The sequence below is a fragment of the Microplitis mediator genome, chromosome 9 (assembly GCF_029852145.1).
Source record: "Microplitis mediator isolate UGA2020A chromosome 9, iyMicMedi2.1, whole genome shotgun sequence".
Classification (NCBI taxonomy): Eukaryota; Metazoa; Arthropoda; class Insecta; order Hymenoptera; family Braconidae; genus Microplitis; species Microplitis mediator.
The window spans coordinates 20661730-20780800 of NC_079977.1; the positions used below are offsets into that span (position 1 = coordinate 20661730).

At 29.5% G+C, this 119071-nt stretch overlaps 6 protein-coding genes across 6 annotated transcripts; 5 read left to right on the forward strand and 1 right to left on the reverse strand.

The window, feature by feature from the left end:
• The first annotated feature begins 33543 nt into the window (after positions 1-33543).
• Positions 33544-37201, forward strand: LOC130674571 (uncharacterized). Its single transcript, XM_057479931.1, has 3 exons — positions 33544-33780; positions 34627-35152; positions 35566-37201. The coding sequence occupies exons 1-3, from the start codon at positions 33661-33663 to the stop codon at positions 36798-36800; spliced, it is 1881 nt and encodes a 626-aa protein (XP_057335914.1). The 5' UTR covers positions 33544-33660; the 3' UTR covers positions 36801-37201.
• Positions 37202-39896: 2695 nt separating this feature from the next.
• On the forward strand, positions 39897-44993 carry LOC130674572 (uncharacterized). Its single transcript, XM_057479932.1, has 3 exons — positions 39897-40135; positions 40211-40736; positions 43265-44993. The coding sequence occupies exons 1-3, from the start codon at positions 40016-40018 to the stop codon at positions 44497-44499; spliced, it is 1881 nt and encodes a 626-aa protein (XP_057335915.1). The 5' UTR covers positions 39897-40015; the 3' UTR covers positions 44500-44993.
• A 2214-nt stretch (positions 44994-47207) lies between these two features.
• LOC130674250 (uncharacterized) lies at positions 47208-51687 on the forward strand. The gene is made up of 2 exons (XM_057479519.1): positions 47208-47642; positions 50456-51687. The coding sequence occupies exons 1-2, from the start codon at positions 47465-47467 to the stop codon at positions 51685-51687; spliced, it is 1410 nt and encodes a 469-aa protein (XP_057335502.1). The 5' UTR covers positions 47208-47464.
• A 4343-nt stretch (positions 51688-56030) lies between these two features.
• LOC130674514 (uncharacterized) lies at positions 56031-60813 on the forward strand. Its single transcript, XM_057479862.1, has 3 exons — positions 56031-56270; positions 56344-56854; positions 59344-60813. Exons 1-3 carry the CDS (start codon positions 56151-56153, stop codon positions 60576-60578), a joined length of 1866 nt encoding a protein of 621 aa, XP_057335845.1. The 5' UTR covers positions 56031-56150; the 3' UTR covers positions 60579-60813.
• Positions 60814-62584: 1771 nt separating this feature from the next.
• Positions 62585-63246, forward strand: LOC130675053 (uncharacterized). Its single transcript, XM_057480510.1, has 2 exons — positions 62585-62750; positions 62824-63246. Exons 1-2 carry the CDS (start codon positions 62631-62633, stop codon positions 63196-63198), a joined length of 495 nt encoding a protein of 164 aa, XP_057336493.1. The 5' UTR covers positions 62585-62630; the 3' UTR covers positions 63199-63246.
• An 11946-nt stretch (positions 63247-75192) lies between these two features.
• On the reverse strand, positions 75193-111955 carry LOC130674923 (trace amine-associated receptor 9). Its single transcript, XM_057480378.1, has 9 exons — positions 111533-111955; positions 95862-96328; positions 92342-92467; positions 88842-88958; positions 85642-85796; positions 84661-84808; positions 79274-79528; positions 77479-77578; positions 75193-77412 (listed from the first exon to the last, which is right to left on the reverse strand). The coding sequence occupies exons 2-9, from the start codon at positions 96087-96089 to the stop codon at positions 77282-77284; spliced, it is 1260 nt and encodes a 419-aa protein (XP_057336361.1). The 5' UTR covers positions 96090-96328; positions 111533-111955; the 3' UTR covers positions 75193-77281.
• Positions 111956-119071: the final 7116 nt, after the last annotated feature.

Here is a 119071-nt window from a genome sequence, read left to right on the forward strand (position 1 = left end):
TGGCTTTGAAATGATTTTACGGGAAAAGTATGGGAAATTTTGGAAAAGTTGTAAGGGACTTTTTTGTAGAGAATTAAATTTCCCATGAAAAGTTTCGAAAACTTTTTTTGATAAAATTGATAGCTGGAGATTTATAAGCTGTGGAAGTTTGAAAGAAAATTTGGAAATTGGAATTTGGGGTAAATTTTGAGTAATTGGCTTTGAAATGATTTTACGGGCAAAGTATGGGAAATTTTGGAAAAGTTGTGAAGAACTTTTTTGTAGAGAATTAAATTTCCTATAAAAAGTGTGGAAAACTTTTTTTGATGAAATTGATAGCTAGAGATTTATGAGCTGTGGAAGTTTGAAAGAAAATTTGGAAATTGGAATTTGGGGGAAATTTTGAGTAATTGGCTTTGAAATGATTTTACGGGAAAAGTATGGGAAATTTTGGAAAAGTTGTAAGGGACTTTTTTGTAGAGAATTAAATTTCCCATGAAAAGTGTGGAAAACTTTTTTTGATGAAATTGATAGCTAGAGATTTATGAGCTGTGGAAGTTTGAAAGAAAATTTGGAAATTGGAATTTGGGGTAAATTTAGAGTAATTGGCTTTGAAATGATTTTACGAGGAAATTATGAAAAATTTTGGAAAAGTTGTCAGAAACTTTTTTGTAGAAAATTAAATTTCCTAAAAAAAATGTGTCATTAATTTTTTCATAAAAATCAATATTTAACCTTGGAAAGACCGATAAACATTTTTAATGAATAAGTGTCCATTTTAGGCCATGTCCGAAATAAATACGGAAAATTTTTCTAGCCAGAATAAAATAAAAATAAAAAAGAATACTCGTGTTACCAAAAGATGAATAAAGACGAAAACGTACCCTGAGATCTTGGAATTGAATAATAATAAAAAAGGGCATAAATCCAAAAAATCTAAGCAGAAATAAAAGAAGAAAAAGAAAAAGAAGATGTACATGATGAAGAAAAGCCTTCTCGTCTTACTTTTAAAATCACCAGAAGGATTTGCAGAAATCCAAAACCAGTGACGTAACAATGCCACCGCAACCTTTGGAACTCCTTCCGCCCACAATTCGTCATCTTTATCTGGACATTTCATCTCTAAATACATTTTCACCCACGTTACTTTTTTTATATCCCTCAGTGCGTATATTCATATATTATATACATAAATATATGTGGATTTTCATGTGTGTGCTTACGTAAAAAGGTAAATGGACGGTCCAGTCATCTGTCAATAGAAAATCGTTGAAATTTTTTTTTAAGGATCGAATTTTACATCCTCTACATTTATATAAATATATATATATATATATATATGTTGAAAAAAATGTGAGGTAAAATAAATAAAACAAAAATTTTCGAAAATCCTTAAAAATTTTTAACCGGACAAAATTTGAAACTAAAAAAAAACCAACTGTGAAATTTTTTCAAAAATTAAAAACGAAGTTGCAAATTTGAAAAAAAATTTCGCGATCGACAGTATTTCCAAAATTTTATTTTTCATAAATTTTGAATTATTACGGGCTGACTATTGTAGAAAAATTTTTTTTCATATCGATATGACCAGTGTCGATATTACGCAACCAACCCGTATGCAAAAACAATATATGGTTAAAATATATAAAATCATATATGTTTGCAACAAAAAAATATATGATATATTATAAAAAATCATATAGAGATTTTCGCCGATTTAATATAAAATAATATACAGTAGTAAATATCGGTATTCCATATATGTAACTTATATGTTTTTTATATTAAGCTATATATACATTGACATTTACCTTATAATATATTGTATTGATATATTTCCTTTTATATTCAAAAAATATAAAATTTTTATATGAAATGAAATATATGGTAGCAAATAATTTATATTATATATGGCGCCATATATTTTCTTTGTTATATTTAAGCATATATTTTATTCGGTGTATGTATATGTATATGAGTATATATATTCGCATCAAATTAACTAATTTTGAAAATTTTAACTGCAATTTAAAGAGTATATTAAAATTTATATCTAATTTAATTGGAGTTGGTCATACGAATAAGAAACTTTTTTTTTCCATACACAATATAAATATATGTTTTTATATATGATCAGAATATATTTTTCGTATCTGATAGAAATATATATTTTTATATATGATAAAAGTATAGTTTTCGTATATGACAAGAATATATATTTTCATATATGATAAAAATATATTTTTTGTATATGATTGACATATATATTTTATATATGCTAAACATATATGGACTCGTATATGATGAATATTATATTTTTTAATTTAAAAAAAAATATATCAGAAAATATAGTTAAATTCGTCACATTTATTTTTTGATATTTATCATATATTTATACATATATTTTGACCATATATGTTATTTTCATACGGGTTTATATATGATCAGAATATATTTTTCGTATATGATAGAAATATATATTTTTAAGTATGATAAAAATATAGTTTTCGTATATGACAAGAATATATATTTTCGTATATGATAAAAATATATTTTTTGTATATGATTGACATATATATTTTATATATGCTAAATATATGTGGACTCGTATATGATGAATATTATATTTTTTAATATAAAAAAAAATTTATCAGAAAATATAGTTAAATTTGCCACATATATTTTCTGATATTTATCATATATTTTGACCATATATGTTATTTCCATACGGGAAATTATTGGTGACAAAATAAAAAAAAACTGATAGATTGATAACAATAACGTGTTAAAGATGTAAGAGGTCAAGAGTTGACCATCTGGCAAAGCTGGACATTTTAAAAAGACGGTTTTTGTATTATTCTTTATTTCGAAACATATATATATATATATATATATTGAAAAGAAGGTTGTGGACAAGAAATGAGTAACCCTAGTAGTGAACCTCACAACGCACTACTGGACGCATCAGTTACAGTCTTATATATATATATATATATATATATATATGTGAGTATAGACGATGGTACTTGTGATAGTATCGGTCGTTAAATCCACTCATATATATATATATGTATATATATAAATGGAGGGTGTGGTAAAGAACGGCTGGACTTTAACACGTGGGGTGATGTTACAAGGGGTGGACTGTCCACATTTATGTTTATATGCTGCAATGGCCGATGACGCCATTGTGTTACTTTTATATTTATTGCACAGACAAAGTTTAAGATAAGCTGAGAAAGTTTTAAATGTCTTTTTTTTTTAATATAATTAATTAATTAAGGCTGGGCGATAATAAATGACTGGGAAATTTACATTTCGTTTTGTTCCGGCGCCTTAATTCTAAAAAGTCAAGTTTTGGAATGTTTCTTTTGATTATAAGGAAATTGAGGGGTTTATTTAGTAGTTATATAATTTATGATTAATTTCAAGTGAGTTTTGCGACTGATTGAAAATATGGAGAAAATTTTTATTTATTTCTTAAGAATATTCCTATAGATATTTTTATAATTAAAATATCTAGCTAAATATCAAAAATATCGCAGAAAGTAATCAGACCTTTTTTGTAGCTCTGCAAATTCCCTATAAAAAAGTTTTCATAGTTTTTTTTGTCAGATGAATATTTAAGGCTCTAGAAGCTTATATAGATTCATAATGATCAAATAATTGCTAATGAGTATTTCCAAAAATATTGAATCTCCAAAACTATAATAACTTATCATATATTAAATATATCGAAAAAATGATCCAAATCTTTTTTGTAGCCCTTGAAATTCTCTACAAAAAAGCACATGATACATTTTGTCGCCAGATCAATATTTAAGTGTCCAGAAGCTTATATAGATTCATAATGATCAAAAAATTGCAAATGAGTTTTTCCAAAAATATTGAATCTCTAAAACTATAATAACTTATCATATATTAAATATATCGAAAAAATAATTCAAATCTTTATTGTAGCCCTTGAAATTCTCTACAAAAAAGTATCTCATAAATTTTGTCGCCAGATCAATATTCAAGTGTCCAGAAGCTTATATAGATTCATAATGATCAAAAAATTTTCATAATTATTCCATTTCTAAAATTTTCCTACCCCAAGTGCATTAATCTCTTCCCTCTACACTACAATCAATCAACTTATTTCCATAAAATCTCCATATTAAAAATCAAAAAAATTCATATTAAATCCAAAAACTACTGAAATCCTTTCAAAATTTTTTCCATTTCCAATTAAACAAAATCCAAATATATCCCACCCTTTCCAGTAACTTTCCATTAATTTTAAAAGACACTTAAAATAAAAATCATTACCCCCCCCCCCCTAGGCAAACTTCATTCCCTTCCAATTAAACACTTCCTTTTTCCAAATCTCCACCTAAAAATACCATTAACACAAAAAACAAATTCCCTTTAAAAAAAAAACGAAACCTTCCGTCAATTTAAAATCCCTCTAGATTAATGATAAAAAACCGGTGGCACGAGTCAGTAATATTTTAAACCGACTAAAAATAAAATCATGCCAACTTACCCCCCATAAAAAAAAATATTACGTAATAGATAAATACGTAAGAGCGATTTCCCATCGTAAGAATGTGAAAAAAGACATAAAAGATACTGTAGGGTAGTTTTTATATATATAAATATATAAATTTATATAGGACCAGTTGCACAATCGGTCGGTCCATAGTAAAATCCGTCGTCCAGTTGTATCTATACCCGTTTCCCGGAACCACTGGGTTTCTTTTTGTGCAGAATAAAGGCTCTGGGCTCCTACTACCACCAGCATAAACATCAGGATCAGGTAAAAGTGAAGGCAAAGGTAAAGGTAAAGGTAAAGCCACTTTGAATACGCATAACGATCGTTCATTGTCGTTCCGAGTGAGCACGACACGGCCGAAACTCTCAATACTCAATGGGGTTTCTTATATTCATGCTGTACACCCGACCTTTTTTTTACTTATGTTATATAAAATCTATAAAAAAAATCGCGGCAATAGGAATTGTGATGCAATCAGTGGAAAGGAAGGAAAAATATCCGACCGAAAATGAGGATAAAAAAATAAAATATCGGGAATGGAAAGAGGAAAATGTTTGATGTTTAGAATTTTTTTTGTGAAGCCATTGGATGCGCGGTGTTTAGGTTTCTTTGATTGACAGAAGAGGATTATAATTAATTTGTAAGGATTCGGGAGGATGTTGGATGTCGGAGGTAATTTGGATTACTTGTGAGTTGATTACTAATCGCGATTTGAATATTTCGGTAGCGGGGCTGGGGAATGGGTGACGGTTTTTTGGATGGAAGCCTTGAGTGGAGCCGAAATATTTTGATAGAGGATTCAACATGGGATGGAAATGATGATTTTTAGATGAATTGCTGTTTATACTTCCGGTTGGAGTTTTATTTGGAAACGGAAAATAATTGATCGTAAATGATTTTTATAACTCAAATTTGTGAATCACAATTTGATTAATTTTAATAGAAATATTCATTCAATTTTTTTAACACCAGACCATTTAGTGCAAGAAAAAAAATAACTTCTTTTGCAGCAATTAAAAATTTATGTCATTTTCTTTCAAAGCGACTTTGGCACTTCAAGAAAAAAAATTGGGAATCAATAAATTTTTTACGAATTGTAAATAATTATCAAAATTTTTGATCATTATGAATCTATATCAGCTTCTAGAGGCTGGAATATTCATCTGACGATAAAAGTTACAAGTCATTTTTGTAGAGAATTCAAAGGGCTTGAAAAAAGGTCGAATTCATGTTTTCGATGTTTTTGAATTTTGTTAAGTTATTCTAATTTTAGAGATTAAACAGTTTTGGAAATACTCATTAGCAATTTTTTGATCATTATGAATCTAAATAAGCTTCTAGAGCCTTAAATACTCATCTGACGATAAAAGTTACAGACGTCTTTTTTGTAGAGTATTCAAAGGGCTTGAAAAAAGGTTTGATTGATGTTTTTGATATTTTTGAATTTTATTAAATTATTTTAATTTTAGAGATTAAAAATTTTTGGAAATACTCATTAGCAATTTTTTGATCATTATGAATCCATATAAGCTTCTAGAGCCTTATATACTCATCTGACGATAAAAGTAATATAAATCTTTTTTATAGAGAATTTGAAGAGCTTGAAAAAAGGTCTGATTGATGTTTTTGATATTTTTGAATTTTATTAAGTTATGTTAATTTTAGAGATTAGAAATTTTTGGAAATACTAATTAGCAATTTTTTGATCATTATGAATCTAAATAAGCTTCTAGAGCCTTAAATACTCATCTGACGATAAAAGTTACTGAAGTCTTTTTTGTAGAGAATTTAAAGAGCTTGAAAAAAGGTCTGATTGATGTTTTTTGATATTTTTGAATTTTATTAAGTTATGTTAATTTTAGAGATTAGAAATTTTTGGAAATACTCATTAGCAATTTTTTGATCATTATGAATCTATATAAGCTTCTAGAGCCTTAAATACTCATCTGACGATAAAAGTTACAGAAGTCTTTTTTGTAGAGAATTTGAAGAGCTTGAAAAAAGGTCTGATTGATATTTTTGATATTTTTGAATTTTATTAAGTTATTCTAATTTTACAGATTAAAAATTTTTGGAAATACTAATTAGCAATTTTTTGATCATTATGAATCTATATAAGCTTCTAGAGCCTTAAATATTCATCTGACAAAAAAAAACCGCTGTGACTTTTTTGTAGCAAATTGGCAGGGCTACAAAAAAGATCAAATTACTTTTTCTGATAATTTCGATATTTAACTAGTTACATAAGCCATTAAAATGACATATAGTCTAGTAATTTTTAATCAAAATAAATAACTGCATATCGCTTGATTTTCTTCAAAATTCCCTCCCAAATTATCAAAATTCCGTTTCCAAAATTACTGCACTTAATAAAAACCTAAAAATACAAATTTTCAAGTCCAAGACCAATTTTCCCTTTCCCAACCCCAACGGCTTTCCATTAAAAGTTTTTTCTCAATTCCCTAATTTTTTCCGTAACTCATCTGACCCATTGTTCCCAAAAAAAAATAATAAATTTCCATCTTTGGATGAAAAAAAAAAAATTGTGGGTGATATAGTCCATGCTTAAATATTAAACGAAAATAAAATAATGATCGGTAGAGCCCTTAAAACTTTTAATGGGTTGAAAAGTTTTTTTTCTTTTTATCATATCCCTCGTGTAAAAAAAAAAGTTTATTCACATTTTCCTCTGTTTCTACGTAGTTTGATAAAGAGTAAGTTATACTTGTAAATGTATACATATATATATATATGTCTATATATAGCATTGGTCGTTATTCACAGTAAAAGAAGGGTGTTGTTCAAGAACAAGTTTGAGGGGTTGTTGTTTGATCCCACAGTGGTTGCAAGAAACGATTTATTGATCACGGTCTCATGTGTGCATGTGTGTGTGCGATGTAGTTTAACCAAAACGTTGATCGCGAGTCGACTGTCCAATGGCAACCGGTCAGTTCATTCCCTCTCTGCTGTAGGGTAAGTGGTGTGATGGACAGAGGAAGAGAATACGGGAATAGGGAAAGAGAATGAGAGTAAAAAAAAACTAGTATAGTAAAAGTTACCCCTTGCGGGATTGTGTGGCCATAACCAACCCCTGGCTATAGCACGTGAGCGTACAACCCCCTTGCGTACTGAGAGGGTTACAACCCCTCGGTTATATTTCCAGCTTATCTCATTTCACTGAAATTATTGCTATAAGATGGAAGTTTACTCGGCTGTGGGCAAAATGGGACGGACAATTTGCGAAAAAATAATTAAGGATTTGGAATTATTTTAATTGGGAATTTTTTAATTATTGACTTTTGTAAATTTTTGTGACATTGAGACGGAAATTATTGAAGAAATTAGAGAACTTTTTTAATTTTTGGGAGCGTCTGGAAAAATTTTTAGAGCTTCTGGACGAGACAGTCTGGAAGCTATAATAAATCGATGACACATTATTTTTATAATTAGTACAACTGGCTAAATATTGAAAATATCAGAAATAGTAATCAGACCTTTCTTGAAGCCCTTTAAATTTCCTACAAAAAAGACTTCTGTAACTTTTATCGTCAGATGAGTATTTAAGGCTCTAGAAGCTTATTTAGATTCATAATGATCAAAAAATTGCTAATGAGTATTTCCAAAAATTTCTCATCGCTAAAAGCAAAATAACTTAATAAAATTCAAAAATATCGGATACATCAATCAGACCTTTTTTCAAGCTCTTCATATTCTCTACAAAAAAGAATTCTGTAACTTTTATCGTCAGATGAGTATTTAAGGCTCTAGAAGCTTATTTAGATTCATAATGATCAAAAAATTGCTAATTAGTAATTCCAAAAATTTTTCATCTCTAAAATTAGAATAACTTAATCAAATTCAAATATCTCGAAAACATGAATCAGACCTTTTTTCAAGCTCTTCAAATTCTCTACAAAAAAGACTCTTGTAACTTTTATCGTCAGATGAGTATTTAAGGCTCTAGAAGCTTATTTAGATTCATAATGATCAAAAAATTACTAATGAGTATTTCCAAAAATTTCTCATCGCTAAAATCAAAATAACTTAATAAAATTAAAAAATATCAAAAACATGAATCAGACCTTTCTTCAAGCCTTTCAAATTCTCTACAAAAAATATTCTCGTAACTTTTATCGTCAGATGAATATTCCAGCCTCTAGAAGCTGATATAAATTAATAATGATCAAAAATTTTGATAACTATTTACAATTCGTAAAAAATTTATTGATTCCCAATTTTTTTTCTTGAAGTGCCAAAGTCGCTTTGAAAGAAAATGACACAAATTTTTAATTGCTGCAAAAAAAGTTATTTTTTTTCTTGCACTAAATGGTCTGGTGTTAAAAAAATTGAATAAATATTTCTAATAAAATTAATCAACTTGTGATTCACAAATTTGAGTTATAAAAATGAATTACGATCAATTATTTTCCGTTTCCAAATAAAACACCAACCGGAAGTATAAACAGCAATTCGTCTAAAAATCGTCATCCTTATCGCAGGTTGAATCCTCTCTCAAAATCGCTTCGTTTCACCTCAAGCCTTTAATCCAAAAAACCGTCAGCCATTTTCCAGGCCTGCTACCAAAATATTCAAATCGCGATTAGTAATCAACTCAGCTCAGCTCTCAATCACTAAATTGGTTACCTCATTCCATTTGAATCCTCACAGAATGCTCCTCGATTCAATAGCCCGTTAAATTAATACAATCACTCATTGTTAATAAAAAAAAAAAAAAAAAAATACCCAACCATTACACAAAAGATAAATGAGAAGAAAAAGCTGAGGCGAGAAAAAGTAAAAAAAGTAGCACTTACTACTTTTAAAGTCTCTCAGTACTTTCAAGTTTAAAAACCGTCGTTACACCCCCGCAATTAATTATTCACCAAAAGCTTTTTAGCGAGTGAACCTGCACACTTGTGCCATTTCCTCTAAATTTATTTTTTTAAAAACTTTTAGCTCACGAATTTTATTCCATAAATTTTTTATCACACGATTTTTTTTTTCTACGGAATTAATTTTATCCAATGAGAGACGAGTATCAGAGGAGGGCTCAACCCTTTTAATAAAAGGGTTGCGCTTAGAATACTGAGGATTCAAATATATGAGCCAATAAAAAAAAGTTACACGTGTGCGGCGCCAAGAATAGAAGGGTTTAATTCTCACACGTGATTGGACGGAATAAAAGGGGTTAAGTAATGGATTCTTAGCTTTGTACACCGGTCTATACACTTACAAAATGGTGGCGATCATTCATTATTATTATTTTTCATATTTTTTTTGGACTAATTTCGATCCAATTTTTTGACCTGATAATTAATTTACAACAACTTGGTAATTAGATGAGGTAATTAGACGTCATAGGAGGTCACTGGAACGGAAATTTTATGCCCTACAATTTTATCTCAGACAAATATTTCGGAAAAATTGATATTTTATGAGAAATACTTATTTTAGAGTCAGTGCTCAGAAAATTCTGATGAAAAATTTCTAAATTCGTTTCTAAGAGGCATAACTTCGAAATTATTGGTATTAGAGAAATTTTTATGAGGACCAAAGTTGTAGGAAATCGAATTTCCTTTCCAGAAATGACCCTAAACGTCCAATTATCTGGAAAATAACTTGGGAAAATTGACTTGTTGATTTTAATTGTTTTTAAAAATTTCAATTAATTGTTTAAATAATATTTTATGATAATTACATATAAATGTATCAAGTTGGTAGTCACTGGAAAGGAAATTTAATTTCCTACAATTTTGGTCCTCATGAGCATCATCCTAGGATCGATAGTTTCAAAGATATCGCAATCGAAAGCAGGAAAAATTTTCGTGGAATCAGAGGTGACGTTTTTTGGTCATAACTTTTAAACTAAAGGCCCTACGATATTTTTTCTAGAATCCGAAATTGTAGGAAATTAAATTTCCGTTCTAACGACCTCCTCAAACGTCCAATTACTTTAAGTGATTACCGAAAAATCAGTACATTCATTTAATTTTTTTATCAGATTTGTTCTTATATTTTTATATGTAGGTATATATGTATATTTATACATAGATTTTTTTAGTTTCATATATTATACACTATCCAGATAAATATAACCGTTTTCTTAATTTTTTTTATATTCTTTGTTACTTGTCACGAGATCCCTACATTATTTTTTTTTTGCATCTCCTTTGTATATTCTTTTATTCACGGCCATATGTGTGTATAATATATACATGTATTTATAACCGTTGCTGGTCAGTCATCAGTAAATACATCAGACATTCACCTATTCAACTTTTTTTTTTTAATTTCATTTTTCTGAAAGTTTTTTTCCTAAAATACTAAAATTTTACGTTAGCAAAAATAAAATTGACGTTCAAAAGTTAATTTTGACAGCTAGTAGATGTCAAAAAAAAAATAAATAGATGTTTATATTCTCTGGAAAGGAAATTTGATTTCCTGCAATTTTTGTCTCTTTATAAAATTTTGTTAAATCAATGGTTTGAAAGTTACAGGTAATTTACGTTTTTTCGATTTTTTTCGATCTTTTCCTACTTTTTTTTTACACTTCTAAGAGTCATATCTTCTAAACTGTGAAATTTAACTAAAATTTTGTTGTAACTAAATTCATAGAACAGTAAATTTCCTATCCAACGACCATATTAGACGTCTAATTATCTCTAATCATTACCGAAATATTATAAATTAAAAAAAAATATATTTTGCTAAGCATGAAAATTCGTAGCTAAATAAAATAATCAAATAGAAAAATGTATGACTACATAAATATATCATGACGTAAAAAAAATTACAAAAACAAAAAATTAGAGTGATTTTAAATTTAATCAACGGATAATTATAATTACAATTAACATAATTACCTAGTTAACAATCATACTAATCTTATATATTACAATTAAAAATAATTAATCAAAATTGACGACTTTATTTTTTTCGTTTTATCAATGACATTATTAAGAATAAAAACATTTAATTAATCAATTAGATGATTAATTAATATATTTTTTAATTAAAAAATAAAAATTCTTTTGTTAGTTTACGACATTTATTTTTGAGTTCATTGACTTTATAAACTGACCGCTTAATTTTTTAGAGTAGTCGACAAAAAAATTTTTTCTCGACACCTGGACAATATGACCCTAGAAGTCTATAAAAAAAATATATACATATATACATATACCTCAGTCAAGTATAAAACTAACGATTTTCATTTTTTATTTCCTCTTTAAATTTAAATATCACTTTTTAAATTCAATACTTCCTATATAGTATATATATTTATTTTTATGTATATATATATATATACATATGAAGATATATATATGAACGTGATCCTTCTGAGAGGATTTCGGGGAAATATTGACGGCCTGTTGCTTTAAAAAAAAAATATGAATAAAAAAAAAAAATTGCAATTTTTCAAAAAAATAAAAAAAAAATTATTTAATAATCGATCTTACAACCGGAAACAGTAAACAATTGCTTACAATTTAAATATAAAATATATAGATATATTTCAGAATTTTGACAAAAAAAAATCTCCGCCTTAATTTTTTTTAGGGCGAACCCTTTTTGTATAAAATGCAAACCCGAGTTGACGCCTACCAATTTCAAAAATATATTTTATAAATAGACCGGAAACGGTCAGTGATCTAAAGGGAATTAAATGGTTTTTTAAAATTCATACGTTTGAATTTATATGGACAAATTTAAAAAAATTCTCAAACATCAACAATTGACTAAGTATTGAATTTATTCTACGGTAAGAAAAAAAATAATCAAAATCATGGATCAAAATTTTTAGATAATTTTTCGAAGTCTTAAAATTTATTTTTTTTTTGTTTTTCAACAGAACAGTAATTTGTCGAAAATAAATTGAGGTTTTAAAATAACTAATTATTATCACTACAAAAACTTGACAAAATCAATGCCGAACTATAATTTGAGGATTCTTGCGTTTGCTTCCAAGATAAAATATGTATACATATGATATTTAATTTGAATTATAAAACTGTGTTGCGTTTTTTTTTTACTCCCGTATATGTATTATTAGTATACACAATTTTTTTTTAAAGACCCGGTTCCTTTCTTGTTTTCTAATAAACGTCGCTTCAGTTTAGCTGTGAACACTCAGAATGCCCGAAGATTTCAAAATGACTGAAAAAATAATTATTTCGCAAAGAATTAATTTCAAAAAAAAAAAACAGAAATGAAACTCCCAACGAAATAAATCATTTTTGGCTGGTAACATCATTCAAATATCAAAAACATCACCGGCAAATTTCGGACTTACAGCAAAGATTTTTGGACTTATAGAAATTATATAAGAAACTGGGACAATAAAAGTTTCATTGTTGAAATAATTTACATTAAAACTTTTTCTTGCAAGAATTCAAATATTGACTTTAAAAATTCTTAAGTTTTCATTTATTTGCAACAAATTTTAAAAACAATTTTTTCAAAGGCTTGGAAGTTAATATCGTTAATTTTATAAACTTTATGAAAGTTCTTTGAAAACTATTCCTTATTAATTTCATATTGTATTATTGGGTATCAATTTACTTTTATAAACTCCTCAGATGGCTGCGCGAGCGAGAATAATCAAGAGTCCTAAGCCACCTAGCGGATGATCTGTGAACTAAATATTAAAGATTGAACTCTGTATGTTTTTACTGGTAAATATTTTATTGTTGTTGATATTTACTAAATATGTAAGTTTCTAATATCAATATTAAATTTTTCTAGACTGCAATTTCTCATTTTCTATTGAAATATCACAGGAAAAAAAATTTTAAATTTTGTAATTTTTTAACTCTTTACTAAATTTCATATTTTTTTTTTCAATTGTCAAATATATATGGGGCATTCCACGCAAAATCGACTACTTTTGAACCCGACCCCTTTAGATTTGACTGAAAATTTTTTCTCTTTTTCTACCTCATCAAAAACGTTTCTCATAATTTTTTCAAATTATTTCACCCAACCAAAAAAAAAGTTATAAATTTTTGACAAAAATGGCTTTTTTTATTTTAAATATCTATAACTTTTTCAAAATTCGACTGATTGGGACGTTTTTTTTTTCAAAATTTTTGTTTTTAAATATACTTTTTGAAAAAAAATACAATAAAATTATTGCAACCTATCTTTATTGTTTTTTTTGTAGATTTTTGAAAAAAATAAAAAATTTTTCGATGTTTACCATTTTTTATTTTTGATTTTTTTTTTTTTTTATGTAAAACTTTGACATTTTCTACAAATCCTCAAATTTTTTCAGAGTGATGTTTTTTCGATTTAGATTTTTTTTTTCAATTGAAAAAAAAATTTTTTTTTAACTAGCCTTATTTCTTATAACATCATGCTTAAAATTTTTGAGAGTGCTCAGAGAACATTAAATTTGGAAAAAAAAATTAAGAACAATAAATTTAAATGGTAATCATCGATAAAATTTGAATTTTGTTCGAAAAGTCAAGTAAGAAAATAGAAAGACTTTTTGAATAATTTTTTCGTATTTTTTTTTTGAAAACTACATTCGAAAACGAAAAAAATCAAAAAAGAAGTTTCGTTTGGTTCATTTTTCGACAAATGCTGGAAATTCAAAAAAAAATTCTTCTACACTCGTTGCTTTATGGTCAACAGAATTTTTTTCTGAATTCCCAGCGTGGGGTGGTTGGTCCCAGGTTGGATGAAAAAATTTGAAAAAATTATCAGAAACGTTTTTGGTGAGGTAGAAACAGAGAAAAAATTTTCAGCTAAATCTAAAGGGGTCGGGTTCAAAAGTGGTCGATTTGGCGGGGAAATTCCAATTCCACGGTGGAATGCCCCATATATAAGTATAAATTTCACTTGTTACGGAAAAGTTTAGAAATTATTTTACTCGATAGTGATTTAATTCAACAAAAATGGTGTTCTATAAAAAAGTATTGTAGAACAACAAGCAAAGAATGATAATTACCAAAATATTCATATCTGCTGCTGATTATTTTAGTCGAATGGGTACGAATGGCGAGTTTGAGACCACATTTGAAGTAGCGCGATTTGGTTTAATTTATCACCTTAATTTTGTCGTGGACCAATGAGCAGTCGTAGACGAGCTCTCATGAGTATCTCGAACTCGATCATGTTCTACGGAGTAGAAATCTGGAGAGAAGCACTCAAAGTAGAGATATATCGGAAGCGGCTTACGTCGATACAACGGAAGGGTGCGCTAAGGAAAAAAATTTTTGTGATCGATTAAAATACGTTTCTTTCGATAAGATAGATGATCTTTCAGCGAATATTCAGAATCTGTCAGCGCTTAATAACGTAAAATCTATAAGGGAACCGAGAGCGTCGAATGCAATAAAGACGATCAGATGAAAGCCAATGCAAAAAATTGAGAATACAGTAATGTATAAGTAGAATAATTAACACATTAAATCAATTTGCTAACGAATATGATCCTATAATTTGACGATTTTTTATCACAAATTCTTGTTAAATTAAATATTTGATGGGAATTTGAACCTCTGACAATAAACAATTTTTCAAATTATTATTTTTGAATGGAAAAAAAAACCCTTTATGTTAAACTTCACTTCGGTTTAGCTGTAAACAGTAGAAATGTCCTGAGAATTCGAATTATCTCTAGTGATTAATTAGTTCCAGCTAATTTCAACTTTTGACACCATTACGGGCAAATTTCGTACTTAGAGAAAAGATTTTCGGGCTTACAGAAATAACTTAAATATAATTAATTCATGAAGTTTTTATTTGATGCGAAAATTTGTGAAAAAATAATTTTTTTCAAAGGCTTGTTAATTGATATTATTAATTTTATTAAAATTCTTTGAAAAATATTCCTTATTAATTTCATATTTTATTATTGGGTATAAATTTACTTTTATAAACTCCTCAGATGGTTGCGCGAGCGAGAATAATCAAGAGTCCTGGGCCACCTAGCGGATGATCTGTGAACTAAATATTAAAAATTGACTTCTGTATGTTTTTTACTGTTAAATATTTGATTATTGTTGATATTTACTAAATATGTAATTTTTTAATATCAATATTAAGTTTTTTCCGACTGCATTTTTTCATTTTCTATTGAAATATTACAAGAAAAAACATTTTTGAATATTGTAAGTTAATAATTCATTATTGAATTTCATGTTTTTTTTCCATTTGTCAAATATATAAGTATAAATTTGGATTATTTACGAAATTACCAAAAGATAAGGCAAATATCGAAAAGATTTTTAAATTAGAGAACAACACTAGAATTCTATTTGAATAGCTTGTGCCAAAACTGATCAACTCAAATATGTTTCTTTTGACAAGATAGACGAACTTTTGGCAAATATTCATAATCTATCATCACCTTATAACGTAAAGTCTACCAAGAAACACTATTTTATCATTTGTCGAGTGAAAAACTCACACATAATTATACATATTCACAGTTCATTATACATGATCAGCCAACGAGAGCCAACGCACCAAAAATGAAGAAAGAACATATTAGACTTATTAAATAAATCAAATTAAATCAATTTGTTGATGAACCTAACGATCCTATAATTTGACGATTTTTTATTGTAAATCCATGGTATTATAGATATTTGATATCTACAAATCTAAACTTGAAAAAAAACAACCAATTTCCAAATTATTGTTTTCGAATATTTCAATAGACCACAATAAACTTCACTTCAGTTTAGATTTAAACAGTAGAAATATCCTGAGACTCTGAAATTATTTTGAAACCAAAACAATTCTTCAATGTGCGAAAAATCGAAAAGTAAATGATGTTACTGTGATAAATAAACGCCAGCTTATTTTACTATCGAAAACCATCACGGACAAATTTCGTACTTACAGCAAAGACTTTCGGACTTGAAGAAATAAATTCTATAAAATTTATTTATACAGTCTTCGTTTGTCTCCGAATCATAATTTTTCCAAAGTCTTGTTAATTAATATCGTTAATTTTATAAATCTTATAAAAATTCATTGATAACTATTCCTTGTAATTTCATATTTTATTCTATGATATAAATTTAGATTTATCAACTCCTCAGATGGTTGTGCGAACGAGAATAATCGAACGCTCTGAGCCACCTAGCGGATGATCTGGGAACTAAATACGAAAAATTCAGCTCTTTATACTTTTACTGTTAAATATATGATAATAGTTGATATTTACTCAATATATATGTTGCTAGTATCAATATTAAGTGTTTTCGGGCAGCAATATTTCATTTTCCATTAAAATATCACAGGAAAAAAATTATTTTAATTTTGTAATTTCGTAACTCATTAATCAGTATACTAGAAAGACCATAACATAATTTTGTAGGGAATCGGATGCTATACAAAAAAGTTTCTTGTCATTTTTTGATAAATTCAATATATAAAAAGTTCTTCGGTCTAAGTTGAATTTATAGAACTTTTACTATTTTTCGATTTTTCTGGCAAAACTATCAGACTTACAGCAAAATGTCATAGAACATTTTTTGTACAACGTTTCATTTCCGACAATTTGTTTATTACAAACTTTTCAAAATTCTCGAATGCTCTTTAGTTATTCGCATAGGAATTCAAAATCTTTCAGCTTCAAAATTCGTATTGTCACTGATAGCAACATAAACGCGCATAATTAAAGAGCATTCAGGAATTTTGAAAAGTTTGTCGGGGATAATTTGTTGGAAATAAACCGCTCTACAAAAAAGGTCATAAGACATTTTGTCATAAGTCTGCTAATTTCACTAGAAAACTCGAAAAATTGTAAAAATTCGATAAACTCATCTTAGATCTCATATAATTTTTGGAATATTGAATTTATCGAAAAATCGTATATAAGAGATAATTCTGCACTACTTGGTACTGGAAAAAAACGTGCATCGGCCTTATCGACATTCGTATCCGTAAATGCGGAATAAAATTCTAAAATCATGAGGTGTTTCCGTTATTCAAATGAGAAATTTCTCTTTTAACAAGAATCGAAATTAAACATTTTTTTCTATCTGTTGTCGTATATGTTTTAGTATCAATTTACTTTATCCGAAATATGATTCTTTTTTTAAAAATTGACTTGAAAGGAAACAGAATAAGTGATACATAGAAAACATAAGTGCTGAAAATCATTAATTCGTTTACGAAATGGGAAATAGATTAAAATATATTCCAGGTTCAATAGCTATCCAAGACCACTAAACTCCTCTGGATACAGAAAAGTTTAAAAATTATTTCACTCCATAGTGACCTAATTCAATACAACTGGTATTCTACATCAAAATATCGTGAGAATTGATTTTTATTCGGTCACTTGCGATGATCAAGTGATAATTTTATTTTAGAGACTGATAATTTCTCTCTGTCAATTCATAGTTGGAAAAATTAATTTTTTTCATTTTCAAATAATTTCTAAGTTTCAATCTCCGTATAGAAATATTTTTACTCTAAAAGAAATTTATAAGAAAAAGTTCAATAGAATTCAATCAAATTTTCTGATAAATTTTACGTACTTATTTGCTCATGGTACCGCTCTGCCCGCGAGAAAGTATTGAAATTTCGCCACCTAGCGGCGACTTTGGAACTAAAATTTTAAATCTTCCCATAATGTTTCAAAAAAATTCTTTATATATATTTTCATATCTATGCTCTTTTTCGAACACAAAAAAATTTGAATTTTCTGATTCATTAATGAATTGTAAAATAATTAAAAATTAAATGTTTTGAATATTAAGATAATTTTTTTTACGAGTAAAACGAGATTTTAAAGATGTAAAAACATAGTGCGCATCTTTAACATAAAGAAAAGATTTTTTTATGCAAGGGATGAAGGACAGGATTCAAAGTTTAACTGTTGAAGTGAAGGTACACGTATTATATGTAGATAGGAAAAGAAGGTATACTATATATGAGGTAGAAAGAATGAAATAAAGTGAGTTTGAGAAAGATAAAATAGAGTAAAGAAATAGAATGAGGGAGGTAAGGGTGAAAAATGTGGATAAATTGAGGGACAAGATCTTCGTAACCCTCGTCCTTCAAAGGTCGGCTGGAAATCGTATGGCTTTGTATGGAAATAAGAATATCCCTATAGGTTTCTGATATATATGTATACATATATATGTGATAGTGGTAGTGGACCCGACGTAAATAAATTTGAAACGCGAACTTCAAAAGACTTGAGTTAAAAGTAAAAAGAGGAAATGGTGAGTGAAGGTGACGCGTGGATACATATAAATATATATATGAATGTATATACCTGTATATATTAAATGAAATAAAATTTTTTAAATCCACTGTGAAAATATTTTTTCAACCGGAATAAAAGGTATTTTATTGATTTTTTTTTCCAACATATTTTTCTCGATTTTTTTTATTATCGATTCTACTAATGCTTATTTTTTGTATATATAATTTATTTTCATAGCTATAGAGTTTCCGAAGAAAATTGTAAAGAAGGATTAACGATCGATGGATCGATGTAAAAAATTAAATACACAATTTATAGTAATTTTTAAATGTAATTAGGGCGTGAGTGGGGTCAATGTGTGAACTTTAGTCTTACAAGTTCTTACAAGATACGGGAAAAATCCTGTAGGATACTGACAGGAATCGCATGAAAGTCTTACAGGACTCCTACAAGATTTTGGAATTTTATAATAGTCTTCCAGAAATTGTATTTTAAGATTTTGACAGGTTTCTTGTAAGATTCCTACAAGAGTTTTGTAAGATTTTGACAGGATCTTATAGAATTCTTACAAGATCTTATTAAAGTCTTGCAGTGCTCTGATAAGATTCTTACAAGAGTCTTATAAGATTTTTACAGAAATCTCGTAAGATTCTTACAAGAATTTTGTAAGGTTTCTACAAGAATCGTAAGATTCTTACAGGAGTCTTGCAAGATTCTTACAGAATCTTATAAAAGTCTTACAGAAATCCTATAAAATGTTTAAACGAGACTTGTAAGATTTTTACTGGAGTTTTGTAAGATTTTGACAAGATCTTATAAAAGTCTTACAGTACTCTGATATGACTCTTACAGGAGTCATAAGATTTTTACAGAAATCTCGTAAGACTCTTACAGGAATTTTGTAAGATTTTTACAAGAATCTTGTAAGATTCTTACAGGAGTCTTGCAAGGTTTTTACAGAATCTTATAAAAGTCTTTCAGAAATCTTATAAAATGTATAAACGAGTCTTGTAAGATTTTTACTGGAGTTTTGTAAGATTTTGACAAGATCTTATAAAAGACTCACAGTGCTCTGATAATATTCTTACAGAAGTCTTATAAGATTTTTACAGAAATCTCGTAAGACTCTTACAGGAATTTTGTAAGAATTTTACAAGAATCTTGTAAGATTCTTACAGGAGTCTTGCAAGATTTTTACAGAATCTTACAGAAGTCTTACAGAAATCCTATCAATTTAATCCGAGAAATTTATTTTTTTTTTGTTAACTCAACAGATATTCTTTGATCCAAAGAATTTTCGATAAAGTAAATGATTCAGTTGAGTTGACAAATAATTTCCACAGTAAGCACAGCTAAAGAAAAATCGTTAGCTTTTTGTTAAATTTGATTGAACAAGTTACCAACAAGTATTCATTGTTGATTTAAATTTAATATGAAGCTAACCTGTATGAAAATAATATATATCGTCAAAATATATGTAAAAATATCAGAAAATATATGTGGCCAATTTAACTATATTTTCTGATATATATTTTTTTATATTAAAAAATATAATACTCATCATATACGAGTCCATATATGTTTAGCATATATAAAATATATATGTCAATCATATACAAAAAATATATTTTTATCATATATGAAAATATATATTCTTGTCATATACGAAAACTATATTTTTATCATACATAAAAATATATATTTCTATCATATACGAAAAATATATTCTGATCATATATAAAAACATATATTTATATTGTGTATGGAAAAAAAAAGTTTCTTATTCGTGTGACCAACTCCAATTAAATTAGATATAAATTTTAATATACTCTTTAAATTGCAGTTAAAATTTTCAAAATTAGTTAATTTGATGCGAATATATATACCCATATCCATATACATACACCGAATAAAATATATGCTTAAATATAACAAAGAAAATATATGGCGCCATATATAATATAAATTATATGCTACCATATATTTCATTTCATATAAAAATTTTATATTTTTTGAATATAAAAGGAAATATATCAATACAATATATTATAAGGTAAATGTAAATGTATATATAGCTTAATATAAAAAACATATAAGTTACATATATGGAATACCGATATTTACTACTGTATATAATTTTATATTAAATCGGCCAAAATCTCTATATGATTTTTTATAATATATCATATATTTTTTTATTGCAAACATATATAATTTTATATATTTTAACCATATATTGTTATTTCATACGGAGAGATGGCTTACAAAAATTAGCAGGCGGGTTACGTTGCTTAGATTCTGGATAAGTATTTATCTGTTCTACAGTACACAGGTCCCAAAAGTGTCCCACTAGGATCTAAATACCTAAGATGGATCGTAAGTTACTGAACTTTCTTCGTAATCTGTCAATGAGTTATAACTGTAGGAATTTAAATCTTAACGAAAAACAGTAAATAAATAACAAGAAATTTGTTGCGTCGAAATATTTCAACAATTGCACTATTATGCAACACATAGTCCTTGAATTTAGAGACTATACAATTAGATTCGTCCTTTCTACTCACCCCCAACTCGACTAAATTTCTAGCATGTCCAGTTTTGTACCTTTCCGGTTATTGTTAACCAGACAATTGCCAAAACCGAAACTGGAGCAGAAAACCCATGATTTAGTGGACAAATTTTGCTCGGGGCCAAACACTTACCAGGTATAAAATATTTAAATTCTTTTCTTTACGTTTGCGTTCAAAGAAATGAAAATTATTTAAATTTTTTAACGATTAATTTTTATTTATTTATTTTTTTTTTTTTATAATTTACTAGATAGCGAATTTGTTAAAATTTAAATGTTAATTAATGTAATTATTAATATTTTTTTTTTAAATAAAAAAAATAGTAAAAGAGCAGATGTTTAGAAAATTTATGCGGTGCAATAAATCTTGTTTTTATAGTTACATAAAGAGAAATAATTTAACTAGAGCAAATTTAAATGACTTTAGTGATGTTTTGTACTGAAGGTGTTTACATGGGTGCAATTAACATCAAGTATCTCTTCTATCCTTTTTCCATGTGCTAAGAATAGAGTAACGGTGTATTTTGTGGGGGTAAATATGAAAAGAGAAAGTAGAAAATTTTAAAAAAAATTGCGGCGATAAATTTCTTATCCGAAAAATCGTTGTAATTTTTCAATTTTCAAAATTAATTTTAAAATTTTTGAATAAAAAATTAATGATTTTTACTAGTCTGTAGACATATGTAGAAGAATATACATTTGCATTTGAATTTATTTAAAAAAAGGCGGGAACTTATTTTTGGATTTCATTAATGTTTAAACAGCTGATTAACTTTAAATTTGGATTTTAGAAAAAAAAGTTTGGGGAATTTTTTTTAGGAAATTTAATTCTCTACAAAAAAGCTCTCATACATTTTTTTCATATTTTTATAATTTAATGAGATAATTGCAGTTTAAAATTATTAATAAATTAATTTCGTTAAAAATTTCATTTTTGAAATTTCTAAGGTTTGAAAATCATTAAATTTTGATTTTAGAACAAAAGTGTCGGGAACTTTTGTGTAGAGAATTTAATTTTCTACAAAAAAGTTTTCATACATTTTTTTCATATTTTTATAATTTAATGAGATAATTGCATTTTAAATTACCAATAAATTAATTTCGGTCAAAATTTCATTTTTAAAATTTCTAAGGTTTGAAAATCTTTAAATTTTGATTTAAAAAAAAAAGTGTCGATAACTTTTGCTTAGAGAATTTAATTTTCTACCAAAAAGTTCTCATACATTTTTTTCATATTTTTATAATTTAATAAGATAATTGCAGTTTAAAATTATTAATAAATTAATTTCGGTAAAAATTTAATTTTTGAAATTTCTAAGGTTTGAAAATCATTAAATTTTGATTTTAGAAAAAAAATGTCGAGAACTTTTGTGTAGAGAATTTAATTTTCTACAAAAAAGTTTTCATACATTTTTTTCATATTTTTATAATTTAATGAGATAATTGCAGTTTAAAATTATTAATAAATTAATTTCGGTAAAAATTTCATTTTTGAAATTTCTAAGGTTTGAAAATCATTAAATTTTGATTTTAGAAAAAAAGTGTCGGGAACTTTTGTGTAGAGAATTTAATTTTCTACAAAAAAGTTTTCATACATTTTTTTCATATTTTTATAATTTGATGAGATAATTGCAGTTTAAAATTATTAATAAATTAATTTCGATTAAAATTTCATTTCTAAATTTCTAAAGATTGTAAATTTTGAAATTTTCATTTTAGGAAAAAAAGTGTAGGAAACTTTTTATAGGAAATTTTCCGCTCTATAAAAAAGTATCAGACTATTTTTCAGTTGTCTGTTATATTAAATGAGTAATGATAAGTTTAAAAAAAAATTTCCCTAGAAATCGAAAATTCATTAGTTTTTCACTGCAAGAAATCAATAAGTATTTGAAAGTAACTATAAACGCGGACCATCTTGCCCGGGATCCCTAATTCCTTCTTTTACGACGAGCTGATGAATAAAAAGGCAAAGCAGTTAGATGGGGGTGGATTTCAACCCTCTCTTCATCTTCTTCCATCTAAGAACCCGTTTTCAGATCAATACTTTTTTATGCGAGAAAACTGTTTCGGTAAGAGAAGGGTACGGGGTAGGGGGTTAGGGTTGAGATAGAGAGAACCAAGATAGGGTAGAAGGTACCGTACACTAAGGTACAGTACTTTTTTTTAAATATTTTTTTTCTCATTCTCAACCACCCCAGGATCCCAACCCCTTTTAAACTCATCCTTATTTTTTTTATACCCTTATAAAGCTCACCCCACGTGCCGTCGTAATCACGAATATCATTAAACTCTCGGCTTCTTCGCTTGGACTCGGCTTTGAATTTTTTTTTTTATTTCTTTTTCTTCTGATGCTTTTCTTATCCCCCTTCCACGCCCCTTAAGTATCTGAGGGTAAGTTTTAGCATTCAAAGAATAAGTAGAAATTGAATGGAAAACTAATTACAGAGCTGTTGATTGATTGCTAATTATAAATTAAATCGAAAAATCAATTCTTTAAAAAATCCATCTGGAAACGGAATACGATTTTTTAAACTATGGATTTAAGGAACTATTAATTGATGTTTTTCCAAGGGGTTACGACTATAAGTGAGATATTTAATGCAATTTCATTGGAGTTACTTCGATTAATCGATATGGTGATGATTTCAATTATGGGGTTTTTTACAATTTGAAAATGGTCAATTTTCAAAGTACTGTAACTTCGGTTCTAAATGTCGTATGAGAATGAAAAAAAATGCATTTTGCACCTTGAAGCCTCTACTTTAACGTGGTTAAGGTCGATAATGAAAAAAAAATTGCCTCGTGAAGCTGCAGGTCAAAATATGCATGAGAGTAAAAATCACAGAATCGGGAGCTTTGGATTTTGGTCTATAACTTTCAGGGAAACAATAGCAGCTTATATTCTATAGATACATTTGAAAGCTTGTAGTTTGAGCTTTAAAATGAGCTGTGGGTGAGCTCAAACCGATCATTTGAACGGAAGTTATGATCATTTATCAAAGACGCCGTCATATTCGGCCGGCCGTATTTTCAAAACGGAAGGGGTCAGCGCATAGAAATTTCGAATATTTTAAATAAAATAATGGACATTATGCCTTCTAGTAGCCTTCCAAACAATTTCAGTACAAAAAAAGTGTTAAAAAAAATCGACAATAGCAATGAGGAATTTTTTTTAATTTTCAAGATTTTCAGTGAAGAATTCATGGAAAATTTTTCAACTGAAATAAAAAAAAATTCTAGTTATGTAGTTTAAAACCTGTTTAATGTTTTAGATTTGAATCTAGATTAAATATATTACCTGTTTCTAAGAAAAACTAAAATAAAAATAAAAGGAAGAGTCTAAAAAAGGTGAAAAAGGGTTCCTCGTTAATCTACATCTTAACAAAAGGACAAAAAAGGGTCTGACATATTTCCAAAGTTTTTCTACTTAACAATAAAACCCTTCTACAGGTTGGGATAAAATCGAGAGAAAAAACTTAGTCTTTGTTACTTTTTGACAATCGATTACAGATAATTATTAAGTGTCCATTTATTATTATCTGATTGAAAAAAAAAAATTTCTATACATACTAAATCGAAACAAACTACTAGTACTAGTAAGACAACACTAGAATTTTAAAATAGTAATTAATATTTCTAGTTAAATTAACTCATTAAATATTCATTTTACGAAAAAATACAATGAGTCCTTTTTTGTAGATCTTTAAATTTTCTACCGATAATGCCCTTACAAGATTTCATTTATATGTGAACCTTGACCTTTAATTTGGAGTTTAAAATTTTTTATAATAATATTATTTTAATTAATCACTCTATTAATTTTAAACTCAAATTAACTCACAAAATCTTAATTTTACGAAAAAATTTAAGGAATACTTTTTTGTAGCTCTTTAAATTTTCTACCGATAATGTCCTTACAGGATTTCTCTTATATGTGAATCTTGACCTTTAATTTGGAGTTTAAAAATTTTTTATAATAATATATTTTAATTAATCACTCTATTAATTTTAAACTCAAATTAACTCACAAAATCTTCTTTTTACGAAAAAATTTAAGGGATACTTTTTTGTAGCTCTTTAAATTTTCTACCGATAATGTCCTTACAAAATTTCATTTATATGTGAACCTTGTCCTTTAATTTGGAGTTTAAAAATTTTTTATAAAAATATATTCTTATTAATCACTTTATTAATTTTAAACTCAAATTAACTCACAAAATTTACATTTTACAAAAAAATTCAAAGAATACTTTTTTGTAGCTCTTTAAATTTCCTACAAAAAATGTCCTAGTCATTTTTTTTTATCTCCGTTATTTTGCCTTAATTTACAATTATTAGCAAAAGGTTAATAAATTTTCGAACAATATTTCAAATAATTACATAAAATGACTTTTTATATTTTAAATCCTCCTTAATCTTTTACCTGACGTGTAACTGCCACAGTCATCTCATGGGCGGTTTAAAAGGTTTAAAATTTTAATTTTGAATAATTATCCTGTCGGAAAATGGACTGAGGTTTTTTTTGTTAAAAGTCAAATAAATTAACCCCTTGCACCCTTCGAAAATTTGAATTTATAAAAAATTTAAAATATTTTCCGTAAAAAAAAAAAGAAATATTTAAAAAAAAAAATAACCTGGTACTTTTTAACGACAAAGGATTTTAAAAATGAATAGAAAGGGAGTCGAGAAGAATAAGAAGAAGATAAAAAAAAGTGCTTCGGACACGCGCTCTTCCATTTAACCGAATAATGTGTCACTTCGATCAGTTCGATACCTCGGGCTTTACTGAGGATTCTTAGTTCTCGATATATGTCATACATAAAACACCCACGGATTTATATAAATATAAAATAAATCTATACGTATTTTTATTATTTTTTTTTTACGTCCACGTGAATCTGGAGATTTTTCGAGTGCAGCTGCGCCAGAATCGGTATTGTTGAAATTTTTCACGCGTCACCTAAGGACCCACTTGAATAATCTAAATTTCCAATTGATCATTTTATCATTTCATTCATAAAAAATGACATACATAAAAAATATATAAGAATTTCTTACGATTTAAATTTATGTATTTTTATATAACTCTGGATTACTTTGATCTTTCCTGTATTTAAAAAATTCACTAAGAAATTTTCGGTGATCAGAATTTTTAATTGATTTTTTTATATATTTTTTATACATAATTTAAAAAAAGGCGGGAAAAAATTTTTGAATTTACGTATTTTTTAAACAGGCGATTGAGTCTTTAAATTTTCGTTTTGGAAAAAAAGTTGTGGGGACTTTTTTGTAGGAAATTTGACGCTTTACAAAAAAGGTCTCTTATAATTTTTCGATATTTTTGATATTTGAAGAGATAATTGCAATTTGAAATAAATAATTAACTAATTTTGATAAAAATTTGAATTTAGAAATTTCTGAAGCTTGTATAATTTTTAATTTTTATTTTAGAGAAAAAAGTGTGAAGAACTTTTTTTAGAAAATTTAACGCTCTACAAAAAAGTATTTAACCATTTTTGTCAAATCTGTAGAATTTAGTGAGCAATCATCAATTTTAAAAAATAATACTTGAAATTAAATATTAAAAATTGTCAATTTTTTGGTGGCCACTTTACTCCTTGTTGAAAAATAAATTTGTTTGCTTTCTAAATTTTCCGTTTTTCTGGGAATGTTTGAATCGACACGTGTGTTGAGCTCCAGAAACACGTAACTCTTGACTATGTAACCGGAAGTCATTGTAACCCTGGAAGACATATTATATGTATGGCATGTGGACTCGGGGTAAGGCCCAGAACTGGACACTTTTAACATCACGCAGAGTCAAACAAATGCCGGTTACGTTCTATTCCCAAAGGACGTGAATAATGTACTGAAAAATTAAAGATGAAAATACACACAACTGGTTTTGTTAAAATATTAACGGACACGAGTTTAAAATTAAGGATAAAAGTCAAATTTTTTTAAATGTCGTAACCACAGGGGTCTTGTCTACTGTCTAGACAATGCACTAACTCTTACACTATTACATAAAGTCTCAAAAAATTTTTTTTTCATAAATGGGCCTTAGAAATAAAATGGGCCCTATGGATAAAATGGGCCTTGGGGGTAAAATGTGTCTCATAGAATGTTTTAAATCGGAACTTGGAGTCAAACGGAACCAAAGGGTACAATCGGGCCCAAAGGTGAGTAGGACTTAGGGGTAGAATGGGTCTTACGGGTAAAATGGGACTCACAAACATTTTTTACAACGAAATTACTAGAGACAAAATTAATTGCAAGAGTAAAGTGGGCCTAAAGGGCATAATGAGAGAGTAGAGTGGGCCCTAGGGTAGAATGGGCCTTAGAGATAAAATGGGTCGCATAAAATTTCGTAAAAAGAAAATACCGGAGACAAAGTAAGCGTGAGTGTAGAATGGGCCCAATGTGTGAATTGGGCCCAGCGATAAAATGGGCCCTAGAAGTAAAATGGGACGTACGGGTAAAATGGGCCTAAAAGTAATTTTTATGAAGAAAATACTAGAATAATATCGGGTCGTAAGCGTAAATGAGGCCTGAAGGTAAAATGGGCCCTATGTGTAAAATGGGTCGTAAATTTTTTTATAGATAAAATAATTTGGTGCAAAATGAACACCGTGTTTCTTTGGGAACCAACAATATTTTACTACAGTAAAGACCTACTATTGAAATTATTTTCTGTAGGGCCCATTTTGCCTTCTCTGCTTACTAAAAAAAATCTTTTTTCAATTGAAAATGCTCATTATTACTTGCGGTAGTAGGAGTTAGTCTCAACGACTATAAAAGTCATTTTCTTTATGCTTTTTTTATTTATGTGTTTTTTTGTCTGAATTCCTTTTTTCTTGTTTTCTATTATTTTTTTTCCTTTTTTATGTTTTCTTACGTTAGGTAAGGGTTGTCCGGCAAACGACTATGAAACGAGAACAAAACCAACGTGTTAGACGATAAATCACGTGTGACACGATCGTTATGTTAAAAATTTTTTTTTTTTAAGTGAAATTTTTTTTTCTAATAATTTCTAAATAATCTAATTTTCATAGAATTTTGTAATTTACATCCAAAAATCGCAATCAAATTTAAAAATTTCTAATGGAAAAAATAAAATGTTTTTTCATAATTTTGGAAAATCTAAATATTTTGTTTTTCAAAAATTTTCCCTTTTAATTATTTATAAAAATATAAAAAAAAAATTTCGGAATTTTAAAAAATAGTTCCAAAAATTCCAAAAAATATTTTTAATTCAATCAAAAATTCTTTTTACTCTTTTCATCGAAAAACACATAAAATAAATATCTACTGACAAAGAATGAAAATAAATGAAAAATAACCGAAAAATCTAGTGACCCAAGTTCCCAAAGGTAACAATAAAACTAGAGCCACTTTTAACACTTCAAAGAAAAACTTAATCATAAAAAGATCTAAACAATTTGAAAATTTTTTTTTCCTTAAAAAATACAAAAAAATATTCAGAGCTAATGTTCTAAATTTAACGAAAAAAATTCTATTTGCGTCAAATTATTAACATTTAATTCAACTGGTCGTTGAAAATTTCTAAACAAAGAAAACAAAGTTTGTTCGATTAAAAACAATTTTTTTTTGCAAGCAGAATTTTTTTTTTTTTTTTATTGAAAAAAAAGTAAAGTTACAAGAACGCTCGGAAACAGTTCCATTGAGCAAATTTATAAAATAAAAAAAAAAAAAAAAAATTAACAGACTGTAATATTTCGGTCCATTAAAAAATAGATCGTCCACAAGCTCACCGTAGATACAGACCCTGCCATCTAGCTCTGCGCTACTAAACTAGATTTGCTATAATTCTAAGTCGTATAAAAATATCTACGTCACTTGAATGATGAAAACCTTCCGAAAAAGTTTGTCTTTCACATTTTTTCGGAAGCTATAAAAATTTCTGTAGTAACAATTGATTAATAAATTAAAAGAAAAATAAAATTCAACATTTCGTTTAGTACACTCGTTGTCATTAATGCCTGGTCCCCCAGGCTATAGAATCTTAGCCATGCAGGGGGCCAGGCATTAATGACAACGAGTGTACGGCCCGGCCTTAAGGGAAAGAGAAATTATTTCTGGGACAGGGAGCGACATCTAGAGAATTATTGATGAACTAAAAAAAGTTAGATGATAAATCAGAAGTTCTTCTTTACTGACGATTGACATTATAGGGGGCGCAGAAATAACTTGACTTCAACTTCTCTTGAAAAGATAGAAAATAACAAAAAAAAAAGGAGCTAATCAGTAAAATTATCACAATGTTGAAAAAAAATTGCAAATTTTTCAAAATATTTGTAAGATTCTAATATTTATTAAAAAATAATTTACAGAATTGAATTAAATAATAATAATAAACAAAATTATTAAATATTTATTTTTAACTTTAATGAAAATATTTTAAAGTATAATTAAAAAAAAATTTTGAAAATCCAAAAATACGCCGCTCAATTGATCATTCATTTGAAATTATTATTTATACTTTTTTTTATATTTTTGAAAATAATTAAAAGGGAAAATTTTTGAAAAACATCATTATTTTTATTTTAAAGTAATTAATTTATTTTTAACTTCCCGCGAAAAAAATTGAACATTTTTGAAAAAATTCTCAGCGATTGGTTTCGGTCCGATTTTTGAAAATTAAATTTTGAACAGATCTCGACGTTGTAAGGTCCTTGGAAGCTATTCTGACGATTTTCAAGAGGATGTCCAAGTACATGTGTATGTACGTTCAGTGAGCAAAAGTAGGGGAGGGGGGGGGGGTAAAGTGGGCCCCTTTCGGAAAATAATTATAATATCATTAATTTTTCTAACGCGTTTACTTCTTTTTAGACCCTTGATACGTAATTTCACTTCATTATGCTGAGTCTATTAAAATTTACAAATCGAAAATTAGGGCAAAGTGGGCCCTCCGAAAAATTCGGATTTGATATTACAACGAAGGAGAAGACAACAATCAAAGGAAAGGGAAAAGGAAAAAGCAAATCAAAACAATCGGTGAATGATACGGCTAGTATTTTTTGTGGCAAATTATACTCAGAATCTTTAGAGCCATGGATTCAATGTGGCCAATGTAAAAATTGGGTCCATGATTCATGTGCCGGTGTTCACAACAAAGTTGTGCGAAGCTACACGTGTAATATTTGCAAATAACTATGAAACAATTGTATTTTAATGATATAAAAAATCATTTTAATAGTCTGCTGCGATATAAATTTAAAACGTTATTTTATTACACTGAGAAAAAAATTTTCTCCTGACAACTAAATTTTAGTTATGACAAGAAAATGATTTGATTACCCATTGCCAATCATATATTTGGTTGTTTTAACAAAATATTTTATAATCCACCAACAAAACGAATGATTAGAAACTATGAAATATTTAGTGAAGATAATTACGCGTTTATTAGCAAGCATAAAATCAAATTGATTACCTGTAGTGTTTATAAAGTAGTCATAATGAAATGTATGAGTGATCATTATAGAAAATGAGTTATTGATAATAATTAAATATTATTTTGAAATGACAGAATATTTATTTAACAGTTCAATAAATGTATATTTAGAAAAATAATTTATTTCCTTCACAAGTACTTCTTTTCGTACTGACAAAAATTGTTGAGGAAAAATATTAATAATGAACAATAATGTCATAGTGTAATACAGTGTACCCACATATTACTGTCAAAAATTTCCAGCGGATATATCGTCTTGTAAATGCTTCAAGCTCGGAATATAAAAACTCCGAAATAAGTATCTTACCAGAGACACCACAAATGGTGGGCGCCATCTAGTGGCGAGCATCGAACTACTCTCACTGCTGCTGCCTAACACCATAACTTTTTAAATTAATAATCATTAGATTTAAATATTAATTATTAACCTCGAATAAATTTATAGGGGAGGGTGGGGCAGAGCGGCCCCCCTAAAATTTTGACCAAAAAAAAAATTTTTTTTTTTCGACTAATTACTATAAATCCGATATGTTTGCGCATTTTTACCCCTACGCATGACATTTGGGGCAAAATGGACAAGCCCAAAATTTTGAAAAAGTGATTTTTTCATATTTTTATCGTCAAATTAAAAAAAAATTATTATTATTCCACATTTCTAGCCCTACGCATAACACCTGGGGCAAAATGGACCAGCCGAAACTTCCGAAAAAATTATTTTTTCATATTTTTCGGCCGTTTCTTTATGTAAGAGGCAAATTTGGTAACTAAAAATTTATAAAAATTAAATTTTTTTTTTTAGTTGATAAATTTTTGAAATAAAGTAAAATTATAGAATTGATTTTTTTTTTTATTAAATAACAATTAGTAATTAAGGTAATCGAGAGTGAACGATTTTTTACGCTTTAAAAAATTTTTTTCGAGTAATATAAAACCAAAAATAGTTGTCAAGAGAAAGAAATACATTCTTAATGATGAAAACAATTTAAAAAAAAAAAAAACGAAAAAAAAAAATTTTTTTATCACTTTTTGAAGGGGGGCCGCTCTGCCCCACAAAAAAAAAAAAATTTTTTCAGAATTTTGGCAAAATGTCCATAAATTTGTTCGAAATAGGACAAAAGTAAAGTGATCTTATGGTTGAAAGCCACAAAAAATAATAATTGGCTTAGGGGGGCCGCTCTGCCCCACCCTCCCCTATATTTATTTTAAATGAATATATTTTTTTGTGTCTAATTAATATTTATTAGAGTTAATATAATAATATTTTGCTTGAATATCTGGATTTGTTGGCACTATAAAATAGTTTAGTTGTCCATTAAATAGATATTTTCTTAACTTGACTAAATGATTTTATTATCTTAGAGAGAGAAATATTAATGTCAACCAAATAAAGTTTATTAATTCATTCGTTAAGAATGACAAAATAGATTATATTGACGTAATAAAATTTAGTTGACCCAAATAAATTTTAGTTTAACAGAATTTAACAAAACCAATTTAATTGTCCGAAGAAATATTTTTTCTCAGTGTATCTTTCACTTTCTTAATAAATTATATTTAATGAACTGTTTTGGTGGTCTATTTTAGCCCTCATTACATAAAAAATTTCGATGAGCTTATTATACATCCGAATTTATTGACGTATAGAAAATTTTAAGGGGCCCACTTTACCCCCTCCACCCCTCCACCCTTACTAGACTGTGAGTTTTAGACTTAATTGTGTACCGCACTAATGATTCTCAATCTAAATCTCAACGTAATTTTTTTTTCAACGCAACAGATTAAATTCTATGACTCAGCCAATTTTTAAACCGATACGTTAATTTTTTAGATCCATTTAAATCACCAGACTGGTAACCCGTGTAAAAAAAATTCGTTCCAAAAAGATTCCAAAAAAGTTCCGCATGTGGAACTTCTAAACATGAGACAGATTATAACTTCGAATGGAACTTTTTTGGAATATTAGTAATTTTGATAGTTAAAAAAAAGTTTTTATGAGCAAATTTGGAGTCAAAAAAAGATGTTTTTGGAATTTTATATAGACTTTCCAAATAAGCTCCAGAATCATCACTTTTTACTTTTTTATGAACTAAAAAAGGCGTTCCAAAAACTTTCCAAAATCACTACTTTTGCATCTTTTGAAGACTAAAGTCATTCTAGAAACATGCCAAAATAATTCAAAAATCTACTTTTGAATTTTTTATAGAACAATAAAAAAGTCCATGATAACTTCCAAAAAAGTTCCAAGAACGTCCTTTTTTTACTCTAAATTTGCTCATAAAAACTTTTTTTTACTATCAAAATTACTAACGTTCCAAAAAAGTTTCATTCGAAGTTCTAATCTGTCTCACTTTTAGAAGTTCCACGTGCGGAACTTTTTTGGAATCTTTTTGGAACGAATTTTTTTTACACGGGTTACTTCATTCGGTTAATTTCATTCGATTTTTCGAGATTTGATGCCTTTAATGCGGATTCATGCATACTCTGAATCGTACTAAATTTCAATAAATAACTTATTATTGGCATTGGAAAAAAGTTATAATTTATTATTTTTACCATGTGTCAATAAAAATTTCATAAATTATGTAGGTCAGTAAATATTATTCTGCAAATCAATTTCATGCACAGCAACAATGTTTGGAAGGGGCAGTTGACAACAGGCGAAGAAATAGTGCATGTGCATTAAATTAGACGCTCACACATGCAACAATCGAATTGCGGATGGACACGTATCCTTTGCAACAACGCAAAAGGGATCATTACTCATTTACATATTTTACTGCGTCAGTTACAGGTAAAAAGTCGAAGAGCCCAGACGCTTATTTAACAGGCATCCATTTATTGATTTTACTCAGTAGTTTGATAAATAGAAAAATATGAGATGTTAATTTATTTGAAAATTCAAATGATCTAACGATATCACGATGAGGTGGAAAGCGAAGATAATTTTGTGTTTTTTATTCGTGAGTGCCACCGAAATCTATGACATCAAGATTCCGATTCCTTCTGCACAAGGAAGTCTTCCCATCACACACAACTACACGGTAAATGATATCAATTAGGGGAGGGTGGGGCAGAGCGGCCCCCCTAAGCCAATAATTATTTTTTGTGACTTTCAACCATAAGATCACTTTACTTTTGTCCTATTTCGAACAAATTTATGGACATTTTGCCAAAATTCTGAAAAATTTTTTTTTTTTTTTTGTGGGGCAGAGCGGCCCCCCTTCAAAAAGTGATAAAAAAATTTTTTTTTTCGTTTTTTTTTTTTTTTAAATTGTTTTCATCATTAAGAATGTATTTCTTTCTCTTGACAACTATTTTTGGTTTTATATTACTCGAAAAAAATTTTTTAAAGCGTAAAAAATCGTTTTCTCTCGATTATCTTAATTACTCATTGTTATTCAATAAAAAAAAAATCAATTCTATAATTTTACTTTATTTCAAAAATTTATCAACTAAAAAAAAAAATTTAATTTTTATAAATTTTTAGTGACCAAATTTGCCTCTAACATAGAGAAACGGCCGAAAAATATGAAAAAATAATTTTTTCGGAAGTTTCGGCTGGTCCATTTTGCCCCAGGTGTTATGCGTAGGGCTAGAAATGTGGAATTATACTAATTTTTTTTTAATTTGACGATAAAAATATGAAAAAATCACTTTTTCGAAATTTTGGGCTTGTCCACTTTGCCCCAAATGTCATGCGTAGGGGTAAAAATGCGCGAACATATAGGATTTATAGTAATTAGTCGAAAAAAAAAAAATTTTTTTTTTGGTCAAAATTTCAGGGGGGCCGCTCTGCCCAATGGGGGCCGCTCTGCCCCACCCTCCCCTATAAGTAACTTGGTAATATTTGAATAGTTTAATAATTCCGTACTTTTTTCTTGTAACAGCTACAATTACTAGAGTTGTGTTTTTCTGATCGACTCAATCCTGTGGTGATCGATTCAAATTTTATTGATATCGTGCATGGAATTACAAGTAATAACGAACAAAATGTCTCTGTTATCCTAATAGATCAAAATTATTCAGATATCACGGATGAAGATCAAAAAATTGAATTCGTTGTATATCCATGTTATCCGACGTTTATTTTCTCAGCTGAAACGGTCTCTAGAGAAACAAGTTTTTTACTCAATTTACGAAGTCATTTAGAAAAGATAAATTATTGGAGTGCCGAGTCGTCTTTTTTTCTTATTATCGGAAACAAATGCGGAGATGCATTACAAAATCTGATGACTTTAATGGTTTATAAAGCTATCAAGACATACTATATATGCCTCAATGACATCGACAACAGTACGAGTATCTACACTCTGAATCCTTACGCTGACAGGGCACCGAAACCATGGCAGAAAGTTGAAGGACCAAAAGAACCGTATTCTGGATCAACGCTTTTTAACATGTCGTTCATTAACGGTAAGGACCCATTTGAAAATCTTATAGCAATCTTGCTCAAGCCACAATTCTAGTCCACTAGTTTCCCAAATGAAAACAATTTTTTTCTCTGAAAAACTTGCTGATTTTTGATTAACTTTTGATTGGGTTAATTTGGAACTTTCCATTTCAATCCTATTGAAACTAATTGAAGGTCAATCAAGAATTCGACAAAACTTCTTAGGCTTTCGTGTATTCCGTGTATCAAAATATTCAGCAATTTGAAATAATTTCATAAAATTATATAAAAAGATTTTTTCTCGAGCAGTATTTAATGAAAAAGTTTATGAACCCGATGTTCAACATTTGACAGCTTCTATTACGAGTATTCCATATATAAATTAACTTTTGAATGCAGTATAGAATAATCAACTATGATTTTTTTTGTTTTGCAGATACAAACATTTGTTCGAGTATAACTTTTGACAAAACCAAGTTTCTTGACGGTCACAAACTTTACGTAGAGGATGATTTAACCGGTCAAAAAAGTAATTTCCACCAAAAAAATTTAAATTTCTATGAGGATTTACTGTCGGAAATGAACGTCACACAAGTGAATTCTAGTTTTTTCCGAAAAAACGGTGACTCGATGTATATTTCGAACTCTTATGAACTAATCGACAACATGATGGAAGTTAGTAATATTCTTCCATATTTTGCTCAAGAAGGCTTCATTATAGTAACACAGAAACAAAGCTTCATACCCACCTTCGAACAAGTAATTGACAGTTTCTTTAGTCGGGATAGAATAGTAATGTCGTGCGTTATTTTGACATTTTTTTTTTTAATGATGCTTCTGAACCACAAATACGATTTTAATGCGGCAGTATTAGATCTTTTGTCATTTCTTCTCGACATGGGAATATCGACTCCAATGCTTACGGTGTCGATGCGCATAACGTTCATGACCGCAGCTTTATTCGCATTGATATTCAACCCGGTGTTCCAGGGACAACTCACTTCTTTTTTGTCTAGACCAGGACATGGAAATGTCGAGACGCTTCAAGACTTACGTGATAACAATTATCACGTTTATTTCACAAGTATGTCAGTCTCTGACGAATTGTATGATCGTAAAATATGGGATAAAAATTCTTATACAAAGTATTTGCATCGTTTGTTTTTCAACTCCCATAAAGTCTGTGTGGATAAAGTAAAGAAAAATTCTTCCATTGCATGTGTATTAGACGCTACGGAATTTGAACACGTTGATCCAAATACACACATTTCGAATATATTTTCTTATAAATACCGTGTGTTTGTGACTGAAAAAGGTCATCCACTAAATAGAAAAATAAATAAGATAGCGTTGAAGTTGTTTGAAACCGGTCATTTAAGTCATGCTGAGAGACGCGATCTTCATAGGATTTTGTTGGCACGTAAAAGAAAACTAGATAAAATCAAGGCATTACGAAAGTATAATCAATTGGAACTGGAAGACTTTAGATTAGCTTACATTGCGGTAGTACTTGCTTTCGCATGGGCAATCCTCGTTTTTGGTATTGAAGTAACGTTCAGAAAATTAGAAGCGCGTTTAGATAAACGGTCGAAAGAACGGGAGATGAGGAAATTAATAATTAGACGGCGAATCGTGTCTACTGCTAATAGAATTAATAATCTCACTCAATAATTGTAATCCTCGCTAAAATACCACGTGAGTAGTTTTGATACCGCCTATCCATTCACCGATTGACGTGCCGTGTTTCTAAAGTGAAGAGTGAATTCACTTAGTATATATATTTTTTTTCTAATTCAGGATTTCGTAATTCTATAAATATTGTAATCTTTTAAGTGATAGCTAATGAAATTTCATATTATTATTTATTCTTGACAATAAAAGTGATCAAATATCGTGAGCTCGCGATTTGATCATAACATATTTGTTTTAAATATTTCGTTTGGTAGATTTTCTCGTTTATGAGAAAAATCCAAAAGTCGTGAACAAAAATACTTATATTACTTGATGCACATTCATAATCAATGTGATTGCCTATACTTCTTAAATAGATTTGAAACTACCTTATAATTATATGTGTGCCATTAATTAATAACAATCACAAAATCGTAACTCTGTCAATGTATTACTAAATAAAACACTATTCAAATTATAGTTATTTCAAATTACTGCGTTTTTATGTTCATAAACTTTTAGTCCTTTATACCCCTTCGGAAAAAATCTAATGATCACTAATGAAAAATCATCAGTTTATGTAATAAATTTTGGTTATTGATCATAAGTACCGCGACTATGAATTTTGAAACGATTTTAAAAGTGATGTCTGCAAAAAAAGTTTATGCATAATTAGATGTACTCATATATAATTATATAAAACTCTTCATGATTTTATCTAATTTTTTTAAATTTTCATATTTAATTAGATATAAATATATATATATTAGACTGGGCCAAAAAAATCGACTATTTTTTTTTTAACGATACTGTGGAAGTATTATTTGGGATTACAAAAAAAAATTATTGTGAAAATTTGAGCCCTTAATTTTGATATTAAGAGGTGTATCATCGCAATTTTCGATTTTTTTTAAATGAGCGGGTGTTTGTCTCATAACTCTCAATCCATCGAGATAAACGAAATCGACGCAGATGTATTTTTTGAAGGAAATTTGATGCTCTACAAAAAAGGTCTGATTAAAATTTTTCGTCAGATGAACCGTTTCTTTATAATCATGCTTTGGACATTGGTATGATTTTTAAATTTGATTGTTCAACTTTGGAATTTTGTAATTCATGTAAAAATAAGTTTCTGGGAAAAAACAATGAATATTCTTGAAGCAAATTGAATGCTCTACAAAAAAAGTCTCTTAACAATTTTCGCTAAATTCACTCCTTCAAAAGTTATTCAAGGTTGAAGTTATGTAAAACGACTTCAATAATCTTGAATAACTTTTGAAGGAGTGAATTTAGCGAAAATGGTTAAGAGACTTTTTTTGTAGAGCATTCAATTTTCTTCAAGAATATTCATTGTCTTTTTCCGGAAACTTATTTTTACATGAATTACAAAATTCCAAAGTTGAACAATCAAATTTTAAAATCATACCAAAGTTCAAAGCATGATTATAAAGAAACGAATCGTCTGACGAAAAATTTTAATCAGACCTTTTTTATAGAGCATCAAATTTCCTTCAAAAAATGTATCTGCATCGATTTTGTTTATCTCGATGGATTGAGAGTTATGAGACAAACACCCGCTCATTTAAAAAAAATCGAAAATTGCGATGATACACCTCTTAATGTCAAAATTAAGGGCTCAAATTTTCACAATAATTTTTTTTTGTCATCCCAAATAATATTTACACAGTATCGTTAAAAAAAAAAATAGTCGATTTTTTTGGCCCAGTCTAATATATATATATATCAAAAAAAAAATTTAGAACACAAAAAACAAGTTTCAATTTTTTTTCTTTTCTACGATTTTTTTTGACATTTTTTGGAAATTTTTAATTTTTTTTGTCATTTCCTTGCATTTGCTGAGTTATCAACGCAAAAATTTGAGAAAAGTCGAAAAAAAAATTTTTTTCATTTTGATTATGATTACACAATTAAAGGAACAAAACTTGCTCCTTTAATTGTTTAGCTAAACTTTGATCGATGATTCCCAAAAAACGGTTCGATAGATCAATTTAAAAATTTACAGGGGTCTTGGAGGTACATTAAGCTAAAAAAGTCCCTGGCAACATTATTTTTTTTATCGATATTTGCAGAGTAGCGGTTGATTTACTAAAAAACCAAAAAAAGTCATTTTTTTGTACTTACTTCTAATGGATGTTAAAAATAAAAAAAAATTTTTTTTCAAAAAATGATGACAGGGTCTTGTAGGGAATTTATTAAAGTTTTTAACGCCGCCCTTCAACTTTCTGTGCGATCATTGGTACCTGAAATATCGATGATCAAAGACAAAAGGATCATTTTCTGTTTGAAGGCTGATATCTCTGCGACAAATCGTCCTACGAGGTTAAAAAAAAAAACAAATTGAAGCTGAATAAATTTGCTAAACGAACGATGCATTCGTTTAGTTGAAAGAATTTTTTCGCGGTCCGTGGGCTCTTCGAAAAAAAAAAAAATTTAGAAATTTTTTGTCTCGCGGCATTTCTTATGTTTGCGCAATAACCGGAGCTTTTAAAAAATTTTGAAAAAAATGCACCAAAACTAGAGTTTTCAAGCTGTGAAATGCTTCTTTTAAAATCTCGATACGATCATTTTTCACCAAGTTACAGCCTTCCAAAAATCACTAAAAAATTTATAAAATTTTTCTGCTCCTTTACTTTTTTGCATTAGTGTATTTGAAGGAATGGGATACCTTTTTTTTTTTAATAGGGATATCCTGATGAGGTTCTGATCAGGAACATTGCGTTTATTCGATTGTTCAGTTGCCCGGAAATATCAAAACTGCGATAAGCTCAAGAGTAAAAGATCGAGATCTTAAGTATTCGAATGCTTTTTTGACAGAACCTGTTCCCATTACTGATGATTCATTCGGTCTTCATTTTCCTGGCGAACGTACATTTTTCTGCGGATCGATTTTGCGTGAAGCGCCGATGTTCAGGAGTGGCGATTGATTGCTCAAGTATTATGAGTGTATGTGCATTAGATTGAATGGTAACACATATAATACTCGAGTGACAAGTGGACACGTATCCTTTGCAATCACCTAAGTGGTCATGTCATTTGTTTATTGGTACCGTTGCGTTAGTGACGAGTGTAAAGTCAGTGAGCATAGACGCGTATTTATGAAGCATCCGTCTATTGATTTCACTTGATAATCCAGCGAATATTTAAAACAGTGACATAATTATTTATTTAAAAATTTGAAGACCGTGATAATTACAATGAAGAGAATCAAAGAATTAATTTGGTATTTTTTACTTGTGAGTGCCATTGAATGCTACGAGATCAAGATTCCGGTTCTTCCAGCACCGGAAAGTTCTCCCGTCACACACAACCACACGGTAATTGAGTTGAAGTATAATTAACTTGGAAATATTTAAATAATTTAATAATTCTATATTTTTTTTTCTTCATAGCGGCAATTGCTGGAATTGTGTTTTTCTGATCAACTCAATCCTCTGGTGATCGATTTAAATTTGATTAATATCGTGCATGGAATTAGAAGCAATGACGATAGAATCATCTCTGTGATCCCAATAGATAAAAATTACCATGGTCCCGGAGATGGTGATGAAAAATCCGATTTCATAGTATATCCTTCTTATCCGACGTTTGTTTTCTCAGCTGAAACGGTCAATAGACGGTCAACATTCTTATTGAATTTACAAAGCAATTTAGTCAAGATAAATTATTGGAATCCCGAGTTGTCATTTTTCCTTGTGATCGGAAACAAATGCAGCGATGCACTACAAAAATTAACAGCTTTAATGGATTCCGACGCGTTAAAATCATACTACATATGTCCCAACGACTTTGACAACAGTACGAGTATCTACACTCTGAATCCTTACGCTGACAGGGCACCGAAACCATGGCAGAAAGTTGAAGGACCAAAAGAACCGTATTCTGGATCAACGCTTTTTAAGATGTCGATCATTAACGGTAAGAACCCATGTAAAAATCTTATAGCAATTTTGCCTGAATCTAGTCACAAGTACTTTAGTTGTCGACGTTTTTCTATAACTACGGCTCTTTTAGATTGAAAGCTTTGATAAAATCTGGTTGAAGGTCAATCGGATGTTTATCAGATTCAATCGGAAACAAACATTCGATCAGAATTACTCGAGTGCGTTCCAAAGTATCTTATTGAAATTTAACCGGACTTAATAAAAAAAATCTGTCTATCGGTTAACCCTGCGGGCCAGCCCTAAAACTTCCCGCTGTTTTCGAGCTCCTTGAGCTCGAAAATTTTGTCGTGAATGCATTATCGAGCTCTTCGAGCTCGAAAATACTTTTGTATGCCGTTCTTTTCGGAAAAAATAGTTTTTTACCATTTTATCTCCAACGATATCTCTCAAACGAATAGACCGATTGAGACGGTTGAGGTAGCAATCAACGCGTTATATTGAGTTCTAGAGCTGATAAAATTTTGAACTCGATCGTTTAACTCGTTACGGAGAAATCAATTAAAAACTAAAAAAAAAAAAATTTTAACTTCCCGCTAAGATAATTGTAAATTTTCAAAAATTCGGGAAGTTATTGTTTCCACCCCGATTTTCGAAAATCAAGTTTTCATCAGATGTCGACGTTTTGAGGTCCGAGGAAGCTATTCTGACGATTTCCAGAATGATGTCCCAGTGTATGTATGTGTGTGTGTGTGTGTGTGTGTGTGTGTGTGTGTGTGTGTGTGTGTGTGTGTGTGTGTGTGTGTGTGTGTGTGTGTGTGTGTAAATTCGTTATAACTATTTAACTAATGAACCGATTTAGATGGTTATGGTGGCAATCGAGAGAGCTTGTTGGCCGTCAACTTTCCTGAGAATTTCAGAACATTTGATCAAGTAGACTCGAAAATATTGGCGAATTACGAAAAAAAAAAAAGTTTTTTTTTTTAGATTCTTATTGACTTCTCAGAAACGAGTTCAACGATCAACTTCAAAATCTAGTCAGCTCTAGAACTTTATAAGCCGCGTCGGATGCCACCCCAACCATCTCAATCGGTTAATTTGTTCAAGAGATATCGTTGGAGAAAGAAATGGTGAAAAACGGGTTTTTCCAAATACCTTCAAAACGGCAGAACGGATTGATTTCAAAATTGTATCAGCTCTAGAATTCGAGCGAACGCGCCAATTGCCACCTCAAACGTCAAAATCTGTCGATTAGTTTCAAAGATATCGGCGCTGAAAAGTTAAAAAAATAACATTTTATGTTATTTTTTCCGGATAAATTAAAATGTAAAGTACTAAATGTGTATGAAATCATACCAACTCTTTCTCTTTATCGTCTCTGTCGATCGTCATATAGTGACATCTAACTTGTTCTGTAGTTTAAAACATATTATCAGCAAAAAATTGTGAAAACCCAGTTTTTGATATCTTTCTCTGACATTTCATATATTACTGCTCTGACCTAAGTCAAAACGCACTTAAATCTTGATTTTGATGACTGACATTGATTTCTGCCTCGATACGTTCATTTGATTGAACACAATTGAGAATACAAATTTTAAAGCCGCTTCTTCATTAATAATTTTCGATTCTTTAACTCGTCAAACTTTAGCAAAAAACGTAACTTGGTAGAGCTTGAAAAGCTCATAAAAAATAATCCCAAGTAATAGCATTTTCGAGCTCGAAAGTCAGGATAGCTTCCTAGGACCTCTAAACATCAAGATCTGATGGAAACTCGATTTTCGAAAATCGGAGTGAAACCAATAACTTCCCGAATTTTTCAAAAATCATCAATTTTCTTAGCGGGAAGTTGAAAAAATGCTTACTATATTCCGATTTAATACGATTAATATTTTTTAATTAGACCGAATCAGATTTTATCAGTAAATATTAATTTCAATCAGATTCAGTTGGATAACAATAATTTTTTTTTTGACGACTGGTCGACTTCCGATCAACTTTCAATCGGATTCATTCGGAATTTTCGGATTAAAACTGATCGGAAGATAATTAGAAATTTCCTGCGATTTAATATATTTCGAGTTTCAAAATATCTTGCAATTTCATAAAATGTTGTTATCCCATAGGTCTAGATTTGAATTCAGTAAATTTTACCCAATTTCATAAAATGTCTACGACTTTTGTAAACTAAAACAAATCATCATTTAATTTTATGGAATGAAATTTCATACATTTCTGCAAAATCTTACCTAATTATATCCACACTTTAAAACCAAGTATGCAGTCGAAGTTAACACACTTGCCAAATAAAATTAAAACGTGATAAGTGAACAATAGATATATAACACACCGTGAAATGTGTTTCAAGTGACTACAAAAAACTGTAGTTTTCCTTATGGCCTTAAACATAGAACACATTTTTCGCGGGCAGTCTTAAATAAAGGATTGTATAAAATCAATGTGTGGCATCTAACAGCATTCGTTATAAGCATTCAGTATATTAACTGACTATAAATGTTTATTGAATTTTCCAACTACATATTGCTTTTCTTTTTTGTTTTGCAGACACAAACAGCTGTTCAAGTATAATGTTTGACAAAACAAAATTTCTTGGTGGGCACAAACTTTGGGTACGCAACCTTTTAAACAAGCGAGAAGGTAATTTACGTCAAAAAATATTAACTTTCTACGAGAATTTATTCTCGGAGATGAACGTCACACTAGTTAATTCTAGACTTCACAGAAAGGTTGACTATCTGGCTATTGTGGACACTGTTGAACTTTTCTCAGACATGATGGAAGTTCATAACATTATTCCATATTTTACTCAAGAAGGCTTCATTATAGTAACACAAAAACAAAGTTACATACCCACCTTCGAACAACTTATTGACAGTTTCTTTACTCGGGAAAGAATAGCTATGTCGTCTGTTATTTTGACATTTTTTTTTCTAATGATGCTTCTTAACCACAAATACGATTTTAATGCGGCAGTGTTAGATCTTTTGTCATTTCTTCTCGACATGGGAATATCGACTCCAATGCTCAGGGTATCGATGCGCATAACGTTCATGACCGCATCTTTATTTGCATTGATGTTCAATCCGGTGTTCCAGGGACAACTCACTTCTTTCTTGTCTAGACCAGGACATGGAAATGTCGAGACGCTTCAAGACTTACGTGATAACAATTATCACGTTTATTACACAACTAAAGCAGTCGCCAACGAATTGTATGATAGTAACATATGGGATAAAAATTCTTCTGAAAAGTATTTGCATTATTCGAGGTTTTTAGACCGGAATATCTGCGCTGACAACGTGAATAGAAACTCTTCCATAGCATGTGTATTCGATGCTACGGACTTTGAACACATTGATCCAAATACACACATTTCTAAACCTTTTTCTTATCAATACCGTGTGATTGTGACTGATAAAGGTCATCCACTAAATAGAAAAATAAATAAGATAGCGTTGAAGTTGTTTGAAACCGGTCATTTAAGTCATGCTGAGAGACGCGATCTTCATAGGATTTTGTTGGCACGTAAAAGAAAACTAGATAAAATCAAGGCATTACGAAAGTATAATCAATTGGAACTGGAAGACTTCAAATTAGCTTACATTGCGGTAGCACTTGCTTTCTCATGGGCAATCCTCGTTTTTGGTATTGAAGTAACCTTCAGAAAATTAGAAGCGCGTTTAGATAAACGGTCGAAAGAACGGGAGTTAAGGAAATTAATAATTAGACGGCGAATCGTGTCTACTGCTCATAGAATTAACAATCTCACTCAAGAATAGTAATCCTCGATAAAATGCCACGTGACTCGTTTTCCCACCACTTATTCGTTCATCGATTGACGTGCCGTGTTTCGAAAGTGAAGAGTGAATACACTTAGTTAGTAAAATAACTAATTTTTTTTTTTTAAGTCAGAATTCCGAAACTCTGTAAATATTGTAATCTTTTAAGTGGTAGCTAATGAAATTTCATATTATTATTAATTTTTGACAATAAAAGTGATCAAATATCGTGAGGTTGTGATCTGATCATAAAATATTTGTTTTGAATATTTCATTAAGGAGATTTTCACGTTCATGAGAAAAATCCAAAAGTTGTGAACAAAAACACTTGTATTATTGAATGCTCATTCTGGCATTAATTTCTAAATCCGAATTTCATAATCATTACTTGAGCGTAATAATCAATGTGATTGTCTACACTTCTTAAATAGATTTGAAACTATCTTATAATTATATGTGTGACATTAATTAATAACAATCACAAAATCGTAACTCTGTCAATGTATTACTTAATAAAAAACTATTCAAATTATGATAATTGTGGTTTGCTGTGTTTTAATATTTATAAACTTTTCTAGTCCTTAGTACCTCTTCGGAAAAATACAATGATCACTATTGAAAAATCATCAGTTGTAATAAATTTTTATTATTAATCATTAGTACCGTGACTAGTCAATGTTGTAACTGTTTTAAAAGTGAATACTGCGAGAAAAGTTATGCGTAATTAGATGTTATCATATCACACTAAACGCACTAATGACAGTACAGTCGACTTTCTCTAAAGGTTCTCTGCCTAAAGGTTCCCGCTGTCTATAGGTTCCAGGATACATTGCTTAAAGGTTCCCGGATATTCCCCCACCCGCTTTCTCGAGTGACGAATCACAATTCAGTTTTCAAGCGCTAACTTTAAATACACGTTTTTTTGAGGTTATGTTTACTGCGCAATGTGTTCGTTTTAGCGTGCGCCTCGGCGCTCGAGGGGAATATATTGTAGGGGAAGTGCTGATGGTGGGGAGAGAACCTTTAGGCAATGGTTCTGTCCCGACGTGGAACCTTTAGACAGAGTCGACTGTAAAGTATCAGCGTGCGAAAATATTAGACCATTAGTGGTTTATTAGTACACGGTAAGAAATGCATGGTGTTCTACACCATGCTGGTATGGTTTTAAGACAGAAACTTAAATAGTTTGTGAAATATTCCAAGACAGTATTGTAACGAGACCCAGAAGTATGGCGTTATTCACTATAATGTATAGTACTGGAGCTATTGTATTGCTCGCACGTATGCATAGGAGGCACGGCGAAACACCATGGCCCTGAGAGCCATACTAATATGCCGTGTGCACAATGCTACTAGTTTTTCCCGCCATAATTTTTGGCGTGTTGATCAATGTATACTATCGTATTACCGCCAAAACTATATAGATGTCGTTAGACTAGGCTTATCGGCCAGAAGCAATCTGGATACGGTAATGCAGTGTGGGCCTGACGGCCATACTGACAATGCAGAGTTCGCCACAACTATCGCCAATGTTACTATTCTCGCAATGGTTGAATCATCCAGGCAATCAATTTTATAACCTATGAAAATATCCGATACCATACAGTTTGGCGTTCGAGCCCATGCTGGCATAGTGATATCCGCAAAATATTTCTTAACGTCTATTGTCCAATAGTGGTCATTAGTATTTTTCCGTGAGGGTAATGTGTCCATAAGAAATAATAGTATATTACATACCTAGGCCAGTAAAATAAGATAAGTGTCAGAGTACATGTAATTGTTGGCCGAGGCTAAGCCGAGGTTGACAAACATGTGGGCTGAAGCTTTCTTATTTACCGGCCAAGGTGCGTATACTATTCTTCCGCTCGACGAAGTCGGAAAGTTGCCACTTCGTTCAGGGCAGAAGCCCGAAAAGTGCCACTTTCCGATCGGAGGGCAGAAAAAATTATAAATTCATTGGAAAAAATCATTGTCCCGATGAATGATTATTTACATAATTTTAATCATTAATTAATGATAGGTGTTGAAAACAAATTAAAATTCATTATTTTTTCGATGTGCAAATAAAAATTTCATAAAATATGTAGGTCAGTGAATGTTATTCTGCAAATCAATTTCTCGCACAGCAACAATGTTTGGAAGGGGCAGTTGACAACAGGCGAAGAAATAGTGCATGTGCATTAAATTAGAAGCTCACACATGCAACAATCGAATTGCGGATGGACACGTATCCTTTGCAACAACGTAAAAGGGATCATTACTCATTTATTTATTTTACTGCGTCAGTTACAGGTAAAAAGTCAAAGAGACCAGACGCATATTTAACAGGCATCCATTTATTGATTTTACTCAGTAGTTTAATAAATAGTAAAATTTAAAATGTTAATTTATTTGAAAATTCAAATGATCTAACGATATCACAATGAGGTGGAAAGCGAAGATAATTTTGTGTTTTTTATTCGTGAGTGCCATCGAAAGCTATGACATCAAGATTCCGGTTCTTCCAGCACCGGAAAGTTCTCCCGTCACACACAACCACACGGTAATTGATTTGAATTATAATTAACCTGGAAATATTTAAATAATTTAATAATTCCATATTTATTTTTCTTTACAGCGGCAATTGCTGGAATTGTGTTTTTCTGATCAACTCAATCCTGTGGTGATCGATTCAAGTTTGATTAATATCGTGCATGGAATTACAAGCAATGAAGATAGAATTATCTCTGTTATCTCAATAGATAAAAATTACCATGGTCCCGGAGATGGTGATGAAAAATCCGATTTCATAGTATATCCTTCTTATCCGACGTTCGTTTTCTCAGCTGAGACGGTCTATAGACGGTCAGAATTTTTATTGAATTTACAAAGTAATTTAGTCAAGATAAATTATTGGAATCCCGAGTTGTCATCTTTTCTTGTGATCGGAAACAAGTGCAGCGATGCACTGCAAAAATTGACAACTATGTTGAAATGCGACGCGTTAAAATCATACTATATATGCCTCAATGACATCGACAACAGTACGAGTATCTACACTCTGAATCCTTACGCTGACCGGGCACCGAAACCATGGCAGAAAGTTGAAGGACCGAAAGAACCGTATTCTGGATCAACGCTTTTTAAGATGTCGATCATTAACGGTAAGAACCCATGTAGAAATCTTATAGCACTTTCGCCCGAATCTAGTCACAAGTACTTTAGTTGTCGACGTTTTTCTATAACTACGGCTCTTTTAGATTGAAAACTTTGATAAAATCTGGTTAAATGTCAATCGGATGTATATCAGATTCAATCGGAAACAAAAATTCGATCAGAATCACTCAAACGCGTTCCGAAGTATCTTATTGAAGTTCAACCGGTCTTAGTAAAAAAAAAATCTCTCTATCGATGACCCTGCGGGCAAGCCTTAAAACCTTCCGCTTTTTTCAAGCTCAAGGAGCTCAAAAAGATTGTTGTAAATAGATTTCCGAGCTCGAAAATACTTTTGTATGCCATTGTTTTCGAAAAAAACTGTTTTTTAGAATTTCTTTCTCCCACGATGTCTCACAAACAAATTGACCGATTTTGATGGTTGAGGCGGCAATCGACGCGTTTTATTAAGTTCTAGAGCTGATTAGATTTTGCAGTCGATCATTCGAGTTGATTCTAAGAAATCAATGAAAAACTAAAAAAAAAATTTTTTTTTTCGTAATTCGCCAATATTCTCGAGTCTACTTGATCAAATGATCTGAAATTTCCAGGAAAATTGATGACCAACAAGCTCTTTTGATTGTCGCCTTAACTATTTGAATCGGTTCATTATTTAAAAAACTACAAAGAGTTTACATACATACACACACACCTATACATAAAGACACTCGGACATCATTCTGAAAAAAGTCAGAATAATTTCCAAGGACCTCAAAACATCAAGATCCAATGAAAACTCGATTTTCGATAATCGGAGTGGAAACAATAACTTCCCGCCCGGGTCAAAAAATTAGATCTGTTTTAAAATAAATGATAAATTCAAATATTTTTTCTTTAATTCAGGTTTATAAATCGTATTTATTTTATATAAGAATTTAATCTGTTTCTGCCCGTACTATTCTTTATCTAGCCCACTATCAGACTTATTTTCGTATGATATTTAGTCTGTTTTAAATCGCGCTTAGACTAAAAACAGACTTTTTTATTATAATTATTGGTCTGTGTTCAATTGTTTTTAAGGACAAAAACAGACTTTATTTTCTATAATATTCAGTCTGTGTTCGATTGTTTTTAAGGACAAATACAGGACTTTTTATAAACATAAATAATAATAATCGAGATTTCTTAATTTATTTTAATTTTCTTGGTATTTAAAACATGCTAATGCGCTTCCATAATAAGATGTCACAGAGAGAAAATGTTGGCTCGAAACCTACCAATTTTTACAATGCTGTCGACTCAACTTGAAACAGGGAGTAAAGCATCCAAGAAATTATCGTGCTCTTACAAAAAATGATTATACTGTATCACATTACTTATTACGCGCGAGAAACTTATCGATGAGCTTCAATATCAATTACTTCCATACATTATAATAATTTTGATGCAGCATAATAATTTTTTATAAGGGCATAGTAATTTTTTGGATACTTTACTTTCTGTTTCAAGTTTGGTCGACAGCATAATAAAAATTGGTAGATTGCGAGCCAACATTTTTCTCCGTAGCACAAAAATTTTGATGTTTTCTTATGCCAAAATATTTTCAATTTTATCCAGTGAATAAAAGAAAATTCTTGACATTTCAAGAGTTGTTTTATCACTTTTATTCAATGATCTAAATATTCAATGAAGACAACTAAAAAATTAAGCTGTCAAATTTTCATTAACTGCCGACATTTTTAAACAAAAGATAGTAAATAAATAGTAAATAAAACAATCAATTCTGCAACTTAATATTTTTTCATAAATATTGCCCATAAATAAAAATTTTACAAGTCCATGATTTAATCTAGTTTTGTCCTAGTAAATTTTCAGAACTAAAATTTTTTAAAGTTCACGAATTAATCTAATTTAGTCTGCTCGTAATGCGTTTGTTTTTTAAAGTAGCAGGTCGAAAACAGCTTAAAATTTTCATAAAAGATCAAAATCAGATCAAATAGTCCAATCAGACTAAAATCAGGTCAAATTTTTCGACCCGGGCCAATTTTTTTCTAAATCATTAATTTTCTTAGTGAGAAGTCAAAAAAATGCTCACTATTTTCCGATTAAATCCGACGGAAATTCTTAAATCAGATCGAATCAGATTAAATTGGGAAACAATAAATTTAATCTGATCCAGTTCGACAACATGAATTTTCTTTTGAACGACTGGTCGATTTCCGCTCAACTGTCAATCGGATTCATTCGAAATTCTCGGATTAAAACTGATCGGAAGATAATGAGAAATTCGAAATAATTTCCTGGGATTTTATATATTCCGAGTTTCAAAATATCATGCAATTTTATAAAATTTCACAAAATTTTATACGCTTTTATTATTCCATGAGACTGGATTTGAATTCCATGAAATTTCACCTAATTTTATAAAATGTCAGCGAATTTTTGAAACTAAAACAAATTACCATTTAATTTTATGGAATGAAATTTCATACATTTCTGCAAAATATTACCTAATTATATCCACACTAAAACCAAGTATTCTGTCGAAGTTAACACACTTGCCAAATAAAATTAAAACGTGATAAGTGAACGATAGATATATAACACACCGTGAAATGTGTTTCAAGTCACTACAAAAAACTGTAGTTTTTCTGATGGCCTTAAACATAGAACACATTTTTCGCGGGCAGTCTTAAATAAAGAATTGTATAAAACCATTGTGTGGCATCTAACAGCATTTATTATAAGCACTCAGTATATTAACTGACTATTAATGTTTATTGAATTTTCTAACTACATATTGTTTTTCTTTTTTGTTTTGCAGACACAAACATTTGCTCAAGTATGACGTTTGACAAAACAAAATTTCTTGACGGGCACAAACTTTGGGTACGCAATTTTTTATACAAGCGAAAAGGTAATTTACTTAAAAAATCATTAACTTTTTACGAGAACTTATTCTCGGAGATGAACGTCACACTAGTTAATTCTACATTCCACAGAAACGTTGATCAAGTGGCTATTTTGAATGCTATAGAACTATTTTCAGACATGGTGGTAGATTATAACATTATTCCATATTTTGCTCAAGAAGGCTACATCATAATAACACAGAAACAAAGTTTCATACCCACCTTCGATCAGGTTATTGACAGTTTCTTTACTCGAGAAAGAATAGCTATGTCGTGCGTTATTTTGACATTTTTTTTTCTAATGATGCTTCTGAACCACAAATACGATTTTAATGCGGCAGTGTTAGATCTTTTGTCATTTCTTCTCGACATGGGAATATCGTCTCCAATGCTTAGAGTATCGATGCGCATAACGTTCATGACCGCATCTTTATTTGCATTGATGTTCAATCCGGTGTTCCAGGGACAACTCACTTCTTTCTTGTCTAGACCGGGACATGGAAATGTCGAGACGCTTCAAGACTTACGTGATAACAATTATCACGTTTATTTCACAACTAAAGCAGTCGACGACGAATTATATTATAGTAACATATGGGATAAAAATTCTTCTGAAAAGTATTTGCATTATTCGAGGTTTTTAGACCGGAATATCTGCGCTGACAACGTGAATAGAAACTCTTCCATAGCATGTGTATTCGATGCTACGGAATTTGAACACATTGATCCAAATACACACATTTCTAAACCTTTTTCTTATAAATACCGTGTGTCTGTGACTGAAAAAGGTCATCCACTAAATAGAAAAATAAATAAAATAGCGTTGAAGTTGTTTGAAACCGGTCATTTAAGTCATGGTGAGAGACGCGATCTTCACAGGATTTTGTTGGCACGTAAAAAGAAACTAAACAGAATCAATGCGTTACGAAAGTATAATCAATTGGATCTTGAAGACTTTAGATTAGCTTACATTGCGGTAGTACTTGCTTTCGCATGGGCAATCCTCGTTTTTGGTATCGAAGTAACGTTCAGAAAATTAGAAACGCGTTTAAATAGACGGTCAAAAGAACGGGAGTTGAGGAAATTAACGATTAGACGGCAAATCATGTCTACTGCTAATAGAATTAATAGTCTCATTCAATAATTTTAATCCTTGATGTAATATACAACGTGAGTCATTTTGCCACCAATTATTCATTTATCGATTGACGTGTGCCGTGTTTCTACGATGAGTTCGCTTTTTAGTGAAGCAATTAAATGTTTCAATAACTTAGGACTCCGAGATCGTATAAAAATTCTAATTTTATAAGTGATCGCTATGTAGGGAAATTTGGTGCATATTTCGTTTGAAAGATTATTACGTTGATAAAAGAAATCTTATATTTGTCAACAAAAACTCTGATATTACTTTATGTACATTTTGTCATGCATTTATTCATCTAAATTTCGCATTAATTACTCAAGCGTAATAATTAATGTAATCGCTTTTTGTACATGAATCGATTTGAAACTATCTTATAATTTTATTTGTGACAATAATTGATGCACTGAGAAAAAAGTTTTCTCATGACAACTAAATTTTAGTTATGACAAGAAAATAATTTGATTGCCCATTTCCAATCATATATTTGGTTGTTTTAAATAAATATTTTATAATCCACCAACAAAACGAATCATTAGAAACTATAAAATATTTAGTAAAGATTATTACGCGTTTAGTAGCAAGCATAAAATCAAATTGATTAGCTGTAGAATTTATAAAGTAGTCATAATGAAATATATGAGTGATCATTATAGAAAATGAGCTAGTATTAATAATTAAATATTATTTTAAAATGACAGAATATTTATTTCACACTATGACCAAAATTGTTCAGGAAAAACATTAATATTAAACATTAATCCTATAGTGTAATACAGATACAGGATACCCCTATATTACTATCAAAAATTTTCAGCGGGTAATCCGTCCCATAGATGCTTTAAGTTAGAAATATAATAACTCTGAAATAAGTTTCTTACCAGGAACACTACAAGTGGTGGGCGCGATCTAGTGGCGAGCAACGAACTACTCTCGCTGCTGCTGCCTAACACCATAACTTTTAAATCAATAATCATTAGGTTCAAATATATCGCGTGCTTAAAAATAAAAGGGCTTATAGCTAAGGGTTAATAGGGATTTGTGGTGAAAGGGCGTATAAAAAAAATTTTTTTTGCCATTCGGTTTGAAATTGTCTGAAACGTAAAAATTTGTGGAAAAAAAAAAATTGGTATCCTAAAGGTGAAAGGGCGTATCTCAAGACATACGCCCTTTCACCTTTAAGAAAAGTACTAGTTAAAGGTAAAAGGGCGCATAAAAAAAAATTGTATTTTTTATACCAAATGTTGAACAACGCGTTACTAGAATCAAAAGGGCGTATAAAAAAAATTTTTGTCGCTCCAATCAATGTAAAAATTTTGAAAACATTAAAATCTATGGAAAAAACAAAAAAAAAAAATTTTTTTTGTTATACGTTCTTTTGGGTTTAAGAAAAATTTTTTTTAAAGTCATAAGGGCGTATTCTGTTTTTTCGGTGGTTATCAATTATAGGTCAGAGTAAGAAAAACAATTGCAAGGGTAATAAAAATTATCACTCCATAACTTAATTTATCTGAACAAATATTTATTCAAGTAAAAAACCAAATTTCTTCATTTAATTTTGATCGAATCTTAAGTTTGTTATAATTTTTTTAATTCAACGATTGATGTAAAAAATATGTGCAATTCGAGAATGAAAAAAATGCATTTAAAAAATTCTAAATTCTATGAGTGCAGTGAAAATTGATTTAACCAAATTAATAAAATGTACTTTTAGATTTTTTAATTTTTCAAAGTTGCATTTTTTCATTTTTCAATCAAGGTTTCATTTTCTATTTTATGTTTTTTTTTTTTTTATTTCATCGGTACTATCAAAGTCCAGTTTTCAGCGATGATAAGAGTTTATAAATTTATTCATTATTATCAAGTTATGTTCTAAAAAAAATTAAAAAATCTTTTATTTTATAATCTTAGGTACAGATGATCCTGACGATGGCGATGACCATCTCTGGTCATATGATGGTCTATAACTGATACTAAATCGAAAAAACAGGATACGCCCTTATGACTTTGAAAAAATTTTTTCTTAAATTTTAATGTTTTCAACATTTTTACATTGATTGGAGCAAAAAATTTTTTTTATATGCTCTTTTTGTTCTGCAGAACTACGAATTTTTAAACTACGAATATGTTCTTTTGTGAGCTGGCCGAAAAAAAATGATACGCCCTTTTACCTTTAGATCACCAAAATTTCGAATTCTTAAAAGTAAAAGGGCGTATAATTAAAGACATACGCCCTTTTACCTTTCAATTTTTTTTTTTTCAATTTTGAGCGTAGAATGTGTCTACTACTCGATTGGCAATAAAAAAAAAAACTATGCGCCCTTTTACCTTTGCAAAGGTAAAGGGGCGCATAAATTGTTATAAGCCCTTTTACCTTTAAGCCCGCGATATATTTATTAACCTCGAACAAATATATATATTTATTCCAAATGAATGTATTTTTTTGTGTCTAAGTAATATTTATTAGAGTTAATATAATAATAATTTGCTTTAATATTTGGATTTGTTGGCACTATAAAATAGTGCACGAAATCGAAGCTCTGTCAATGTATTACTGAATAAAAAAAAAATTTTAATTTTAATAATTGTGAATTACTATGTTTTTATTTCCATATACTTATTTAGTCCTTTATATCCTTACAAAAAATCTAATGATCATCATTAAGAAATCATTAGCTCTAATAACTTCTTATTAGTAACCATTAGTACTTCGATTAGTGAATTTCGCACCTTTTTGGAAGTGCGTAGTGTTTAAATGTGTTTCATAAGTAATATCATTAATAGTCCGGTTGATGAATCAAAAGAACTCTTAAAAGAGATCAGTATTGATCAAGATGTCAATATTGTTGTTCAGTAGCCCGATTAGTGAGTCTACATCACTATTGAAAGTGGCTCCCCCTCATTTCATCTCAGTAATGATGTCTCAGACGAAAAAATCTCATAAAAAAATATCTCCGAACTAAAATATCTCAGTATAAATATATCTCATGCATTATCATCTTGGTACAAAAATTATTCAATTAGTTTAAATATTCAAAAATCACAATTTATTATATTTTGCGTAACAATAAATGAATTGTAGCAAATATAAAAATTATTTTTTTTCATTATTTATCATTATCACAAAATTTGAATATTATGTATTATTGATAATCTTAATCATAAACAAGAGCATATAGGTATATGTGATCATACAAATATAAATGTGGTGCGATCTGGGCATTGATAAATTTTTTATAAATTAATTTATCTTTGGCAAAATCATCAAAATTAATTTTGATTTGTAATTTTAACTTAAATTTCATAGTTTTACATTTGAAGCATTTAAAATTTTTTTTTTTTTAGGGGGGGGGGGCTCCACCAGGACTTCGCCCCTGGACCCCACTTAATTTCTACACACACACACACACACACACACACACACACACACACACACACACACACACACACACACACACACACACACACACACACACACACACATACATACATACGTACATACACACACGCACACACACATTCATACACACATACCTACATAAGAAATTTTTGATATCTCGAAAGCTAGGCTGGATATCAGGGTCAATCATGTTTCAAATAAAGAAAAATTCTAACTCTCAAAATTTTTGATTTTATATCTACATAGTATAAAAATTTGTAAATTGCTCAATCATCATGATTACTATCATTTGCATACAATATTATTGCGATGTCCATAATAAATATATAAACCTTCAATCACTCAATGACTCAAGTCCTTGATAATATATCGCGTGCGTTCTTTTCCTACGACATATTTATCGATTGATGTGCTGCATCGTTTTAGTTACTGACACATAAAAGAAATGCTAGCAGACTTAAAAAATCCCAAATATTTTAGCGTTGACAATAATTACAAAGGCAAGTCATGTCGTCAAGATTCAAGATTTTTCCCATAATTTCTTTTATTGGACACTTCTAAATTGGATTGCTCTAGCATATCGATTATTGCGTTCACCCAATTGTTCAGGCCCGGAAATATCAAAACTGCGATCAGCTCAAGAGTAAAAGATCGAGATCTTAAGTTTTCAAATGCTTTTTTGACAGAACCTGTTCCCATTACTGATGATTAATCCGGTCTTCGTTTTCCTGGTGAACGTATATTTTTCTGCCGATCGATTTTGCGTGAAGCGCTGATGTTCAGGAGTGGCGATTGATTGCTCAAGTATTATGAGTGTATGTGCATTAGATCGAATGGTAACACATATAATACTCGAATGACAAGTGGACACGTATCCTTTGCAATCACCTAAGTGGTCATGTCATTTGTTTATTGGTACCGTTGCGTTAGTGACGAGTGTGAAGTCAATGAGCATAGACGCGTATTTATCAAGCATCCGTCTATTGATTTCACTTGATAATCCAGCGAATATTTAAAACAGTGACATAATGATTCATTTCAAAATTTGAAGACAGTGATAATTACAATGAAGAGGATCAAAGAATTGATTTGGTATTTTTTATTTGTGAGTGCCATTGAATGCTACGAGATCAAGATTCCTGATCATTCAACACCAAAAAGTTCTCCCATCACACACATCCACACGGTAATTGTCTTTGGCTATAATAAAATTAACACTATTTCGACCAATAAATACTGATTTAATTTTTTTTGAACAGCGAAAGTTACTGGAGTTGTGTTTTTCTGATCAACTTAATCCTGTCGTGATCGAATCAAATTTGATTGATATCGTGAATGGAATGGAGAGCAATGAGGAAATAAACTTGTCTGTTATTCCAATCGATACACACTTTATAAATGTCGAGGGGCCAGGAAGCAAACTAGATTTTATCGTCCAGCCTTCGTATCCAACGTTCATTTTCGCCTCTGAAACGATCACTTATCTCTATTTGATCCAACGCCGTTTATCGTACTTCAATTATTGGAGTAACCAGTCACCGTTTTTTGTTATTGGAAACACATGCAGCGATGCATTGCAACAACTGAAGAATGTTGTGAGTTTCGGCGCTCATACGTCATACTATATATGTCCCAATAAATTTAACAACAGTACGAGTATCTACACCTTGAACCCTTACACCGACAGGGCACCGAAGCTTTGGAGGAAAGTTCAAAGACCAAAAGAACCTTATTCTGGATCGACACTCTACAAAATTTCATCCATTGACGGTAAGACAATTTACTTGCTTATCATTTAGACAAGTATGAACTTTGATTCATAGTTTAGATAAAGAATCGGACCAGAAAATTTCAAAACCCAATGAAATTATCAATGGGAATTTCCCATTAACTAGTAGAACAGGTGACTTGAATGAAACAAAGATTCGATTTCAAAATAAAAACAATTTTCATTTAAGTAAAATTTTATTTTGTCATGATGACCCAGAAAGTTTAACTTTTCTACTGAATACCGTAATTATTTTGCGATGGTCTTTAATGGCTAGTCTGTTCAAATGCGAAATAACCATCACAAATATTTCGGTCAGAGTCCGTCATTCAGGACCGTCAGAAAATATTTTGTCTTGGGTTTGGTCAGAATCTTCTAGCTACACGGAAAGAATATTATGGGAAGTTTTGCTATGCATTATGAAAATAGTTCCCATAATGATATGGGAATTGTACCCATACTACTATAGGGATGCTTCCCATATATTATAGGAGCTATCCCTATAATAGTATAAGTACAATTCCTATAACATTATGGGAACCATTCCCATGTCATTATAGGAACCATTCCTACAACGGTATGGGAGCTATTCCTATAATATTATAAGAATGGTTCCTATAATAGCATGGGAACTATTTCCATAATATTATGCGAATTATACCCAAAATTGTATAGGAACTATTCCATTACCATTATGGGTACCATTCCTATAATATTATGGGAATAGTTCTCATACTATTATAAGAACCATTCCTATAATGTAATGGGAACGGTTCCTATAATTTATGGGAATGGTTCCTATAATTTATGGGAATGGTTCCTATAATTTATAAGAATAGTTCCTATATCGCGTGCTTACAGGTAAAAGGGCTTATAGCTAAGGGTTAATAGGGATTTGTAGAGAAAGGGCGTATAAAAAAATTTTTTTCGCCATTCGGTTTGAAATTGTCTGAAACGTAAAAATCTGTGAAAAAAAAAAGTTGGAATCCTAATGTTAAAAGGGCGTATCTCAAGACATACGCCCTTTCACCTTTAAGAAAAGTACAACTTAAAGGTAAAAGGGCGCATAAAAAAAATTGTATTTTTTATACCAAATGTTAAATAACGCGTTACTAGAACCAAAAGGGCGTATAAACAAATTTTTTTGCTCCAATCAATGTAAAAATGTTGAAAACATTAAAATCTATAGAAAAAACATAAAAAAAAATTTTTTTTGTTATACGCCCTTTTGGTTTTAAGAAAAAATTTTTTTAAAGTCATAAGGGCGTATCCTGTTTTTTTCGGTTGTTATCAATTACAGGTCAGAGTAAGAAAAAAAATTGCAAGGGATATAAAAATTATCACTCCATAACTTAATTTATCTGAAGAAATATTTATTTAAGTAAAAAACCAAATTTTTTTATTTAATTTTGATCGAATCTTAAGTTTGTTATAATTTTTTTAACTCAACAATTGATGTAAAAAATATGTATAATTCGAGAATGAAAAAAATGCATTTAAAAAATTTTAAATTCTATGAGTGCAGTAAAAATTGATTTAACCAAATTAACAAAATATACTTTTAGATTTTGTAATTTTTCAAAGGTGCATTTTTTTATTTTTTATTCAAGGTTTCATTTTCTATTTTCTGTTTTTTTTTTTTTTTTTTTTCATAGGTATTATCAAAGTCCAATTTTCAGCGATGATAATAGTTTATAAATTTTTTTATTATTATCAAGTTATGTTCTAAAAAAAAAAATAAAAAATCTTTTCTTTTATAATCTTAGGTACAGATGATCCCGACGATGGCGATGGCATAGGACCAATACCTTGATGAATTTATTTTTTCTTCATTTTTCATTCGTTTTTTCACGAATAAATATTTGTTTTTATAAATTAAATTGTGGAGTGGTAATTTTGATTGGAGTGACATTTTTTTATCTTACTCTGACCTATAACTGATATTAAATCGAAAAAACAGGGTACGCTCTTTCACCTTTAAATCACCAAAATTTCGAATTCTTAAAAGTAAAAGGGCGTATAATTAAAGACATGCGCCCTTTTACCTTTCAATTTTTTTTTTTCAATTTTAAGCGTAGAATGTGTCTACTAATCGATTGGCAATAAAAAAAAAATATGCGCCCTTTTACCTTTGCAAATGTAAAAGGGCGCATACATTGTTATAAGCCCTTTTACCTTTAAGCACGCGATATTATAGGATTGATTTCCATAACATTATACAAAGTATTCCTATAAATTATAGGGACCATTCCTATAATTATAGGAACCATTCCGGTAATTATAGGAACTGCTCCCATAATTTATGGTCGTAATTCCTATGATGACATAGGGAGAAATTTCACAAAATTATGGGAACAATTTCCGTGATTTTCTTTCCGTGTAGATATAGCTAGTACAAATATTTATTTCTATTCATTGATGGTTGAAATTTTTTCTGTGCCCACTTATTGACTATACTGATAATTAAAATGTGTTCTTAACCTTTTCGCAGATGCTAAAATTTGTTCGAACATAACTTTCGACAAAACAAAGTTCTTGGATGGTCATAAAATTCAGACGAGCTACAACCTGTACCGCACAGATAGTCAATACCTAAGGAAAAACCTATTGTTCTATGAGAATCTCTTTTCCGGTATGAATTTGACTTATGTTAATGAGAGTTATCATCCAGAAAACGCTGAGATTCTATATACTCCAGACCCCGCAATCCTACGCTATATCTATTCTCAAGGTAGTAACATTGTTCCATACTTTGCGCAAGAAGGCTACATTATAATAACACAGAAACAAAGTTTCATACCCACCTTCGATCAGGTCATTGACAGTTTCTTTACTCGGGAAAGAATAGCTATGTCGTGCGTTATTTTGACATTTTTTTTTCTAATGATGCTTCTGAACCACAAATACGATTTTAATGCGGCAGTGTTAGATCTTTTGTCATTTCTTCTCGACATGGGAATATCGACTCCAATGCTTAGAGTATCGATGCGCATAACGTTCATGACCGCATCTTTATTTGCATTGATATTCAATCCGGTGTTCCAGGGACAACTCACTTCTTTCTTGTCTAGACCAGGACATGGAAATGTCGAGACGCTTCAAGACTTACGTGATAACAATTATCACGTTTATTTCTCAAATTTCGATATCGCTGAAGAAATATCCTATAGTGGACTATGGAATGAGGACTTTTCTAAAAAGTATTTGCATCAGTTAACTCCAGGATCTCGTAAATTCTGTTTGGAAAACGTTGGAAAAGATCCTTCTATAGCATGTGTAGTCGACGATAAAGAATTTAAAGACATTGATCCAAAGACGCATATTTCTAATCTCTTTTCTTATAATTACCGTGTATATGTGACTCCAAAAAATAATCTATTGAATAGGAAAATAAATAAGATAGCATTGAAGTTGTTTGAAACCGGTTATTTGAGTCACGCTGAGCGCGGGGATTTCCACAGAATTTTGTTGGCACGTAGAAAAAAACTAAACAGAATCAATGCGTTACGAAAGTATAATCAATTGGATCTTGAAGACTTTAGATTAGCTTACATTGCGGTAGTACTTGCTTTCGCATGGGCAATTCTCGTTTTCGGCATCGAAGTAACGTTCAGAAAATTAGAAGCGCGTTTGGATAAACGGTCAAAAGAACGGGAGTTGAGGAAATTAACGATTAGACGGCGAATCGTGTCTACTGCTAATAGAATTAATAATCTCACTCAATAATTGTAGTCCTCGATAAAATGCCACGTGAGTCGTTTTGCCACCACTTATTCGTTCATCGATTGACGTGTCGTGTTTTTACAGTGAGTCCACTTGTTAGTAGAATAATCATTTTCTTTTTAATTCAAGACCCCGAGATCATAAAAATATTTTAATCTTTTCAGTGATAGTTGGATAGTAAAATTTCGTATTATTGTCAATTTTTGATTAATACTCACGGAAAAAAATTAATCGTGAATGCAACATGATGCAGTCTTGGTAAATAAACATGATGAAATCATGTTGCATTCACATGATTTGTCATGTTTCGGTTACATGATAATCATGTTGCGGTAACATGAGAGAATCATGTTGCATTCACATGATTTGTCATGTTTCGGCTACATGACAATATGTGGCAGCAACATGATTATCATGTAACCGAAACATGACAAATCATGTGAATGCAACATGATTTTCTCATGTTACCGCAACATGATTATCATGTAACCGAAACATAACAAATCATGTGAATGCAACATGATTTCATCATGTTTATTTACCAAGACTGCATCATGTTGCATTCACGATTAATTTTTTTCCGTGCAGTGATCAGGTGCCATGTGCATGAGATTTGAGTCCTTCCGGAGCTGGATTTCGATAATTTACCCCGTTTCGCCGCAAATCGCGGAATTCCCATCGTAATGACCGTATGCTTTTTTGTCTTTACAGTGCAATATTAAACCTTGCAGTATGATATCGAAGGTTTACCATATTGAATTATTGTAGCGGGACCGAAATCCATCTCCGTTTGACGGGAGGGCGATTCCTCGTCTTTTTGAGCATACTCGCGCTGCGTAATACTATATCCTATAGATTCCTATAGATTCCTAAGGATTCCTAAAGTATTCTGCGTGAATTTTATTTGTAGGGTGATTTCTAATTAATTACTCGTGTATAATAATCAATGTAATTGCCTTAACTACAACAATTGATGTTAACCAATCTTATATTTTGATTTGTGGCACATAATTGATGACAATCACAAAATTGTAACTCTGTCACTGTATTACTGAATAAAAAAATATCTGAATTGTTAGTATTCTGAATTACTGTGTTTTATCTTCATAAAATTATTTAGACCCCAGGTCGGATAATTTGATCTGATTTTGATCTTTTATAAAAATTTTTAGCTGCTTTTGATCTGTTGTTTTAAAAATCAATTGCGTTACGGACAGACAAAACCAGACTAATTCTTGAACTTTAAAAAATTTAAGTTTTGAACATTTGCAAGGACTAAACTAGATTAAATCATGGACTTGTAATATTTTTGTTTATGGGCAAAATTTATGAAAAAAACATTAAGTTACAAAATCTATTATGTTTTGTTTACTGTTTATTTAGTGTCTTTTATTTAAAAATGATGATTGAATGATCTGCTGCATTGTTTCAGTTACTGAAACTTAAGAGGAATGCTAGCAGACTCAAAAAATCACAATTATTTTAGTGTTGACAATTATTACAAAGTCAAGTTATGCCGTCAAAATTTAAGATTTTTCTCATAATCTCTTCTATTGGGCACCTCAAGTTTGGTTGCGTTCGCTCGATTGTTCGGTTGCTCGGAAATATCCAAACCACGTACAGCTCAAGAATAAAAGATCGATATCTTAAAAGTTTTCAAATGCTTCTATGACAGGATCCGTTTCCTTTACTGATGATTCATTCAAACTTCGTTTTCCTGGTGAACGTTTTTTTTTCTGCGGATCGATTTTGCGTGAAGCGCTGATGTTCAGGAGTGGCGACTGATTGCTCAAGTATTATGAGTGTATGTGCATTAGATTGAATGGTAACACATATAATACTCGAGTGACAAGTGGACACGTATCCTTTGCAATCACCTAAGTGGTCATGTCATTTGTTTATTGGTACCGTTGCGTTAGTGACGAGTGTAAAGTCAATGAGCATAGACGCGTATTTCCCAAGCATCCGTCTATTGATTTCACTTGATAATCCAGCGAATATTTAAAACAGTGACATAATTATTTATTTAAAAATTTGAAGACCGTGATAATTACAATGAAGAGGATCAAAGAATTGATTTGGTATTTTTTATTTGTGAATGCCATTGAATGCTACGAGATCAAGATTCCTGATCATTCAATACCAAAAAGTTCTCTCATCACACACATCCACACGGTAATTGTCTTTGGCTATAATAAAATTAACACTATTTCGACCAATAAATACTGATTTAATTTATTTTGAACAGCGAAAGTTACTGGAGTTGTGTTTTTCTGATCAACTTAATCCTGTCGTGATCGAATCAAATTTGATTGATATCGTGTATGGAATGAAGAGCAATAAGGAAATAAACTTGTCTGTTATTCCAATCGATACACACTTTATAAAAGTCGAGGGGCCAGGAAGCAAACTAGATTTTATCGTCCAGCCTTCGTATCCAACGTTCATTTTCGCCTCTAAAACGATCACTAATCTCTATTCAATTCAACTCCGTTTATCGTACTTCAATTATTGGAGTAACCAGACACCATTTTTTGTTATTGGAAAAACATGCAGGAATGCATTGCAACAACTGAAGATTCTCGTGAGATATGGCGCTCTTACGTCATATTATATACACTAATGCAAAAAATTAAAGCAGCAGAAAAATTTTATAAATTTTTTAGTGATTTTTGGAAGGCTGTAACTTGGAAAAAAAAAATCGTATCGAAAATTTAAAAAAAGCATTTTATAGCTTGAAATCTCTAGTTTAGGTGTATTTTTTTCAAAATTTTTTAAAAGCTCCGATTATTGCGCAAACATGAGAAATACCGCGAGCCAAAAAATTTCTAAATTTTTTTTTTTTTTCCGAAGAGCCTACGGACCGCGGAAAAATTCTTTCAACTAAACGAATGCATACATCGTTTAGCAAATTTATTCAGCTTCAATTTGGTTTTTTTTTTAACCTCGTAGGACGATTTGTCGCAGAGATATCAGCCTTCAAACAGAAAATGATCCTTTTGGCTTTGATCTTCGATATTTCAGGTACCAATGATCGCACAGAAAGTTGAAGGGCGGCGTTAAAAACTTGAATAAATTCCCTACAAGACCCTGTCATCATTTTTTGAAAAAAAAAATTTTTTTTATTTTTAATATCCATTAGAAGAAAGTACAGAAAAATGACTTTTTTTGGTTTTTTAGTAAATCAACCGCTACTCTGCAAATATCGATAAAAAAAATAATGTTGCCAGGGACTTTTTTAGCTTAATGTACCCCTAAGACCCCTGTAAATTTTTAAATTGATCTATCGAACCGTTTTTTTGGAATCATCGATCAAAGTTTAGCTAAACAATTAAAGGAGCAAGTTTTGTTCCTTTAATTGTGTAATCATAGTCAAAATGAAAAAAATTTTTTTTTTCGACTTTTCTCAAATTTTTGCGTTGGTAACTCAGCAAATGCAAGGAAATGACAATCTCAATAAGTTGTCCCATGGACAATGGTTCCCAAAATTACCGTAAGAAGGACGGTGTGGCTTAATAAGTTATAGATCAAATTGAACGGAATATAGTATAGGGCCGGATAGCTCAATGGGATTGTCCAATATTATGGGAACCATTTCCATAATGGTATGGGAACCATTCCCATATCATTATGGGAACCATTCCCATATCATTATGGGAACCATTCCCATATCATTATGGGAACCATTCCCATAATGGTATGGGAACTATTCTCATACTATTATGGGGATGGTTCCCATAATATATGGGAACCATTCCTATAGTAGTATAGGTACTATTCCCATACCATTATGGGAACCATTCCCATATCATTATGGGAACCATTCCCATAATGCATAGGAAAACTTCCCATAATTTTCTTTCCGTGTAGTGTTTTTTCTACGTATGTGTCTTGCTGCAGATATTTGTGACCAGATTTGAATCGCAAGCCTAGTGCGTCGAAGAAATTCGTCCCAGATTATAAATCAAGTCTGAAGGAAAACCACAGTTGAAAATAGTTGCGCATGGCTTGCTCAAGTACACGGAGAGAAAAGAATAGTTCTATTGCCTATGTAGAATGGTAACCATTACTACATTACACCCGGGTGAAAAAATGAGATCTGATTTAAAATAAATGATAATTTCAAATATTTTTTCTTTAATTCAAATTTATCAAGTAATGATTACAAGTAAAATGAGCGATTGAGGTCTGCACTTTTTGATTTTCCACGATTTTTAAAAATTCAATCACCCGTTTAAAAAAAAATTTTATTAAAATCATACATCAAAACTGAGTTAAATATTAAATTAACAAAATAATTCAAGTTATTAATTTCCATATACAATCAGATTACAATTTAAATAATAACATACTTTATATATATAATCATTATACTATCAAATTTCCGCATCGTAATCTTCATCGATGTCAATATCACCTCCTTCTTCACTGGAGATATTCCTGTCGTTACCTGGGCTGCTTGTTGCAGCACTTCCTTCACGCTCTTCATTTTCCGTATTGTCTGGATGATGATAATGAATCCAAATGTCATACTTAGTCTTATCAAGAAACAACCAATGTTCAAAACACAGATTTTTTCCACACCGGAAACATCTAATGAAGAATTTCCTCGAACACGACCCCTTAAATTCACAAAACATCTGTGGGCCTTTCCTCGGTAAACGAAAACAGTAATAAGTCATTTGATCATATCGCTCTGCCATTCTCTTAACATAGCAGCAATCATTCCATGATTTATTAATTCCCGATGACCAGCCTTCAGCAGAAAATTGGTTATGAATGAACGCCTGTATTTTCAAGACATTATTACGCGTGTGGGCCAGAAAATCTTTTCTGGTCTTTCTCCATTGATTATGTATTTCTTTATAAAAGTGTTTCCATGACCGAAACAAGTATTGATCACACGGTTGCAAGGTACCAGTTTCACCAGGTGGAATCTGTTCTATTTCCACATATTTATTTGGATCATTATTTTCTGCTTTATATTTTTCAACTGCTGCTAACAATGTGTCCTTTTTTCGGGTCGGTGCTGCATCAAGCATCAGACAACTTCTTGTTCCGGAATTTGGTAAATAGACGTCGGAAAACCATTCGCCGATAATCTTCATAGTTGTGCTCGCTCGTGCTTGTCCGCGGATACAAAGATTTGGACAATGGAACATGTTCCTCGTAACTATTGGACCAAATTCAGCTGTTTGTGGTTTTCTTCTTCTTTTTGTTGCTTTGTCTTCACCTTTAGTAGGTATTTCATATGGTTTTTCTTTCAAAACTATCATCATTTTAGGCATCAATTTACCACCAGCAGAAATAACAGGAAATATTGTGTGACTGGATTTCGTATTTTGTTCGTGCTCTTTATAACCAAGAATCACTTTACGTCCTATATCCTCGTAAGTTCGTTTAGCAACAGTTTCGTATTTAAAACCACTTTCGTCAGCATTCCATACATTGTCTGCTCCATATGTTTCAATATTGCTTCGGATTCGTGTTATAAAGTCTCTCAGTACACCTGGACGTCCAGGTAATTTCTTTTTTTGAATGCCGGTTACATATTTAGTTATTTTTCTTGAAGTCAATCTATGACGATGTAGAAAATCACGGAACCATGATCGCGATGGTTCAAAATCACCGGGGCTATTAGCTCCCATTAAATCCAGATGGATGTCGCTTGCTATTTTTTTGAAATCATTTTCATTCAGTGTTTCATGGTCGTTCCTACGCTCGCAGTAACTTTCGTAAAGCAAACGCTCAAGAGTATTGAATCTATCCCATTTGTTACCAAACTCGTTCTCGTTTAACATTTTTTTCCATTGAGATACTGTGCATTCATGGTTTATCAATCCATGTTTGAATATACTTAATACTTTTATTCCTGTAAATCCAGTGTCATTACTAAATTTAACGAGGGCTTTCTTGTAACGGAAGTATGGCCGTACGTGTTTGTCATGTGAACAGTGACGATTATCTTCAGTAAAGCCAAATCGTTTCATCTCACTTTTACTCATATCTTTTATTCCCATCCGTGGATTAAAGGAATTTTTGATGAAAGCTTCCACATCATCATATATGTCTTTCCTGGTGTTTTCAACGCCAAGATTTTTATAATTTGGATCATTTTGATCTTTGGAAATACACTTTTTTGGCTTAGGCTTGCTACGCACAACAGGCTTTGCTCTGGGTTTCCCCATTATATTATACTTATTTCTTTACTATATAAAGCATAAAATATTATTAAAAAAAAAGTTGTATGTGTGCTTTTTTTTTAATTTTTTTAAAGTCGCTTTTTAACTGTCAGGTTCATTAGCGACTAGGAACTGTAGGGAGTGGTGCGTTAGGATTTAGGGATTTTTGTGAGGTCAACTTTAGGCCCTATCTCAGAGAATCAATTTTTGACTCAATGCGGGATTCGAACCCCCGACGTGGTATGGTTCCACTATATAAAATTGGTGTATTACCGTACGATGGACGGTGTGGCTCAATAAGTTATAGATCAAATTGAACGGAATATAGTATAGGGCCGGATAGCTCAACTGGTAGAGCACTCGGCGCGATACCAATATGGTCTGGGTTCGATTCCCAGTTCGGGCTACCTAGATTTTTCTCAATTTATCTATAAATTGTCTTATTCAAAAGGTTTGCATGTTTAAGTTTCCACTATACTTAAAAAATTGGTGGGAAACGGGCCAGTTACCCAATTCGAGTAGTAAGTCTACTTACAATGTAAAAATTTCTCAAATACAGCAAACAGAACTTGTAGTGAAAAAAAAAAGTCATCAATTATCATAATTACATAAATTTTAGTTAACCTTTTTTCATAGACTTATTTGATTTATTCAATTCCTTTAACGAAATTTTGTGAGATCGTTTGAACAATAATATCCATGATCGTGAAGCTACAAAATCTTTCAATTTAATATCTTCGTTAGCTTCAAGTGCCCATTTACGTAAATCGTTATCGCGAATAATATTATGAAAACTAGCCTCGGTCTTAAATTTATCATAAACGTGCTTTGAAATGAGTTTCAATTTATCAAACCGCGTGCCGCTATTTTTAATCGCACGTTCCCATTCATATAATTGCGATAAAGATTTGACATGAGGATATTTGTCTTTGACGGATTGCAACGTCCGTGATTTACGTTTTCGCTCCTCGTTGGCTGATTTGTAATCACGCCAGTAACTGACAGCTAATTTTTTGTATTCGAAATCAACTTTCTCCGTGCCATCGAGACCGTTGTCACTGGAATCGTTGCGAGATGATTCGAGAATCGTCTTAGCAGCCTTGTTTTCCGGTCTCTTACATGCGTGAACTTCTGGAGGATTCCTGGTTACGTCAGTACTCTTATTGACTGGGTCAATGCGTTCTGATGAATCCATGATATGATCAAGTGTTATTTAGCTCGAATAGTTGGCTGTTGCTGGGAAATCTTCTTACTATATATAACGATGAAATAAATTAAAATATAACTGTTATTTCATATTTTCTCCACTATATAAAATAGAAAGAATAACAAATTTAATTCCCTAGCTGTCGAGGATGAATCAACGAAAAAAATAATTTTTCAAAGGAATTTCATATGATGAATTTTCTATTGACATAAGAGCGTGAGACGAACTTTCGAGTTTCGAGACAGTGGTCTCATTTAGTGGTAATGAATTCCCTGTAAATTGCCTAGCATGAAAGTGTGCTGAAAGCAAATGAGATTCTGACATATTGAACATCTGACAAAAGACTCATTGGTACAACTTTGGCAGGTATTATTTCGTTGCTCCGTACCAAATGCAAACTTAACTGGATCAATAGGAACAGGTGGGAGGGTTTCGTTATTCAGAAGCCCACATTTGTCCCAAGCTCCGATGAACAATGATATATATCTGTGAGCAGATAACTGATTATGGACGAAAGCTTGAATTTTGATAATGTTCTCAATTGAGTGTCTATCGAATTCACAATCACTGTTGAGATTAACGTATGCGTTGATATTTCTCATAAATAAATTCCACAATTTAAAACCTTCATGTAGCGGCTCAAGCATGGATTCCATCCCAACGGGTATCGGTTCTATTTTAACTTTCTGGAATCTCGGAATCAAAGAGTTCAATGAATCTTTATTAATTGCCAATTCATCACTAAGTATCAAACAGCTACGCAATCCTATAAATTTCAAGTAAACTTTTTCAAACCATTGTCTGAAAGCACCTGCTGACAGTCGATTTGATCGACTCGTGAAAACATACAGGTTTCGAAACCTTTGACTGTATTCTAATGCTTCCTGGACACTGATCTCATCTTCGTCTATCACGATTGTCAATGGTGCTAATAATCTACCGGTTGCAGAAATTATCAGGACAATAGAATATGCGGAATTGAATGTACAGCCAGCGACATTGTAAAGGTTATGAGCCGACACTTCAGGAAGTCGAACGTTGCATATCAATTCGCGGAATAGCCTGGCTTCTTCGAAATGATCAGTGGTCAGAATCTTCGTATGGGATCTTATTATGATCTTATGGAGCTTACGGCGCACTATGTTACTGTTCTTTTTGAAACTGAACAACCAACTACGGGAGGCTCTAAAATTATCTAGTTTTACTTCTTCGTTGGCTGTCTTCGCCCAGGTCTGTAGATCTATGTCGTGGATTATAGTGTTGACGCTGGCTTTTTCAGTGAACTTATTAAGTACTATCTCAGCTATTCGGTCAGATTTGTCAAAACGACTCCCGCCTCGGTCGAGATAGTTCATCCAGACATGTAATTGGCTAACGCTTTTGACGCGTTTAAATTTTTCAACAACGGATTTTATGGATCGCGTTTTTCTTCGAGAACGAGAACCTGGTTTGAAGTTACGCCAATAAGCTACTGCGCGTCGTTTATAGTTAATATCAATTGGTTCTTCTGATCTCGATGTTGATGCTTCTGCTGCGGCAGATGTAGAAGGCATATCTGGGAGAAATTCTTGATCAATAGTCGCTGGTGATGATGATGATGATGATGACGATTCAGTCGTTGAAGCCGTCATTTCGTTGGGTCCGGACTTTTCATAACTTTCGCGAAATTCGAGAGTCTCATCTGGTATCAGCTCAATCGTTGCTGCATTTGCTATGTGATTTATCAATTGATATAATGAATCACGCAGCTGTCGTTCGTGAATTGTTAATGGTTCTGACTCAGCAGAGTCATCTACTTCTAGTTCAAGACTCAAGAAATTTACAACGATAGCTGGATTTATTAAAGACATGTTAAGTTTTTTTTCAATTTTTTAATAATAACTATTTTTCCTTTTTACTATATTATAGAGTTAAAACTTTTTAAAATATTTAAACACTTTTATATAGTAAGAGAAAGATAACTCAACATGCCATTAATAAATCCAGTAAAAGTTATTAAATCATTGAAAAGTTTACTCTCAATAGATGGGTTTTCTGAACCAACGGAGAGAAATATTGACGAAAGACGACTGAGTGATTCATTGCTGCTGTTGATCACTAACGCAACAAATGCTGCCACGTTTGAAATGATACCAGATACGACTTTGGAATTTCGCGGACGATATGAAGCATCTGAGCCCGAAGAAATGATAGCTTTAACGATAGGATCATCATCATCATCATCTCCATCACCACCAACAATAGCTATGGAACAAGATGTGCCATCAACATCTGCCGTAACAGAAGCATCTGAGTCAGAGTCTAAAGGACCCGTAGACATGGACTATAAGCGACTTGCAGTAGCTTACTGGCGTAATTTAAAACCAAGTTACCGTACACACAAACAGTTGCGATCTATTCGTTCGGTACGAAAAAGATTCAAACACGTCAAAAGCATTAGCCAATTGCGGGACTGGATGAACAGTCTTGGGTTAGATAGGACTCCATCTGACAAATTGAAACAAATAAATGAGAAAGTTCTGAATAAATTTACCGAAGAAGCCAGTGTGAGCACTGTAATTCACGACGTGGACCTACGGAGCTGGGCAAACGAAGCCAACAAAGAAGTACAGCTGGATAACTTTATACCCTCGTCCAACTGGTTGGTTGATTTCAAAAAGAAAAATAACATAGTGCAGCGCAAACTCTATAAATTCATAACGAGATCCGAGGAGAAGAATCTGACTGCTGAGAATCTCGAACAAATCCAACGGTTCCACCAGTTGATACGTGATTTGACAATGTCTGAAGTGGACGTCGCTAACGTTTACAACGCCGCAGTCACTACATTCGACACGTACTCTCTTGTTCTGATGATATCAGCAGAGGGTAGATTAATAACGCCCTTGACAATCGTTATAGAAGCAGCTGAAGTGACAAAAATCCAGGAAACATTAGCATACACTCGAAGATTTTCAAACCTGCACGTTATCATGAGTCGGTCGAATAGACTGACGGCAGCTCCTTTCAGACAATGGTTCGAGAAAGTTTATTTGAAATCTACGAGAGTGCGTAGCTGTTTGATACTCAATGATGAATTGGCAAGACACAAAGATTCATTGATCGATTTGATTCCAAGGTTTCAGAAAGTCAAAATTGAACCAATACCCGTTGGGATGGAATCCATGCTAGAGCCGCTAAGTGAAGGGTTCAAATTGTGGAATCGATTTGTGGCAGCTATCAACGATTACATTGACGTCAATAGCCATATCGGATTTGACAGACACTCAATTGAGAACATTATCAGAATTCAAACTTTCGTCCATCATCAGTTGACGGCCGATAGATACGCATCATCCTTCGTTGGCGCTTGGTACAAATGTGGGCTTCTGGATGAAGATGATCTTCCGCTGGTTCTTATTGATCCAGTTGTGGTTGCGTTCGGCACAGATCAACGGAGAAGTAGTTGTTCTTTGTGTAACAATGAATCCTTTATCAGCTGCTCAAGATGTAACAAGCTCATTTGCTTTCAGCATGCGTTGATGCTAGGTGCTCAATGGGACATACATTATGATCTTGAATGAGTACCGTTCGGAATACATTTACGCAATAGGTCAGCCCTAACGATTGCTTAGATCGGAACTGTTAATTATGTGATCAATATGAGAAAATAGAAAACTCTGTTCTGTTATGAGACATATTTTGAAAGATTAATTTTTTTTTATGTCAGTCATTGTTACCTTTAAGCCTGAAGATCAACAATTCTGAAATTTCTGGTCATGAAGCTATGGACTATCAAGAAATATTTTAGAATGTTGAAAAAGTAAGTTATGCTTTGGGGCTTGCAATAGCCTATCGAACAATGTACTTGCTTACCAAAGCGTTGGACCAGGTTCGATTCCGGCATACACCAATGAATTTTATTTTCATAATACTATCTATGTGCATTACATTGGCAGCTTCCTGGTGGTGGAATACCGACAATTTTTCGAGCGAATCGAAGTGACGCCGACTTTATTACAAAATGATAGCGGAACACAAAAACTCGATCGAATCTGCAAGGCTATGCTGCCTCTATGACTAGGCTAGCGGGTGGGGCTTCTTATCAAAGAAGAACACCTGTATCGGCCGAGGATTGGTGGTGGCAGAGGCCCATAAACATTCGCAGAACCTCTAGCTTTGATGTAAGCCAACGTTCCAAAGCAATAATAGAAGGAGTCCTTTATCACCATCGTTGCTCTTGGATAACTGGCATCCTCCATTGTATAAGTGTCTTATCCTTCACAGTGGACTCTGTAGGACGGACTATAAAACACCCACATTAACTTCATCGGAAACGTAATTTCGGATGGCAAGACCATCTGATGACAGGGACACGACGTAAGATGGAGACGGTAGCCAAAGGCTAGGACTCATAGTGACAGGAGAACGACGGTGGGCTTAGCTAACGCTAGGACTCGATTCTTCCTGAACTAGCGGGGACTGCTGGCAGCGGCTGTGTCTCGTGACGTGTTTCCTTGGACTGGGGGCGGGAAATTACCGAAATAAAAACTATGTCTCCTCTACCTATGAACTCATAAACAATAGTATCTACAATAGTCAAATTATAAATAGTTGTCGGAAGACCAGTGGGCTTGCTAGGTTCGTTGTTAGGTAGACTGGCGAAAAAGCATGGCCTAATAACAATGATCACCGGGACCACAATCCTCTCCGATAACTATAAAATCGTCCTCAATGAGACCGGGTACAATGGCTAACACAAGCTGAGTGCCCGGTTAAAAACCAACTAAATTCCAAGTTACGGTTTTTTCTGTAGTTTCATTTGTAGACATGATAAAATAAAGAGCGATCCTGATTGGGAGTGTCGAAGGATGGACAAGTCAGATGTGATTCAAATTTACAATTTCTATATATTTTTACGCCGAGCGCCGCGTTTTTACCCTATAGACTCTTGTTACCATTTATATCCAGTGGTAACAGCCCTAGCCGAATTCTTTGGGGTTTGGATTTTTATCATGAGATTACCATCAGTTGATGTTGTTACCGGCGGAAGAAGTCGCTGTTAACGATCCTTGATAGTCAAGCTGACAGCAAGCACGTGACACCATACTGCTGCAACTTGTCGTCAAGCTGATTGAAAAAATTAGCATTTCCGAAAGTTGATGACATTTAGAGGCCAACTTGCTTAGGAAATTGGTGATTGGTTGGGCACTATATCGTAGCGAAGTTCCTGGGAAAGTTGGTAACAACTTGTAGTCAACAGTTACAAAGACTGAAGTTTTCAACAAATTATCTTCAACTCGACCGAAACTCATTGACCCAACGTTCCCCTGATAGCCGCACCTTGCTATGCAAGATCTGCAGTGTCTTAGCTGGATAATACTTGCGTGCAAGTTGATGCAAGCTCTGAATGTAATTTGACAGGAAAACTTACCATCAATTTGAAGTGAAACCTTCAATCAACTTAACGTCATTATCTGACAGTAACGCTTGAAGTCAAATTGAATTCAAGTTACAGACAAATTACTGTCAACTTAACTGCAACCGTTTGCTCTCCAACATTTACTTTTAAGTTAGCTTCAGAATACGGTCGTAGCTTGATGTTAACTTGCGGGTATGGTGGCTGTCAGGGTCTGAACAGAAAGTCTTGCTATCAGCCAATAACTATTCTGCTGGTAACGGAGGAATCGACTTTAATAGAAGATGAGATGGGATTATTCTGCGAAAAAATATATGAGGAGACGATGCGAGGTATGTAGTCATGAAAAAAATAATTTGATGGACAATTCTTAGGATTTTAAGTACGGCGGGTATAAATGTCGAAAAATTACTGCCGGTAAAATCATAACTCATATAATGATATTTATCGTGGGCAAGCGCCGAGATTTTTAAACTAAAACTGGGTTATTTCTTACGAGGACCCATTACAGATAATTTAATTAGCTTGCAATAACTCGGAACGTCTAATTATAAAACGCGAGCTGACATATCAGAGATAAAATAAATCATTCTTTGTTTTCTATAAACATCTATTATTATTGTTCATAAATTATCGGGAAATATATCAGACGATTTGACAATTGATGCAGTCAGTGGAGAGCTAATTAAATAATATGTTGTGTCAAGTCGAAATAATTGTTTTTAATGAATCGGCGGAAAGTAACAGCCGTCTGAGCGATGACATTATTATATATGTTTATTTTGTTCTGTCGCTTAAAGTCGTCGTGTCTTAAAAACTAACACTCCCGTGGTATTTTTTATTGAAACCGAAAGTGTATAAAATAAAATGAGCTTTTCAATGACCGGCCTTGGGTTCCATTTATCTCAATTTATTACTGAGAGATCGCGAATCAAAAATAATTTATTTTTTCTAAACAACTTTTATTTCAAATTTCGTTATTTGCTTATTATTTTCCGAAGTTCGTCAGATAAGTACACGTCATATGTGCTCATTGGAAAGGTTATTTTATTCCTCACAACTTTGGTATCGTAAAAAAAAATCCTAAAATCAATAATTACAAAGTTACAGCCGCCTAAACAATTTCACAATTGAGTCAAAAAATATCTCGTCGAATCTCAAAAAAAGTTTCTCCCAAACTTTAAATCCTAGTGGATTTTTTCAAAACCCCAAGCTCACAGATCTTCAAATTTCCTTCCCAACGACCGCCGCCTCCGCTCGCAGAATTAATTAATTTATAAATTACAACCAAAAATATAAAAAAAAAAAACTAGTTTTATAACTCTGGAGGATAATCGACAAACAAACGTCAGGTGATTACAGACAAATAAAATAATCCCCAGCTTTTGTCTCCGCAAATAAAAATCCCTGAAATGACTCGTTACTTAATTACAGATAAACCATAATCCGAACGAAATATCCTCTGGCCAAATCTCCGTTGTCTCCAATATCATCCCTCTAAATTTTTTCCCCCTCCAAATTTATTCCTAACTAAATTTCCGTTCCAAAACCTCTATAAACATCCAAACATCTCCAATAATCACTCAGTAATTAATAAAAATTTTTTTATATTTATTTTACATACATTTTTTATTACCAGATATATATACATATATATCTATATATATATAATATTTAAACATTCTGTAAAATTTTACATTATTAATTAAATTTATATCGAATTCAATTTAAATATTTATTTAAATTATGTATACCACATATATATGTGCATATGTTTACTTTTTAATAAAAGATTACATATAATTATGTTTACTGAATTTATTGCATACATCTAACTAATTATTATCTTAATTTATTATTCAACTACTTAAAAAAAAAAGAAAATAAATTATTTATCCATTCATTTATTTATTTATCTTATAATTATTAAAAAAGCTTGACTATTTATTTTTTTCGTCCATTTATTTTTATTTTATTTTTTATTTATCATTTCATTAATCGACTGTTACATTGTCTCTAATGGTGCGTATATTTTCGCTCGAATAATTGTATCGTTTATTTAAAAATAATAAATTATTATTATTATTTAATTTTTTTTTTCATATAAAAAAAAATATAATTATTAATTAATAAAATATCAATTAGATATTGAATTAATTCATACAGGCAGTGCTATAATGACTAGGAAGACGTCAAAAATAAAATTTTTTTTCAATAATTGTTAATTTTTAATTAGTAATCTTATGAATATTTTTTTATGTTTCATTAATTTTTTAATTATTTTTTGTAGAGACCGCAAGCTTTGAAAAAAATTTGCGTTTTTTTTTAATATATGAATTTATAAAAAAAATTTTTTTCAAGTCTTATTCAAATTTTTTTTTAACTTTTTACGCAAAAAAAATTGAAATTTTATTATTTTTTAGCTTTGAATTAAATTTGCGGCTAAAGTATAAGAGTTAAGGTAAAAATGTACTAGACCTTTCTTGTAGGGAATTTAATTTCCTACAAAAAAGGTCTTTATAAATTTTACTGTAAATCGAATAGTTTAGTCGCTGTCAAGATTTATAGAGTTGACGACTTGATAATTTTGAATTACCCTAGCAGACCTGAGTTACCGTAAATTCACGGTATTTTTACCGTAAAACTACCGTAGAATACCGTAAAATTCTAGTAGATTTACCGTAAATTACGGAAAATCCACCGTAAATTACGGTAAACCCACCGTAAATCGACCGTAATTTACGGTAAATCGGTACTTTACGGTGGATTACCGTAAATTACGGTGGATATACCGTAAATTTACCGTTGAATACGATAAATCTACCGTAAAAAATTCGGGTGGATTACCGAATTACCGTAATTTACGGTGGATTACCGTATTTCCGTATTTTACAGTAAATTCAACGTAAATTACGGAAAATCCACCGTAAATTACGGTAAAATCACCGTAAATTACGGTAAACCCACCGTAAATTACGGTAAATCCACCGTAATTTACGGTAAATCGGTATTTTACGGTGGATTACCGTAATTTACGGTGGGTTTGCCGTAATTTACCGTAATTTGGGTCCGTTAGGGTAGTATTAAATTTATTTAAATAAAAACTTCAGTGACGCAATAAAAACATCGTACGAAATAAAAGCATCGATTTTGGATAATTCGAGATATCGATTACCAAAGATGTCCCAATATTTATATTAAAAATCTTAGCTGACTTGTAAATTAACAACCAATCGTTTATTTTAAAAAAAAAACTTAAAAAAAACTCAACCTCCCGCAAATTAATTTTTAAAAATTATTATCCGTCACAAGATGGCAAAAAAATTAATTAAATATTTTTAAAAAGTCTTGTAAGCTCAAAATAAAATATATATATAATTATACATATAAAAATATATAAAAAAAATAAATATCTCAATAAAACGAGGATTGAGTCATAAAGAGAGCGTCGGATATTTTTTTAGCCCGGGCATCTTCAGCCCTCAGGTCCATAACCGCCCGGAAGTCAGCGCATTAGTCGGACAAATAAAATCACTCAGTCTTAAATCGGTAATCAAATATAAAATAACAACAACGCGGTGATTTTTATTTCCCGAAAACTGCCAACCGAACGGCCATGGCGCCCACGTCAATAAAAATTCTTACGCAATTCGCAAATAACAATGCGTACTGTTAACTTTTCTTGTGTTCTACTTTTAAATCCAATGCTTTAGGTCTCTAATTATTATTATTATTATTATTATTATTATTATTATTATTATTATTATTATTATTCTTATAATTGTTATTATTGTTATTATTATTATTTATTATTATTATAAAAAATGCCACCACGCAAATAAAATAAAAAAAAAAAATATTAACTGGCGTCGTCGTCGGAAGATAAAATTTCTTCGGTTTGCGTGGCGGCATCCCTATTTCACGTTATTGATAATTCATTAACCCCGACGATGCTCTGATAATTTAATTCCCAAGGTAGTGGTGGAGTCACTAATGATGGCGTTGAACATCGTGCTAGTGAAGAATGATCTATCGAACATCGATCGATACCTTTAATGTAAGTAATAATTAGAAATCCTCATTATCATTAATTTTTTTTTTTTTTAATTTTTTTACCTGAAATATCGAAACCTCCAATACTACAGACGTCGAGTCCTCCAGTACTCGTAGCACAGCAATTTTTTTTTGGACCCAATTGTTTTGGTCGGCAAAGAATCTATTAAATTAAAAATGAAAATTTTAAATTACAACGCCCCCAGTTGCTTGAAATATCAAATTTATGATAAAAAGTCCGAGTACTTTTTTTTAGAAAATTAAAAGATCTACAAAAAAGTATCAATACATTTTTTCAAAATTTTCGATATTTTCCAAGATATGTCCATTTATTCAAACTCATCAATAAGGAAAAGTCAGTACCGACTTTTTGGAAATTCCAAAGCTCCCTGAGCTTAAAATATTGAATTTTACGAAAAAAGTATTGAAAACTTTTTTGTAAAAAATTAAAAGATCTACAAAAAAGTACAAATACATTTTTTCAAAATTTTCCATATTTTCCGAGATATTTCCATTTATTTAAACTCTCATTAATAAGGAAAAATCAGTACCAACTTTTTTGAAATTCCAAAGCTCCCTGAGCTTAAAATATTGAATTTTACGAAAAAAGTGTAGAGACCTTTTTTGTAGAAAATTAAGAGATCTACAAAAAATTATGAATACATTTTTTCAAAATTTTTCATATTTTCCGAGATATTTCCATTTATTTAAACTCTCATCAATAAGCAAAAATCAGTTCCAACATTTTTGCAATTCCAAAGCTCCCTGAGCTTAAAATATTCAATTTTACGAAAAAAGTATTGAAATCTTTTTTGTAAAAAATTAAAAGATCTACAAAAAAGTATCAATACATTTTTTCAAAATTTTCGATATTTTCCAAGATATTTCTATTTATTTAAACTCATCAATAAGGAAAAATCAGTACCAACTTTTTGGAAATTCCAAAGCTCCCAGAGCTTAAAATATTGATTTTAACAAAAAAAGTATAGTGACCTTTTTTGTAGAAAATTAAAAGATCTACAAAAAAGTATAAATACATTTTTTCAAAATTTTCCATATTTTTCGAGATATTTTCATTTATTTAAATTCTCATCAATAAGATAAATCAGTACCAACTTTTTTGAAATTCCAAAGCTCCCTGAGCTTAAAGTATTGAATTTTATGAAAAAAGTGCAGAGACCTTTTTTGTTGGAAATTAAAAGATCTACAAAAATGTATCTATACAATTTTTCAAAATTTTCCATATTTCCGGAGATATTTCCATTTATTTAAACTCTCATCAATAAGGAAAAATCAGTACCAACTGTTTTGAAATTCCAAAGCTCCCAGAGATTAAAATATTGATTTTAACAAAAAAAATATTAGAATCTTTTTCATAGAAAATTAAATGATCTACAAAAAAGAATTCATTAAAATTTTTGATAAAATCAATATTTAAGCCAGAAATTGTTAATTTCGTAATTCGACAAAAATTATAATTTACAATTTTGGAATAATCATTTTTTTTATATTTCTTTTTATTAGTTTATTTATTATACATATAATTTGCTCATGTGTAAACTATGATTATATATAAATATATATACATATATTTATATGAACGCAAGTAAAATCGTTATGAACAGGACACAGACATTATTCACTGTCACATAAATCACTTGAGACCTACATTAGCAGCAAACTTTAAAAAAAAAAATATATATATATATATATCTATATATATATAAATGTATGAATAAATAGGGCAAATCGTTAAAATGAATATATAGAAAAGTGTAATGTTTATTATCTTCTAGTAATGACAATAATATATATGGTATATATATTATATATTCATATATATATATATATATATTACCTTGGTATTAACGATTTCGCGGGAAATCCGACGAAAATGATTGTTGAGAAGCCAGTAGAGAAATGGATTCCAAAAGCTATTTGACAGGGCAAGCCACGTGGCAAGGAAGTCAAGAAATGGCGGCGGTTTACTTCCGGTACATGCAACCACAACTTCCTGGATAGTCCATGGTGTTACCATAACAATAAAACCGAGACTCATTGCCGCCATTGTTCTGGAAGCTGATGTCGACAATCTTCGCTCGTGTGCCACTAGCTGAATTTTTATTTTATTTTATAGAACTTTATTTAAATTGTTTATGAAATGGGACAGTAAGAAGGAAGGGAGGATTAGTGAGCTGGACATTACAGGACATTATCTATCTCGAACACAGAGAAATATTTAATCTTTCAAAGTCATATATATGAGGGTGACCCAAAAAAACCGACTATTTTTTTTTCGAGTCTCATATGAAAATTTGTTGGTTTAAATGTTTAAAAAATCCCCGCCAAAATCAGCTCGATAAAAAATTTTTAAGGGGTCGCCCAAGAATTTTGAAAATTCAAAAAATTATTGAAATTCGGATTTTTTTTTTGTAAATTTTTTCTTTCTCGTGGCAGAAATATTTTCTGTGTAAAATCAATCGCATGCTGAAAATTTTAGTTCAAAATATAGATTTTCAAACGTCGTTCAAAATTTTTGAATATTAACTCAAAATATGTAACTAATACTTTGAATTAATTTTTGGATTTTTTTATAACTCAGTTATTATCTTTACACTAAAATATGACTTTTGCATGACCGAAAATATACTGGACAGTCTTAAACAATAAAATTGGGTGAGATTTGAATGACCAAAAAAACCTAAAAATTGAATTTAAAAATAAAAAGTATGTAAATAACTTATTTTTTCTATGTCTCGGGTTATATTTTTAGTCATTAAGATACAAATTGATGGTGAAAAAATCGAGAAGCCTTAATATTAATATTCAAGGGTCGCTCAAAAACGTCCAAAAGACGTAACCCGAAAACATTCGAAATTCTTGAGCGGCGTTTAAATATTTGAATTTTGGGCTTAAATTTTTAGCATATGCATGATTTTACACATGAACTATTGCTGCCACGAGAAAAAATAAATTTTTAAAAATGCGAATATTAATAATTTTTTGAATTTTCAAAATTTTTGAACGACCCGTGGAAAATTTTTTGTCGAGCTGATTTTTGGCGGGATTCTTAAAACATCTTAATCCAGAAAATTTTCATACGAGACTCAAAAAAAAAAGTTGGGTTTTTTGGACCACCCTTATATATTATTAATAAAAATATATGTAACATATTTAATCAGCAATTTGAAACTGTTACAATATATATCTATTAGAAACCGTCATTGAATTTATTCCGTCCAATCATCTTTAAAAAAAAAGTTTATAAAATTTAGTTGATTCAAATCAAGTAGAATAAAAAAAGTAAGTGAAGCTTTCAGCATTTTGCCTTTTTATCATTTCCTCAATCTTACATTTTTTTATCCTTTTATACTTTATTTAGTAATTTTTTTTTTTACTATCTTATATCCTTCTTCTATACTTATAGTAGCAGTATAAATAAAATAAAAAAATCTGTAGTAGGCAAAGAAATAAAAATAAAATAAAAATCTTACAGTTATTGCTGTATAAAAATCAATGAAGTAAATACGAAATAGTAAATAAAAGTGATTGCGTTATGAAAATTTTTTTTATATGTATAAGGGGTGTGCGAATTGTATTCGAATCGAATAATTCGAAATTTTGAATTTTGAATTTTTTTTTTTAGCTATTTTAACATATTCGAATTATCGGTAAATTTTCGAATTAATCGTTTAGTTTGTGAAAATTCAAAAATATACGAATAATTTATAAGCTTCGAATTATTCGAAATGCCGCTAATTATTCACAAAAATACTAATAATTAAACAAATTTCGAATTATTCGAAAAGTTTCAAATCATTCGAAAATTTACTTATAATTCGAAATGCCTTGAATCATTCAAAAATTTACGAATAATTCGATGTATTCGAAAATTTACAAATTATTCAGAAAAGTTGAACTATTCGAAAAGCTTCGAATTATTCGAAATCTTTTAAAGAATTTCGAAAGCTTAAAATTTTTAAAAATCCACTGATAATTCGAAAAATTGAATATATTCGAAAATTTTCTAATTATTCGAAATGCGTTGAACTATTCGAAAAGCTTCGAATTATTCAAAACCTTTCAAAGAATTTCAAAAGCTTGACATTTTTTTAAAATCCACTGATAAATCGAAAAATTTAATATATTCGAAAATTTGAAAATTATTCGAAATGCTTTAAATTATTAAACAATCTACTATTAATTTAATTTATTCGAAAATTTACAAATTATTTAGAAAAGTTGAATTATTCGAAAAGCTTCGAATTATTCGAAATCTTAAAAGAATTTCAAAAGCTTGAAATTTTTTAAAAATCCACTGATAATTCAAAAATTCGATATATTCGAAAATTTTCAAATCATTCGAAATGCTTCGAATTATTCGAAATCTTACGAAGAATTTCAAAAACTTGCATTTTTTTAAAAATCCACTGATAATTCAAAAAATTCGATATATTCGAAAGTTTTCAAATTCTTCGAAATGCTTTGAATTATTCGAAATTTGACAAAGAATTTCAAAAGCTTGAAATTTTTCAAAAATTTACTGATAATTCGAAAAGCTTTGAATAATTCGAAAAGCTCCGAGTAATTCGAAAAATTCAAATAATTTAAAAATTTACTAATAATCCGGGAAGCTTACAATTATTCGAAAATATACAAATAATTCGAAAAAGTCGAATTGTTCAAAATCTTACAAAAGATTTCAAACGATTGAAATTTTTCGAAAATTTACTGATAATTCGAAAAAGTCGAATTGTTCAAAATCTTACAAAAAAATTCCAAACGATTGAAATTTTTCAAAAATTTACTGATAATTCGAAAAAGTCGAATTGTTCAAAATCTTACAAAAAATTTCAAACGCTTGAAATTTTTCAAAAATTTACGGATAATTCGAAAATCTTACAATTATTCAAAATTTACAAATAATTCGAAAAAGTCGAATTATACAAAATTTTACAAAGAATTGAAAAGCTTCGAAAAATTCGATGAATTTAAATTATTCGATTAGTAGATTCATAAGTTCGAACTATTTGCTCACCCCTAATATATATGTAAGGGTGTCCTGATATATTATTTAATAATATACATACATTATCAATACCCTATTAATTATTAATTTTAATTACGCTTCATTAACTTATTCATATCATATGTTATTCTCTTACTTCTTTCTATAACAATTTTAGTGAGTCAACTGACTTGTGTACAAGTCAAACCGCTCAATCTCACTACTTACAAGTTAACTTTCATTCGTGTGTGTGTGTTTGTGGAGTCGAGCTGTCAGTTAAATGATAAACTTAGTCTGTATCTTAGAACAACTAGACAAGACATTTAAAAGTTATAGGAAACTTGAGAGTATTCATTTGAAACTTGATAGCGTTCTGTATAAACACCGATAGAATTACTAGCAGTGTTCCGTATCACTATTCGAAAATCTATAGAGTAACTTTCCGGAAAATCTACATGGATTTTTATGGATTCCTAGGAATTCGTACAAAGTTCCCATAGATTCCTATAAATTTTTCCTGGTATATAAATTTCTCAAAATTCCCATGGCTTCTATGGGTTTCTAAGGAATCCAATGACTGATAATAACCCGAGTCAAAATTAAAACAGTAGTTTGAGCCTCGAAAGCCTCAGTTCTTTTAATGTTGGACTTGCCGCTGAATGTAATAGGCTATTTGAGTCCTCAATACCCTAGACGAAGCGTATAGAGGAGTAAATCAGAGAGGAAAGTACCCCGGGCCCAGGCTTGGCCCAGACTTGGCCCAACTTTGTAGAACCTTGGGCCAGGCTTGTAAACCAGTCTTGGCCCAGCCTTGGTAGAAGCATGGAATGATAATCTCGGGCCAAGCCTGGTTGCCAGACCTGGCCCATGCTTGGTTACCCAGTCCTGGCCCAAGCTTGGCTTGCCATTAGATAGCCAAGGCTAGGTTACCCAGTCTTGGCCCAAGCCCGGGTAATCATTGTAACGGCCAAGGCTAGGTTACCCAGTCTTGGCCCAAGTCTGGCTTGCCATTAGACGGCCAAGGCTAGGTTACCCAGTCCTGGCCCAAGTCTGGGCCAATATAGGTGTGCCAAAGCTAGGTTCCCCAGTGCTGGGCCAAGTAGGGGCCCGTTGTTCAACTCTGGCAGCTCCTGTATGGGAAGCTCAATTCTTTAGCATGATATTATTGTTATACATAAAGATATTTCCAACTGATCGGAGCGTCCGAGTAGCAGTGCGGCAGAGGTTGTGCTTCATATTCGTAAGGTCGTGGTTTCGAATCCCGGCGGCAGCAGATTAGTTTCCAGCAGTTTTTTTTCAAATTCTTTGGCAGTTTCAGTTTTCCAATACATCGTTCGTATTTATTGTTCACATAAAATAATTAGTTAATCATATACTAATAAGTCAAAGGCTCTAATTGTTCAATTCGAATTTCGAATGATTTAGTACTATTCTATTCAAACGCCTACTTGTATAACTTTTGCTATTATTATTAATATTTTAAATTTTATTATTTTTTAACTTACAACCAAACGTTTATTACTGAGAAATCATTTTTGGGATTTTTAAATTTCAAATTTTTTTCGATCATGGTGCCCATTTCTGATTAGTGGCCCCGTTTCCCTTCTGTTTCTTTACCAATTGTACGCGATCCGATGAGAGTCTTTCTCGATCTATAAATTTAAGCTCTGGAGGCTTATTTTACCTTTTTAAAAAGATGATTTGAACCTAAACGTGGTAAAAGTGGATAAAGTTACGACGTTTAGGTTTAAATCACCTTTTTAATGCATGGATCTTCATATTCTAAAAAGATGGTTTGAACCTCCTTACCCTCGTGTAGGATTTCGAGGCTCAAATCACCTTTTCAATTTTGACTCGGGCATTAATTCGAAAATCCCATGAATTCCAAAAAATTACATAAATATTTATGGGTCACCATAGATTCTCATGCATCTACCGATGTCTATGGGTTCACATAAATTTTCATTCTTATAAAAATTCCCATGGGTTTTTATGATAATCTAATTTTTTTTTTTTTTTTTTTTTTTTCAAATAATTCAATTTCATTCCAATCCAATATCAATTATAGAAAATCGAACAATGAATGATTTCGTCACGACAATTTTATTTATAGAAAATTGAATTTAAAAAAAAAATTGTTTTTTTTTTTTTTTTTTTTTATAAATAACGAGAAACTAAAAAATGACGGCGGCAACTTGTAAAAATAAAATTGTTAACTTTTTTTTTTAGATACTCACCCTTTCTATGTTACCGCCGCTTACAACTTCGGGAGTATTGACACAGACGACTCGTTTTAATCGTAATTTATTAACATGAAATGCTGATCCGTAGCAATACATAAGTACCATAGTTGTCGGGAAGTAAAAACAACAACAGGCGAGTATTCTGTTGGCAAAAACAAAAAAAAATAACTATTAGTATTTTAGAAGAAAAATAAACAAAAATTATCAGAACGAGGAGAAAATCTTTATAGTGGTCGGACATAAATTTTTTTTCATTTATTTATGGGATATTTCAACAATTAAAACTTGGAGTTAAGTCAACTTGGGTTAATTAGAAAAAATTTTAATTAATTATTCAAATATTATCGCGAGCTTGATTGCAGAGAAGCTTTTTTGGAGTTCGGTTCTAATGAAAGCTTCTACAGCTTAAACTATTGGATTTAGAGGAAAAAAGTCAAATGGTTTTTTGTAGGAAATTTAAAGGGCTACAAAAAAGGTCTGAATGATTTTTTCGATATCTTTGATACTTATCTAAATATTTCAAATTCTAGATTTCATGTTCCAAATTTTTGAAAAAAATCAAATTTTCGCGCCTATTGAATCTGGAGCTTGAAATTTTGAGTTTAGAAAAAAATGTTTAGATTGTTTTTTGTAGAGAATTTACAGGGCTACAAAAAAGGTGTGATTGATTATTTTGATATCTTTGATATTTATCTAAATATTTCAAATTCTAGATTTCATGTTCCAAATTTTTTGAAAAAATCTAATTTTGGCGCCTTTTAAATTTGGAGCTTAAAATTTTGGATTTAGAGAGAAACATTCATAATATTTTTTGTAGGGAACTTAATTTCCTACACGAAAGTTTTTATGCACTTTTCTCTAAAATTAATAGCAGAACTGCAAAAATAAAATTTCCAAAGAAATCGTGCTAACAAATAAATTTAAAATCATAAATAAGGAGGAAATTAACGTATAATTAGTATTGAACTAATGTACCTGAAAGATGAACGTGCAAAAAATGGATCACAAGCAAGTAATCCTGAGCTATTGAAATAATAACCACCGCTTGGTAATACGAGACTTCCAAATATTGCGATGCTTGCGATCCAGGTCGTTGACATTACAGCCATACATCCTTGCCGCATGTAATACTGCAATAATAGAATTACATGATATACTTCAATGTGAAAAAAAAAAAAACAATAAAAAATAATTGTATTTCTCTCGGACCATAATCAAAGGCAGCCTTGAGGCTAAATTACAAATTTCCCGTAAATTTTTCCCGTCAAAGAAATCAATTCCACAGAAAATAATTCAATTATTTCTAACTTTGAAGAAATTACATTAAATATTTTTTAATTACGATGAAAAAAAGACTAGCAAGTGATTTTTTTTTTAATAATTGTAGTGCATATTGCAAATTTTTCTTTACTTTTCAATAAAAACAAAAATATTAATGGTAAAGAAGAAAAAAAATTTCATTTAAAATAAGAAATTTTTTAAAACATTTTTTTTTTATTTTTTAAATTATTAGTAAGGGTTAAAAACCATAGGAGAGTGTACTGGGTAAATAGAAATAACTGTAAAAAAAAATTTGTGTCTCTAGGTAAATTTGGAAAAAAGTTTTCTTTGTTTACCATTTCAAGGTCACGGACTTTAATTTATTTTTAATTAAAAAAAAATTAAAAATATAAAAATAGACCTCTGTAATAATTTTTTTTGGAAAGTGAATTTGTAAATACAAATTCCCTGAGTAGTACAAGATATATATATATGCATAAATATATGTGTATTTGTATTTTTGTGGTATTCTTTGGTATTAATGAAGGGAAACGTTGGATTAATCCATATAGAGAAATATAAATAATTTAGTGAGGATATTCAAAAAAAACTATAAAATCAAATATAAATTGTCAATTTATCCCGTGCATAATAACCCAGACAATACAATCTCTGTACGTTGATAGACGTGAAATTGGTCGATTATCGTACACCAACAATTGAGTCAACTAACCGCAATACAATTTTGTTGTTATTCTCTTGTGTCATTGTCCACATATATATATATATATATATATATATATATATATATATATATATATATATATATATATATATATATATATATATATATATATATATATATATATATATATATATATATATATATATATATATATATATATATATATATATATATATATATATATAGATTTACGGACCTGGCAAAAATAGTTCAGATCTATATAATTCTACTAATGCAAATCTATACAGATCTATTTTTAAAGATAGTAAAACATAAACTTACAATTAACCGTCTTAATAAGATAATTTATGGATGAATTGAAAAAATATAGATAACCCCAACTGGGATTCGAACTCAGACCATATCGGTATTGCGCTGAGTGCTCTTTCAGTTGAGCTATCCGGCTCTATACTATGTAATTCTACTACTATAGATCTATCAAAATCTATATAGAATTACACAGATCTACTACTATAGATCTGTGCATATCTGTGTGGATCTGCTAACGTAGATCCGTATAGATCTACTACTATAGATCTGCATAGATCTATTACTATCGATCTTTTTAAATCTGCTACTATATATTTTTGTAGATCTACCACTATAGATCTGTATAAATCTGCCAACCTAGATCTGTTTAGATCTAAACAGATCTACTACTATAGATTGGTTTACATCTACTGCTATAGATCCGTATTAATCTTCTAACGTAGATCTGTTTAGATCTACTACTTTAAATCTGTATAGATCTACTACTATAGATCCGTATAAATCTGCTCCTATAGATCTTTGTAGATCTACTACTGTAGATTGGTATTGATCTACACAGATCTATACTTCTATAGATCTACTACTATAGATTGGTATTGATCTACACAGATCTATACTTCTATAGATCTACTACTATAGATTGGTATTGATCTACACAGATCTATACTTCTATAGATCTGCTGCTATAGATCTATCATACATCTGTGTATAAATCTACTACTATAGATCTTTTTAGATCTACTACTATAAATCGGTACGGATCTATACAGATCTGTTTTTATAAATCTATGTATACATAGATTCTACACAGTTCTATAGAACTTCTAGATCTTAAATGATTCTAAATCTATGGTGATCTCAAAAAATCTCTACTAACATGATCATCAATTTTTCTTACTAATGCTTCAGAAGTCACCGGAAATATCTCACAATTTTCCTGAGTTTCCAAAAATCTTCGTATAGATCAACATAGATCTTAATTATTTTTTTCCGGACACATATATAGGGGAGGGTGGGGCAGAGCAGCCCCCCTGAAATTTTGACCAAAAAAAAAAATTTTTTTTTTTCGACTAATTACTATAAATCCGATATGTTTGCGCATTTTTACCCCTACGCATGACATTTGGGGCAAAATGGACAAGCCCAAAATTTTGAAAAAGTGATTTTTTCATATTTTTATCGTCAAATTAAAAAAAAATTATTATAATTCCACATTTCTAGCCCTACGCATAACACCTGGGGCAAAATGGACCAGCCGAAACTTCCGAAAAAATTATTTTTTCATATTTTTCGGCCGTTTCTCGATATCTGAGGCAAATTTGGTCACTAAAAATTTATAAAAATTAAATTTTTTTTTTTAGTTGATAAATTTTTGAAATAAAGTAAAATTATAGAATTGATTTTTTTTTATCAAATAACAATTAGTAATTAAGGTAATCGAGAATGAACGATTTTTTACGCTTTAAAAAATTTTTTCGAGTAATATAAAACCAAAAATAGTTGTCAAGAGAAAGAAATATATTCTTAATGATGAAAACAATTTAAAAAAAAAAAAAAACGAAAAAAAAAATTTTTTTATCACTTTTTGAAGGGGGCCGCTCTGCCCCACAAAAAAAAAAAAAATTTTTCAGAATTTTGGCAAAATGTCCATAAATTTGTTCGAAATAGGACAAAAGTAAAGTGATCTTATGGTTGAAAGCCACAAAAAATAATAATTGGCTTAGGGGGGCCGCTCTGCCCCACCCTCCCCTATATAATTCAAATTAATAAAAAAAAATCCGGACACTTCGAGTATAATGTAATTTACTCAGAAATTACCGATGAAAAATAATTAATAATTACCAAGAAAATGAATTATCGATAATAATAATAATATTAAATAATTAAAATATATATAAACCTTTTTTGAAGAGTGCCGATGATAACGATGAGGATGTAACATACAAACGTAACGATCGATCGCCATACAAACAAGAATTACTGCACTTTGTTGAGTAAGTGCACCCCGTAAAAGTGCCTATAACATAGAAATAATAATAAATAGTGATACTTTTAATAACTAAAAGCCTGCAGTTGACTGCTTCAACCTTTTTAATTACTCTCGTAAAAATAATTCATTTAAAATATACATTTTTTTGACGGTTTTATTTTTAAATTTCTTGTAACTTCCCACGTCCTTTCAACAGAACAAAATCCATCAAAATTTTTTACTCACAAAAATTGGAAAAAAATTTTGAAAATTTTCAAATAGGTGACGTTTAACTTCAAAATCGAAGCCGTAACTAAGAAACTATTTGAGATAAAATTTATTTGCCGACCGGAATTTTTATAGAATTTAAAGGGTTACAAAAAAAGTCTCATAAATTTTTTTTGTTACTGCATTGTTTTGGCGGCAATTTTGAATTTGAAATGAAAAAAATTTTAATTTGATGTTTTTTTATTAAAAGGGGTCTAAATATCGATTTTGGGGTAAAAAGCAAAGAGGACTTTTTTGTAGAGAATCAAAAAGGCTAAAAATAAGACATGTATGATTTTTTTTGTAAGACGATAATTTGAGCGGTAATTTTGAATTAAAGGAATGAAGAAATTTTTAGCAGAAAAATAAGAAGACGAATACATAATAGAGTAAATGATTGTAGATAGAAATATATGTGAGTATATATGTAGAGTGAAGATTGAATGTCCTAGTTTGCATCTGCTCCAGACACGCCTTGAATCGACATTCTCATGTTCATTCTCTTATATTCACTCACTATACTACCCCTTTACAAATTAGTGCACACGTCCATTATCGGTTTGTATGTCCTAAAGTTTTAATTTGCTTCTACATATATACATATATATATGAAGAGAAAATTTTATGGCAAAAATTATTGTGATCAAAAATACCGCGGGTACGAATGTCGAAAAATTACTGCCGGTAAAATCATAACTCATATAATGATATTTATCGTGGGCAAGCGCCGAGATTTTTAAACTAACGCTGGGTTATTTCTTACGAGGACCCATTACAGATAATTTAATTAGCTTGCAATAACTCGGAACGTTTAATTATAAAACGCGAGCTGACATATCAGAGATAAAATAAATCATTCTTTGTTTTCTATAAACATCTATTATTATTGTTCATAAATTATCGGGAAATATATCAGACGATTTGACAATTGATGCAGTCAGTGGAGAGCTAATTAAATAATATGTTGTGTCAAGTCGAAATAATTGTTTTTAATGAATCGGCGGAAAGTAACAGCCGTCTGAGCGATGACATTATTATATATATTTATTTTGTTCTGTCGCTTAAAGTCGTCGTGTCTTAAAAACTAACACTCCCGTAGTATTTTTTATTGAAACCGAAAGTGTATAAAATAAAATGAGCTTTTCAATGACCGGCCTTGGGCTCCATTTATCTCAATTTATTACTGAGAGATCGCGAATCAAAAATAATTTATTTTTTCTAAACAACTTTTATTTCAAATTTCGTTATTTGCTTATTATTTTCCGAAGTTCGTCAGATAAGTACACGTCATATGTGCTCATTGGAAAGGTTATTTTATTCCTCACAACTTTGGTATCGTAAAAAAAAATCCTAAAATCAATAATTACAAAGTTACAGCCGCCTAAACAATTTCACAATTGAGTCAAAAAATATCTCGTCGAATCTCAAAAAAAGTTTCTCCCAAACTTTAAATCCCAGTGGATTTTTTCAAAACCCCAAGCTCACAGATCTTCAAATTTCCTTCCCAACGACCGCCGCCTCCGCTCGCAGAATTAATTAATTTATAAATTACAACCAAAAATATAAAAAAAAATAAACTAGTTTTATAACTCTGGAGGATAATCGACAAACAAACGTCAGGTGATTACAGACAAATAAAATAATCCCCAGCTTTTGTCTCCGCAAATAAAAATCCCTGAAATGACTCGTTACTTAATTACAGATAAACCATAATCCCAACGAAATATCCTCCGGCCAAAACTCCGTTGTCTCGAATATCATCCCTCTAAATTTCTTCCCCCTCCAAATTTCTTCCCCACTAAATTTCCTTTCCGAAACCTCTGAAAACATCCAAACATCTTCAATATTCTCTCGGTAATTAATCAATATAAATTTACATCACTTCTTCTCCCATTAGATAAATATCAATTTTTCATTATTATTCTCTATTCATTTAACAAACTACATAAATTACAATAATTTTGGCTAAACTCCAATAAATAGAAAAAAAATATAAAAAAATTACTGATAATCCTGCGCATCCAGTTTCCGCAGGATGTCCAAACGCGCGACTGTTCTCGTTAATATATACCTTTATATATATATACATGTGTTAGTATCCAATAAAGTATGAGGGAGTGCATAGTAGAGAATCTATATCCGCAAAGTGTCAAGCGGAAACGGAACATATCCTTGAAATGGCTCTTCAAACGGCTTCCGGTGGACTTTTATTATCTACAATCGTCTGTATTTGACCATTATCCAGTACCAAAAAATAATATAAACCCTTTTTTATCTCTGTACTTTATTATTATTTTTTTATGCTGAACTTTCATTTTTTTTACCCCCACCCCCTTTTATTTAATGTTGTTTTTAATTTATTAATTACCTAATTACCAACTAACAATTAAATTCTGTTTTTTTATATACTAAATTTTCATATATATTATATGTATATAAATATAATTTTTGTTAAAGTAAATTTTCATTTAAAAAACAGAATTAAATTTTTGAGTCATTTTCGACTCCGACGATTTACCCGTTTACCGTAACACAAAACTTACTTTTGACACGAAACTATTGTAGATACAAAAAAAAGTTCAAATAATTTTTTGTAGGAAATTTAATTCTCTACAAAAGTTGTCTCATTACTTTTTATCATAAAATGATTATTTTAAGCTCTAGGAGCTTTAGAAGCATGAAAAAAGTTTTGCTCGACTTCTATCTCAATAAAAAAATTTCCGCATTAGTAAAATTAAAATTCTGACTCAAATTTCGAAAATATCAAAATATTGTAAGAGACTTTTTTTGTAGCTCGTTAAATTCTCTACAAAAAAGGTATCTTTAGTTTTTTCCGTAAATTCAGTTTTCTTCAAGTTACAGTATAAAAACACAATAATAATTAAGCCGGCCTACGAATTGGTAATATATATGTATAAATATATACATACATTTGCATATAAAGTATATGTAATTAATCAAGAGTCTATCTAGGATTCAGACAAATCAACTCGAGCACACAATTGACAGAACGAGAAGTTTGTGGTTTTAGAAAGCTCGAGTTCTGTCTCTTAAGTAAACGGTGAATTTGAAAAGCTAATACTTGAATCCACTATGAGGATTATGATAACGACTTATTTGAGTAAGTATATCTATATATATTTAAATATATGTGGAATAATTACCTGGATTTGACAAACAACTTCACCATAGGGCCAGCATCCGTAGACGGCGGGTAAAAATCCAAATGGCGTCACCAAAACACCGATTGCCAGATCGTTGCTCGCTAAACTGGTCAATAAATATTTTGGCTGGAATTTAATCAAAAATTTATTTATGTTAATCGACAAAATAAAGATCTCGGGAGAAGGGAGTGGTAAAATGAGCGGGGAATTTATTTTTGCCAATTATCGAAATTTGGATAAATTTATAATTGATATTACAGCCTAAATTTTGACAATATCGAAAAAAGTAATCAGACCTTTCTTGTAGTTCTGAAAATTTTCTACAGAAAAGGTCATGATAGTTTTTGTTATAAAATTGATATTTTAAGCTGTAGAAGCTCTAGAAGCTCTAGAAAGTTATAAGGTTTCAAAATAATGTTTTTGGTTATTATAGAAATTTTGATAAATTCATAATTGATATACTGACTTAAATATTGACAATATCGAAAAAATTGATCAGACCTTTTTTGTAGCCCTGAAAATTTTCTACAGAAAAGGTCAAGACAGTTTTTGTTATAAAATTGATATTTTAAGCTCTAGAAGCTCTAGAAAGTTATAAAGTTTCAAAATAATGTTTTTGGTTATTATAGAAATTTTAATAAATTTATAATTGATATCCTGACTCAACTATTGACAATATCAAAAAAAGTAATTTGACCTTTTTTGTAGCCCTGAAAATTTTCTACAGAAAAGGTCATGACAGTTTTTGTTATAAACTCGATATTCTAAGCTATAGAAGCTCTAGAAAATTATAAAGTTTCAAAATAATGTTTTTGGTAATTATAGAAATTTTGATAAATTTATAATTAATATTCTGGCTTAACTATTGATAATATCAAAAAAAGTAATCATACCTTTTTTGTAGCTCTAAAAATTTTCTACAAAAAAGGTCATGACAGATTTTGTTATAAAATTGATATTTCAAGCTCTAGAAGCTCTAGAAGGTTTTAAAGTTTCAAAATAATGGTTTTGGTAATTATCGAAATTTTGATAAATTTATAATTAATATCCTGACTTAACTATTGACAATATCAAAAAAAGTAATCAGACCTTTTTTGTAGCCCTGAAAATTTTCTACAGAAAAGGTCATGATAGTTTTTGTTATAAGCTTGATATTTTAAGCTATAGAAGCTCTAGAAAATTATAAAGTTTCAAAATAATGTTTTTGGTAATTATCGAAATTTTGATAAATTTATAATTAATATTCTGGCTCGACTATTGAAAATATCAAAAAAATTAATCAGACCTTTTTTGTAGCCCTGAAAATTTTCTACAAAAAAGATCGAGACAGTTTTTGTTATAAAATTAATATTTTAAGCTCTAGAAGCTCTAGAAGGTCATAAAGTTTCAAAATAATGTTTTTGGTAATTATAGAAATTTTGATAAATTTATAATTAATATTCTGGCTCAACTATTGAAAATATCAAAAAAAGTAATCAGACCTTTTTTGTAGCCCTAAAAATTTTCTATAAAAAAGGTCTCATTCATATTCTTTCTAAAATCTATATTTATCTACAAATAATGATAACAATAATAATAATAATAATAATAATAATTCTCATAGTAAAATTAAGATCCACGTCACGTAGAATAAAGACTTTCATATATGTTAGCTTAAGTATACTCGTATAATATACATACACATATATATACAAAAGAGATGAGAAGGAAAACTAGAGGGTATATCTGAATGTATTTACTGGGCTGTTTGGCATTTGCATATGCATGAGCACAAGCGTAGAAAGTGGCTATAACATATATTTCTACTGTTGGCTTATATATGCATATATATATATGTATATTAAGGAAATAGTAAGGGATAAAGTGAGTAGATATGATGAAATGTAGTAAGTCGATGAGAGGTATATAGACTAGATATATATATATATATATATATATATATATATATATATATATATATATATATATATATATATATATATATATATATATATGTCAAACTAGAAACTATGAGGATCATCACGCGGCTTACAGGAGTATTATCCTCATTATATATGTGTAATTCATATAAAACATATAACTAATGTATTCATTACACGTATGATATTCCAAAGAGCTTTTGATTATGGATTATCCCTTTGTGGTTAAGTAATTACGAATAATAAATTATTATTATCGTTATAAGTAATTGATATTTCGAACTGATTGTGAACGACAAGATCTTTGGAAATCAGATAGGGAATTCAAGATTTGAAATTTTGAGGCGTAATGAGAAATAGGTTGAGGTTAAGATTGAAGGCGTGTGGTATTGAGATGAAGAGTAAGTTTTTAGAGGGTCAGTAGTTTTTAGGGAGAGTTTTAAAATTTTTGAGCCGGGAATGGGAGACGGAGTTCTTGTGGTTTGGAAGCGAGTAAAATGCCGGTGGATTAAATTGGAAAAATTCCTGGGAGTGGATAATGAAGCTGGTAAGAGAGTTCAGGAGTACGGACACTGACATACAGTTAAAAAAAAATTCTTGAGATTTTTTATGGATTTTTAGCTGTAGAATGACTTTTTTTACGACTAAATTTAATAATTATCAAAAAAATTTTTGATCATTATGAAACCGATTCTCGATATCTTCAAAAAAAAATTTATAGAAGCTCTTTTGCAAGCCTGAGGCCTCTACATTTTTGCTGAGACATCGCTCAAGTCGCCAAAAAAATTCAAATTCTCAATTTTCAGAAATTAAAACCCGCCAATCATTTTAAATGGAATTCCAAAAATTTCTTTTCTCAAAAATATATATTATAAAATTTTTTAGCTCTTAAATTAGTGTGGGATCTGAAAGTACATACTCCGAGCTTTAAAAAAAAAATTTTTCCATTTTTTTGCAACTATTATTCCCAAAGATATCAATACTTAAAGATTCATAATGACCAAAAATATTTTTGATCATTATGAAACTAACTCTCGATATCTCCAAAAAAAAAACTTATAAAAGCTCATTTGCAAGCCTAAGGCCTCTACATTTTTGCTGAGACATCGTCCAAGTCACCAAAAAAATTCAAATTCTCAATTTTCAGAAATCAAAACCCGCCAGTCATTTTAAATAGAATTCCAAAAATTTCTTTTCTCAAAAAAATATATTATAACATTTTTTAGCTCTTAAATTAGTGTGCGATCTAAAAGTACACACTCCGAGCTTTGAAAAAAAAATTTTTCCATTTTTTTGCAACAATTATTCCCAAAGATATCAATACATAAAGATTCATAATGACCAAAAATATTTTTGATCATTATGAAACTTCAACTCTCAATATCTCCACGTGAAAAAATCCTAGAAAAATGGAAAAAATTTCATTTTAAAGCTTCAGAAGTCTACTTTCCACCTGCTCACCAGCCGAGTACCCCAAAAATTTTTTTCCACCCCTAATTTGAAAAAAATAAATTTTCAATAATTCTATTTCTTCAATTTCTCAATATAAATCCCGGCTCATCTTACCCAGGGTAATAAATTCTCAAAAAATGAAACATTACCTGCGCATGAATATATTTGCTGTAACGACGACTGTTGATAACACAAATAACAAGTAAATTGGCTATTAAAATTCCAATACTCAAGAATAGAATTAACGCTGCGCGTAATAATTGTCCAGGTCCAGGAGTTGGCCAGTTCATAAATTTATTATTACTACCGTCAGTAGGCCAACAGCTGCTGTTGTTAAGTGCTGGTGGTAATAAAGTTGGTGTCTGATGCTCTAACATTCTTCAAATACCTTTTTTTTTATTTTTTTTCAGCTTTTACTGCTTATGCTCCGGCTTATTTTTAAGCTCGAGCTTAAGCTTACTCTTTTTTTTTTCTTACGAGTCTTCTTACCTCCACCACCAGTATCAAACAAATTTTCTACCATTACCACTACCATCAACACTCACTAATACAATTATTATTATTATTTCTTCTTAATTGGCCGCAACCACTCCCATTAATTCCAAATTACGAAAATCTGAAATAAAAATAACTTTATTTAGACATTCCATAACTTGATTAATATTGAAGATAAATTAAAATGTCCTAACACTAATTTATAGGAAATTTAATGAGCTACAATAAAGGTCATCATAACTTTTACTCTATACCCATATCTTTAGAAGATATAAGCATTTGAAAGAAAAAGAAAATTTTTTTGCCTTATTAATGAGTTCGTATACTTTCAGTACTTTTGTAATAAATATCTCTTCAAATAATGAAGTTACGTAAAAATGTTTAAAATAAATTTCGTAGGAAATTTGAAGAGCTACAAAAAAGGTCCTTATGACTTTTCCTCTATACCCACAACTTTAGAAGATATGAGCATTTGAAAAAATAAAAAATTTGTTTGCCTAATTGATGAATTCGTTTACTTCCAGTACTTCTATAATAAATATCTCTTTAAATATTGAAGTGACGTTTAAACGATCGAAGTAATTTTTATAGGAAATTTAAAGAGCTACAAAAAAGGTCCTCATAAATTTAGACCTATCTCTCATAGTTTTAGAGATACGAGCAATAAATAAAAACTTAAATTTTATTTCTTCACCTAATAGATGAGTTACTCTAGTAAGTGCTTAGACATTAAATATCTCATTACCTATCGCAGATACGTTAAAAATGTACTGAGACTTTTTTATAGAGAATTTAACACTCTACAAAAAAGGTCTCTTTCTTTTTTTAATTATTTTTATTATTTAACAAGTTATTTGCAATTAAACTTTTTGAGTCATTAAATTTATCACGTGGCTTTTTAAAAAATTTATCGAAAGAGAAAAAATATAAAAAAAAAAATTAGGTCAGCTGATAACATTCACGACAATCGTTAATAATGAGAGGGTAGTTAACGAGGCCGTTGGTTAAAACTCATCATCGAGTTATAGTTGAAATTACAGGGATGGAAATATTAGTAAAGTTATAAGTGCATGAAATATTAATTGAAAAAAAAATAATAATTAGAATCCACAATTTTTATTTAAAAAAAAACCGCGAAATTTAAAATCCGCGAATTAAATTTTTTTAACTTTTTGCTTAACTGGGGCTTAAAAATAAAAAGATTTAATTGAAGAGTTTAAATAACGTAGCACTTAATTAGAAACTAGAGAAAAAAAAACTGAACTTTATTTGGTTTATTTTTTTTTTAGTAAAATTGCAAGTTCATGAGATAAAAAAGACAAGCATTATTTGCTCGTGGCAACATTTTTTTTTCCACAAAAAATAAAAATAAAAGTACTTTAGTTGGTTACAGTAAAGTTTTAGAATACAATTTTATTTTTTTTTTATTTCCCCAGACAAATAAATCACGAAAAAAAAAAAAAGTTTCTTCGATACTAAAATTGGAAATTCTCTATACATTTAAAATACCTCTAACTCATGAACTATTGAGTTAATCAAAAAAACTAATAGAATCAATTTTGTAGAAAATTTAACGATCTACAAAAAAGTATTCTTTACTTTTTATCATAAAATCGATATTTGAAGCTCTAGAGGCATCGGAAGCTTTAAAAGTCGGGAAATAAAAATTTTTAAATCCAAAAATTTTAGTTTAGAAAAATTTCAAATTTTGAGTTAAATAGTCGAAATATAAAAAAAATGAAAGGCAGCTTTTTTGTAGATCTTTAAATTTCCTACAAGAAAGGTTTCATTGAGTTTTTCTGTAGAATCGATAGTAAAGAAGTTATGGAAGTTGAAAGTTTTCTTAAGAAAGAAAAAAAATTGGAGATATATATAAGGAATATGTGGAAGAAATATATGAATATGTGCTCGTATATATGTAAGTATGTATGATTGATAGTTGGGGTATGAAAAATAACATAAAGAGTTTAAATATAATATTTAAAAGGATATGATATATTTTATTCATGAGAAATAAAAATAAATTTACAGAAAAATCTTTAATTCAAACGTTATCGAATTTTATCCGATAGAAGTAAAGGGATTTCCCGGATCGAGAGCATGCCCGAGTAATTTATGCGTTGTCTTTTCTATACCGCCGAGACGTTTGTCCTTTTACAACACAGTTTCCCTAGAAAATCCGAGGGATAAAGGCCAAAAATATACTAGACACTTTTTTTTTATTTTTTAAAATAAAAAAAAATTTACCCCAAGGTAGTGCTCCAGTAACTTTATTACCTCTTGGAAACTTGGATTTATTTTTTAGAATTTGAAAAATAAAAAAAAAATTTATTTAATTTTACGAAAATTTCATAAGCAAAGTGTTTGTAATTTTTTTTTTTTTTTTTAAATGAATCATATATGAAAATTGGCTATATATGTTTTGCATATGATGCAAATATAGAATATATGTGAGTCATATATGAACAAAAAATGAAGAGTATATGAATCATCATATACAACTCATATGCATCATATATGATGAATATATTGATAATATAGAGCCATATATGCTTTATTTGAAGCATATATGAATCATATATGATTCACATATTCTCATCGATGGATCATATATGAAAACGAGTCATATATGATGGATATATTGATCTTCTTTACTTACACATGCTTCATATGTTCCATATATAAAACATATAGATCATATATGATTCACATATGCTCATCGATGAAGCACATGGAAAAATTTGTCATATATTAAGCATTTATGATTTATATATAAATCATATACGGTTCATACATGGATGATATTTGCTTCATATATGACGCATGTATAGATTATATGTAAATCGTATAAGATTCACACTTCAGCATATATGAAGCACAAGGTATGATTCAATGTGATCATATGTGGTTCATATATGATTCATTAAGATCATGTATGGTTTGTATATGATTCAATATGATCATATTTGATTGATTATGATCATGTACGATTCTTATATGATCATATCATCTATATAATTCAATGTGATTACATATGATCTATATGATTCATTATGATCATGTATGATTCTTATATGATCATATGATCTATATGATTTAATCTGATCACATATGATCTATATGATTCAATGTGATCATATACGTTTCGATATGATGCATAGTGATTATATATGGTTTTTATATGATCATGTGATCTATATAATTCAATGTGCTTATATATGATCTATATGATTCATTATGATCTTATATGGTTCTTAGATGATCATATGATCTATATGATTTAATGTGATCACATATGATCTGTATGATTCATTAAGATCATGTATAGCTTGTACATGATTCAATATAATCATATATGATTCATTATGATCATGTATGATTCTTATATGATCATATAATCTATATGATTTAATGTGATCACATATGATCTATATGATTCAATGTGATCATATACGATTCGATATGAATCATAGTGATCATATATGGTTTTTATATGATCATGTGATCTATATAATTCAATGTGCTTATATATGATCTATATGATTCATTATGATCTTATATGGTTCTTATATGATCATATGATCTATATGATTTAATGTGATCACATATGATCTACATGATTCAATGTGATCATATACGATTCGATATGAATCATAGTGATCATACATGGTTTTTATATGATCATATGATCTATATAATTTAATGTGATTCCATATGATCTAGATGATTCATTATGATCTTATATGGGTCTTTAATGATCATATGATCTATATGATTTAATGTGATCTTATATGATCTATATGATTCAATGTGATCACATATGATCTGTATGATTTATTAAGATCATGTATGGCTTGTATATGATTCAATATAATCATATGTGGTTCATATATGATTCATTAAGATCATTTATGGTTTGTATATGATTCGATATGATCATATATTAGTAATTATGATCATATATGATTCATTATGATCATATACGATTCAATATGATCATATATGGCTCGTATGTGATTAATATGTTTCATATATATGCTTCAGATATGTTTATATGAATTACAGAATCATATTTGTCCATATATGACATATGGATCACATATGTAGCATATATAGCGTTTTTTTACATATGTATTTAGCCATATATGATTCATTTTTCATAAAAAAAAAAATACACCATTAAATACTTCTCGTTGGCCGCATAAACTTTGTCTTCAATATAATTCTGAATTTGTTTTTGATCCGCTTCAAAAAATCTGATTGTGGTTCGCGTAAAAATAATTTTAAATCAAATCGACTGTTAATTATGTAAATATACATTTATATTAAATAAATGTTCCATAAAGGCCAGTGAGTAATTACATTTTCGATTTACTTATATATATTAATATTATATTATAAATATAAAATAATAAATATTTAGAATTTGTATAACTTTACAAATATGAATTATCAGTAATTTAAAAAATAAGTCATAAGTTATTGAAATAATAAAAAATGATCGATTTATTCGTCAGTCTGTTTTACACTGATCATATATTTTTCAACATATAACACTTTATCATACGAAATAAAGAATTGACATAAAAAATTCCGACGTATGAGTGATCTCATAAGTATTCAATTACGGCCGCGGTGGAAAATAAAAAAAATTTTATTGTGAATTTATGAATAATTTATATGTATATTCATATATATATTGGGAAAAATAGAAAAAAAGTTTTTAAATAAATCAAAAGTTTATTTATTGGTTAAATTTTTTTTTTTCAAGTTCGATGCCCTCGAGAGTTGTAGTAGTTGAAGAGACATACAGTCATACATCCCAAGGGAGATGTTCTATTTTTTTTTTTTTCGGTTTTTTTTATGTGTGAGGGTGAAAAGAAACTTCAAATACGACATGATAGAAGTACGATGACTAGACATCATGAGACTTACGATACTTTTACAAGTTACAGACTTGACATAAGTCGACGAGGATTACTATTTTTTTATTATTACCTATATATGTATATATACATAAATATATAGACATATATTTGAGTGCTGATAAGTCGGTCATCAAAGTTGCTCACATTGATTTTATTAAAAAAGTAAATCTTATTTTCTTTTGTTGCTCTGATCTATGATCTACATAAATGTTTAATCTACGTAGATCAACGATCTATGTAAATATATGTTCTACTTAGATTTATGTAGATGTACGATCTATGTAGATCTTTTATCTATAGAGATCTTTGATCTATAGAGATCTTTGATCTATAGAGATCTTTGATCTATAGAGATCTTTGATCTATAGAGATCTTTGATCTATAGAGATCTTTGATCTATAGAGATCTTTGATCTATAGAGATCTTTGATCTATAGAGATCTTTGATCTATAGAGATCTTTGATCTATAGAGATCTTTGATCTATAGAGATCTTTGATCTATAGAGATCTTTGATCTATAGAGATCTTTGATCTATAGAGATCTTTGATCTATAGAGATCTTTGATCTATGGAGATCTTTGATCTATGTAGATCTTTGATCTATGTAGATCTTTGATCTATGTAGATCTTTGATCTATGTAGATCTTTGATCTATGTAGATCTTTGATCTATGTAGATCTTTGATCTATGTAGATCTTTGATCTATGTAGATCTTTGATCTATGTAGATCTTTGATCTATGTAGATCTTTGATCTATGTAGATCTTTGATCTATGTAGATCTTTGATCTATGTAGATCTTTGATCTATGTAGATCTTTGATCTATGTAGATCTTTGATCTATGTAGATCTTTGATCTATGTAGATCTTTGATCTATGTAGATCTTTGATCTATGTAGATCTTTGATCTATGTAAATCTTTGATCTATGTAGATCTTTGATCTATGTAGATCTTTGATTTATGTAGATCTCTTATCTATGCAGATTTCTGTACATACAGGATCTATGTAAATCTATAATCTGTTTTAATCTGTTATTTACGTAGATCTATGATCTAGGCTCTATGTAGATTTCTGAATATACAGGATCTGTATAAATCTATGATTTATGTTGATCTATGATCTAGGCTCTATGAAGATCTCTGAATATACAGGATCTATATTAAAATGATCTACGTTGATCTATGATCTACGCTGATTTATGATCCCAATAGATCTAAAGTTTATGTAGATCTCTGTATATCGATGATTTATGTAAATCACGATCTTTATGGAACTATGATCTATAGAAATATATTTACCCTATAGATGTCTGAATGTACAGGATCTATTTAGATCTATGATTTATGTTGATCCATGATCTAGGCTGATTTATGATCCCAATAGATTTGAAGTTTATGTAGATCTCTGTATATCGATGATTTATGTAAATCTCGATCTTTATGGAACTATGATCTATATAACTATATTTACTCTATAGATGTCTGAATGTACAGGATCTATTTAGATCTATGATTTATGTTGATCTATGAAGATCTCTGAATATACAGGATCTATTTAAATCTATGATTTATGTTGATCCATGATCTAGGCTGATTTATGATCCCAATAGATCTGAAGTTTATGTAGATCTCTGTATATCGATGATTTATGTAGATCACGATCTTTATTGAAGTATGATCTACAGGAATATATCTACCCTAAAGATGTCTGAATGTACAGGATCTAAATTAAAATGATCTACGTTGATCCATGATCTAGGCTGATTTATGATCCCAAGAGACCTATAATTTATGTAGATCTCTGTATATCGATGATTTATGTAGATCACGATCTTTATTGAACTATGATCTATAGAAATATATTTACCCTATAGATGTCTGAATGTACAGGATCTATTTAGATCTATGATTTATGTTGATCTATGAAGATCTCTGAATATACAGGATCTATTTGAATCTATGATTTACGTAGATCTATGATCTAAGCTGATTTATGATCCCAATAGATCGGAAGTTTATGTAGATCTCTGTATATCGATGATTTATGTAGATCACGATCTTTATTGAATTATGATCTATAGAAATATATTCACCCTATAGATGTCTGAATGTACAGGATCTATTTGGATCTATGATTTATGTTGATCTATGAAGATCTCTGAATATACAGGATCTATTTAAATTTATGATTTACGTAGATCTATGATCTAGACTATATGTAGGTTTCTAAATATCCAGGATCTATTGAAATTTATGATGTATGTTGATCCATGATCTAGGCTGATTTACAATCCCAATAGATCTGAAGTTTATGTAGATCTCTGTATATCGATGATTTATGTAGATCACGATCTTTATAGAACTATGATCCATAGAAATATATTAACCTCCTAGATTTCTGAATATACATGATCTATATAGGTCTAAAATGTATGTAGATCAATGATCTACATACATATCAAAGTTCATAGAATAAAATCATGAAAATTTTGAATTTGTAAGAAATTTTATCCATCTATCTATCTATATATAAATTAATAAATAAAAATCCAATAACTCAAGTACTTAAGTCAATTCTCCAAACTCTAAAAGCTCTAAAAGCTTAAGAAGTCAGAAACAAAACTTTCGTATATAAATAATTCCATAAAAAATTGAAATTACGACTTAAGTATTAAATATATCACAAAAATTAATAACAACTTTTTTTCAGCCCTTTAAATTTTCTATAAAAAAAGTCCTCACAAGTTTTATCATAAATTGAGTTATAAATAAGTTACAAGCTCTACAAGTTGTGAAAGTACATTTTTTTATATTCACAGAAATTTATTCTTTACAAACAATAAAAAAAATTGTTATTGTTATTGACAAAAAAAATTCGTAGCAAATGTCAGATCGATATTCCAACCGGACAAGTTGAGAAAGTAAACAAAAAGTTTGTAGAAGGATATTAAGCCTAATGATCCTCGGAAGAAGTTTCAACACAATTTAATCTAAAGTTAAACCTTTTTTCTGGAAAAATTCCTATTCCTGTGGATTTTTATCTTTCTTTGGTGTCTTTATCGCGCCCTCTATTGTGTCTATAAAAAATTCGGTACTAAAGGATTAGAACTATGAAAAGTCTTTGGTCAGAATAAAAAAAAAAATTTAGGTTATAACTGAGTAATTAAACAATTAAAATGCATGTGAGAAAATTTTATTATTATTATGGTTATGATAATGATAATTATACATAATTAAAGTGTTAATGTGTAATCTTTTTAATGGCAGTAGTTTAATTATCATATTCTTAATTTAAGTAGTTAAGACATTATTTATTTTTGTAAATAAAATTATCTGATTTTTAATTTTTTAACTAAAGGAAAAAAAATTATTCGTTTGAAGCAACAAAATTTTTTGGGTTTTATTGAATCAAGAAATAATTAATGATTTTTTTAAGTTTCGTTGGAAAAAGATTAACCTGAATTAGGAAAAATTATTATTGAAAATGTGATTTTACAAAAAAAAATTATTTTTTCTTTATTCAAGAAATTCTTGTATCAAGTGGAAACTAGTAAGTAATTGAATATTTTACTCATTTCTTTGAAATTTCATGAGAAAAAATAAAATTGGATCAAAAAAATTATTTTCTTGATTCAAGAAATAATTCTTAACGCAATTGATAATTCTTGATTCAAGAAATAAATCTTAACTTAATCAATAATCATTGATTTAAAAAATAATTTTTAAGTTAATCGATAATTCTTAATTCAAAAAATAATTTTTAAGTTAATCGATAATTCTTAATTCAAAAAATAATTCTTAAGTCAATCATAAATTCTGGATTCAAGAAATATATCTTCGGTCAATCAATAATTCTCAATTCAAGAAATAATTCTTAACTCAATCGAAATTTTTGATCCAAGAAGAAATTTTCAAGTCAACCGATAGTTCTTAATTCAAGAAATAATTCTTAAGTCAATCAAAAATTCTTGATTCAAGAAATAGTTTTCAAGTCAATCGATAATTCTTAACTCAATCGATAATTCTTGATTCAAGAAATAATTTTCAAGTCGATCGATGGTTCTTAATTCAAGAAATAATTCTTATGTCAATCAAAAATTCTTGACTCAAGAGATATTTTTTAGGTCAATCGATAATTCTTAACTCAATCAATAATTTTTGATTCAAGAAATAAATCCTAAGTCAATCGATAATTCATGATTTAAGAAATATTTCTTAGGTCAATCGATAGTTCTTAACTCAATCGATAATTCTTGATTCAAGAAATAATTTTCAAGTCGATCGATGGTCCTTAATTCAAGAAATAATTCTTAAGTCAATCAAAAATTCTTGATTCAAGAAATGTTTCTTAGGTCAATCTATGATTCTTAACTCAATTGAAATTCTTGATTCAAGAAATGTTTCTTAGGTCAATCTATGATTCTTAACTCAATTGAAATTCTTGATTCAAGAAATAGTTTTTAAATCAATCGATAATTCTTAACTCAATCGATAATTCTTGATTCAAGAAATAATTTTCAAGTCGATCGATGGTTCTTAATTCAAGAAATAATTCTTATGTCAATCAAAAATTCTTGACTCAAGAGATATTTTTTAGGTCAATCGATAATTCTTAACTCAATCGATAATTTTTGATTCAAGAAATAAATCCTAAGTCAATCGATAATTCGTGATTTAAGAAATATTTCTTAGGTCAATCGATAGTTCTTAACTCAATCGATAATTCTTGATTCAAGAAATAGTTTTTAAGTCAATTGATAGTTCTTAACTCAATCGATAATTCTTGATTCAAGAAATAATTTTCAAGTCGATCGATGGTTCTTAATTCAAGAAATAATTCTTATGTCAATCAAAAATTCTTGACTCAAGAGATATTTTTTAGATCAATCGATAATTCTTAACTCAATCGATAATTTTTGATTCAAGAAATAAATCCTAAGTCAATCGATAAGTCGTGATTTAAGAAATATTTCTTAGGTCGATCGATAATTCTTAACTCAATCGAAATTCTTGATTCAAGAAATAGTTTTTAAGTCAATCGATAGTTCTTAACCCAATCGATAATTCTTGATTCAAGAAATATTTTTCAAGTCGATCGATGGTTTTTAATTCGAGAAATAATTCTTATGTCAATCAAAAATTCTTGATTCAAGAAATATTCCTGAGGTCAATCGATAATTCTTAACTCAATCGAAATTCTTGATTCAAGAAATAAATTTTAACTCAATCAACAAGTCTGGATTCAAGAAAAATAATTTAACTCAATCGATAATTTTTTATTCAAGAAAGATTTCTTGAATCAATAAATTTTTCTTTAATTAAGTAGGAACTTTTGATTCAAAATATAATTCTTCATTCAAGAAATAATTTTTATTCAAATAAAAAATACTAAATTTATAAAAAATTCTCGAATTAATTAGAATTCTTATACAATAAAATATACAAATCGATGCTTGATTTCAGTATTTTATTAACTTGTATCAAAAAAATTAAGTTGAGTCAAAAAATTTTTTTTATTAGAAGTATGATTTCTGGAGTAAAAATTTTTTTTTTCTTCGGTTAAAAATAATTCTTAACTCAAAAAATAATTAATGAAACAATTAATATTCTTAAGAAAATTCTTGAATTAATAATTTCGCTAATTTTTATTCAAAAACGTTTCTTGAATCAAGAAAAAATATTATTCTCAAAAAAATCCTTTTTCTTTATTCAACAAATAGTTATTATTTGATGCGTAAAAAACTCTTGAAAATCATTAAATTTCCTGCAGTGTCTCGTAAAAATGAATAAACAGCAAGAATAATATTGAATGTGACAGATAAGAGTTTATTGAGCGAGTAGATATTAAATTTTCGTTACACTACGCGAGGTAGAAAGAAGTCTAGTAGAAACAGAATAAGAATGTCAAATGAGAATGAGAATAATATGAATAGAATCCGGGCAAAATATACATAAATGTATATAATACTATATTTATATGTTCTGACTGATTCTGTTACGTGCTATTACTAAATAATTTTTTTTTTCTATAAAAAAAAAAAAAAAACAAATTCGATAAAAAATTTAAAAAAATGTTTCTGTTATTTTCTTGCAGTCAAAAATTTTTTAATTATTTAATAAAAAATATATACACATATATATTAAATGTATGGTATAAAACTCGTGACTCGTGTGTAACACGTGACTCATGAATAAATTCTTTCAAATAAACTGAAAGACGATAAAAAAAAATATAAAAAATATATAAATGAAATAAAAGTTTAAAGTTGAAAAAATAAATAAAATTGAATAGAGGTAAAGAAAGTGATGACTGATGAGTAAATAAGAGTAAATAATGATGAGGTATTTTGTAAATATGAAGTGAGATCGCTAACTTTATTTTTGTGAGAAAGTTATGAGTGATTTATAGAAAATTGTTATTTATTGGAAAAGTTTCTTGAAGAAAGGTTATGAAATTTTTTTTGATACTTTGGCTGGGAGGAAAAAAAATTGTATTCCCTTTGATAGTTTTTGAGTTATTTCTTGAACGGGGATTCATTTGTGACTGTAGAAAAATTAGTTGATAAAAGAAAAAAAAAAAATTTTTTAAGTCATACTTGTGAAATTTTTTTATTCAAGCAAATTTTTTTTATCGGAGCGAAAATTACTTGATTTAAGAATTTTTTCTTGAATTAAGACTTTTTTGAACCAAGAATAATTTCTGGAATCAAGAATTTTCTCCAAATTAAGAATTAGCTATTGATTTAAGAAATATTTCCTAAATCAAAAATTATCTCTTGAATCAATAATTTTTTCTTGAGTAACAAATTTCTCTAAAATCAAAAATTAATTCTTGAATTAAGAAACATTTCTTGAATCAAGAATTATTTCGTGAGCCGATAACTTATATCTGATTAAAGTAAAATATCTGCACTCAAGAATTTTTTCTTGAATTAAGACTTTTTTGAACCAAAAATAATTTCTAGAATCAAGAATTTTTTCCAAATTAAGGATTAGTTCTTGATTTGAGAAATATTCCTTGAATCAAAAAATTTTTCTGGAATAACAAATTTCTCAAAATTCAAGAATTAATTCTTGAGTTAAGAAACATTTCTTGGATCAAAAATTAATTTTGAGCCAAGAATTGATTCCTGATTGGACAAAAATTTCTACACAGATAAGGGATGGCTTGGTGCGAAAATTTTTTCTCGCTCCAAGGAACTTTTTACTTGACCTAAGAAATTTTTCGCATTACGAATTGAGAACGAAAATTTTCTTGGGGCAAGAAAAAATTTTCTTGCGCTAAGAAATTAAATCGAATCCTAAGAAAATTTCTGTTTTCATTTTTTAATGCAAAATTTTTCTTGCACCAAGAAATCTTTTTTTTCTGAGTAGATTGAAAAGTTGTTTCTTGAATCAAGAACTTTTTCTCTAAACATGAATTTATTTTAAAATTCAATGGAATCAAGAATTATTTTTTACATTACAAATTTCTCTAAAACTAAGAATTAATTCTTGAATTAAGAAACATTTCTTGAATTAAGAATTATTTCTTGAGCCGATAACTTATTTCTGATTAGAGCAAAATATCTACACTCAAGAATAATTTTTTAAATTAAGAATTCTTTTCTAACCAAGAAAAATTTCTTGAATCAAGAATTTTTCCAAAACCAGGAATTAGTCATTGAATTAAGAAATATTTCTTGGATCAAAAATTATTTCTTGAATCAAGAATCATATTTTAAATCACAAATTTCTCTAAAATTAAAAATCAATTCTTGAACTAAGAAATATTTCTTGGATCAAGAATTAGTCATTGAATGAAGAAATATTTCTTGGATCAAAAATTATTTCTTGAATCAAGAATCATATTTTATATCACAAATTTCTCTAAAATTAAAAATCAATTCTTGAACTAAGAAATATTTCTTGGATCAAGAATTAGTCATTGAATTAAGAAATATTTCTTGGATCAAAAATTATTTCTTGAATCAAGAATCATATTTTAAATCACAAATTTCTCTAAAATTAAAAATCAATTCTTGAACTAAGAAATATTTCTTGGATCAAGAATTAGTCATTGAATGAAGAAATATTTCTTGGATCAAAAATTATTTCTTGAATCAAGAATCATATTTTATATCACAAATTTCTCTAAAATTAAAAATCAATTCTTGAACTAAGAAATATTTCTTGGATCAAGAATTAGTCATTGAATTAAGAAATATTTCTTGGATCAAAAATTATTTCTTGAATCAAGAATCATATTTTAAATCGCAAATTTCTCTAAAATCAAGAGTCAATTCTTGAATTAAGAAACATTTCTTGGATCAAGAATTACTTCTAGAACCAACAATTCATTTTTAATCGGAGAAAAATTTCTTAATTCAAGAATTATGTCTTGAATTTAAAATTTTTCTAAAATCAAAAATTTTTCTTGAATCAAAAAAATCATTTTTTACTAATTTCTTTCAATTTAAAAAATTTCCGTCTCGTCAACATAAAAATAAAAAAATAAAAGACATTACAGGGTTCAAAAATACTTAAAAAGTTATTTAATCAATATAAAATTTTATTTAAATTCAAACTTGAATTTAAAATTTCATTCATTTTCAAACAATTGACTACAGAGTAACATGAACACTGACGTAGCTATTTTATTCTTTTCTGCAGCTTAGCACCTTTTCACCCGTAATTTTTTTTATTTCATTTTTTCCTTTCTGTCTTTCAGTCTTTCACTATTTTCTTCTTCATTTTTTTCTTTTAGTTCATTTTTTTATCTCATTCGGCGTCTCACCCTTCGATTTTATAAACCAAAGGATATATAGCGAGTGTCATAAAAGATTTCTCTTTAACGCACGTTAAATTATTTTTTTATCTCATATTTCAGGTTTTTATAATGAATACCTTCTTTTAAAGATTAATTATTTATACATTGAAACGAGTACCATCAAAAAATAGTGATAAAAAAAGGAAATAAATCTCCAGTTTACATTCACGTTTATATATAATTAAGTATGTGTAATTATTATGCATCAGTGAAAAATTATAAGTTCATACAGAGAATTTTTTTGAAAGGAGTAGAAATCGTAATACATATATCTGATATGTTTACATTCAATGAAGAGATAATTTAATGGGCGCAATTATTGTGATTTAAAATATCGCGGGTACGAATGTCGAAAAATTACTGCCGGTTAAATCATAACTGATATAATGATATTTATCGTGGGCAAGCGCCGGGATTTTTAAACTAACGCTGGGTTATTTCTTGCGAGGACCCATTACAGATAATTTAATTAGCTTGCAATAACTCGGAACGTCTAATTATAAAACGCGAGCTGACATATCAGAGATAAAATAAATCATTCTTTGTTTTCTATAAACATCTATTATTATTGTTCATAAATTATCGGGAAATATATCAGACGATTTGACAATTGATGCAGTCAGTGGAGAGCTAATTAAATAATATGTTGTGTCAAGTCGAAATAATTGTTTTTAATGAATCGGCGGAAAGTAACAGCCGTCTGAGCGATGACATTATTATATATATTTATTTTGTTCTGTCGCTTAAAGTCGTCGTGTCTTAAAAACTAACACTCCCGTGGTATTTTTTATTGAAACCGAAAGTGTATAAAATAAAATGAGCTTTTCAATGACCGGCCTTGAGCTCCATTTATCTCAATTTATTACTGAGAAATCGCGAATCAAAAATAATTTATTTTTTCTAAACAACTTTTATTTCAAATTTCGTTATTTGCTTATTATTTTCCGAAGTTCGTCAGATAAGTACACGTCATATGTGCTCATTGGATAGGTTATTTTATTCCTCACAACTTTGGTATCGTAAAAAAAAATCCTAAAATCAATAATTACAAAGTTACAGCCGCCTAAACAATTTCACAATTGAGTCAAAAAATATCTCGTCGAATCTCAAAAAAAGTTTCTCCCAAACTTTAAATCCTAGTGGATTTTTTCAAAACCCCAAGCTCACAGATCTTCAAATTTCCTTCCCAACGACCGCCGCCTCCGCTCGCAGAATTAATTAATTTATAAATTACAACCAAAAATATAAAAAAAATAAACTAGTTTTATAACTCTGGAGGATAATCGACAAACAAACGTCAGGTGATTACAGACAAATAAAATAATCCCCAGCTTTTGTCTCCGCAAATAAAAATCCCTGAAATGACTCGTTACTTAATTACAGATAAACCATAATCCCAACGAAATATCCTCCGGCCAAAACTCCGCTGTCTCAAATTTCATCCCTCTAAACTTATCCAGTACTCATTCAAAAATTAATCAAACAATTAAAAAAAAAATCTTCATCATCATTATAATTTTTAATTTATCCACTTCAATCACAAATTAAAATTTTTCAAAATTTCATCTAAAAAAAAAAACACTAATTACCTTTTGTTTTCTTCAACTCGAAATGAAAAAAAATTTGATTTTTTTTTATTTTCAAAATTCACAAAAAAATTTTCCACAAAAAAATTAAAAAATCACTAATTTTTATAAATTTCTATCACTAAAAATTTTTTTAATTTAAAAAATAAACTTCGTTACAAAAACATAAAAAACGTTAATTAAAAATTAATTATCGAAATTTAAAAAAGGTGTCGTCATTGCTGAGTCTGACGACGCACTGACTCTTACTACTGGTCTGCGGGATTATGTGCCTGCGAATAGTCGAATGGGCGTTCGTGAGTTGAAAATTTGACGGTAGAGCGCACACGGGTATAAAATGCGCGCGAATGTGTTAACCGCATTATTTTATGACCGTTAAAATAAAATAAATATTTTAAATAAAATAAATATAAAAAAGAAAAAAAAAAAAATTGTATATTTTTTTTTTTATTTCGTTGCCCATTTAGTCTCTGCCTTTCCCGTTCCCTTCTCTGGACGGAACCCCCGGCCCCTATCGAGCCAGCAATATTACTCTGGCACTTTCTATCTCCTACACTTTCCCACCCTCTAGCCTCATCCTTTACTGCCACTTCCGCTTCCGCTTTCTCACTCACTTCCATCGACTACTACTACTGCTGCTACTATTATTGCTGATAGTATTGGTATTGGCTGTGAGTGACTAGTAAAACCAGTAGTTTCACTGTCTTCTTCAAAAGAGGGCTTGGAGGGGGAAGAAGCAAGAGAGCGAGATATCAGAGGGGGGTAGGGTGAAAAGGGGGAGGTAGTGAAGCGACTACTTTACTTTAGCGATGAGTTTAAAACGGCGCCACGACCTACGCACGACTGACCTAGCCTCATTGTGCTCATATCTGTTATTTTTTTTCTGGGTGGGGTGGGGGTGGGGTTGAGGGTGAGTGGGTGGTAGTGATTTAGGGTCTTTTGAAAGTATTGAGTTGGATAGAGTGTTTTATTGGAGGTTTTTTGAGGCAGGTCTAAAGTTCTGTAAGAAAAAGATTTTTGAAATTTGGGTTGGTGATAAATGGGAAGAAAGTGTTAAAAAGTGTTAATTTTTTGTGAGTTAAATTATTATGGAGTGATAATAGTGAAATATGATAAGAACAAAAAGTGTTAAAATTTAACAGTGTTAAATTTTAATAGTGTTAAATAAAATTAAGATTTAACATTGTTAACAAATTTTGACATTTAATACTGTGACGTTCTAATGCGTAAAAGTTGTTAACTTGGTAAAATGTACTATTAAGTTAACAGTGTTAATAAATTATTTTTTAATTTGACACTATTAAAATGTGTTAAAATTTAACAGTGTTAAATTTTATTAGTGTTAACACATATTGTAGTTGAACGTTATTGAAAAAATTTAACATTTAACATTGTTAACAAATTCTGACATTTAATACTGTGACGTTTGAACACGTAAAAGTTGTTAACTTGGTAAAATGTACTATTAAGTTAACAGTGTTAATAAATTATTTTTTGATTTGACTTTATTAAAATGTGTTAAAATTTAACAGTGTTAAATTTTAATAGTGTTAAATAAATTTTAGATTTAATAGTGTTAACACATTTTGTACTTGAACGTTATTGTAAAAATTTAACATTTAACATTGTTAACAAATTTTGACATTCAATACTGTGACGTTTGAACACGTAAAAGTTGTTAACTTGGTAAAATGTACTATTAAGTTAATAGTGTTAATAAATTTTTTTTAATTTGACACTATTAAAAGGTGTTAAAATTTAACAGTGTTAAATTTTAATCGTGTTAAATAAATTTTAGATTTAATAGTGTTAACACATTTTGTAGTTGAACGTTATTGAAAAAATTTAACATTTAACATTGTTAACAAATTTTGACATTTAATACTGTGACGTTTGAACACGTAAAAGTTATTAACTTGGTAAAATGTTAAAATTTAACAATGTTAGTAAAATTTTTAATTTAACACTACTTAAAAGTATCAAATTTTTATAATGTAAACACATTTTATGACAACACTATTGAAAAATGTTAACAATTAACAATGAACGAACTTAAAAATTTAATACTATCGAGAAAGATGTTGAAATCTTATTATGGTAAAGAGAACTATAAACTTAACAGAATTTTAACACATTTTTGATACTTTTAACACTATTAAAAGTGTTAAAATTTAACATTGTTAAATACATTTTACACTTAACAGTGTTAACAAATTTTATTAATCCTTAACTTTTTCATTTAATAGTTAGCACTACTGAAAAGTATTAAAATTTAGCAGTGTTAAATTAATTTAACACTTGACAGGATTAAGATATTATGTTAATTCTTAACTTTTCAATTTAATACTCAGCACTACTGAAGTGTTAAAATTTAACAGAGCTAAAATTTAACAGTGTTAAATCAAATTAACACTTGACAGGGGTAAGATATTAGATCAATCCTTAACTTTTAAATTTAATACTTAACACTACTAAAAAGTGTTGAAATTTAACAAAGTTAAAATTTAACAGTGTTAAATCAATTTAACACTTGACAGGGTTAAGATATTAGATTAATCGTTAACTTTTAAATTTAATACTTAACACTACTAAAAAGTGTTGAAATTTAACAGAGTTAAAATTTAACAGTGTTAAAATTTTACAGAGTAAAAATTTAACAGTGCACAGTAAGAAACGAATCGTCAAAGTGTAAAAAAAACGTGTTAAAATTCTGAGTGTTGAATTTTTAACACTTTTGTGTGTCAATTTAACACACAGTATTTACCTTGTTTGAACCGTCTCAATCGATTGACTTTTTAACACACAAAAATTTCATTTTTTTCTAAAGTAACACTTTTTATATGTTACTGTAAAATCAACACACAAAATATGTTAAAAATAATGTCGACCATCACAAAAGAATTCTCGGAAAATTTTTATTTCTAACGTATACGTGTGTAACTTTTTTTAACACTCACAACATGTTAAAGTAACATATTAATAAGTGTAAAACGTTCTTTTTACACACGGTATGTGTTAATTTTGACGAATTCTTTTTACTGTGTGTTAAATATTTTAAAAATTTAACACAGGTATAAAATTTAAATTTAACACATAATTTAAATTCGCATGGAATAAATTAAAATTATTTTCGAAAAAATATTTCAATTGTAAAAAAAAACGACTATCAAAAAATTGTCAACTTATTAATTCAAATAAATTTACTCTAGAATAATAAAACAATAGATTCAACCGGCTATACAAACCAGACAGATTGACTAAATATATATATATATATACATATATATATATACATATATATAAATTTATAGATAAATTCTCAGGTAATTGAGGATAGTATGATTCAGCATCTACTATTCAAATACCAATACTCCCTCTCCTCTATTACATCTCAACCTCTACACTTCTCCACACACATATTTATCGATACCAACGTAACTTAATGTTTAATCAGTGTTCGCCAGTAATTGCTCATTCTCTCATCCACTCATAGCCTTATTAACAATCACTCAATTAATCTCAATCTATATTAACTCATTGTTTTGCTCAATCAATTAAATCACTTTTATATTATATGCTATCTGTATTTTTTTCTGCTTGTCACCGAGATCTTTTTTTATTATTTTAGATATATGGCCTATTAGAGTGATTCAAAAAACAAACAAATTTTTTTTTTCTTCCAAACAGGTTTAAAAGTTTCGTATAGATAAAAAAAGACGCCTGTGAAAATTAGAGCTCTTAATATTAAAATTAAGAGGTTCCGCATCGCACTTTACTATTTCCCATAAGAATAACATGGAAAAAATTTTTTTTACGTCTTCTTATTTTTATAAGTAGCTAACGATGCGTCATAGAAATAATTGGCAGGCATATTTTTGTAGGGAATTGAATGCTCTACAAAAAAAGATTCTTATCATTTTTTGATAAATCTATTTTTTCAAAAGTTATTTGAGGTTGAAGTCGAATTCAAATTAAATTTTGAAATCTTTTTACTTTTCCGGCGAAACTATCAGACCTATTACAAAATATCATAGGACCTTTTTTGTAGACAATTTTATTCCCTACAAGTTATTTTCAATAAAGTTTTTTCAAATTCCGCATTGTTTTCTAGTTATTTTAATTTTAATGTCAAGCTCTTAAAATCGATCAGAAGACTATTTTTTTTATGAGCATGACATTAAAATTAAAATAACTAGAAAACAATGTGGAATTTGAAAAAACTTTATTCGATATAATTTGTAGGGAATAAAATTGTCTACAAAAAAGGTCCAATGATATTTTGTAATAGGTCTGATAATTTCGCCGGAAAAGTGAGAAAATCTCAAAATTTAATATGAATTCGACTTCAACCTCAAATAACTTTTGAACAAATAGATTTATCAAAAAATGATAAGAATCTTTTTTTGTAGAGCATTCAATTCCCTACAAAATGTGCCTGCCAATTATTCCTATGACGCATCGTTAGCTACTTATAAAAATCAGAAGACGTAAAAAAAATTTTTCCCATGTTATTCTTATGGGAAATAGAAAAGTGCGATGCGGACGATGTTAATATTAATATTAAGAGCTCTTATTTTCACAGGCGTCTTTATTAGTCTATACGAAACTTTTGAACCTGTTTGGAAAAAAAAAAAATTTTTTTGTTTTTTGAATCACCCTAATGGCCTATATATATATATATATATATTAGGGTGGCCCAAAAAAACCGACTATTTTTTTTTTCGAGTCTCTAATGAAAATTTGTTGGTTTAAGATGTTTTAAGACGCCTCTCCAAAAATCAGCTCGATAAAAAATTTTCAATAGGTCGCTCACGAATTTTGATAATATCAAAAATCATCGAAATTCGGATTTTTTTGTTCTAAATTTCTTCTTTCTCGTGGCAGCTGTAGTTTATATTTATGAAATCATGACTACCCTGAAAATTTCAGCTCAAAATTAAAATATTTAAACGTCGCTCAAGAATTTTGAATGTTTCCGAGTACTGTCTCTTGGATGTTTTCGAGCGACCCTTGAATATTAATAATAAACCTTCTCAATTTTTTTACCATCAATTTGTATCATAATGAATAAAAATACAACCCGAGAAATATAAATAATAAGTTATTTACATACTTTTTTATTTTTTAATTCAATTTTTAGGTTTTTTTGATTATTCAAAACTTACCCAATTTTATTGTTTAAGACTGTCCTGTATATTTTCGGTTATGCAAAAGTTATATTTAAGTGAAATGACAGTAATTGAGTTATAAAAGAATACAAAAACTAATTCAAAGTATTAGTTACATATTATCAGTTAATATTCAAAATTCTTGAGCGCCGTTTAAATATTTAAATATTGGACTGAAATTTTCAGCATAGTCATCATTTTACAGATATAAAATATTGCTGCCACGAGGAAGAAAAAATTCAGAAACAAAAAATCCAAAATTCGATCATTTTTTATATTTTCAAAGTTCGTGAGCGACCTCTTGAAAATTTTTTATCGAGCTGATTTTTGGAGAGGCTTCTTAAAACATCTTAAACCAAAAAATTTTCGTTAGAGACTCGAAAAAAAAAATAGTCGGTTTTTTTGGGCCACCCTAATATATATATATATATATATATATATATATATATATATATATATATATATATATATATATATATATATATGTAGGTACTGTGAATGAGTAAGAATCATAGTATATATTATACAATATAACAAAATATAAAATGAAAGTATGTTGGGAATACGTAAGTAAGTATATATATATATATATATATAGAGAGAGAGAGATAGAAAGAGAGAGTGAGAGAAAGAGAGAAAGAGGATTAAAGAGGCGTGAAAAGATAAAACAAAGTAGTAAGTAATCTTCATGAACTTGATATTAAATTATTAACTTTTGTAATCTATAGTCTTATTTAATTCACAACTCATTATCTTAACTTTGATCACTTCTACTTAGTATTTATATATAAACTTTATATATTGATATAAATATTAGGGTGACCCAAAAAAACCGACTATTTTTTTTCGAGTCTCATATGAAAATTTGTTGGTTTAAATGTTTAAAAAATCCCCGCCAAAAATCAGCTCGATAAAAAATTTTTAAGGGGTCGCCCAAGAATTTTGAAAATTCAAAAAATTATTGAAATTCGGATTTTTTTTTTGTAAATTTTTTCTTTCTCGTGGCAGAAATATTTTCTGTGTAAAATCAATCGCATGCTGAAAATTTTAGTTCAAAATATAGATTTTCAAACGTCGTTCAAAATTTTTGAATATTAACTCAAAATATATAACTAATACTTTGAATTAATTTTTGGATTTTTTTATAACTCAGTTATTATCATTACACTAAAATATAACTTTTGCATGACTGAAAATGTTCTGGACAGTCTTAAAAAATTTTATAAAAATTTTATAAGATTATACGAATTATTGTAAGAATTTTATGAGATCATTTGAGTTTTTATATAATCATATATGACTGCATATAATGTATAACATTTTATCTGGTAACGTTATAAACTCATATATAACTTTATAAAAAATCATAGCAACTATTATAAAATCCGTATAAAATTATATAAATTCTTATAAGAATTTTATAAGATCGTTATGAGCTTTTATATGATCATATATGATTATATATAAGCATATGAAACTTGACCTGGTATTGTTATAAAGTTATATATAACTTTATATAAAATCACATCAATTGTTATAAAATTCTTATAAGATCATATGAATCCTTATAAGAATTTTATAAGATTATGTAAGCTTTCATATAATCATATATAAACACATATGTTTATATATGATTCTATAAGAACTTTTTCTCGGGTTAATATGAAATCACATCAATTTTTATAAAATCCTTATAAAACTATATAAATTCTTATAAGATTTTCATAAGATCATATGAACTTTTATATGGTCATATATAATTATATATAAGCATATAAAACTTTATCTAGTACTTTTATAAAGTTATATATGACTTTATATAAAGTCATATCAATTTTGATAAAGTCCTCACGAGAGTATATTAATTCTTATAAGAACTTTATAAGATCATATAAGCTTTTATGTAATCATATATAATTTTTATATATTTCTTATATGATCATATATAACTTGTATATAAACATATATGATTATATATGATCATATAAAATCTTTTTTTCCCGGGTAATAGTAATCCTTGCCATATAATATGGTAATCGTTACCATATAATATGGTAACCATTGTCATATATATGATAACCATTGCCATAATATATGGTAACCGTTACCATAATATCACAGTAACCGTTACCATAATATCATAGTAATCGTTACCATAATATATGATAAGCATTACCGTAATATTATGGTAATCATTACCATATATATAGTAACCATTATCATAATATATGGTAACCATTACCATATATATAGTAACCATGGCGATAATATATGGTAACCATTATCAAATATATAGTAACTTTTACCATAATATATGATAACCATTACCATAATAGATGGTAACTTTTAGTAATGGTTACCACATATTATGGTA

Excerpts from the sequence above, each read along its gene's own strand:
- LOC130674571 (XM_057479931.1), top strand. The coding sequence starts at position 33,661 with ATGAGGTGGAAAGCGAAGATAATTTTGTGTTTTTTATTCGTGAGTGCC. Across the intron at positions 33,781-34,626 it reads CCATCACACACAACTACACG|CTACAATTACTAGAGTTGTG; the intron begins GTAAATGATATC and ends TTCTTGTAACAG. Across the intron at positions 35,153-35,565 it reads TAACATGTCGTTCATTAACG|ATACAAACATTTGTTCGAGT; the intron begins GTAAGGACCCAT and ends TTTGTTTTGCAG.
- LOC130674572 (XM_057479932.1), top strand. The coding sequence starts at position 40,016 with ATGAAGAGAATCAAAGAATTAATTTGGTATTTTTTACTTGTGAGTGCC. Across the intron at positions 40,136-40,210 it reads CCGTCACACACAACCACACG|CGGCAATTGCTGGAATTGTG; the intron begins GTAATTGAGTTG and ends TTTTCTTCATAG. Across the intron at positions 40,737-43,264 it reads TAAGATGTCGATCATTAACG|ACACAAACAGCTGTTCAAGT; the intron begins GTAAGAACCCAT and ends TTTGTTTTGCAG.
- LOC130674250 (XM_057479519.1), top strand. The coding sequence starts at position 47,465 with ATGTTGAAATGCGACGCGTTAAAATCATACTATATATGCCTCAATGAC. Across the intron at positions 47,643-50,455 it reads TAAGATGTCGATCATTAACG|ACACAAACATTTGCTCAAGT; the intron begins GTAAGAACCCAT and ends TTTGTTTTGCAG.
- LOC130674514 (XM_057479862.1), top strand. The coding sequence starts at position 56,151 with ATGAAGAGGATCAAAGAATTGATTTGGTATTTTTTATTTGTGAGTGCC. Across the intron at positions 56,271-56,343 it reads CCATCACACACATCCACACG|CGAAAGTTACTGGAGTTGTG; the intron begins GTAATTGTCTTT and ends TTTTTTGAACAG. Across the intron at positions 56,855-59,343 it reads CAAAATTTCATCCATTGACG|ATGCTAAAATTTGTTCGAAC; the intron begins GTAAGACAATTT and ends ACCTTTTCGCAG.
- LOC130675053 (XM_057480510.1), top strand. The coding sequence starts at position 62,631 with ATGAAGAGGATCAAAGAATTGATTTGGTATTTTTTATTTGTGAATGCC. Across the intron at positions 62,751-62,823 it reads TCATCACACACATCCACACG|CGAAAGTTACTGGAGTTGTG; the intron begins GTAATTGTCTTT and ends TATTTTGAACAG.
- LOC130674923 (XM_057480378.1), bottom strand. The coding sequence starts at position 96,089 with ATGTTAGAGCATCAGACACCAACTTTATTACCACCAGCACTTAACAAC. Across the intron at positions 84,809-85,641 it reads TTTGCACGTTCATCTTTCAG|AATACTCGCCTGTTGTTGTT; the intron begins GTACATTAGTTC and ends TTTTGCCAACAG. Across the intron at positions 79,529-84,660 it reads GCGGCGGTAACATAGAAAGG|CTAGTGGCACACGAGCGAAG; the intron begins GTGAGTATCTAA and ends ATAAAAATTCAG.